Source organism: Amblyomma maculatum, chromosome 8 (assembly GCF_055883805.1).
Source record: "Amblyomma maculatum isolate TAMU_Amacu chromosome 8, ASM5588380v1, whole genome shotgun sequence".
Taxonomy (NCBI): Eukaryota; Metazoa; Arthropoda; class Arachnida; order Ixodida; family Ixodidae; genus Amblyomma; species Amblyomma maculatum.
In genome coordinates this window covers 86,043,485-86,187,146 of record NC_139351.1, presented here as the reverse complement: position 1 = coordinate 86,187,146, position 143,662 = coordinate 86,043,485, and the positions used below count along the sequence as shown (strand labels likewise).

Below are 143,662 nucleotides of genomic sequence, written 5' to 3'. Positions count from 1 at the left end.
ATGTTGCAAATTAGCTATGAGAGACACTAGTGAATGATCTGGAATATATATCGGTTTTATCATAGGCGTTTTTTGCATTTCACCTTCACTAAAATGCGGATTACACAAAAAGACTGTCGATAAATTAAGTAAGCAGGCACGTGTTCTGAATAATCTAGTGAAATGCAAAAATTGTGAAGATCACACAGAACTGCCTCATTAAAACGTTTTGGGCAGCATTCGTTTATTCAAATGATTCGGCAACGCACATTGTGTTCATTCCTGTACAGTTTCTTCCATGCAGTCCTGGCTATGCGTACTGGTATGAAGTGTTAATGGCAGGTCGAATGTGGCAAAAGACCCAGTTCAGGCTGCTGTCATGAGATAGGCGCAGACATTCGGTTACTGATAGCTTTGCTTTTGTTTGTTTTTTAGGGCGTTCAATGCCTCGCTTTGCCACTGCAGTGCCACACTCGTGCTTTCCATCGATTGCATCTGGCATAGCGCAGCTTCTCATCCAGCAGCTGCTGTCGCTTGCATGGGTGAAGCAGGTGCTCAAAGCTCCCCGATAGCACTTTGATTTTGCATCCTTCACCACCGAATTATCGGTGTCTGGTTGCGGTGCAGATTAAGTGTGGATGGAATAGCGAAAATCCATTGTACATGGCGTTGAACAGCTATCCTAGAGGTACTAACGTTTCGAACTCTATTGGTCCGAGGACACGAAAACAAGCCCTCACTATGTCCCCTCTTAAAATAAATCCCCATGCTCACGGCCACTCTTGTAATCAAATCATCTCGAAATTAACGTCCTCAATTCTGCTGACATCTTTTCCATACTGCTGTGCTTTTTTTAAGAACCTGAAATCTTAGCGAACCTGAACACTTGCTGAGGAAGAAGTTGGATCCGCAACAATTGCCAATACTTGCACAAAGGGCCTTATTGAAGTGGCTGCAATAATACAAGATTATGCAATATGCTCTAAATGATTTTCAAAGCTTGAGTAGAGAATAGGTGAACAGAATAGTTTTTTTCTAATTTTGTTCAGAAATTTTCATTCTTTGCTGTTTTCTTGATATTAGTGCTACAGTAAGGATTGAAACGTTACATAAATATCAGTTTTTGCATTTCGATAGATAATATGCTGACAACATAGTGTGGAATTATTGCCACTATTACAAACTTTTTTTTAGATAAAGGCCTGCAAGGTAGGTAAAATTTCCTTTCCTGGGCGTTGCCTGCTACTGAAGCCGATTATTTCTTTGATAGCGGGCAGAATTTGTGCCCAAATATGATGTTGAAATCACCTCTAGCATAAAAAAATACTTCAGAATTGTTTCTGGAGAATATTTTTGCTCCAGTGCTTCGAAAATCGCAAATCAAAGGGCTTGTGTTAGCCAGCCGCTTCTAGTCGGCAGCAGCAGGCAGGCGAAAATTAAATGCGAATGTGCTTTGGAACATTATAGAGGCAAGTTAACTTCGCTGTGCACTCAAGAAAATGTTAAGAACCATCCAATGCTGGGATTAGTGGAGAATGTAAGGTGAAAACAGGTTGAAGGAGCTATTCCGTGGTTCGAATATGAAAGCGAGAGAAGCGCGTTTATTTTTGCTCTTTTTGAACAGAACACATTCGTTCAGAATTTGTTTTAAAAAGCGTTAAGCGCTATCGAGTTAATTTTGGAATAACAGCGCGAAGGACGAGGACGAAGATCAGAAGGACGCAGCGCTGTATTGACTAGCCAGCACTTCAATGCTTATCGAATTAAGCCTGGAGTGCACGCCACGCCACTGAAGCTTTCTGCTTTTCGCGTTGATGAGCGCCATTCCTTAGGGCAGGGGTTAGACGCCAATGGGGCCCCGGAATAGAAGCTCCACCTATATTTGTGAGGACCTGAGCCTCGGTCCAAATACCTCCTTGTACAAAGAGTACTAAATAAATGTTTGTCACCACCAACCCCACCTCGTAAGGAGAGAAGAAATAAACTCGCGTCGCAACAGCCGTTATCCGCCGCCAAAACGGCGGCAGGTGCAACGGCTTACGACAGGTACGGCCCCGTAGGGCCAGGGACAGCCCAGCCCCCCGCCAAAGAGGCAGGCCGGGGTTGTGCGATGTCCGCGCACGGTGAAGGCACAGAGGTGGCCAAATTCCTCCGTAGCCTTCCTCTACGTCAAGACTTCTTTCCGCTTCCACTCCCATCTTCCTTCTCAAGACTGGCAGATACTGCGCCTTTCTTTTCTTATAAACTAATGTACAGTATATAAGAAAAATATTAAAACATGATCCACACAAAAAGAGGCGATGCGGCGGCGCAGCCGCCGACGGGTGTCGCTTCCGCGCAGGGGTTTCCGATGGGTATCGAGTTAATGCTGGTGTTTCCAGGGTACACGCACGTACACAGGCCCGATCCAACGTTAATATGGCGTGGAGTCTCTGGCATAAAATAAGGCATGCGTTATCAAGCACTCCTTACAACAGAATAATTTGTTCTTCGAGAAGATCACACTTGCCAGTCAGTGTCTCAGCGGCACTCGCCCTTTCGCGTCTTTACACAATAATTCACCCCCCCCCCCCCCACCCCCACTTCCTCCCTCTCACTGCCCAGCTGCACCCCCTTGATTGCTGCACTCGATGCGGACCGCACACCCTCACGACGCCACTGACATTGGGTTACTCACCGCCCAGTAAAAAAAAAAAAAAAAAATCAATGGGTCCAATGGGATGACCAGTCAGATTGAATTGGTTCTGCCATCCCAGATGGTTTGTCCAATGGATACTGTCCAACCCAACTGGTTTCTTCACTCCCAATTGGGTAGCCCAGTGGGTTTCTTCAATCCCAACTAGGATACCCAGTTGGTTTTTTCACTCCCAATTGGGACTCCCAGTTGCTTTCGTGACTCCCAGTTGGGATAGGATAGGATAGGAAATACGTTAGTTTCTCTAGGAGGGTCTTGTGCTAGTAGCAGAAGAGTTCTGTCTTCTCACAGGGTCGGTGCCCCTATTCCAGGGCTCCGCTGAGCTTCTCTGCTCGCTGGGCGTGCTTAAACGCCCACTGTCCACCCTCCGGTCGAAAATATTTTCTTCCCCGGTGACTGTGAGACTTCGCCCCTAGAACGCAAGGCCGCAAAATGTTTTTGAAAAGAGTAACTAATAACGCAGTTACAGCCACCGCAATCACCCGATTCTGTCATGCTTCTCTCCTTCCGTTCCCTCGCAAAGGTTTTTCACTCTCCTGCCCGAGTTCGTCTAGCCTCCGCAAGACACATTCCCCTTCCTCCTCCGTGTTTGGCGGGAGGTGGGGCGTGGCACTCCGCGAGCGCGAAAAAAAAAAAAAAAAAAAACGGCCGAGAGAGCGCGCGCCGCTGGATTCAGTCTGGCCGCGGCGAGGGAAAAGCGCGCAGCGAGCGGTAGACACCCATCCTTCTCCCGTCAGTCAGCGAGACGGACCAATGGACGTCGTTCGCGGTACGTACGTCATTACTGGGACCCGTCGGGCCAGCGCAGGAAACGGGGAAGCTGGCTTCCCAAAGGAGAGCATGAGAGAGCTTTGAATTGTATTTTCGATGCTTTGCGGCGCGCGTGTCACTGTAGCATTTTGCACAGGCTATCTCCGGTACCTGATCGAAACACTGGGCTCCTTTGCTTAAAAGGGCCTTCCCTGGACAGTGGTCCTTTAAGGAGGAGCCTTAGGCGTGCTGGATTATACCTAGTTGGCAATCCAGATCGCAGCTGGAGAGCCGGCTCTCCCACTGTTCCGCACTCGGGTCTTTACGAAAGCTATCGTTATTTCTACATTGCCACGTGATGTGGTATAACGAAGGTTTGCTACCACACCATGGGCAGGTGCCCCGATATTGTGACGGGTATAGATGGATTTATTGAAAGGAAAAGGCAGAGAGGTTGGCCCGAATAATTCAAATCTGGCCTGCTACTCTGCACTGGGGAAGGGTAAATTTTGCTTAGGATATGCAGGTTAGGGAATGTTCCTGTCTGCAGTCTTCGCCAGTGCACTGCCTCTTGTTGTTTTAGACCCCGATGAGGCGGCGGATAGCGGATCCGTACCCCCTTATAGTAGTTCAGAAGGTCTGAGTACGTAGGGCCTACTCGCTCGTGTAGAACGTCCGATTGGGAGAAAGCTCGGCTCGTGTACCCTCGAGCTACCTGATCGGCGCGTTCGTTTCCCGCTATGTCGGTGTGTCCTGGCACCCAGTAGATGTTGTGTTTGACTTTTGATGGGGTCGTGCTCTGGAGGAGCCTGAGCGCGGCGCGACCTATGCGGCCGTTCATGTAGTTACGGCACGCTTCTCTCGAATCTGTAAGAATGGTAGGGGACGTGTTGCTTCGATACCCGGCTACCACCGCAAGAGCAACGGCCAGCTCCTGCCCTTCGGTTACCGTGCATTCCCTGACTGAGGCACTAGCTAGTTCCTTTAGGTTGGAATCAATAGCTACCGCCACTGCGCTATTATGTGAGCTTCCAGTATACGGAGCCGCGTCCGTGTATACCGTTGTGGATCTTGTAGCTAAATTTAGTTGCACATACTTCGCCCGGGCTGCTCTACGGGCCATATGCAAGTTGGGGTCCATGTTCCGGGAAAGGGAGCGAACCTTTAGCGTCTGGCGAATTGCGTCCTGTATGCTCGCAGTACGATTCTCGATTTCCGCAGTTGCACCTAGCCCCAGTCGCCTAAGAAGCGAGCGCCCGTAGGAGTCTGCTGGAGCCTGGCTATCTGCGGGACAAGTTGGGCTTCTTTGATCTCTTCGAAGGTGTTGTGAACGCTAAGAGCTAGTAGTTTTGCGTTAGAGGTGTTCATTGGTAGGTGCAGGGCTGTCTTGTAAGCTTTGCGTGATGATATCTGCTCTTTCCACTTCTCCTTTGTTGAGGTTGAAATACGGGAGGGCGTAGCCTACGCAACTGAGTACCAGGCTCTTAACCAGGCGCAGGGTATCCCCCTCTCGCATACCGCTCCGCTTCTGCGACACACGCGTGATCATCCTGGCGACCTGAGTGGTCGATTGCTTGAGAAGGCCGAGCGTATGGCCGCATCGCTGATTGCTCTGAAGCCACATTCCTAAGACTCGTATCTTGTCTCGTTCGGGAAGTAGCTGTCCTTCGAGGGAAACATTGAGGGTCCCTTCTTTGTGTTTCCCTTTGTGAACTCGCAAGAGTTCGGATTTTTCTGTGGAGCAGGCGAGACCTCGTGCACGACATATTCTTCTACGCAGGTAGCCGCTGCTTGCAGTCGTTCTTCTTTCTGGCCGAGCGACCCGGAGGTAGCTCAAACCGTGAAGTCGTCAGCGTACATGGCGTGCTGTATGCCTTCGATCTTCTCAAGTTGTCTAGCGAGTCCGATCATAGCCACGTTGAAAAGTAGTGGCGAGATGACGGACCCTTGAGGTGTGCCTTTGTTGAGTGTCGAGAATTTATCGCTGCGAAGGTCTCCGAGCCCAACCGTTGCAGTTCGGTTGGAGAGAAAGGCCTTCACGTAGCAGTGAATCTTCTCGCCACAGTGGAGGTTGTCGAGTCCTTCCATTACAGGCGCGCGTGGCTAACGTTGTCAAAGGCCGCTTTAATATCAAAGGCCATGACCGCGTTCTCACCAGCGCTCGGGACATTGGTGAGGACTTCCTCTTTGAGTTGTATGAGGACGTCCTGGGTGGAGAGGTGAGCTCGGAAGCCGAACATGCTGTGGGGGTACAGGTCTTCATCCTCCATGTAATTTTGGAGCCTCCGAGTAACGACACGCTCGTAGAGCTTGCCTAGACAGGAGGTGAGTGAGATAGGTCGGAGGTTTTCGATCTGGGGTTTCTTACCCGGTTTTGAGATCATTACGACCTCTGCATGCTTCCACTCTTCAGGAACCGTTCCTGCGGCCCAGTGCCCGTTGAGGAAGGTTGCCAATTGGTCGACTGCCCCGTCGCTGAGGTTGCTATGAGTGCATTATGGATCTTGTCTGCACCCGCCGCCGTGTTGCGCGTGCATACCTTTATGGCAGCGAACACTTCTTCCCTGGTGATCGGCCTGTCCAGGTGGGCATGAATGGTGGCATGAATGAGTGAATGAATGGTGGGCATGACCAATTGGGAATGAATAAACCAATTGGGAGTGAAGTAACTAACAGGGCATCCCAATTGGGACGCCCAATTGAAACCAATTGGGCTTTCAGCTGGGCTTCCTATTGGTTCTAATTCGTCCTAAGAAACATGCCCAATTGGGAAAGTCAACTCAGTGACATCCTTGACTGAGATGTGCACATATATATACATACCTCTAAAGTGACAACAGTGAAAATTTTAAGTTCGTATAAAAGTATATGCCACTTGAACTTATTGATTTTATCGTGTCTACTGTAAGTGCAAGCATAATTAAATAAGTTAACTCTGATTAAGATAGATGTGTCACTGGTCCCAGCAGCACTGTTCAACGAATGGAGTATATAAGTCTGCAAACTATTCTGTAGATATATACATTGCATCTGTGTTAGTTCCGTGTCTGTGATGTATGCTTGTCTCTCATGGTTTCTGTAAAAATTTGTAACTTTATTCCACTTGTATAAAAGTCGGCTCCCACTTGACTTCTCGACAGAATACATTGAAATTGCGTTTCCGTTCTTTTTTTTTTCTTTCAGCAATGTGAGTTCAAACCATTTGGGCTCAGTGGGTATGCCATTTGAGTTCAATTGGTGAACCATTTGGTCTTCATGAGTGACCAATTATTTCCAACTGGAAGCACCAATATATCAAACGGTCAGGGCCAATGGGTATCGAAAACACAATTGGTTTTTGACCAATTCATTTCAGTCGAGAAATTCCCAAGTGGACCCACTGAATTTTTTTGACCGGGCGGTGTCAAGTCAATTTGGTGCCAGTCCCTCGCACACACTAACATGTGTCCAAACAAATTGTTCAGAAAGTTAATATGCTATAACAAAACCTGCTGCAAATGTCCGGGTCACAGGTGCACATTCTGAAATTCGAAAGGAGTGATAAGTTACACGACGCGCCTTCACATCCTCTTCTGATGGTTCCCGTTGACTGCACTCTTCCATAGGTCCTATTTCGTCGACTATGCAATCTGGCATCACCGTTTGGCAATCCATTCCTCACTCTGTTCGGGCGTCTCCGCTGCTCTCTTAGCTTTCCTACGGTCATTCTTTGCTGCTGCTGCTATGCTCCGCTTTTTACGCTCTGTCGGCGGCTCGCATTGTCGCAAGGCCTCGCATTGTTGTATTGAAGAGGAACGGGGATAATACTGCTCCCTGCGGTGTGCCACGAGTGCCTAGCGTGATTTTATCGCTACGGAGGTCTCCAATATGGAGCTCAGCTGCGCGATTGTGGCGAAAATTAGCAATGTAATTATAAGTGCGGGTGTCGACATTCATTTGTGAGAGGCTGGTTAATATGGATGCATGCGACACGTTGTCGAACGCTTTGCTGACGTCGAGGCCTCAGATGGTGCGTGTAGCCCGGATGGGACCTGGATCGTGTATCGGTCATGTTGGAGTTGCCACATTACGTCTTGGGTGGAAAGGCCAGCGCGGAAGCCAGTCTAGTGGGAGGAAAGAGGCTGTGTTTATCAGTGTGTGCGTGAATGCGATTAAGGATGACATGTTCTATAACTTTGCCCAAACAGGATGTGAGTGATATAGGCCAGAGATTGCCCAGCTCCAGCTTCTTGCCTGGTTTGGGTATGAAAATGACTTTCGCATGTTTGCATGTGTGTGCACAGATTACCGTCATACTAGTGGCGATTGAAAAGGTCCGTAACTGCCTCGATTGAGTGATCATCGAGGTTACGGAGCATTTTATTGGTAATGCGGTCGACACCTGCGGCCGCGGTGGTCTTAATGTGATTCAGAGCAGCGCGGACCTCTGCTACTGTGATGTCACAGTCCATTTCCGGGTTCTGAGTGCCCATATGCAACCAGAGGGGAGAGGGATATCGGTAGAGGTATCGATATATTTGTCCCGCAGATTATTGCGACGTTCGTCATTTGTGCCCTGAAAAGCATGTATGGCGCGGGTAAGATTTTTTTGTGAAGCGGGTTTGGTTCGGGCAGGGTCTAGTAGATGTTTGAGCAAGAACCACGAGTTCTTGCATCCTAACTGCCCAAATGAGGCGGTCACAGAGCTGATGTGATTGCTCTTGACCTAAATGGGTTGAATATAAGCCTCGATCTCGCGTTCAAGGCGGACAAGACGGAGCTTGAGTTCACGGTTATGCTTATAGCGAAGCCAACGGACGTGGATGCTACGCTGAGCTGCCCACATGTGCATTAGTTTGGCGTCGGGCGTGGGGCCGTCCTCCTCCTGACTGGCCTTGGAGGTGGTGTTGGTAGCGTCCTGAAGCAAAGAGTGTGTCCATGCAACTAAGTCATCGATAGGGGTTGGGGTGCGTTGAGCTCGCACATACCGAAACGCGTCCCAGTTGACGAGTGTAATCGTGCGGCGGGGGACCTTACAATGTGTAGCTGTAAAAGTGGTGCTCAGAAAATAATGGTCGCTACCAAGGTTCAAACCAAGGTTCTCTCAGCGGGCGTTCGGGATGTCACGAGCGAATGTGAGATCTGAGCAATTAAGTGTCTTGGGTTGCGCTGTTGCCAAAACGGGTGGGTTGATCGGTGTCGAGGAGTAAAGTGAGGTCCAGCATTTGAGCCGTCTCCCAGACTTGGCTCCCTTACGGCCACAAGCATTTCTGTACCCCCATTCTGCGTGTGGTGCGTTAAAGCCTCCAAGTACAAGGAGCATTCCCGTTTGGGCTGTCATGCAGGCCTTTCTAATTAGAATGGTTACATAGATAGATTTATTGAAAAGGCAGATAGTTGGCCCGAATAATTCAAATCTGGCTTGCTACTCTGCACTGGGGAAGGGGAAGGAGATAAGAAAGAAGGTCATGATAGGTGACGATGTGGGAGAAGGCATATGAAATATATATACAGACACAGCAACTTGCTTTGCAAGCGCGAATCAAGTCCGCTGGCGCTCAAATAACGGCAAAGAGCACGCACTGTCTGGACGCCTTTCCCCTTGTCCTGCCAAGCGCCCAGCAGCAGTTCCTCCGACAGAGGCCTCTTGTCTAAACGCTTCAAGGAAGCAGCTAGCACATTTCTTTCGTTCGCATACTCTGGGCACACCAATAATACATGGTCCACAGTCTCTGGGATGCCACAAGTTGAACATTCCGGTGAGTCCATCTGTCCAATCAAATGTAAGTACTTGCGCGTGAAAGCCACGTTTAGACGAAGTCTATGTATCAAGCATGCCTGATGACGCGGCATATCACGCGGAACATTAAATTTAAATGTTCGATCGAGCCTTCTTAGACGGATGTGTCGGGCGTCTGGTTGAGCCCAGTAAGCTGCTGTAGCAATATTCATACAACTCTTTAGAAGACACGTCGTATCCGCTCTTGAAAAAGGCACAGCTGTTTGGAAGCCATTGATGAGTGCGCTTTCCGCTTCAACATCGGCCTGCTCATTCCCATGGAGGCCGCAGTGGGCAGGGATCCATTGAAACATTATCATGTGGCCTTGCAGCTGGGCAGATGTGATGAGCTCCATAATGTTTAGTGCCACGGACTGATAGGCAGTGTGGCGTAAGAAGTTTTCCAAAATTTGTAATGCAGTCTTCGAGTCCGTGAATATACACCATTTTTGAGGTGATTCCCCACATATATAGCGAATAGATTCCCGAATGGCTACAAGTTCGGCAGCGGTTGATGTAGAGGTACGTCCCAAAAGGAAATGCAGAGTCGTTTTCTTAGCTGGTATGACCACAGCTGCAGCGGATATGCCTGTGCTGACACAGATCCATCGGTGTATACGTGAATATAATTGGGATATTCTGACCAGATGTGTGCTAGAGTAAGTTGTTTGAGTCCACTAATTGGTACCATTGATTTCTTTAGTATTCCGGGAACACGAAGGTGCACCAAAGGTTTATCCATCGTCCATGGTGGTTGGGTGGGACGATATGGGAGGGCATATCTTGTCGGTACTTGCGACTGATGGCAGCGGAGTGCACTTGTAAAACTACAGTCCGGCCTCTCATCCAGAATCTTGCTGAGTGGGTGAAAACGGTGTCTTGTAAGTGCTCGTAAATATACAAGAAGTGGTTCGTGTGACAAGTATATGGACATTGGGCGAGCGTGTGCCTCTTCAATTGTGCCTTTGTTAGAGGTGCATCTGGGCAGTCGAAGGCATATTTTCAGTGCCTGCGCTTGCACGCTCTCTAAAGTCCGCAAGCAGGAAATGCTCATACTAGAGAGTACTGGGAGACTGTACCGAATGTAGCCAACAAACAGAGCCTCGTAAAGCCGTATTAAGGAGCGCTCAGTTGGACCCCATTTGATGCCAGCTATGTAACGAAGTACATGGCAAAAATTAATTAGCCTTTTCTTCACCATAGCAATATCTTTCGACCAAGATAGTCGGTGGTCAATAATTACTCCTAAGAATCTGTGCCTAGAGACGTATGGTATTACGACTCCATGAAGGGTAATCGGGTAGCGGCTGACACATTTTCCCGTAAACGCGATCACTGCACACTTTTCTGCCGCTAAAAATAAACCTTGACGCCGTAAGTACATCGATCTTGATGACACAGCTCGTTGCAGTCTCGCACGTAGTTGTGGGCGCGTCGAACCAGAGGCCCAGATGCAGATGTCGTCAGCATATGCACTTATGCGAATGTTAGTTGGCAGTTCACTCACCAGGCCAATTAGCGCAACGTTAAATAAAGTTGGGCTGAGAACTCCTCCCTGTGGAACTCCACGACCGACCTGAAAGCGGGTAGTATCTCCTTCAGGCATAGTCACGTAAACAGAGCGGCCGCTGAGATAGCTTACAATCCACAAGTACAGCCGGCCACAAACTCCCACTTCGTCAAGTCCATCAAGAATAGCTTCATGGAGGACGTTGTCGTAAGCTCCCTTTATATCTAAAAATGCAGCAGCTACTAGTCGACGGTGACGCTTTTCGTGTTCAACGGTCGCCACAAGGTCGATGACGCTTTTAAAGGAAGAGCGTTCTCTGCGAAATCCAGTCATCATATTCAGATAAAGATCATTACTCTCTAGATACCACTCAAGTCTTGCCAGAACCATGCGCTCCATAACTTTTCCAACACAGCTTGCTAGGGCAACTGGCCGGTATGAGGTAAGTTCGAGAGGAGGCTTTCCAGGCTTCAAAAGAGCAACCAGGCGGCTGATTTTCCAGTGTTCAGGAACAGTACTAGAAGCCCATATATCATTGAAATAATTAAGTAGTGCAGTTCTACCACCCTTGCCCAGGTTTGATAAGGTTGACTAAGTAATCCCGTCAGGACCAGGTGCAGATGAATGCCGACAAGAAGCAAGAGCGGCATCTAATTCAGCTTGTAAAGGGCACGTCGTATTGATCATTTGGCGAAGGTGGCGCAAAAACCTCTGAAATTGGTAACTGTGCCTGGTTTGTGCCCACAACCATTTTACAAAAATCTTCAGCTACGTCAACTTCATTGCGGCGTTGGTAAAGGTTACACGCGTGCTTTTGTCACTGGGAGCGCTATAGACGTTAAGAACGTGCAGTGGAGTCTGGGTACGAGTGTTTGGGAGGACCTGCACGAAAGTGTGTGGGACCTCGAGGTAGTCTAATTCGAGCTGGTTGGCCGTGAGATGTCGATGAACGAGAATGGCGGTTTGAGGGCGTTGGTCCTGTGCTACTTGCTGATTATATGCCGTGTATCTAGTGAGTCTGGTGTGAGGTTCCTGAAGCGCGACAATGTAGGGAGTTTGCAGCTGGGCCTGCAGGGTATGCTCCAGGGCCCGCCGCTTAGCCCTGAAGCCCCTACAGTTCCATTGCCACACTGTAATGGGGGAGTTAGCCATCGCGTTTCCCCTACGGCTCGAGGCGCTGCGATAGCGCTACTGGTGATTTGAGAATGCCGCCAGCACGTTTGCTCGCGGCCGCACTCTCCGGCGTGGCACCATGTAATGGGTGTTTGGTGGGGAGAGGAGTTAGTGGGGGTATAGCATTTCGTATAGCAAAGGTATGCTCCACCATAGAACCAGGGCCAGCAGTTACATAAGGTCTCTTCAAACTTAATGCAAGTGCTTGTATTAGAGATTGTCTATACACCCCGGCACACAAACAAGAGTCTCCTTTTAATGTGTTTCGTTTCAGAACAGGGTGACAGAAGCCTAGGGAGGATTAAGGTAGCTTCATATATAATTCATTGAAACAATATGGCTACCATTTGGTCATAAGCAGAAATTTCTCATCAGAGTCACCAAACACCACACAGCACCAACTATATGCACAGATATCCTCGAAATACTGTCCAGTGTAATCGGAATTCTAAGTTCTGCCCACTGAATACTATTTTAAAAGATGCCCTTACATACGCAGGATTCGCATCTGCTGCACGGCACACAAGAAGCACTCTCATCTGACCACACATTTTTGCTTTTTACAATACGCACCGCCACTTGCGGCAGGGGCTAGCCTGGCACCGAATTTTTATCTGTTGTAGGCCGTCATTGCACCCGCCACCGCTGATGGTGGATGACGGTTTTGTTGCGGCACGCGTCTTTCTTTCCATCTTCCTTTTCTTCTCTATTTTCTCTTCTGTCTGCACGAGGCAGCGGAGGTGGCTCAGCTACAGAGCCAGTAGCAGGCCCGTGCATTTTCTATTCCTTCTTCCTACAGCCACAAGCGCAGTAGGAACGCAGAGATAAAAGTCGTCAGGTAAAAGAGGGAAGGCAATACTCTCAAACTCTCTACGAAAAGATATTCCACGAAAAGATAACCCGATAAAAAATCACCGCCATTACATCAACCGAGAGCACTCGCAGCAAATTAATGGGTACATTTATTACCAGCGCTACCCTGTCGTCTGGCTCCGTTGATCGGCTTAGGTTATGTGATTGTCAAAGATTGTGGAGGTTTGAGCATGACGTGAACCTACTGATAGAGTGGAAGCTGTGAATGCTGCAGTGATAGTCTCTCTAACACCCGCTTTTCACTCCGCGTTTTTTCTCATAATTTTTATTTAAATTAGGTTTTGGGGAAAGGAAAAAGCCCTATACTTTTGTGGACGCCACGGAATTGTGGACGCAAAGAACTAACTAGGTCAAGATCATAGTTTCATATTTTTTTCTGGTATATTGTGCTGTACTTTGGTTTATAAGAAAGCGAAGGCACTGTATATGTAAAATTTGATTTGATTTAATTTATAGGAAGGGAAAGGCGCGGTAACTGTCTCACTTGTTTTCTGTGGACACCTCAACCGCGCCGTAAGGGAAGGGAGGAAGGTGAGAGTGAAAGTGGAAAGAGAGAAAGAGGAGCCGTAGTGGAGGGCTACGGAGTAATTTCGACCACCTGGGGATCTTTAACGTGCGCTGACATCGCACAGCACACGGACGCCTCTTCGTTTCGCCTCCATCGAAACGCAGGCGCCGAAGTCGGGTTCGAACCTGGGTGTATATGTAAGACTACATTGAAGTAAGATGAAAGAGGAAGCAGAGGGAAAGAGGTCCCATAATGAAAGGCTACGGAGTAATTTGACCATTTCTGGTTCTTTAGTGTGCTTTGAAATCGTGCGACAAAGGGCTGTCTTTCCTTTAATAATAATAATAATAATAATAATAATAATAATAATAATAATAATAATAATAATAATAATAATAATAATAATAATAATAATAATAATAATAATAATAATAATAATAATCGGTTCGCAAGAAGCGGAAGGCGCAGTATCTGCCACACTTGTTTCTGTGGACACCTGTGCCGTGAGAAAGCGAGGAAGGTAGGAGTGAAACTGGAAAGAAAGAAAGAAATGGAAGCCATATTGGAGTACTGTGGGGTAATATCGACCACCTCTCTGATCGAAAATCGAATATCGAAAATCTCTGATTTACTGCACCAGAGCCTGGAGAACAATGAGGCGGCATTTGGGCTTTTTTGGACGTAAAAAAAAAAAGCTTTCAACACAGTAAATCATCAGATTTTAAACTCTAAACTGTACCCATATGGATTTAGGGGTCCTTTTTTGTCACTAATTAAAAACTATCTTCAATATCGCTCACAAGTAGTCATGTTTGGGCCTATCTGCAGCGACGTGGTAAGTCTGTTGTGCGGTGTCCCGCAAGGATCTCCTTAGTTGTTCAACTTGTATTTGAATGATATATGTGACCACGTGAAAGCATCCACCGTATTCCTTTACGCTGATAACACTTTACTAGTATCAAGCAACCCTGAGTTTTCATGTGCCCTGGCTAACCTTCAGGAGGACGCTATTAAAGTTAGTGATTGGTTTGCCTCAAACTTAATACAAATAAATAGCACCAAATCCAGACTTGTCTGTTTTCGTAACCCGCACAAAGATGTACCAAATGTAGGTTCCATATATTTACACCCCTCATATTGCTCTTTGTGTTCCTGTCAACCTATAGCTAGCGTCCCGTCGGTTAAGTATCTTAGTGTGCATATAGACAGCGATCTGACATGGAATACTCAGTTAACCCACATTTGTAAGAAACTTAGAAGTGTTGCATTTTTTGTTGTTTAATTTGAAAACCATGATGCCTTTTTCTATCAGAAAACTAATCGCCCAGGCTCTGGGGTATAGTGTTTAAGATACGGTATGTGTTGTTTTTTTAACTGCTCTTTCACACGGAAATGTCGAGTTAATAGGAGTTTGGAAAACATCGCTACAAGCGTCCTCTACATGCCACAGGAGAATTTGCCCAGCAGTGTCTTTAGAACAGCCGGTTTGCCTCCTTTTGACAATCTTTTTAAACAAATTGTAGTATTGAAATATTTTTGGAGCAGTGCATACAGGCACATAAACACGAAACCGGTACCGTTGAGACATGTTCCTCGTTATCATAAACCGAAAGTGCGCACTCACTACGGTAAAGCAACAAGACGCTATTATGTTCCAGCTATATTTAATGAACTACCGGACGATGTTGTTGTGGCTGTAGGAAGAAGGAAAAGAAAATTCACGGGCCTGCTACTGGCTCTGTAGCTGAGCCACCTCCGCTGCCTGGTGCGGACAGAAGAAAGAAAGTAGAGAAAAAAAGAAGAGGGGGAGAAAGCGCGTGCCGCGACAGCCGTCGTCCACCACCAAAGCGGTGGCGAGTGCAATGACGGCCTACAACAGATAAAAATTCTATGGCTGGATAGCCCCCGCCGGAAGCGGCGTTGACCTACCGTCCCAGCCAAAGCATTTTATTGTGCTTCAGCTTCATTTTATTATTTGTGACCAAATGCTTAGTATATGTGAGAGTGTGTTAAAGTAAAAGGTCTTATAGTTAAAACATAGCGCTGAGAGGCGGACCTCTTTTTAGCAACTGCATGAAAGATCGCGCAATAGTTTTACCGTCTGAGTAATAAATATGTTAGCAAAAACGGGTGCGCGATATGAAACAGTTGTGTACAGTGTAACAATACAACAGAAGTTCAGAAATTGCCACAGTACAATTTTACTATGCAAATCAAGGAACCAAAATACAGGCACTATGCACAAATGATGGCGGAGTAGGCCCGTGAATTTTCTTTTCCTTCTTCCTACAGCCACAACAACGTCGTCCTCCACCTAAACGGTGGTGGGTTCAGTAGCGGCCTACAAAAACCGCCGGTGGCAGGTGAGCCCCCACCGCAATAGGCGGGGGCCTACCATTCTCAGCCCCCGTAGGGCCAGGACTGCAACAAATTTAGAGAGCAGGAATACGGAGGACAGAAACGGATGGGCGAGCCTGAATGGCTGGACACAAGAACTCCACTAGCGTCGTAAGAAAGCTACTGAAGAAGCTAAGATGTCGGGCGACCCTCATAAAATGGACAGCCATTACTCAACGTTATATGACGGAAGAAATAGCTGGAATACGAACTAAAGAAACAGAGATGGAATAGTCACCTACACAGGGAACTGAAAGGCTAAATATGCCGATCGAAAAACACGTGACCTGGCTCCGCAAATAGGGCTGTGCGGCGACTTAGGGTCGAATGTGGTTCTCTAGAGCACCTGGGCAATCTTTGTCACCTAATACAACCTAATAGTTCAAAGCCAAAAACTAGGGTCACTAAGAGGGCTTCTAAGCAGAACTTTGATGGCTCATACGAAGTACTGGACCACATTAGAAAGGTATACATCAACCAAGAACTGCGCATGCTCCTCCGGCATTATTCAGGCACACTAATACAGAACTGGACAAACTCTTCGAAGAGGCAAGCTAAGTGCTGTCCTGGCCGAGACAAATATGCATTCAGCCCCGGTTCCGGATGAAGTAATTACCAATACCACACTTTCGAATCTAGAAAGGCAATTCGATCACGTATCTGACGGAAATTATGAACTCGATTTGAGAAACGGGGAAAATTCCAGAGGAATGGAAGCAATCTAACGTTGTCCTTATTCCCCAACCAGGCAAATCAGGCATTTGAGTAATATGAGACCAATTTCATTCACTTCCTGCTTGTGGAAGCTGAGGGAGGAAGTAGTGCAGAAAATACTTTAAGCGCTTGGAAAGAGAAGGGATCTAGCCAGATGAAATGGTTGGGTAGAGGCGGGGTCTCGGCACACAGGATGTCACGCGTCAGTTGAAACACAGCGTCCTAGATAAAGGAGAACAGGCCGGTACAAAAGTGATACTCGGGCTGGACCTCATGAAAGCTGTGATAATGTGGAATACAGGACAGTACTGAAAGGCCTAACGATTCCAACGTAGGAGACAAGTGCTTCAGGTAATTAAGAACTGTCGCTAAGACAAACAACCATTAAATTTTCAGATCTCAAGTTCGAATCTTTGGCGATGAATGATATAGGACGCCGCAAGGATATATTCTATCCCCCTTTTGTTCAACTTAACTCTGAGGAAACTCTCCCCTCTCCTAAGACAAATAAAGGGGATCCAACAGCGTATACGCTGACGATATCACTATTTGGGCTAGTAGGAGCTCTAATACCGATATTTATCAGATAATTCATATAGTGGTAGAGACAGTAAAATGCGTTCTCGCCAGAGGACCGTCCTGCTCTCCGCATAGGTTAAAAATTTTTATACTCTCATCTAAGGAACACAAAAGGAAAGACTCCTTCCAAAACTCTACCCGCCGGTGGAGGTGCTGGTGGTGCCACAGGGTACCTATAGATGCCAGTAATCAAAGTTCTAGGCTTCCTTATTCAACAGATTAGAAAACCAATATAGCCATAAACAAGCCACTCACGTGTCTCAGGGCATCAACATGTTGAGCGCGTAACGACAAATTGCTTTGTACCACGCACGTTTTCCTCTATTGTTTCGCCCGCTATACCCGCCACGATGACTTAGTAGATAAGGTGCTAAGCTACTGAACTGGTGTACCCGTGTACGATCCCGACTGCAACAACCACGTTTCGGTGGAAGCGAAACACAAAGACGTCCATTAATTGTGCGATGTCCGGGCAGGTTAATGATCCTGACGTGGTCGACATTATTCCGGAGCCAGTTGACAATTGAATAAGTGCGAGTGGCGCGAGTATCCTTGGCAGTGGGCTCGATGCACCACCTCGGCACCGGGGGAAGATTGCATCACCAATAAGATGTTGCGCAATTTAGAGGACCAGTCAGTAGAGGCTCTTACGGACCTTTTCAACAAGTACTGAACTGAGGGCAGCGTCTCTGAGGAATGGAAGCACACTAAAACTATTTTCATACCTAAACCGGGCAGAAGACTCGAGATGGGGAACCTCCGCCCAATCTCGCTAACGTCATGTGTCAGGAAGGTAATGGGACACGTTGTCTTAAACAGGCTCCTTCACCGATGCGGAAAGCACGTTTCCCCCGTCCATGATTGGGTTTCGAGCAGGTCGTTCGACTCAGGACATCTGTGGCAAATACAAATTGACATTCTAGATCCAAATCGCATAAGAGTCTCGCGAACCATGCTGGGACTCGATCTGAGTAAGGCCTTCGGCAATGTGTCACACGCTTCCATCCTCACTCACCTCTCACAGATGAACGTAGGCAAACGGACATACGACTACATCGCTACCTTTCTGAATGCGCGTACGGCTACACTCCATTTTGTTGACAAAACTAGCGACACAATTACACAAGGGACGAGAGGAACACCGCAAGGCGCCCTTTCACTTTTTCTCTTCAACATTGCTATGAGCGGCCTCCCGCGTCTGTTAGATGATATCCCACACATACATCGCCATATGGACCAATTCTGGCTTCGATGGAGAGATTACAGAGTCATTACAACAAGCTATCGACACGGCACAGTCTTAGGTGCAGGAAAACGGCCTTACATGTTCACCGGCTAAATCTTTTCTTTTCCGTCTTCCTACAGCCACAACAACATGTATCCGCGGAGAATTGTGACAGATACTGCGCTTTTCAATCCTCTAAATCTCAAACGCCGCTGATGTCTGCTGTACTAATGCCTCCATCTGGGTCAGCTTCTGTTTGCTGTGTGGCGCGGCGTTCGAGAAGGTGGCAAATGAAAGGCTCCGCACGGGTGCCTGGCGGGGTCGGCTTCGTATATGCATGTGATGTGATAACAACTTTATTCTTCCACCAGATATGGAGGCCCCCTAGTCCCCTGTACGCAGAACTAATGAACAGGAGCCAAGGCCTCCGCGATCAGAAGCAGGCAAAGAGGTCTTGGTTCTTCGCGGCTTCTTCCGCCAGGCGGATGCCATGGCTTGTTGTTGTGGAGCAGAGACCTTGCTCCGCAGCAGGCCTTCCAAGGCTTGTCTACAATTTATATTTGCTTTAGCCCCTGGGGAGCTAGCACATTCCCTGATTATGTGGTCGAGGGTCCCTCTCTCTCCCTCCACAGCTAGTGCTTGCATTTATCGTCTTTTCTATCGTCCATCTGGACATAATATGCCCAGGCCGTATTTGCGGAGTTCCCAGCTTGCAGGTGCCGCCATGCGACTGCCTTCCTATTGTTTAGACTTTTATCCGGTCGTGGCACAAGTCGCCTGCTCAATCTGTAATTTTCAAGAATCTCCATATAATTTTGCAGATGCTCGTCCATGTTCCGACAGTCGGGCGGCTCAACAGTTATCCGGAAGTAGAGAGTTCGGGCTAACTCGTGGGCCACTTCGTTGCTAGGAACGGACGCGTGTGCAGGGGTCCAAGGTAGGCGAATTTTCCTGGTTAGTCGTCTACTGGCCAGAATCATTGCCGCTTTCGGCGAGACCCTACCTTTTCCAAACTTCCAGATGGAGGTTTTGCTATCGCTAATTATGAAATTGGCTTCCGTTCCGATGCAAGCGAGCGCAAAGCTAGAGTAATTCGAAGCTATTGGCATATTTAGAAGGGTCGCGCTGAAAGGACGAGGCCTGAAGAATTAAAAGAAGTTTGCTTAAACTAACCCAACCTTATCTAATTAGCCGCGTTAGCTATACCACGCCGTTCCTAAATATCAGGTCGGGGGAGAAGAGGAGATTAGACTCTCTCATTCAAAAGTGCATAAAGAGGGCTCTGGTCTTACCAATTACCCCATCCACAGAGAAGCTCCTTTTTAATGGAGTGCGCAACAGCAGGGACAAAATAGTGGAGGCTGTCAGAATTTCATAGCTGGAAAGATTAAGTCGAACGACCACGGGCAGAACTATACTCGAAATGGTAGGCCTGCACACACATCGAAGACTACGAGAAAAATCAGGCATCCCGCAGGACTGTCGAGAAAATCTAATCTGGTATATGCATGAATCGCCTAGTGATGTCATGGCCTGTGGTGACAGTACATCGCGCGCCCCTTGTCGAACACAACCAGTCACCGGCGTTCTATAATTCAGAATAGGAAGGGCTCAGTATCTGTCATTCGCAGAATCCCGCTATCATCCTCACGGTAGACAAGAGGAATTATGAGCAGCGTTTCATGATCCGGGGCGTGGCGCAGCTGGTAAAGCTTTCGGGTGGGGATTCAAGGGATGAAGGTTCGATTCACAGTGGAGGCAAGGTTTATCGGGTGTTTCCACGTAAGATCGAACAAAGGATGGTCGGTCAACTTTCACATTTCTTTGAAATTTTTATACATTGTTGCCTGACGACTAGAAAGAAGAGGGCTGCAATTGGTTTTGCTGCCAAAGAGTGTTTCGCTACGCAGGGAATTAATAACGACGAAGCGGTGGAGTACCGCGCTTATCTTCTCTACTGGTTTGGACAAATTTCATTATGAATTACACAAAATATATTAGCGTTAATTGTCTGACTAAATATATGCATGGTTTTATTTATATTCAGACAATTTTCGCTCTTCTGGGTAGCTTAGATGGTTTTGTAAAATTTCTCAAAATCGGCTACGGGAACGAACTCTTACCTACTTTGCAGGGCTTTATTTTAAAAAAAAATGTTTATGGCAGAGCAGCAATAATTCGATGCTATGTTCTGAGTATAATTACCTATCAAACAGCTAATGCTTATATTTATACAACGTCTAAATAGAGAGGTACGATCGCGTTAATTAAAAAAAAAAACAGCGAACGATGAAAAATTTTGAGGGCAAATAAAAAAATTCAATTTTTTATTTCTTAAACTTTGTCCATTTGTTCTCCTCTACCTCAGCTTTAAAGACATGTTGCATAATTTTGCCTCGCTAGTAATTACGGCCACTTCAATAAGGTCTTTGTGCAAGGCGTAGCACGCCACGCAGATTGAAGATTCTACGTGAATCACCCACGATTTTTAAATTTTGGCATAATGTTGTTACAGGGAGAAATATACAACGAGAAACAGCCAAGGAGCCATGCAATGAGGGCCACCGGTCGACGCACTTCTCTCCTTCTACAAACGAGCGTGCCACTTAGTTCTCATCGTTCTCCACCCGTAACAATATTGCATCTATGAAGAAGAACTGAACAAGGGTAAATGGGGTACGCCTCAGTTCGCAGATGAGCCAACGTTTCGACAATTGAACCTGTCTTCGTGTGGACATAGCGATCATCACTGGCAGGGGTTTAAATACGCTTTTGCTTCCGAAGAAGAAAAGCCGCGGGGAGGGGAAAGTGCGTGCAAAGAAAGTAGGTGTGAAGGAGTGGGGAGGAGAGGATGGGTGAGAACAAAGTGGGTCATGAAGTGAAAGAAACAAAAAGTCTTCAGTATGTATTTATCAGCCTGGAACCAGGGATTCTGTGGCCTGCAAAAGAAGTAAAAGCGGCAGTGCCAGGAAAAACTACAATACCGGGTAGGTGATTAGTCACCACTTAAGCAGGTTTGATGCTAGTCATGTTTCGCCTCGACTTTGCAAATTAGCTGTGACAGACACAGCACTACATTACTCGGAATCCGTTTTGTACGCGTAGAGTTTGTGCATCGGGCAGCACGCAGACGTTTTTCGCAATCACCTCCACCGTAAAAAAGAAGCTTTCTGAGGACAATTAAAAAGTTTATATATTTTAAACTTTTTAAATCTTTGTTTAGGTATTCTCATTCACGTCAGCTTTCAATTTGACTGAAAACATATTCCATAATAGTGATGCACTAGTAGTTACGGCCAGTTCAATAAGACCCTTGCACAAGAATTTACAATTGTTGTAGATCCTGCCTTCTAAGTATTGAAAATGAAAGCAAGTTTGGATTTCAGGTTCTTAAATATGCTCAGCAGTGCATAAAAAATATCTACGGAACTGAGGACGTTAATTTTGAGATGATATGGTCACCGGAGCGCCATGGGTGCGGGGGTATGCTCACCCCAGACGTTCGTTTTAAGAGGCGGCGTCCTGAGAGCTCGTTTTCGCGTCTTCGGGCCTACAGAGTTCGAAAGAGCACTCACTACCTCTCGGGTAGTTGTTCAACTCATGTGCAATGAAACTTCAATATTCGTTCCATCCCTTGTTCGCACAGCAACCGGACGCGGATAACACGGGGAAGAAGCGAGATGAGAGCACTATCGGAGAGCTTTGAGTGCCGGCTTCACTAGCACGGGTGACACCCGCTGCAGCCCCATAAGAAACTGCTGCGCCAGATGCGATCGGTGGAAAGCATGAGAGTGGAGCTCCCGTGGTAAAGCGAGGTATACCGAATGCCAAAGGAAAAAAAAAACTGTTGGTAACCAGATGCTCGCCCTTATCTCAGATGACGGCATCCAGACGGCCTGAACTGGGTCTTTTGCCGCGCGATTGATCTGCTGTTCACACTTCATGCCGGCACGCATAGCATGGTCTGCATGGAAGAAACTTTGTACAGGAATGAAAATAATATGCGCTGTCGAATCATTCGAATAAACAAATGCAGCCTAGAAACACTGTTTTAATGAGGCAGTTCTCCATGTCCTTCACATTTTTGTTCCATTTCACTAAAAAATTATTTGGAATACGTTGCTTGTTTATTGACCTTTATCGTCTTTCTGTGTATTCCGCATTATGGTGAAGGTGATTGGCAAAAACTTCTGTGGGCTGTCCGATGCCGCAGCGAATCAAGAACTCTACGCTTAAAAAACTGACTCCGAATCATTCACTGCACTGTCTCTCACAGCTAATTTGCAACGTTGAGACAAAACATTACTAGATGTAATATTGTTATGGATGGAGGACAATGAAGACGAAGTGGCGCGCTCGTTTGTGGAAGGTGAAAAGAAGTGCGTCGAACGCTGAGCCCTCATTGCCTGGCTCCTTGGCTGTCTCTCATTGTATATATGTTTAATCCTCCTTTGTAAATAATTTTTTCTCTGTTACAATATTACGCCAAAATTTAAAAATCGTGGGCGATTCGCAAAGGCCGTAAAATCTTCAGATTTGAGTGGTGCGCTGCGCCTCGCACAAGTGCCTTATTGAGGTGGTCGTAATTACTAGTGCGACAAAATTATGCAACATATTTTTTTTACGGATTTCGGAAGCTTAGGCAGAGGAGAATAGGGGGACAAGGTTTTAAAAAATATCAAAATTGAATGTTTTTTTCTTTATTGTCCTCAGACAGAAGTTTTTTTCGTTCGCTGTTTGCTTGAAATTAGCGCGATCGTATCTCTCTATGGAAACATTATATAAATATAAGCTTTAGCTTCGTGATAGATAATTATGCAAAGAACATAGTATGGAATTATTGCTGCTCTCCCATAAACATTTTTTTAAATAAAGTCCTGCAAACTATGTGAAATTTCATTTTCTGAGCCGATTCTAAGAAATTTTATAAAACTATCTACGCAACACAGAAAAGCAAACATTAACTGAATACAAAAAAAAAAAAACATGCATATATTTAGTCAGACAGTTTTCACCTACCTAACGTTAATATAGTTTCTGTAATTCATAACCAAGTTGGCCAAAACAGCAGAAAAAATAAGCGCGGCACTCAACCTCGTCGTTATTAATTCCCTGTGCCGCGAAACAAATTGTGGCAGCAAAACAAATTGCAGCTCTCTCCTTTCCAGTCATCAAGCAACAATATATGAAGTTTTGAAATAAAGATAAAATGTCGACCAACCATCCTTTGTTCGATTTATGTAGACACACCCTATTAATTTTATTTTTAACTCTCGCTCTCGAAAGCGTGACCCCTCTGCCGACAGCCCCTGCCGACAAATCATCCTACCGAACGATGAGAGCTTAAAGGCTTTCGCCTCAAAATGACCAAACTCGAAGCATAATCACGGATAACAGAGTCGAAATAAACGCGAACAGCATCACTGTGGCGTCAGTGTTAAGTGTAATGTGCCCTAATTTTTTTCCTTTTTTCTTCTTAACGTTGCGTCATATCCTAATTGTATTTTTCCGACAATATTCGATAAAAGATGTGTGTATTGCAAGGTACACAGCCTTACAAAAAGCAGGAAATAGTCACATATATCAATCCTTGCCAAAGCAGCTTAAATTATTCAGTATGTGTTTACACATATCACCTCGGTTCCTCGCTTGACATGGAAGGCCCAAGTGTTGTAGCAGTTGGATGAAATTACGCTGGTGCTAGCTCTTTCGTGGACAATTTTGAAAGATATTTAAGAAGAGAAACTACAAGAAAAATCGTAAAGCGCCTTGGGTTCGTACCCTGGGAGTGTAATTAACGTTGGGGCTTTAGAATACAAGCGAGAAGCGAAACATGAAGCCTGGTTACTTTTGGCAAAGACTGTACATCCGATGTGCTCTACACGGACGCTGCCGAATACGATATCGAGGCAGCACACAGCGGTAGTGGGGAGTGGAGACCTGGGCCCGTATTCCGAGTTTGCGTCGTTATCGGTGTGTCGCTATCTCACGTGACCTCGAGTCATCTGATTGGTCGAAACGCCGAAGCCGAGTGTTGCCACTACAGAACTGGAAGAGGTGGCAACATCATGTTTTGGCGTTTCCACCAATCAAATGACTGGAGGTTGGGGAGATAACGACACTTTTGATAACGACTCAAACTTGGAATACGGGCCCTGGTCTCGTGCTGCACCATTAAATACACAGGTTCAACTGAGGCAGAGGTTATAATTGCTCTAGATGATGATGAAAAACATTAAGTTATATATATATATATATATATATATATATATATATATATATATATATATATATATATATATATATATATATATATATATATATAAGACGCCCGACTACTGGGTTCGAACCCGACCTCAGCGGCTGCGTTTCGATTTCGATGAAGGCGAAACGAAGAGGCGTCTGTGTGCTGTGCGATGTCAGCGCACGTTAAAGATCTCCAGGTCGTCGAAATTACTCCGTAGCCCTTCTCTACGGCTCCTCTTTCCACTTTCACTCCCACCTTCCTCCTTTCCCTACGGCGCGGTTGAGGCATCCGCAGAAAACAAGTGAGACAGTTACCGCGCCTTTCCCTTCTTATAAATCAATTTTTTTACGCAGTCACGTTGTCTTGACTCGCTAGCGGCGGCAGCGGCATCAGTCAGTCGCTGCTAGCGCTGCCTCCGGCGACCCCCCCCCCCCCCCCTCTCCTTTCCTCGTGTTCTCCGGTTGCTGCGCGCGCTCGTGCCCCAGTCATTCGCCACTGAGTGCGCCCCCCCTCCCCCCACCTCTTCCTGCGAGGCTCCGGTTGCCAAAGCGCCGGCTCAAACTGGGGGGATGAAAGGGAGGAGGAGCTGGTTACGATTGATTGCTGATTGCTTTATAGGAAGGGAAAGGCGCGGTAACTGTCTCACTTGTTTTCTGTGGACACCTTAACCGCGCCTTAAGGAAAGGGAGGAAGGTGGGAGTGAAAGTGTAAAGAGAGAAAGAGGAGCCTACGGAGTAATTTCGACCACCTGTGAATCTTTAACGTGCGCTGACATCGCACAGCACACGGACGCCTCTTCGTTTCGCCTCCATCGAAACGCAGCCGCCCGGGTTCGAACCCGGGTACTCCGGCACAGTAGTCGGGCGTCTTACCACTGCACCACCCCGACGGGGCAAGGAGCTGGTTACGAGGCCGACGACGACGCGAAACCCAGGAAGGGGCGCCAAAGAGCTGCGCTCTAAAAGAAAATGCACAGGCCTGCTACTGGCTCTGTAGCTGAGTCACCTCCGCTGCCTCGTGCGGACAGAAGAGAAAATAAAGAAAGAGAAAGACGTACGTCGCAACAGCCGTCGTCCACCACCGAAGGTTGCAATGACGGCCTACAACAGATAAAAAGTCGATGACAGGCTAGCCCCCACCGAAAGTGGCGTTGACCTACCAGTCCCAGCCCCGTAGGGCCAGGAACAGCCACCATCGAGATTCCTCTCGATAGAAAGATACTGCGCCTTTCCTTTCCTTCAAACGTATTACGCAACGCCGGTGAACATTGATGCTGGTTTGGTTTTCCGGGGTGGTGCAGCTAGTGGTTACGGCGCTCAAATACTGTTTACAAGTGCGCGGGATCGAATACTGGCCTAGGCGGCCCCATTTCGGTGGAGGCGAAAAGCAAGGCGCCCGTGTGGTGTGCGATGCCAGTGCAAGTTAAGGCCCCATATATGTGATCCAAATTTCCGGAGTCCTCCACTACGCCGTCTCTCATAGCCCGAGTCGCTTTGGGACGTTAAACCCCACAAACCAAACCAAACATTTATGCGTTCAACTGGTTTTCGCTGAATGCTGGTTGTTTTCGACAAGGGGCGCGTGATGTATGTATCCTGTGCAGCAGCAACCCTAAGACTCGCATTTTTCCACTGCAGATTTTGTAATGCGGTCGAAACTTTTTAGAGCGCAGCTCTTTGGCGCCCGTTCCTGGGTTTCGCGTCGTCGTCGCCGTTGTCCCTCGTAACCAGCTCCACAGTTGGGGCAACGCGCGCTCCTTCCCCCTCCCTTTTTATCCTTGGCGGCGACTGCTGCGCGCGATCCTGCCACACCGTTCGCCACGCGTGTACCCGCCTCTTCCTGCGTGGCGGCGATAGTGCTCGGTTACCGAAGCGCCGGCTCGCTATCAGCGGATCACGGTGCGTGCATCCCAAGCCGAAACGCAGAGCCACGTTTTCTTGACTCGCTAGCGGCGTCAGCGGCATCAGTCAGTCCTTGCTATCTCTCCTCGTCACACCACACTAATGCCGAAAACCACAGACTCATGTCGGTTGAAAACTGTTAAAAGGTACCGACCGATATCCTTATTCGACGTGGATTATAAAATATTTTCGAACGTTCTTTCTTTTCATCTGCAGCTTGCGGCATTAGACTCTTCGCCACGCAACATTTCTATGAGCCCACGCACTGCTTCCCGCAACCTCCCGTTAACTTAATTGCTCTCTTCATTTCTCCGACCACAAAGCTTCCTTCGTGACAGTCAAGAGCTGCTAGTGGAGTGTTTCTGGAAGGAATATGTGTGAAAAATAAAATAGTTGTCTGTAATTGTACATATATGTCTTGCTCCAAATCTTTGCCTCAATCTATCGAAAAAGGTGAATCAGCTAGCTAATGAGCTGCACTCAAATTTCACATTAGGAGGTAACGCAATCGTAGGCTAATTTTTTGTTTGTTTTTCGATTAAACTACACTTTACGCAAACTGATCACTTTCACCACTTTACTGGGCTCATTCAAAACACGTCCAGTACCGGTTTTATGGCTCCCTCATGTCGAAACATTCCCACTTGGTTGCACAATTCTTTTATTTCTATCGGAAACGGGCGTCCTCTTCCCCGTCCCTGGCACGCGTGCCGGGGAAGACGGAGAGTCGTGCGCCCGCGGATTAGAGGCTTCCACTTCCCACTTCGTTTTTTGACGTCATGCTATGACATCACATCTTGACGTTCACATAACAACGCCCCTATTCTGTCTTCCTCATAGGTCAAGTGACCGGAAGGGAGGTATCAAGTGATCACGCCATTACTCCGACTGGCTATTTTGACATCTGATGGACACACCCACTTAATGCTTACACAGTAACATAATTATCCTAAAGGCGGGTATGCACATACGGGAGAGACGTAAATCATGTGTGTGCCTTTGTTCCATAATGACTTCGCCTTATGCAGTTACATGGATGGGACATTTAAGGCGTCTCCTACTCGAATGTGGCTGGGACAGGTAGGTCACTGCCGCTTGCGGCGGTGGCTGGCCTGCCACTGAATTTTTATCTGTTGTAGGCCGTCATTGCACCCGCCACCGCTTCGGTGGTGGACGACGGCTGTTGCTGCGGCGCGCGTCTTTCTTTCCCTCTTCCTTTTTTCTTGTCAATTTTCTCTTCTGTCTACACGAGGCAGCGGAGGTGGCTCAGCTAGAGCAAGTAGCAGGCCCATGCATTTTCTTTTCTTTCGCCCTACAGCCACAACAACACTACTTCCCCATCAAATATGAAAAGTGGAGTTGAATGTGAATACTGGTCTTGAATTGATTCAATCCGTCAAAAAAAAAAAAAAAACGCAGGATTGCACTCCCAAGTGTATCCTCTGCAGCGGAACTCACTTCACAGGAACGCGGAAGTCAAAAGTGCGTTTCGAACGCTCCGGCAACAGCATCCCATCCTCGTCGCCAATTATTGTGTTGCGTGGTTCATGCGAAGGAGCAGACGTTTCCAGGGGCGAAGCGGCGTCTATTGCCACATGTGCGTTTGTGCGTGGCTGGTCGAGATGAGCCCGCGAGCAGGTTGCAGCGCACGCCTTTCATTCGTTCTGGCACGCATGCGCATTAGCGACTGCGGCGATAAGCCGGACACCACATCTCCGACAATCATTGTCCACGCAGCAGCTTCGAAAGTGGCCTACTGAGAATACTGTTGCTACATCCACTGCAGAACATGTGGACCCTCGCAGCAGGCGTCGCAGCGAGATGCGCACAACGAAACGCGTTTCCCGGCATTAATTTGCTCCCGAGCGCACCCACAATACACCACCTCTGCTCCAAATAGGCGCAGTGGCTGTCTGAACCACTGTCCTGCCAGTACATCTCTTGGGGGATATAAGCAAGGTGCCATTCTTGCTCTGGGAGTACTGGTCAAGCATAATCCACTGTTCTTTATACATTTAGTTATCTGATGCCAGTTGTCTGGATCTACAGTAAATAGTTCTTTCTCCTAGCTAGTAGGATGTATGACAACAAAGGCTTCAGATAACATATATATATATATAAAAGTAGCCTTCATTGTCCACCACTTTTTCATCTTTTATTGTACAGCAAATAGGAGAACCGGCAGATGAGACATATGGCACAAAACAAAAATGCTGTGTAGCAAAGCAGTTTAATACATGTGCATGAAAACTGAATGTCTTCATCTAGGTAAATGTGATTAAATTAATAGTACTGCACTCATTGTTTTCACATTATTGCATACATAGAGTTTGTATGTCATTGTTTCTCGTTTCAGAGGTATTCTCCACGGGCTTCAGAATGGCTGGAAACCAATTGCCGGCAGGCATGGCCTGCCTTCTACATGTTGTGGTTGAGATTCATCACGTCTCTCTTCACAACAGCAAGGCAACAAGTTTTAGAAATAAACGTAACAAGGTCCAAAGCCATGTTTTTACCTAAGTTATCACTGAGACGATTATTTGCTATATTTAAGAAGTGCAAGACGCCGCAAGATAGGCAGGCAGTTGGTCTCTGGAGCCACTCCCACACTACGCTACTGAACAGCTCATTTGGGTTCTGGGTTCCTGCATGCAGACATTTTGACAGAAGCTCTGTCTGTAAAAGCTACCGATAAATGAGCTTCAGTGCATCCACGATTGGTGACGGAAGACTGTACAAACAGCTTGCCTTCCTGCACGCCTTTTTTGAAGGCACACCAGGTGCCAGACCCCTATGGACACAGAACATGACATGGGTCTGTGTAAATGATGCTACGTGAAAATAGGTTGCCCAAACAGCCTTCCACATCTCTTCTGTTTCCAATGCTTCCAAGATACTTCTGATCACTTAGAGAAACACTAGAAGCACATAGTATTTTTTTACAATGCAGAGAATGAGTGCACTGTACTCAGTGCAAGTGTAGTCGAGTTTATGAGGTCTAATGTCCCAAAGTGGTTTAGGCTATGTTGCTATGGTATACCATAGTGGAAGGCAGAAATTTCCATGTCTACCTTTTCCCGCAAGCCAGTTCGTAAAAAAATAATGCCCTATTTGTTTGCACTAAGTAATTTGAGTTTTGATTTTTTTCATATAGAAATGGTTCATGTCTGAGGACAATACACAACCTTCTAAAGGGCAAAGAAAAACATGAGTGGGAAGAGTTGTCACTGTAATGGAATGCCACTCATAATGTATAGCTCTGGCAGCAAAGGTGCCAAAAATATTTTTTCTGCGGCCCAATTGGTTATGACCAGCCTGAGAGAAGAATATCATTTTGAATTCTCCTTGCGCCCTCCTGGGAGCTTTTGTGCAGGCATAAGATAACAATATTGACATAAGCACGCATTCATCTGCCAAGTAAACAAATGATGATACACTAAATTGAACAAGTAAAATTTCCTCTGAAAAAAAAAAAAAATATTTTGCACTGTTGGGCCAAGTCTAAATAAAGGTGCATGTCGAGGTAACAAATGATATAAAATATTAATGTAAAATATATTTTAAAACAAAACGAATACTTCTGTGCACTACTGTGCCACAAATAAGGAATTTCCATCGTAAAGAATAGCTTTACCGTGAGACACAGTACAGACCACTGATAAAAGTCACAGTAAAAGAAAATCTTTTCCCGCTGCTGAACAAGGCAATTAGGCTCTGGATGCAGTTTGGGTAGCCAAGACACAACATTGGTTTGGGATTATAAGCAGATCAGTAAAAAAAATGAACATCACAATGAGAAACCTTATTCCAACCTTATAAAATGTCATGTGAAGTTAGCAAAATGAAATAAAAACAATGAATAATACCACATTATATTGTGCAATGCATTGAAGTGAATACTTCTAAAAGCATGTAAGCAAATGCACAACCCATGCTCAATCAGAGCAAAAGAATAAGTACAATTTATCACACAGACCACAAAGCACAAAGATAATCTGTTATACACATCAAGATGCTGCTAAAACCTCTACCTAATAACATTTCAGCACAACTAGCATGTGCACTCCATAAAACTACATAAGAATTAAGCAACTTACATCCATGAGAATGAAGACACTTGAACTGTTGATATCTTTCATTAGGTTTAATTTCAGGTAACAAGCTAATCATAAGGCCTCCAAAGTTACAAAAAAAATTTTGTAATGCGACATTTTCTTAAAATTTTTCACTACTCCAACAACTTTAGAACATGCATGTCAGAATAACATATAAGAGAATTTCTTCTCCATCATCTATGCGTACTGACAAAGCTACAGTGACAGTTCCAGAACTCGTTCATAATATTATAAAGCATAATACACTCAAAATACAAAAAAGAATAGTGGCACTCCTTTTAATAGAATAGTGGCACTCTTGTACCCACAGACTCTTATCAATGACATGTTCAGAAATGGCAATCATTAATAAATATTACATATGTCATTGTTCAAAAGTATTTTGTCAAAAGATAGCTATATGACAAAAATGCATGCGATGATACAATTTAAAATTACAGAAGTTCAAGAGCTTAACAGGCTCATACATCTTGTGGAGAAGACACTTGAAAGCAGCCTGTGCCAGTGTAATTTGATAACATGTAAGAAATTTAAGAAAGTTAGTGCATATTAAGGGAAGTCCACAAACTGATCACAATTTCTGGCACAGGTTAATAGTCTCCCTAGCTTTAGGTACTCAGCATGGTGCTAACTGGTTCCAAACAATAGGGTGCCTTGTAAAATGTTGCTAATAATGTTCATGAAAAAGTGGTCTTGCCATTATGTTCTTTCTTTTTATGCTTTTTTAAATTGTAAGCCTGTGAAAATACTTTTGAACACAAATCACACTGAAATGGCCTTTCACCATTGTGGGACCGTATATGTCTGATTAAAACACAACGCTCTGTAAACGCCATGGGGCACAGCTGACACTGATGCTTTTTGTCACCTGTATGTGTGCTGCGTATGTGACGCAGCAAATTACTGCTTTGTTCAAAATTCCTTCCACAGTAGTCACAATGAAAGGGGCGCTCGCCCGTGTGGATGCGAAAGTGCCTTGTTAGGAAACTTTTGAAGTCGAAGCACTTGCTACAAATGCTGCATTTGTGCAGTGTCTTGCCACTGAGTTTTCCCAGGTGCGAGCTGGCTGGAGAAGACACCAAGTAGCCACTTGTTGGGCACTTTTCATCCAGGTACTCTTGTCCGCAAAGAGTGTTGCACTTGGAGCCTATGGTAGCTGGGCCTGCATTTAAAAAGCAGAATATTTTAAGAGCAGAGGACCAGCACTAAGCAGCTCACATGGCATTTAGTAAAAAACTATGCATGCCAAAGACTGTGTCATAAACAGCTGTGACAACCCGGAGAAAAACTTACTTAAATCAAACCACACAAAAGAAAAGATGGAGCTGGATCTCACATACTTTTTGTGCTGTTTCCTAGCTTTTGCTGCAACAAAGCTAAATTGAATAGATAATTCCAGCCTGAACCAAGTTATCCTAATTATGAACTGTGCATGCAGTTGAATGCAGGTGTCACCCACTGATGCCCAGGCAATGAAAACATCAGTTCAAAATTTATATCTACCTGAATTATATTTATAACTCGTGGCTCAAGAAACATTGAACTCTAGGAGATTCATAAGGAAAAACAAAAAGCATAGTTAAAGCTAACCTAGATAATTTTTACATCAGTGAGGGCAACAAAACAGTGAAGTACACAGGCAGAAAATAAAGAGGAAAACTCAATATACTACCACCACCAGCTGTGAATGCCAAATAATCATATACATTTAATGCTATTTTGCCAAAAGGGTTATCCTTTCAATAAATTTATCCCTTCTTCACCTGTTGCATTGCTGGTAGATTGATTTATATCCAATTTAATATTTCCAATTGCTTCAAGTCTGCAAATGTACATGTTCGAATATTGTATATTTTATGCTCTGCACCATTCTATATTCAGTGCTCTGTGCATAATGGTTCAGTTTTAAAGATTTGGTTTATGGGGTTTAATGTCCCAAAGCAATTCAGGCTGGGATACGGAGTAGTGGAGGAATCTGGAAATTTCGACCACCTGAAGTTCCTTAATGTGCGCTATCGCAGAGCACATGAGCACATAACGTTTCACCTCAATAGAAAAGTGGCCACAGTGGTCGGGATTCGATCCCTCATTGTTGGACACAGTAGGCGAACGCCCTAACCACTGCACCACCCAAGAGGACTTCTTGAAAAGAGGCAATACTTATAAATAAAATTTCGAAAGAAGTTTAAAGCCCACATATTTCTAACACCGATTCAATGCAGTGCCTCAAGTGCAAATTGTTTTGAGTAGCACACCCAGCACACTGTCAGCTTTCTGGACTGCGCCACCCTGAGAGGAGCCATCTTCCTTTCAGTTCAGTTCAGTTGTGTCCGACTCTTTGTGACCCTATGGACCATATCACACGATGCTTTCTGGTCTCTCACTATCTTCCTAACACCACATAACTTCATCTGCAGTGCATCGAGGATGCCATCTAACCATCGCGTTCGCTGCCTACCCCTTCTCCGGTGACCCTCAACCTTTCCCAGCATCAAATCTTTCTCCAGCAACTCCTCTCTTCTCATCAAATGACCAAAGTAGCTGAGCTTAAACTTTAGAATTTGACCCTCATCCTCCTTTAGCCATGCTTAAGTGTGACAATGTGCAAAGAACATAAGCCAGGCTTGTGACACATGATCCCATAGCTGGAGTTTATGGTTTTTCTTGGTTATACATGTTGGACATGCTTTTCTCTTTGTGCCCAAGCAATACACCTGCAACATTTTCAAACTTGCTGCAAACCCAATGCCTTGATCTGTGCACAAGGAATTGGCTCCATGACAGAGATTGCGTAAAGTCTATGAAGGCTTACAAGAAACGATTTAGACCTAGTTATGCTTAGCTGTGGAGCTGTATAAAAATGTTGGAAAGTTGTTTCTTTCAAAGATGCATGTTCGGAGAAAAGCAAGAGACTTCAAGATCATACTGAGTGAATATTGTCTCTAGCTTCGATGAATCCATCATATCTTCTAATGTGCAAAGTTTTTTGCTCACAAGCAGAAGGAAAATAACCTAAAATGAACGCTTCAACAATTCTTTCAGAAAACTGTCCACAGCTGTAAACCCTCGAGCCAGAAACTCGAATGGGAAAGTTCGCGGTACTAGGTTGATGCATAATGCAACAAATATTTTGAGAGAGCTATACAAGGCACATAATGAAAAGTCAGCCCCTTCTGACCAACCAAAAAAAGCAGTTCTCAATGCACAGGCAAAAGTGTCATGAAACAGAACACAGGAGCACAGACTGATGAGGTCAGTGGAGTGCTAGTAGCCATTCTAAACACTGGTGGAATGCCTGCTCATTCTCATTATTTTTGTACTGGACTAGCTCTTTTAAAATGTGGTGCAGCACATGGCAGGCGCTTAGCCAGGGGGGGGGGGGGGGGGGCTTATGAGGCTTCAGCCCCCCCCCCCCTAAATGTTTTCGTGCTGTCATGCACCGCCGACCAAAACAACCACCGGCGCTCGAAAGCATTCTGGGTTTTGTCTACAATATCTTTTTCCGGTTCGTTCGAAAATACATTTCAGCATGAACATTACGAACTTGGGGGCTACATTTCATAGCAACGCCCATGCAGACGGAGTCACGTAAAGCCAGGAACCATTTCCGAGCACTAAGTTTCAAGGGCGTTTAGATAGCGAGCGGGCTCGTCAAGTCAACTCGCGCCGGCCGCGGAGGTGGGGGTGGACGACGAAACAAGACAGGTTTCCATTCCCGCTCAGTGTTTCAAAGGCGGTATTTCCCTCGCCTTCGACTCCCCGCTTCCGCAAAAGCCATGCTGCAATTATCACAATAATTTATTTCCATTAACCTCTGCAGAAGAACAGGAAGGATTGGCACACCAGTCAGCCTGCCAACCTCACGTCCTACTTGGACGCTGTACGAATGCGAACAAAGAAGCATTTGTGGCGCAAAGCGACAATCAGATTGAACTGGGCTTCAGTCATCAAGTGTGATGTTGGGCATGGCTCACAATTGCGGGACGGGCATTCATTAATGTGCGCATTCTGGGCAAAAGCAAAGATAAGAATGCCAGGGAGTTGATAGAAGCGTTTTATATCAAAAAGAAAGGTGACATGTGCGTAAGCGACACATCTATTGTATTATATAACTGTGAAAAGATATTCCTGGAGCCCGCCTTATCAGGTCGTTCCTGAGCTTTAGGTGACACCTACGCATGTGACTACAAAACTATTTAAGTACGTTTTCTTGCATGCAATAAAATCAGTTGGGAGTTGGCGCTTCGTGCCGTCACTTACCTTTGTGTTTGTCTGTTTTTTGCGCCTTAAACTATTTTAATTATGAACCAAAACCAACTAGCCCAGCAGCAAGTGCTTTTAGTCTTGAAAAAAATTGGGGTAATTGTCGAACGTGTGAATACTGTCTTGCCAAATTATTTTTGCGAAAAAAAAAAAATAAAAAATTCTCACGTAAGCACCTTTCAAAGTTTTCGCGAAGACGCAGAAGTTGCTGGCATTTACACATTTCTAAATTAGGTGCGAATGCAGATAAAATACAAAATTATATTTTATATTATCGCAGATGGGTTGCCCTTTCATTTACCTTAATTAGTGCACCATATAGGCATTTTCTGCATTTTCTTGGTTCAATAAAGAAGCAAAAACATTGTGTGTATTCAGCATTTTTATCATACACGTCATTCATGGTTTAACAGCAATATATGTTTTCACCGTTCACCTGTAGGTAGAGTTCATGCCAAAAATAATTTAGGCTTTCTTTAAACAGTACCTTTTAGGAAAATCAGTCCCAAAGTTAATGCGAGATAGCTCATTAAACACATACACTTCTAAACCTGCAATCCACCACTTTTAGTTTGAGAAAATATTTCTTACGCGAGAGACATAATTCTGAAGTTCACAACCAGTGTCACTGGTCAGCAGTTCTGAACTGTGTTTCACTGCACAACATTTGTGTGGCACCGACCTTTTCCTGGGATGCATGTTTATTTTAGCTCTTTTCCAAGCCAATGTTTTCTCAATCAGTTGATGCCAGCAAAAATCTATCTCGAATGACGCCCCATTTTTGTCCTCGGTGTGGTTAGGAATGCAAAGAAAGCATCAATGTGACGCCTGCTATATGAAAATTAGTCAAATTTGTAGCAACAGAAGAATCACGTGGTCATTTATTTTCTCCTGTCTCACTGCAGAGCGAAAAAATGATGGCTCGAACAGCCCGCGGACACGTATAGAAGGAGGGTAAACCAATAAACAGGAAATTTCTCTATATTCGTCTTCTCTACCTTTTGTTTTCTCATCCCCACATCTGTTCGACATTTGAATTTTTCATTTCAGATTAGGGCAACCTGTATGTTCATGCCTGTTTCTTTACTTGAATGACGTAAGAGCTTGATGTTGGATATTGGACAGGAGGAGAGCGCCAGCAAAGCAAAGTAAAGAGAGTTTATGCACGCAATGACGGATGGGTAGCATTTTTCTTTTTTAACAAGCATACTGAAAGACATGGGTGCTACTGACTGCCCAAATTTCTTCACCTCACACACTGAAGTGTGCTTTGACTGTGTCCCTTGTGGGACAGTGGAGACTACAGCCAACATCCTATTACTGATACGTGATCGCAAAATGTTTCTCCATGTTTACGGCTTGAAGAAACGGGAACATTACTGTGAATGCTTTCTAGTCCAGTTCATCTACATTTATCATCCATTCTCGCCTCCATTCCGGACACATTTAGTGGAACGCTTTCCATTTTAGCTTCCATCCTGGACAGTCACTCAGGATTTCCACATGAAAACTAGATGCAATGAAAGCATGATCTTTCTTGGTTTTGTTATAGCTAGGTCTAAACCATCTGTCATTACGCCATTTCATGCGTGCAACAAAAAAATGTACAGGAGTGAGTATGCTCACCTTCTCTATCACTCTGATGCCGTGTCAGCTGGACAGCATCCTCTGCCCTCTCGGGTACTGCAGTCTGCGTGCTTTGAGACACCATTTTGGTAGCGCACTGCGATGTCTTTGACGCCAACTCGAGGACACACATTGTGGACCTGGTGGCGTTAGGCACATCGCACTGTGTGGCCGCATCCTCTCCTGCACAGGAAAAATTCCCATTGTCATGAGGGAACGATATAAGGGAGAACGAGGAACGCGAGCTCAGAACAGGAAGGACTTTGCATACAACATTACAATAAATGCTACAAGGTGACAGCACCGTGAGCGAAGCATGGCTTGCACGTTTATATACTCTACATCCTCATCACAGTTCACAACAATCACATCCACTGCACACGGTAGCTATCAATGATAACGGCACACAAGCTTCAAAGATCTACGAGCAACGTGTTTCTTCAGGAAATGATTAAAACGAACTGAGTGCACCTTTATTGAAGACTGCAACGAACAATATGGGGGACACTTAAGCCCCGATTTTAAAAGCACAACGCTCCCCCTAGCACACCCTCGTTAGCTTATGTGCAATCTGCTAATTCCTTAATCACTAATATTTTAATATGTGCCTCTATTATCTGACGCATACTCATTAGCATCCAGTCAGAAGTATGTGAAAGGTGAGATACAAATGTAAAGCTCCACTTTCAAGCCGTGCAGGTGTGCCGGCACTGCTTAGGAAGCAGCGTGTCTGACATGGGATGCACAGGAGGGTGAGATGAGACACCTCAAAGGAGCAACTTGATTGGCAGCTCCTGCCAACTCAACCCTCAACCTGTCAGCTCAGCCCTATCATGTGGTCTGGTGAAGCGATACAATCTGCTCAACAATCAGTACCCAACAATGCTTAACACAATGAGCAAGACGTGGCATGCACCAGCTGAAGACATTTTGACATCACAATTACCAAATTTCCAAGTACAAATTGTGATCTACTGCAAAAACCTGAATATAATAAGAAGCTTTTTCCAGATTAATTAACACAAAATTTAAACCTTTTACTATATGCACATCAAAACAATTTTTATCCAGCATTCAGAGTTCTCATTTCGCTACTGTTCATCGCTATCATCGACATGCATAGAAGAGGAGGAGCTACCGAGCGGTAGAATCAGTTGCCTTCTTTTTTTTTTATTATTATTCAGCCATTTCGGCCACACTGACTCATCGAAACCTGGACAATAGATGCATTTCCAATAATGCTGGAAGCATTATTGAAAGAAAAGCTACACTCGCCGAGGCCGTTTAAAATTGTGCAGAATAGCAGTGGTTCAGCATTATCAAGAAGATCGTTCATGGCTGTTTGAAGCAGAAGGAAGCCCTATTTACATACAGTGGACTGCGAAAAATTTTCAGGGACAAAAAAAAAAGCTTTTCCCGAAACTGAATGAGGTGACTGCCTTTGTGCAAGAATGTGGTGCACAGTTGACTGTGAACATCGAGCTGTTACAAGCCAAGGCAAGATAAATTGCCATGAAGAAAGTAATTTTGAACAGCAAAAAAATATCAGCCCTCCCCACAGTGCAAACTAACCGCGGAAGATGCCAGAGATTGGTGCAACACTCCCCTTAATCTGCATAAATGAAATATTACCTTTCCAGATCAATACGAAGGTGTCTCATCTTGGTGCAGCATGACCCCCCTACAATCCCCCCCCCCTTTCCCACACACACACCACGTCACTTAGGGATGCTCTGGCATTTTGGAAAATAAATGTTTTCAACAAAACAAACTAAAACAAGCAAACATTGAGCGGCGTCATATTTTACGTGTCTTGTCTACCTCCTAGAAACTTCTTGAAAGCTATGAACTGCTTGTGGCCATCCAACAGCATGTATTAACACCGCAGAGAAATGTCATTTTGAGCAATGCTCGATCAGCAATGCTGATCAGACAGCTGTGTACGTTGAGATAATGCTGGCGTAAACAGCAGATCAGATGCTGCATCGTAGCATACATTTCTGCAGACATGCAAAAAAATTGAAAAAATAAATGACATTCATACGGCACATGTGCAAGAGCATTTCATTTTGCAGCATGCTACATGTATTATTGCCTATGTAAAGAAATAACAAAGAGAGTAATGCTTGTTTCTAACTCATTTATTCCGAGTCTCAGTCTTTTTCTCTTAGATGAACCAGACCTCATGGGATGTCCTGCGACCGTCTATATTTCTCTCAGGTGAAGGTTTCAAGCTCTACGGGATTATCATCATAGCCTTGTGGTAAAAGAAGTGGACACTCCCGTAGTGCCTCTCAGAGGTATGCTGGGAATTTTTAGAGGGGGAGAGGCTTCAAATGTGGTAGCAAGGGTTCCGTGTGCTCAACTCCCATCTCATCCTTCCAGAAAAAAGGATCTGCTCGAGTTGGCCGCTCCTTCCAACCCAGCCTTCCCATGTAATTTCGTGATGTCACAAAACACACCGAAGCACCAATGCATCTCCAACCTATCAGTGCAAGGCCATGTCACCTGCCAAACACCACCTTGCATATGAACATGCTTGCAACATTTAAAGGCTGCTGGGCTTCAAACGTGCGGCGCAGGAGTCTGGGTGTCTGTTACCTGCCAAGTATGACACGCCAACGGCATACTCATGATTTTTCAAGCTTGTGAGGCTTCAAATGAGGAACACCAATTCCGACGGACAATTATTTTTGTCATGAAGTTATAATGCTCTCACACTAAAATGCCACAATGAGGATGAACAGCCGTTCGAAAAAATGACCAAGTTCAACTAATAACGACTGGCAGTGCACTGATCAATCAGTGCGCTACGAGCAGTTATGGCATGGTTGGTGCTAAAATCAAACTGACAAAAGGAATGACCGGTGTTGGGGTACGCATAGATTTAGGTGGTGAAGGCAACCAGAAAGAAGTGCAACACAGACAAGTAGCACCCGTCGTCATAACTGGGACCTTGCGTACATTATTTCATATAGAAATTTAGTGCCCAGGTCACCACTACTGCGATGCCAGTGCGGTCCAAGAGCTGCGAATCCCAAACAACGACTGATTTTACTGTCTCCGGTTTCCCGCGCATTGTGTGGGCTCGACGCGCTTTTTATTTTAAAGGGAAACACAAACGATCGGCTTACGTAGCCGACACGGTAGCTTGGCGGACGACGCGCGGTTAGTAGTCACTACACTACAAACCAATAGCACTGTCATCAGTACCATGTAAATTTCATATTACGTTTCCTGCTAAACTGCTAAAGCAGTTTAGCCAGTGAAATGACAGTGAAATGCATGCGATGAAACATTTCCAAATGCATCATACAAGTTAAAAACTGGGTCAGCACTGGATTAACTTTGGTATCTTTGCTCAAGGCAATATGCGCTTTTTTGTACGTGGTTCATGTTGGACAGAACGACGAAACTGAGTTGAGAGACGGGACGGGAGAGAAAAGAATCTGTCAGCGCTGTTTCGTCGTTCCATCGAAGAGAAAATTATATCCACAGGTGACTAGACATTTGCAGAGCTACCTATGTTCCGCCTGGTAAAATCAGCAGTAAAACTGCGAACGGATCAAGGACCTGTCAAAGCGAGTGTCGAGAACTGCGCGCAAATGCAAAGCACATTCGATGGACCTCAGGAAGTCAGACTTGGAGCAAAGAGCAACGGATATGTCTAGCATAAGTTGGCAATGCCATAAACGCACCCATTCGCAAACCGAAGTTGTCGCCATACATTCCGTCGGCATGGGTAGAGCTAACGTTGGGTAGAGCATCAAGAGCGTGAGCCCAGGATGCATGCTACCGCTGCTACCGCCATTGCCGTTTGCCGATGCAGTTTTCTTTTACCCTCGCACGCAGGACGCTGGCGCGCTCGTACTCTCTACACTGCATTGACACTGAGCACGGAGGCGCCGGGGCGTCGTCTGCTTCTACACTGCGCAATGCAAAGCAGCCTTTCTATACGTACTTTTAAAAAATAAGTTTATGTCGTGCAGGCGAAAAACTCATCTGATACGTGAACAACGTGATAGAGTAGGTCGTGAACGCGACAACCGAGGCTATGCAGTGAATGACAAACGAAATGCGACGCGAGAACACTTCCTCCATGCAACAATTGGCTATGGTTTTTATTCTGTGTTGTCTTCAGTAAACTTCAGTTGCGAGTCAGCGCTCGTACTGTTTGCTTCTTTGCTCTTTGTCCTCGTCTTTAGCACTGTTGATTCATTATATGTCACCACACTATAGCCAGCCCAAATGTGTCTTCTAATATAGTTTACTATTGACAACAGCTGTGGTAACACATTTTGGCAAGTAAGAATGAATATTTCGGTAATTTTTTTCTCTTGCACTGCTTTTAAGCCGGAAGTCTTTTGAGGCTCGTAGGCTGCAGAAATGTCCGCTGCAAATGTTTACCGGAAATATTCGCATCAACTGACGATGAAAGAAAAATATCAGACTCCCCCAAATCGAATGGTCTAAATGGTTTAAGGATATTCCCAGTTGACACCAGTTAGATTCCAGTTGTATATCCAACTGGGATTCACTAGCAGTCGAACCACTATATCCCTCCGAACCCCAGACGAGTGCGCAAACTATAGTAGGCCACGACGGCTCGTGAAAAATCGATCGTAATTCTGAATACCTAGTGTGAAGATATTAGTAACAATGACAGTGAAGTCAGTGACAATGATGGTGAATTTAGTTGATAATGATGATAGTAGTTGTAGTGATGACCCTGTTAACATTTATGAAAATTATGATGCAGTTAATGAAAACAGCCCTAAGTGGCATTTCAGCTCTTAATTAGAAGACAAACGCATTCCTGTAATTCTTATAACGCAGCACTTCTGACATGGTAAAAAGCATTAAGCCTCCAATACAATGTGCCTGCATATTTTCCTTTCATAACTGTAGCACTCAAATACTCTTTTTTTTTTTTTTTTAGTTGATATTTATTGTCTCGGGGCATCAGTAGGATAAGAGGTGAAGGATAAATGAATGATTAAATGAATGGAAAAAGGTTGGCTGATTTTATGAAGTCCAGGAAGTGAGCGATGATGAGGTCCCTGTGTCCAAGTGACGTATGAGGCAGGATTGGTTGCTGAAAGGCCAGCTATGCTTTTGACCTCTTAATCTTAATGCTCTTAATCTTGTATGACAGCTGGCCTATGCTTGTATATGCATATATATGTGCAATACGAATTATTTTGGTGCAGCAGAGCCAGTTAAGCAAGTTGATATCAGTGATGAAAGAGTGCACTTATTTCCTCTGGCATTCTTTACAATAGTGCATAAAATTGCACCAGTATATAATATATCTCATGAAGAAATCTACCCAAATCAAATGTCTAAAAATTTGATATGATATGCCACTGCTGCATACAATCAGTGGGCCAATGTGTTTCTGCAACAGCTCCAAGCATTTTTTAGATAACACAGATAATCAACTGCAAAACATCCAAAGCACATGCTTTCTTGATTACTTGGATTCTAATATTTTACAACGTACGTTGGTGTAACCACGCTTGCAAATATAGTTGAGCACTATAATGCACACATCAGCTTGTCAGGTCTGAGTGACCTCAAAAGATAACCTGCATAGAAGCATATGTCCATTTCGTTTATAGTCCCGTCCGCACTAATTTTTCCCCTAGCTTCACAACCAGAAAAATTATTTCTGAACGTGTGGCAGAGGTCTTCAATTTTATTGCAGGCGACAAAACACTACAATGAGTGCGAAATTGCATACAACACTTTCTCAGTAAAAGTAATAGAATGCACTCGTCAGTCAACCAATACGTCATGCCAAAGTTGGCAAAATATGAAAGCTCGATACACACTCCACAGCTTCTCACATATGCACTCACTTTTCTGCAAGCACATCACACAGCATGTGGTAGCAGCCACAGCCGCTCAACATGAAACAACAGGAATATTTGTCCCAATGCAAAAAAAAAAAAAAAAAAAAAAAAAATGAAGACCTGAACAAGGTTTGTGAGCTTATAGACAAGTACTCAAAGTAAATATTGGCGCTTCTGCATTGTAAGAACAATGTAGCTATAAACAGAGCTCGAGGTACACTTAATTGGCATACAACTGGTAAAATGAAAATAAGCCGTTTACATTCAAAGGGGAGACAAATTTCATAAATTCAATCTTGTGAATCAATTTGGTACTGTGTTGTTTTTTCTTTATATATACAGTGTTCTGCAACTTTATCAGAACCATCTTGGAAAATTTTCCCGCCGGTCGAGGCGGCAAAATTTTTCAAGACGGTTCAGATAAAGTTGCAGAACACTGTACATGAGAAACCAACTACACTTAAAGCCTAAAACTAAAGAAAATTGACATTGGCGATTAGATTATAAAACGAAGTGTCTAAAGGTACGTCCGACGGATCCATTCGATTCTCGTAAAGATACGGCGGACGTCGATATACAGGCTCATGGCTATATGCACGTCGAACGCGGCCCTATTCCGCTTGCTACGCGTGAATGGATCTCATCCTCTATGATATCAGCTAGCCGCGACTCTCGCTGAGGTGCTACGAAGAGTGCATCCGTTCTAACATAGATCACGGTCTTCACTTAGGGTTGACTACGGCAAACATTGCTGTCAAGCACATAGCTGCAGGCGATATGCTACGTACTGCACCAGCTCCACCAGCTGGCATCGAGATACGCACATTCACGAGCAGCTTTCGCTTCGCACTAAACTATCACCTCGATCTGCCCGTAATGCGAGCGAGCTATTCCTAGCATTTACGCTGTCTTAGGTCCTGCATCGACCTCTGAAGATCTAGCGCCGGCACAACACACATACACCTCGTCGTGCAGCTGAACATTCGGCAGTCCAAAGTATGTATGTGAAATGGCATTATGCTCGTTCCTCACATGCAGACCGAGGAAACAGGATGTTTTTAGCTAAATTCTTCGTTTAAATTCTACCTCAGAGCCGTGGCAGAAGACATGCCGAATCTACTAGAGGCCTGCACATCGACTCGTCGAGGCGAAGACCTACTGCACCGCACCGCAAGAGTGCACAACCGGAAAGCCGGAAGCGTGAATGATCCGAATTCCCTGTGAACAGCAATGTTCTTTGGTATATAGGGGATTACTAGACTAAAGTGCTTAGGCTGCATCTTTTTCTTGTCGTTGAAGTTTGCGTACATGTAGTTTAAACCCCCGCATGCTCGAGGTTAGCGTGACCCGACTGAACGGCCGCGCAGCTTTGAAACGATCGGGATCGATATGCATGCATCGCCGGGCTTAGGTACGCGGTAGAAAATGTGCGCTGCACATTTCGTTGAAGCAGCTGACTCTTGGAATTTTGCAGAGTGTGCCATGCAAGCGATCGTTGCTACAACCACGCATCCATGTTCCCACGGCTGGCCTACCCCGAGGCGCATAAATGTTCAACCGTGGACGTATCAATGATCGAAGAGAGGACAGATTTTCACAATATTGGGCGCGAAATCGATAGCTACCAGTGCTCAGTGTTAGAGAAATTCTGCCTTGATCATGCGCAATTCAGTGTTTCAGGTGTGGTCAGTAGCTATATAAGTTTGAACAGTTCGCCTTTCAAGTCAGCGGCGCCAGCGATGGATCGGCGGAGCGATTTTCCACGCTACACCGCTGTCATGCTAGAAAGCCTATCTAGGCGGCGTTTGACATTCACCTGCTTTTTGTTGGCCCCGTAATTGAAAGCAACGCCTTCAGAAACGCGTTAAATGTTCAAAAATGTATTCTCTTCAACAGTTTCACTCCAGGCTGTCAAAGCAGGCGGACGTTGATAAAACAGTTGAGCACTCCAGTCTTTAGAAATCTGTACAATCACCTTCAGTTTGTAAAATTATTGGAATAGGTCACTTTCCGATCGCTGGGACATAGACCCTCATGACAGCGCTGTCACGTGAATAAGGACCACACCAGGCCGAAAGCTTGTCTCATATAACATAGCTAACCAAGGTATACCTTACAGCATTGTGTTGATTTTTATGGTGCCTAAGCGACTAATGCTGCCATGCACCAAGAACAAGGTTTAATGTATTTATTTTGTGTGTAATGACTAAAATGTTCTTTAGGATGTAGCTTGTTTAGGAACATTTTAGGAAAACAAAAATGCAGGAAATTTGCACGTCTCTCCTAGGATCATGCTGGGATGGAAATGGATCTGTTGGAAATTGTACAAAATGTTTCCTCTTTTCTCGACTCTGGCGCATGTGTAAGATATGGTTTATTGTTAGTTCATCTCCACACTCCTTGCATATTGGTTTGTCCTCTTTCATAAGTATGAAGCTGTGTGTGAGGTTTGGGTATGTGTTTTGTGAAGATGACCTAAAATGTCCTCCATGTTGTGTTTTTGATTACTGCATGATTTCCATTCCTTAATGACAGGTTTGACAAGTATAGTTTGTAGTTTATTTCAATGTTTCAAAAATCCTGCCATTTCACTCTCACTTTTCTTTGTACAAGCTTCTTGGTATCTTCATGCAGCATATTCACCCTCTGTAATTTAGCATTGCGTCAAGGTAACCTGGTTATTTCTTTTCATCACCTTTCAAGACTACTGTCCCGATTTCATAAAGTTTCTGACGACAGGAACTCCTTGGAAGTCATAGAAATAAATGAGATCCACAATCATGAGCTATCTAGGGTATGCATATACATGTCCATCGCTCAGTGGAATGGCGTCAGTACGCTGTTAGAACAGGTCTTGAGATAACAACAACCATTGTCTGAGGTGGTCCTTTAATGGGCATTGAAATGCTATGTAACTACAGGTACTGATAGAACTCTTGATCATGTTATGTGATGATGCAATCCTTGCATGAATATAGGTATACATTTCAGAATCTGCAGTGCACCACTTGACCATTTGCCACCAGTTTGTGTGAAAATGTATTTTTCATGCATGTTAACCAGTGTTTAACAGATGACCCCTGTGCACAAGCCAAAAGTGCCACGAGCCAAATGTCACGAGGCCACACGACATGGCAGGAGCTGTTAAGCCAAGCTTACAAAGTTATATTTGAAATATTTCAGCTTCAACGTTTCAGCTCCAATTAAGAAAGGTTGAGGCTTACAGAGGTCTATGCCAGGTTGTCTATCACCTAACAGGGCAGCCTACGACCGTATGCTAATGAGTATATCTGAGATAACAGAGACATGAATTAAGGAATTAGTAGTAATGTTTGTAGCAAAGGGCATGTAAATTAACGAGAATCCACAGTGGGATCTGCAGACAAGAACCATTAACGCTGGCACACCATACCCTTACAGGTGGAGATTAGGAGTCTCCCTAATTTTTTGTCTGCTCAAAGCTTGTCATTTCCTTCGTTCTTCCAGATGAGGAAGATGTGAAAATGATAGCATCTAAAATGCCAGAGACCATCGTTAACAAGGATGCTGATCCCAACAGCGTAAAAAGGAATTTCAGAAAAGATGGGTGACTAGTAATGCTGGCAACAGTTGAAACTAAGTGGAAAGGCATGAAATTGAAATGCAACATATGCAGAGATATGTTGCGAGACCCCCAGTCTGTGGTGTGCGACATCTGTCTCCGTTAGTTCCATCAAGTGATTGGCCAAAGCAGATGGGGCTTGTGGTTTTGTGATAAGCGCAGTGTAGTAGCATAGATGCAACCTTGCCCATTAATAATTCGAGTGGAGTAAGTGCATTGTTTTGTTTTGTTCATGGTTTCCATGAAAACATTATGAGAAATTTTTTCCTAGAGAATGTTTGCTGAAATGTGAATATAATGTGCAATAAAACTAGTATTTTCTTGCTGTTTACTTTTCCTTGTATACATTAGTTCTGTGAAGAAAACCACAGGCTAGAAAGAAATGTAATGGCATGCATTTTGATACTTGGCCCCGTTGTGCTGGCTCAGTAGTTAGAGTGCTTGGCTGCTGAACCCAAAGATGCAGATTTGGTTCCAGCCACAGCAGGGACATTTTAATAGAGGCGAAACAATAGGCCGTCATGCACCGTGCGGTGTCAGTGCATGTAAAAGAACCCCAGATGGTCGAAATTATACCGGAGCCCTCAACTATTGTGTTCCTCATAGCCGTAGTTATTTTGGGATGCTAAACCAGATATATATCACATCATACTCTGAGTAAGATGCTATTCATGGTCAGTTAAACATACACTAAATGATCAATTTTTTTTCTGCATGGTACAGCAGCTGTTGTACAATTTTACTTTAGCCTTCATGAAGAATATCACACTGGCTCCACATGGCCTTCTGTTGACCCTTGATATGCGTCACAATCACACACCCGAGTATGTATTTGTCTAAAGGCACCTATGCATGCAAGGAGGGGACCGTTACTTTCCACTTGTCAGAACTGAAATGCATGATCCACATCATTTCTGTAATTCAACTGTTTGCTATTTGAACTGTCCAGCATTGATGCAAGTTTCAAAGAACTGCAATTAGCAAATTAATCTAAGCAGCAAACCATGCCAAGAACTGCTTCGGTTTCATCTTTAGCAACTGTTTGGGAACTAAAATTAGCCAAATGTTGCAAAACATAGATGAGAGGTTACAAAATCTAAAAAACAATGCAGCCTACCTGTGGCATGTAGGGTTTCACATCCTAAAGTGACATATGTAGCTATGAAGAATACCGTAGTGGAGAGCTCCAGACTAATTTGACTGCCTGGGCTTTGTACTTTGAATTGACATCTTGCAGAAAACAGAAGCATTTGCATTTCACCTGAACCAAAGTGCGACTGCCATCACTGGTATTAAACATCACGACCTTGGGGCAAGTAGCCTAACATGCCACTAAGATGTCGCAGCGTGTATGTACATGCTATACATGTCAACCTTTCTAGCATTAAAGCTGTCACATGCATGGCAGATATTCATGTTCAGCTTTGGACTGACAAGTTTAAAAGTGTACTATTTGTGTTTGTCTAGCATGAAAAACAAAGGAAACTAAGGAAAAACGAAAAAAAAAATGAAGATAATATGTTGAAAAAGCATTAGTCATTAACACATAAAGCATATTCGTTCCTTTATTAATGATAAAGTGGCCTTCAACAATAGTACAAAGCCTGAACATTTAGAAAGGTGCTGTGCCAGGCAGCTATTTTACAGAAACCTGAACCATTTCACCTGTAGTAATACGCATCCCGGCGGTGTGGGCTGGGCACTTATTTTTCGGTCCACTCCAACATGCGAAAACTGCATCGTGCATTCCCATTTTCCGAGTTTTGAGCTCTGTAGTACAGGCTAACAAATTGTCGATGACTTATTTTCGTCTGATTGTTGCACAGCGCGTGTAAATAAATTACCACTGCACCTAATAAACACTGACATGCACGTGCAACATCGCCGATCATAAACGGACACACTGATGTCCGTCCGGACATCGGCGCACTCAGCATTCTAGTAGGACGTAATCCGTAATCACAGCATCTCACGGTAAGCACAAACCACACCTCCAGTTGTACAACAAACACGAATGACGCGATGCTTGGGCTAGAGACACGCCGGCGGTGCCCAGCTTTTTCAGCGCCGCTTGTACTACGTAGAACTTGCAGCACCAAACCTCAATGCGAGCAGAAAGCGATGCGTTACGTGACGCATCTCATCACAGATGGAAGTGAGGAAACTTTGAAGAATCAAAACTACATAATTACATAACGACCGTCGTAGACGTTAATCCACATAACAACGAGGACCAAATGAGCGGGCGTGCGGGCCGCGGGCTGGCCATCAACACCGCGATTACATGCGCTTGCGCTCTGGTCGTGCTTGCCACCCTGCCGCGGTCCAACTCACATCATGCCATCACGTAGTATATCACCCATTCTAGGCACTATTCTTGCCACTGTACTATTCTTTGTAATTTCACATTTCACGCATGCAGTATGTAGTACATACTTCTTACACCTCGCACGTATACCTCATACCAACTTCGATTTGGCTACATATGGCTACCATGTTGTTGCTACAACCACATCTGAATCCGGCTTTCCCGACGGATCCCAAGGCCCATATCGGAGAAAAATGCGTTGGGTCCGTCGGAAGAACCCTACCGATCGGGTCCGTCCGCCGTACCTCTGAAAAATATTTCCCGGATCCGTCGGACGGATCCCGAAGAAAAACGCACCGGGTCCGTCGGACGTACCTTTAAGACCATTGATCGGGTCCGTCCGACGTACCTTTAGCCACAGCCATTATAAAAAGCTCGTTAATTTGAACTTCACGGGACCGGGAAAAATTTCGAATTATCCGATGTTCGAAATTATCGAATGGCCTCGAAAAAACTGACAAGAACCATTTGTATTACTGTAAATGTACCGTATTTAGTCGCGTAGCGAACTCGCTCGCATGATGAGCTCACCCAGCCCCGATTGCGACATTCCGTTTCCAGCCCAGATGAGAGCAGACACTAACCGGGAGGTGCGCTGCCCTGAGCTCAGGTCGGCCAGGGAGCGGATGACAACCTACAAAGAAATTACTACCCACTTCAAGAAAGAAAGACAAATCTTCCCAGAACCACATCGATCTCTAAGTAAAACACAACAAGTCACCTGGCGGCAGCTTCAAACAGACACTTTCTTTAATCCGTACATGTACTCCATATGGTTCCCAGAGCAGTTCAGCCCTGTCTGTTCTCTTTGTGGACATCAAAAGGCAGACACTCCACACATCCTATACTCATGTAATCAAGACAAGCCATCACAGAGTCTGCAGCTCTCTACCCAGTCTCAGTGGGAGGCCGCGTTGCTCAGCTCCGACCCGGAGGTTCAACTCCGAGTCACGGAGTGGGCCGAAGAGGTCGCCGAACGACATCGTCGGTCGGCCACCTGGCGTCCGGCCTAGAAGAGGAGCCCACCGCGGGGACGGGAACGTCAACCCACCCCGCGCTTACGACCTCTTCTTTAAATAAAGTTTACCTCCTCCTCAGCCGATCAAGGTGCGTGCATCCCAAATCGAAACGCAGAGCCACGTTTTCCTGACTCGCAGCGGCGTCAGCGGCATCACTCAGTCCTTGCGATCTCTCCTCGTCACACCACACTAATGCCGAAAACCACGGACGCATGTCGGTTGAAAACTGTTGAAAGGTACCGACCGATATTCTTATTCGACGTGGATTATAAGATGTTTTCGAACGTTCTTTCTTTCCATCTGCAGCTTGCGGCATTAGTCTCTTCGCCACGCAACATTCCTATGAGCACACGCACTGCCTCCCGCAACCTCCCGTTAACTTAATTGCTCTCTTCATTTCTCCGATCACTAAGCTTCCTTCGTGACAGTCAAGAGCTGTTAGTGGAGTGTTTCTGGAAGGAATATGTGTGAAAAATAAAAGAGTTGTCTGTAATTGTACATATATGTCTTGCTCCAAATCTTTGCCTCAATCTATCGAAAAAGGTGAATCAGCTAGCTAATGAGCTGCACTCAAATTTCACATTACGAAGTAACGTAATCGTCGGCTAGTTTTATTGTTTGTTTTTCGATTAAACTACACTTTACGCAAACTCTGATCACTTTCACCGGTTTACTGGGCTCATTCAAAACACGTCCAGTACCGCGCGTTTCATGGCTTCCTCATGTCGAAACATGCCCACTTCGTTGCACAATTCTTTTATTTGCACAATTTTTTTTATCGGAAACGGGCGTCCTCTTCCCCGCCCCTGGCACGCGTCCCGGGGAAGACGGGGAGTTGTGCGCCCGCGGATTAGAGGCTTCCACCACTTCCCACTTCCAGTTTTAACGCGGTAGCGTTAAGGAGCTCGTGTCGCAGAAAAGCCGGTGTCGTCGGCGGCGTTGGCCGTGAGCGATAAATCCCGGCATGCACTTCATAAATAAAAAGCAACTTCCAAGATGGGCTGGGTGGGAATCGAACCAGGGTCTCCGGAGTGTGAGACGGAGACGCTACCACTCAGCCACGAGTTTTTTTTTTTTTCTTTATTTCCTGGCTTTGGTTCATACCATTTCACAAGAACACAACACGAATAACACAAAACAAAGTACATATTGGAAGGTCATCATCAGCCAATGTCAGGCTGGCTTCGTCTCAGTACATTAAAACTCCCGCAACGACAGCAAAGGCTCTACCCTTGAGAGCCATTCGGGAGGTTCAGCAGCCACTTTCTGTATGGCAATAAACCAATTCACACTTTCTCGAAAGTATATTCTAGCGGGTCGAGCGTCCCTGTCGCAGTGATAGCCCGCCATTCTGGAGCGCCATATAGAGTGGAGGCCCATGAGCATGATTAAATCATACGGAACGCCATCTTCATTATCAATGCTTAAATACCGGATGCCGTGGGAGTCTAGTGGAAATTCTTTCTTTATCGTACGTTGCAAAACATCCCAGAAATAAACCCCTTCCCAACAATGCAAAAAAACATGGTCTATTGTTTCCGGCTGCTTGCAGATTAAACACGAGTTCGATGCTTGAAAGCGGTACAAAAGCGCTTCTAGTAAATGCGGTGTTGCCTTAGAAACGTGCCGTAGAACGTTATACTGCGGTGTATATCGGTAATTATGAACATGTTACTTACAGAAGTCGCAGTTACACGAGTAGCGAAGTAGTACGTTTCCGCTACATTTCTTCTGTGCTCTGCGCACATGCAGATCCATCTTGCGGCAAACACGGAAGAACCCCTCCTCGCAATGTGCGGCGCTGCCCACTCGCCCCTGACGTTTCGCCGTGCACCCTCACGGGTTGTAGAATCAAGCATCTTTCCTTTCTTTAGATCACTATCTTCGCTCACCCGCTTCTCCCCTTCGGGCCGCGCGGGTACCGGTGCGAGGATGCCCCATTACCATAGCGTTTAATAAGTTTTCTCGACGAGGTGCAATAACGCTACCACGTTCCACTCTTGAAGGCGAAGCTTAAGCGTCCTCCAAATTTTTTGATGTCATGCTATGACATCACATCTTGACGTTCACATAACAACGCCCCTATTCTGTCTTCCTCATAGGTCAAGTGACCGGAAGGGAGGTATCAAGTGATCACGCCATTACTCCGGCTGGCTATTTTGACATCCGATAGACACACCCACAATAACATAATTATCCTAAAGGCGGGTATGCACATACGGGAGAGACGTAAATCATGTGAGTGCCTTTGTTCCATAATGACTTCGCCTTATGCAGTCACATGGATGGGACATTTAGGGCGTCTCCTTGTACAGCCTACTCGAATGTGGCTGGGACAGGTAGGTCACTGCCGCTTGCGGCGGGGGCTGGCCTGCCACTGAATTTTTGTCTGTTGTAGGCCGTCATTGCACCCGCCACCGATTCTTCGGTGGTGGTGGACGACGGCTGTTGCTGCGGCGCGCACCTTTCTCTCCTTTTTTTTTTCTTGTCTATTTTCTCTTCTGTCTGCACGAGGCAGCGGAGGTGGCTAAGCTACAGAGCCAGTAGCAGGCCCATGCATTTTCTTTTCTTTCTCCCTATAGCCACAACAGCGCTACTTCCCCATCAAATATGAAAAGTGGAGTTGAGTGTGAATACTGGTCTTGAATTGATTCAATTCATAAAAAAACGCAGGACTGCACTCCCAAGTGTATCCTCTGCAGCGGAACTCACTTCACAGGAACGCGGAAGTCAAAAGTGCCTTTCGAACGCTCCGGCAACAGCATTCCATCCTCGTCGCCAATTGTGTTGCGTGGTTCACGCGAAGGAGCAGACAAGTTTCCAGGGGCGAAGCGACGTTTATTGCCACATGTGCGTTTGTGCGTGGCTGGTCGAGATGAGCCCGCGAGCAGGTTGCGGCGCACGCCTTTTATTCGTTCTGGCACGCATGCGCATTAGCGACTGCGGCGAGCGATAAGCCGCTTCGAAAGTGGCCTACTGAGAATACTGTTGCTACATCCACTGCAGAACATGTGGACCAGACGAATATCTCAGGCGTCGCAGCGAGATGCGCACAACGAAACGCGTTTCCCGGCATTAATTTGCTCCCGAGCGCACCCACAATACATCACCTCTGCTCCAAATAGGCGCAGTGGCTGTCTAAACCACTGTCCTGCCCAGTACATCTCTTGGGGGATATAAGCAAGGTGCCATTCTTGCTCTGGGAGTACCGGACAAGCATAATCCATTGTTTTTTATACATTTAGTTATCCGATGCCAGTTGTCTGGATCTACAGTAAATAGCTCTTTCTCCTAGCTAGTAGGATGTATGACAACAAAAGCTTCAGATAACACACACACACACACATATATATATATATATATATATAAAAGTAGCCTTCATTGTCCACCACTTTTTCATCTTTTATTGTACAGCAAAAAGGAGAACCGACAGATGAGACATATATGGCACAAAACAAAAATGCTGTGTAGCAAAGCAGTTTACTACATGTGCATGAAAACTGAATGTCTTCATCTAGGTAAATGTGATTAAATGAATAATACTGCACTCATTGTTTTCACATTATTGCATACAACAAGTTTGCATGTCATTGTTTCTCGTTTCAGAGCTATTCTCCACGGCTTCAGAATGGCTGGAAACCAATTGCCGGCAGGCATGGCCTGCCTTCTATATGTTGTGTTTGAGGGCAGCAAATGTGCCAAAAATATTTTTTCTGTGGCCTAATTGGTTATGACCAGCCTGAGAGAAGAATATCATTTTGAATTCTCCTTGTGCCCTCCTGGCAGCTTTTGTGCAGGCATAAGATAACAATATTGACATAAGCACGCATTCATCTGCAAAGTAAACAAATGATGATACACTAAATTGAACAAGTAAAATTTCCTCTGAAAGAAAAATATATTTTGCACTGTTGGGCCAAGTCTAAATAAAGGTGCATGTTGAAGTAACAAATGATATAAAATATTAATGTAAAATATATTTTAAAACAAAACGAATACTTCTGTGCACTACTGTGCCACAAATAAGGAATTTCCATCGTAAAGAATAGCTTTACCGTGAGACACAGTACAGACCACTGATAAAAGTCACAGTAAAAGAAAATCTTTTCCCGCTGCTGAACAAGGCAATTAGGCTCTGGATGCAGTTTGGGTAGCCAAGACACAACATTGGTATGGGATTATAAGCAGATCAGTGAAAAAAATGAACAGCACAAACAATGAGAACAATGAGAAACCTTATTCCAAAGGCCAATGCATTAAGAAAAAAAAATGTCATGTGAAGTTAGCAAAATGAAATAAAAAACAGACAATGAATAATACCACATTATATTGTGCAATGCATTGAAGTGAATACTTCTAAAAGCATGTAAGCAAATGCACAACCCATGCTCAATCAGAGCAAAAGAATAAGTACAATTTATCACACAGACCACAAAGCACAAAGATAATCTGTTATACACATCAAGATGCTGCTAAAACCTCTACGTAATAACATTTCAGCACAACTAGCATGTGCACTCCATAAAACTACATAAGAATTAAGCAACTTACACCCATGAGAATGAAGACACTTGAACTGTTGATATCTTTCATTAGGTTTAATTTCAGGTAACAAGCTAATCATAAGGCCTCCAAAGTTCCAAAAAAAAGTTTTGAAATGCGACATTTTTTAAAACTTTTTCACTACTCCAACTTTAGAAAATGCATGTCAGAATAACATATAAGAGAATTTCTTCTCCATCATCTATGCGTACTGACAAAGCTACAGTGATAGTTCCAGAACTCGTTCATAATATTATAAAGCATAATACACTCAAAATACAAAAAACAATAGTGGCACTCCTCTTAATAAAATAGTGGCACTCTTGTTCAGAAATGGCAATCATTAATAAATATTACATATGTCATTGTTCAAAAGTATTTTGTCAAAAGATAGCTATATGACAAAAATGAATGCCATGATACAATTTAAAATTACAGAAGTTCAAGAGCTTAACAGGCTCATACATCTTGTGCAGAATACACTTGAAAGCAGCCTGTGCCAGTGTAATTTGATAACATGTAAGAAATTTAAGAAAGTTAGTGCATATTAAGGGAAGTCCACAAACTGATCACAATTTCTGGCACAGGTTAATAGTCACCCTAGTTTCAGGTACTCAGCATGGTGCTAACTGGTTCCAAAGAATAGGGTGCCTTGTAAAATGTTGCTAATAATGTTCATGAAAAAGTGGTCTTGCCATTGTGTTTTTTCTTTTTATGCTTTTTTAAATTGTAAGCCTGTGAAAATACTTTTGAACACAAATCACACTGAAATGGCCTTTCACCCTTGTGGGACCGTATATGCCTCATTAAAACACAACGCTCTGTAAACGCCATGGGGCACAGCTGACACTGATGCTTTTTGTCACCTGTATGTGTGCGTATGTGACGCAGCAAATTACTGCTTTGTTCAAAATTCCTTCCACAGTAGTCACAATGAAATGGGCGCTCGCCCGTGTGGATGTGAAAGTGCCTTGTTAGGAAACTTTTGAAGTTGAAGCACTTGCTACAAATGCTGCATTTGTGCAGTGTCTTGCCACTGAGTTTTCCCAGGTGCGAGCTGGCTGGAGAAGACACCAAGTAGCCACTTGTTGGGCACTTTTCATCCAGGTACTCTTGTCCGCAAAGAGTGTTGCGCTTGGAGCCTATGGTAGCTGGGCCTGCATTTAAAAGGCAGAATATTTTAAGAGCAGAGGACCAGCACTAAGCAGCTCACATGGCATTTAGTAGAAAACTATGCATGCCAAAGACTTTGTCATAAACAGCTGTGACAACTAACCCGGAGAAAAACTTTTTTAAATCAAACCGCACAAAACAAAAAAGGATGGAGCTGAATCTGACATACTCTTTGTGCTGTTTGCCTGATTTTGCTGCAACAAAGCTAAATTGAATAGATAATTTCAGCCTGAACCAAATTATCTTAATTATGAACTGTGCATGCAGTTGAATGCAGTTGAATGCCTGCCACTGATGCCCAAGCAATGAAAACATCAGTTCAAAATTTATATCTACCTGAATTATATTTATAACTCATGGCTCAAGAAACATTGAACTCTGGGAGATTCATAAGGAAAAACAAAAAGCATAGTTAAAGCAAAACCTAGATAATTTTTACACCCATGAGGGCAACAAAACAGTGAAGCACACAGGCAGAAAATAAAGAGGAAAACTCAATATACTACCACCACCAGCTGTGAATGCCAAATAATCATATACATTTATGCTATTTTGCCAAAAGGTTTTTCCTTTCAATACATTTATCCCTTCTTCACCTGCTGCATTGCTGGTAGATTGATTTATATCCAATTTAATATTTCCAATTGCTTCAAGTCTGCAAATGTACATGTTCGAATATTGTATATTTTATGCTCTGCACCATTCTATATTCAGTGCTCTGTGCATAATGGTTCAGTTTTTAAGATTTGGTTTATGGGGTTTAATGTCCCAAAGCAATTCAGGCTGGGACACGGAGTAGTGGAGGGCTCTGGGAATTTCGACCACCTGAAGTTCTTCGATGTGCACTATCGCAGAGCACATGGGTACATAGCGTTTCACCTCAATAGAAAAGTGGCCACAGTGGTAGGGATTCAATCTCTCATTGTTGGACACAGTAGGCAAACGCCCTAACCATTGCGCCACCCGAGAGGACTTCTGAGCTTGAAAAGAGGCAATACTATATATAAAATTTCCAAAAAAGTTTAAAACCCACATATCTCTGACACCAATTCAGTGCAGTGCCTCAAAGTGCAAATTGTTCTGGGTGGGTCAGCTTTCTGGACTGTGCCACCCTGAGAGGAGCCCTAGAGGAGCCCTAGAGCATCCTCCTTTAGCCATGCTTAAGCGTGACAATGTGCGAAGAACATAAGCCAGGCTTGTGGCACGTGATCCCATGGCTGAAGATTGTGGTTTTTCTTGGTTACACATGGTAGACATGCTTTTTTCTTTGTGCCCAAGCAATACACCTGCAACATTTTCAAGCTTGCTGAAAACCCAATGCCTTGATCTGTGCACAAGGGATTGGCTCCATGACAGAGATTGCCAAAGTCTATGAAGGCTTACAAGGAACGATTTAGAGATAGTTATGCTTAGCCGTGGAGCTGTATAAAAACGTTGGAAAGTAGTTTCTTTCAAAGCTGCATGTTTGAAAAAAAGCAAGACTTCAAGATCATCCAGACAAGGATGCATAGTCTCTAGCTCCGATGAATCCATAATATCTTCTAATGTGGAAACTTTTTTGCTCACAAGCTGATGAAAAATAACCTAAAATAAAAGCTTTGAGAATTCTTCCAGAAAACTGTTTACAGCTGTAAACCCTCGAGCCAGAAACTCGAATGAAAAGCTCGCGGTACAAGGTTGATGCATAATGCAACAAATATTTTGAGAGAGCTATACAAGGCACATAATGAAAAGTCAGCCACTCCTGACCAACCAAAAAAAGCAGTTCTCAATGCACAGGCAAAAGTGTCATGAAACAGAACACAAAAGCACAGATTGATGAGGTCAGTGGAGTGCTGGTAGCCATTCTTAACACTGGTGGAATGCCTGCTCATTATTTTTGCGCTGGCCTAGCTCTTTTAAAATGTGGTGAAGCACCTGGAAAATCGATGGAACTATTCAGTCCAGATTCCAGCATTAAATAATAGTCCTCGAAAAGCTGGCCAATCTCAAAAATGATCTATTACAGTTTTTGCCAAAAGTTTAGAACCCAGGGGGCCTGCTTAAAAGCTTCTTAGTAACTTGTCTGCATTCATGGAGGTCCTCAATAATTGCTGGGGCTAGGACAAAAACCTTACCTTATGAGATTTCACACACTGGCAATGCATTTAGAGCCACACATTGTGGCACAGAATTAAACCTACTTTGACTGACTGTACATTATGCATTTCCTGAGAAAGGGCGTACCTGCAATGTTCAGGGCAGCTAGAAATGTATGATTAAGACATGTCTCCACTGCTTCTGCCATTAAAAATCAAGAATGGCGAGTAAATGCACACCGAGTGTGGCCTCCTGTCAACACTAGACAAACACGATGGGTCAAAACTCATTCGAGTATATAGGGCAGCAAACAAAGAAAAGGCAATGCAACTTTTCTTTGTACAGCAGTTACTACAAACTGTAAAAGCACAAATACAGTAAACAATTACAAATAATAAAGTTCTTTCACTACCCAGGATAATCACAAAGACTAGGCATATGGGCAATGCATCAATAGTAAAGGCCTATCAACTTTTATGCCATGCTTTCTTCTAGACAACTTCCAGTGAAGGCCTTAAATAATTAGTAACAAGAAATGATTTCCTGTGCAGTTTAAAAATGGCAATGAGTGCACTGGTGTTTCCATACATCATGTCACGATGTCACAACAAAAACTTTCACAGTAACCATCACTCAAGTCACAATGATCTGGCTTTGATATTGGGTTCAGTGTTTCACCTCAGGAGCAATAATGTTACCAGAGAAAGCTTTCACAACCCAAAAGAGAACCTAATACACCTAAGGCATGAGTAACAGTAGCAATCATTAACATATTATACTGCTTTTAAAACAAATATGCACATATTTTTTCTCACTTATAACAGCTGTAGTAATGGCTGCCATCACTTATGCAGTCTGAGTTTAATAATAAGATGTTCAGGAATGCTGCATGCTGCAGATGCTGCATGAATCTTATATAGAACTCAGGCAGTTAGGCAACCTTTTAAAGCATTCAATTTCTATTCCACTTTATGCATAAACATGGCTCTGAGATCAGTGAACATGTTTCACATGCTTGGAATATGAAATGACTCAATCAGTAAAGGTTGGCAGATGTAGGCTACTTCCCAAGGAACCTCACACCATGGCTTCCCAGCAATGGACTGCAAAAGAGCAAACTGTCAGTACAAAAAACCAGTATGACAAGCAGCAGTGCTAATTATGCCTCCTGTATCAGTATCTGTTTGCAAAGGACATTACATCTAACGACTTTTTTTCAATGAGGCAAAAAAATCAACACACAAAAACACTATAAATATGGTGTTCTATACTCGGATTTCTAATTTTCAAATGATAGTTTTCAAATGGTACTATTTTTTACATTAAAATACAAAGCTGCAAAAGGCATCATTCATAGCAGTTGCTATCTATATTTAAGTAATTCGGCTAGCCTTCTGGGCAAATATAACTCTGCACATATTTACGTCAGCTGCATAGGTCAGTGGCTTGAAAACTAGCACAAGACCTTCCTAGAGCAACTAACATATTTCCTATCCTATCCTATCCTTGAATTGGGCAAGTTGTACTCCTTGTCCACTCAACACTGCTCAATGCCTGAAACACAGAACATAGCAAAATTAGCCAATGCCTAAAAAATCAAAAGTGGAAAGACATTATGCATGTTTGTGCATGTGCTTTTGACACAAGTAGGTCATGTGCTGAACACACAGCTAGAAAATATGTGCAGAAGGTATGTTTAAATTCTACTGCATTTCTTACATTTCTTTGTCTAGGAACATAAGTAGTGATGTCTACAGCTGCAGTCTGCTAGGGTTATTTATATGGAAAGCAATCTGGTATGATCACTATGGAAAGATTTTTTTGCATTGAAATATGGTTTGAACCAATAAGCCTTGCAGTCAGCAGACTTTTTTGCACAAGGGTCTGAATATATGAGTAAGGAGTTTACACTCTCTGTAAGGGCAGCATAATAAAGCTTTTATAAAGCATTTCTTCCATTTCAACCTGTGTGTAGCAACATTATAGCTTCAATATTGCAACAGTAGCATGGCTCGTAGCCAAATTGGCAGGCAGCTGAGGTCAGGTTGCACCTTTAGGTCAATCAAAAAGGAAACTCCAAGTTCTTCAGAACATTAAATCTGCGATAAAAGCATTATGCACGAAACAGAAAGCTCACAATCCGCCGATGGGTGCAGCCATGGCACGAGCAGCGTGTCTAACCTACTATACGCTTGCTCATTTTGAAACCAGGTGGCACTGGGAGTCTGTTTCTTAGCACGCCCCCTGGGAAGCACAGGTTCCCTATATAAAGTGCCAGTCAAAAGCCTACTATGTTTAGTAGGGACACAAAGACCTGAATAAGGTTGATATTTGTAAATCCACTTGCCTCTGTCACTTGTGTCAGTGCCAACAAAGCAGCTGCATAGAACATATATGACTACTGCACCGTGGCAGTAGGTGATAAAAATGTAGACATCTAAACTCGAGATTTTGATTCCATCAGGAATCATGTTCATGTATCATAGAGAAAAATGTCACACTTGTGTGCATCAGGCTGTTACACTATACTTTTCCCATTTGAAATAATCCCCTGGTTGCTTGGATAAAGTTCTGCAGCAGCTTTGGTGCAATGTATTGGAAGACCACTAATAAGCAAAGCAGCAATGGGGGCTAGTTGGTTTACCATTTCAAGAATTTTTGCGCTACGATATACACAGATACACAAGAAAGCAGGAACCATGTACATAGAATATACACTTGTCTTGTGTACGTGGTTCCTGCTTTCTTGTGTATATCGTAGCGCAAAAATTCTTGAAATTGGAACTACCAATAAGCAGCACCCACCAAGTAGAATGCAGGCACGAAAGAGAAAAAGAACGTAGGACACAAACTCCAGTGCTGTAATGCGCATCTTTCAAGTGCTCAGTGCCTATATTCTAGCAACACTGAGAATATAAAGAGCAGCCAGATGGAATTCAACATCTTTTGGAAAAAGCAGCTCCTTAAAAGTACTGCCTATAAGGATATAAAGAGACGTGCTTGGCTAGCCGACAGGAATGGTTCTCCTTGGAAGACAATTCAGTGATATTTTTAAACTGCTGCCTGCTGATATGCCTCACAATAAACAAATGGCTCATGCTGCATATCTGAACAGATTAAAGACTGCTGCTCAGAATAGCGTATACCAGAATAGCGAATACCATCTGTTTTTGAGGCTGCTTTGTCTGACAGCACTTAGCTGAGCTAACGTGTTTTTAATGAAGTTTCAGAATAAGCAAAGTAGCTTGGCAAATGCAGATACAAGCAACAAAGTAAATCCTTATGTAGAGGTCTTGTACAATGCACATACTTCTTTTTTGCTTTAGAAGACCAGTACAAAGTTCAATTTATCCACATTGAAGCATTAAATTGTGTAGTTGAACTCTTTAGTCTGGGTCTCGAACTAAAACTACATTGTCACATTCTGGTAAAAGCACTGAAAAGCATTACAAAATTTAAAAAAAAATTAATTGCAGAAAAATAGATTATAGTAATGCACAATCATCTCCCCTGCATAGTAACCAGTAGCAGACTCCACTTTGACCACATGAATAGAGCTGGTAGCATATAAATAGCAGTGGACAAAGTGTCATGGCACTTGAGGTGAGGGCCCACCTTTACCTTTTAATGGATGATGAATGTGGGAGCTTTTGGTTACGTAATTTGACAATCCAGCTAAAGCTGTAAAACAGTCTAAGGCTTGAAAAGCCTACACAATGCTTGCTCAGGCTCTATTCTACATAAGCAAGCCTAACAAAGACGGCATTCGCTAATAAACCTTTATAGCAAAATGAATAGAAGCCAACCAAAAAGTAAAAACCAATGCTAAGGCATCAATATACAGGCAAAATTTCCATACAAGACGAGCATCTCTGCTGTTAACAATATCAGAGTGGTAAACACAAGAAGCATAAGACTGGAAAGTTTAATTCCTGGTGTAATGTTCACTTTCACTTAGTTGGAGTGGACAAGTCTATCATTGAAGTGCACCAAATTTCACTCTCCCATTCCTCTCATATACACATGCAAATGCATCCCAGCTACCAACATTGCACACAAAATTAACTGCAAAAAAAGGCGGCACTTATGGTATGAGTTGTTTAGGCTGGCACACACATTAAAATGCTGTAGTATGCAAGCTCCACCCAACTAATGTCTTGAATTTTGGCAATTAAGTTGTAAAATGTGGACATAATTTGAGCTAGTCATTTTAACTGGCACAACCAATTAACGAGACTGAACATCAAGAGCTCCAAACATTCCCTTCCTGTCCTAAAAGCCCTAAGGATGGTTCCCTTGGCAATTAGGCTAAACACCGATAATATTACTGTAGAAAACCTGACAAGCAAAAATTTCTACATCAGCTGCAGGCAAAACATTGCTCTGAAGCCTTTTTACAACTGACTGCTTACTAAACATGTGTTCATTTACACACACAAGAAAAGAAAAACCCATGTCATCTGCCGAATGTTATTTTCAGTTATCACTTTCTGTTAATCTTTCCCATGTCATTGGCATTTTTTGAAAGTACTGAATTTCCATGACTATAAAGTCATTTTATGTGAAAATCAAACTGTGCCCACACACTGTCATCCTCCACGTTTTACTGTCACTTCAGGGGCAATATAAGAGCAATAGAATGTAGAGCAGCAAATGTACGCACAAAGTGCCACATCTCTGCTACTTGACATCCCTGCTTAATACTGCACAGTGCTGAGAACATCATCATTCTACAACTGCACCTACTTAGCAGCTCGTACTATCTCCCATTGACCTGAATAGCTAGGTTGACTATACTTCTGATCCTATATGCGATGCACTTTGCCCATGACCCTTAAGCCTTTGGAACACTGGTTTCTTCCTCAAAAGTGGTTAGGAGAGCTGGTTATCAGCTTTCAAATCTGTCTCAGAGTGGGTCGCAATGTTATCATTCTGTGGGAAATACATTGCCAGAGCCAGGTTCTTACTACAAACACTGCTTCATTAAACATTTGCTAAAAGAAAAAATGAAGTCTACTGATTGCAAAATGGAATCACTACTCACTTTACCATGTCAGATTTTACTACTGTAGTTATGCTGTACTACCGTAAGTACAGTGATGCAAACCTGGGACAGAGAGCCTTGTAAAATGAAACTCAGTACTACTCCCACCTTTCATTCCTCAGCTTTTGACATACGTTCCTCATACTACATTAATTCTGCCAAGGCAACATACTTCCAGCAGCTCTTGGGGCAATCGCCTTCAAGTTACTGTTTAGCAATACTATTACTGCTACCATACCACAACTACGACATTGCCTCCACCACAACCAAGACATGATATTCAGCAGCAGGCATTTCTCTGCTGTTGCTGTAAAGAAAAAGTTATTCACGGGCCTGAACGGATGATTTAGCACCCAGGAAGAAAAGTCATGGGGTGAGGGGCATACCTTGAGGGAGGGGGGTTGGCGTTAGAACAATTATTCTAAAATTTTTGATGCACTGCATCCCTCCTACCTTTTGACCTTTTTTTCACTCATTTTCTCGACCAACAGCATATAGCACACCCAAAATTTTTTTGGCTATGCCAATACATGGTACATAATTGAAAGAAGGATGAAGGAAGTTCTGGGTTTCCCTTTGGTGGTTTCTTGGCAGAATATCTGGACCCTGTGCTATGGTAGAATGACAGGAAGACAGCTACACAGCACGAAAGAACTGAACAAGGGTTGAGAGGGTGCCCGAGTTCACAGGTCGCCGTTCTGACATAGGGACTTGCCTTTGTCAGAGCAATGCAATCATCACTGGCAGAGTTTATAGATGCTTTTGCTTCCAACGTAAGCAAAGGAGGAGTGGGGAGGAGCAGGGCAAAGAGTGAAAGAATGATTCCTTGGGTATGAATAGCTATGAACCTAGCACTGGTGGTCCAGTCACCTGAAAAGAAAGTAGAGGCAGCAGTAACAGGGAAATGTACAATGTCAGATAGGTGATGAGTCACATCCGAAGCAGGTTTGGTACTGGCAGGTTTCTTGGAAGGAGACGGGCATTGCAAAGAAACCCGATAATAATACAGCTGCAGTGGAATACTTCTCAAGAGCTTTTCAGAAACGGCTAAATGCTGGCACAGGCTAAGAAATTTTACGCAAAAAAGGCAGGAAGGAAAACAAAAAAATAAAAGCAATCAGTGCAAGCGTTACCTGCCATGTGGGAAATTATCATACAAAAAGGGGGGAACCAAATTGCGGCTGAAAAAACCACACTTGCGTGGAAACCAAATAATGGCACAGATATGTGCTGTGCAATGAATGAAAACAAATGCATCACAGGTGGTATTCTTGGTAACCAACCAGCACATTTGTTGCCACCGTCATTGCAAAGTTCTTGCCTACAAGGTTTATCGAGAGCACAATAAGCAGCACCTCTTCACTTTTAACTGATCACCCACTGTCCACAGTGTCCCCACAATTGAGTGAACATACACTATACAGCACATCCTTGTGCATTCTGAAGGGAGTCAATTTCAAAGCTTAGAATGGCAATATGGGATTATTTCCTCAGCCTGGTGGCAAATGGGCAATGTGAACATGCACAAAACCTAACATGAACAATTTCCCAGCAAGAAAGCCATATGTGCACTTAAATTTTTGGTCACACAACTTTAAACTAAAATCTGCTTGCTGATATGTTAGTGTTTATTGGCTCGAACCAAGCAGAATTTGGTGAGTTATAAGGACAAGGCTTTGTGCTTAGAAGCTGTGAAACTAAACAGACAAAAAGTGGTTGGAGCATTCCCTTTGTGATTGAGGTTCAAGCAAAGGTACTATACGCTTGACACCAAAAGTGAATGGCACACATTACACTAACTTGCTCACTGCGCACATAAAATTACATGACTGCAGCACAGAAAACTTGAACCAATCAAATTTTCAGCAGCCATACATCGCAATAGACACAACATTGAAAGGTGCACTACTTGTTTGCATGTGTAAGGGTTCATTTAGGTTTTCAAACGATCAGCTGCTCAGAACTTACCCACATTTTCCTCAGACAGCTTTGCCATCATAGCTAGGCCTAGTTCATAATACAACACAGCAAAAACCAAGGGACCAGAGAAAGGTAAGAAAGAACATACACACACTTGCAACTGAAGGTTTTATTCACTACAACCTCTGTACTTGAAAGGCCGCACAAAGGCATGAATGTGGTAAAACAGACTACAAAAGCACAACTCCAAAGGTCACACAGATATGCAAGCAACCCTCAAGCATTTTCAAGATAACCAATCTCCCTAACTTGTTTGTCGATACACTTTTGCATGAAAAGTTACCAAACTTCCAGGCTTCATTAACAATGTGAACAAAACTATTGCACTGAATATACATAAATTTAAAAAAGGCTAGCACCCCTTTTAGTTTTCCCTTGTCAAGGGAGGCAAGCTGTGAAATGGCTTGCTGTACAAGCAGTTGTGAAAGTATAAAAAAAAAGAAGTAAAATGTCAATAAAGCACACGCGTCAATTTAAAATAATGGAAGCTTGAGACCTCAATAAGCTCACACATCTGACGATCTCATGAACAAAAAAATAAAAGCAGTCTGTGTTAATATAACCTGGCAGCATCTACAGTCAAATCTCGATATAATGAATCCCATGGGACCGCAAACAACCATTCGTTATTTTGAAATATCGTTGTAATAAAAAATCTGCGATTATAAGCCAGTGGTCAAACGTAGGTATGAAAATGACATACTTTGGCAGTAGGCACATGTATAGAAAAGCAAAAACTCAAATGAAAAGGTTGCACAACTCAAAAGCTGATTTATCTGAAGAAATCAATTATTTCCTGCCGCGTGCAGCAAACACGACCGCTCACTACATTACACCACTACAGCACATACACCTTCCACTTTGCGCAACACCTCATCAGGTGTGTGATTGCACTGAGCGATGAAAGTATGGACTTTGTCCGTGCGTAAAAAAAAACATCACAGTTGGACATGACCTGATCTTCAGGGTTTGAAAATCTTGTCTCGGTCTTTCAAAATGACCGCAGCAGTCAATGGGGCAATGCTAGGCAAGAAGGTTATATTAAAACTTCTGGAGTGGAGGGGGCGCTGTAAAAGTGAAGCCAGCATGGAAGAAGAAGCCAGCGTGCGGCGCCATCTTAGCAGGGGCAGAAAACAGCCGGAACGTGTAGCGCGCGGCGTGCTGCATAGCGAGTGCGTGGAGTTTTCTTACAGTTCTGCCAGTGCACCCTTTTTTTCTGTGGACTGCAACTGCCTGCATCAGTCATGGTGGGGTCCTGCGTCGCATATGGCTGTACGAATCGTGTCAAGGTGCGGGGGATAACGTTTCACTTGTAAGTTTAACATCCGTGCACTACGGTCCGTCGCTCGCGACACCGTACTGCAACGGACGATAGCATCTGTGCAGTGCAGATTAGATAGCTCTCATTAAGCTCTTTAATTTGCTATTTTGGAGCATGTTCTGAACCATTTTATCATGCTTTCACACAGGCTTCCTAAGGACTCTGATTTGCGTGTTGCATGGCAGCGTGCGGTACGGCGGGATGGCTGGGTACCCAAGGACGGCGACCGCATTTTTTCAGCGCACTTTGAGGCTGATTCTTTGACAAGACCGGGCAGACAACCAGACTGCGGCCTGGTAGCATTCCTAGCATCTTACCACCATTCCCACGACATCTCCAAAAGCCTGTTAGTACAACTGCATGCGGCCACATGTAGCGCATTGCAGACGATCACTGGAAGCGCCTCGCTTTAAAGTTACTTTAAAAGCGTGTTGGTGCAGAACCAGCGCGATTTTGATGCTGCTATGTCTGGCAATACATGGTTTATTTATCAGTACAGTTCAAAGACAGTCACGACAAAAAAAAAAAAAGAGCACTACAGCTTCTCTAAGCCCATTTTTTTTTCTCTCCTATTTTCTCAGATTTACTTTATATTAGTGATTTCTATATTTCCGTCGCTATAGCTTTGCGACTCTTAATGTAAATCATGTTTAAAAGCCAGCAGCTTTTACTAACTGCTTCGCTTTCTTTTTTTTACACTGAAAGAGAAAACGTGACCACCCCAAGTGCCGAACTGTGCCTGAAGCAAGGACGGAGATCAGCGAGGCACCCGCAGAGGAGCCTGCAGATGAAGTGGAGGAAGTTGATCTTCCAGCTCAAGTGATGTCACCAAGCAAGGCTTGGTATCGACAAAAAGTCAAAAGAAGCAGAACACCTGAGTCAGCTGAGAAAATAAGGTGAAGACTTTGCACCAGACAAAACGAAGACTAGCGATACGGTTTAGTACTCCCCGCTCAGAGAAAAAAAGCTATTGTCAGAAAGTGGTCTTGAGGTTTTTGAAAGCTCCTTTTCTCCCAACATACAGCAACTACTTGGCAGATCCATCGAGAAGCCAAGCAAGAAATATCCTCCAGAACTACGTGCTTTTGCACTGACTCTACACTTTTAATCTCCGGCTGCATATGAATGTGTAAGAGCTAAGTTCAACAATGCTTCACCTGCTCAGCGCACGCTACGGGAGTGGTATAAGGCAGTGAATGGTGAACCCGGCTTTATAGCCGAAGCATTCTTGTTGTTGAAAAATGTGATGAAAGGTCGGGGCGAACCATTGTTTTCAACACTAATGGTGGACGACATGTCCATAAAGAAGCACGTCCAGTTAATCGGCAACAAGGTAGTTGGCTACGTTGACCTCGGAATGGAAATGACTGATGACAGCCTCCGGGAAGCAACCAATGCTGGCGTGTTTATGCTTGTGGCTTCGAACATGAGACTGAAAGTCCCTCTGGGCTACTTTCTCATCGAGTCCCTTTCTGGAACTGAAAGGGCAGCCTTAGTGAAAGAGTGCATATCAAGAGTTGCATCAGCAGGGGTAGAAGTTGTTTCACTTACATTTGATGGAGTGGCTTCAAACTTCACTATGGCAAAGTGCCTCGGTGCGGACCTTTCATACCATTCAAGCACCTTCAGCAAGAGCTTCCAGCACCCGACTGAGCCTTCCAAGAAAGTTTTTGTGATGCTTGAAGCATGTCATATAATCAAACTGATACGCAACTGTCTGGGATCTGTGAGTCACTTAAATGATCTTGAAGGCTGTCATGTCGAATGGTGCTATATTGAAGCTTTGGAAGCCTTGCAGCTATAAGAGGGGCTCCATTTAGGAAACAAGCTCTCAAAAGTTCATCTTTGCTGGGAAAAACAGAAGATGAAAGCACAGCTTGCTGTACAAACACTGTTTGTCAGTTGCAGACGCACTTGACTTCTGCGAGTTTACATTGAAACCGCCGCAATTCCGAGGTGCACATGCCACTGCAAAGTTCATACGCATCTTGACCGTCTCTTTGACCTACTTAACTCGAGAAATCCCCTGGCACGCTCATTTAAGGCTGCCATGTGCAAAGAGAATGCATCATCTAGCAAGGCATTTCTCAAGGAGTCCAAACACTACATCAAGAACCTGAAAGATGCAAATGGACGACTTCCGACTGATGGAGAGAAGAAAACTGGGTTTGTTGGTCAGCTGAATTGTATGCACAGTGCTGCAGCTTTGGTTGAAGGACTTGTTATGGCAGGCAAGATAAAATACCTCCTGACCAACAAGATGTCCCAGGACCACCTAGAGACATTTTTTGGTTGTGTACGGGGAAGGGGCGGATTCAACAACCCTACTGCCAGCCAATTTAAAGCTGCATACAAGCGGCTTCTTGTTCAGACAGAAGTGAAGTCCTCTGAGGCTGGGAATTGCTCACAAGATGTTACTGTTTTAGTCTGTCCACTGCCATGGCTGAATCTCCTGTGGCAGTAACGTTGCAAAGGTCTGCCGTTCTGGAGCCTTTAGACGATGAACATGATTATACCCACAGTGCAGACTTCCCAAAGTCTCTTTCAGTAGTCACAAACTCTGTTGTTTCCTATATTGCAGGGTTTGTGGCTGCCAGGGTTGCTGCTACAATACCTTGTGAGGAATGTGTAGCAGCACTGCATACTAATGAGCTCACCAGCCTCATTCGTGCAAAGAGCCGTGGTGGGCTTGTAGCATCCTGCAAGGATGTCCTGCAAATCTATGAGGCAGCTGAAAAGGGCCTCCGAGTACTGCAAGTCTAATGTAGAGACTTGAGAATGTTACATTCACAGTGTAAACACCTCGTAGTGGAAATTTTGACTAAAGTTATTGAGAGGGCTTGGTTCAAAGAAGTGGAGCCTCACCTGCTGGACTGCGACCCACTGGACAACCACACATACAAGTTGTCCAAGAAGATTGCTGTTCTCTATCTCAAGGTACGAATTCATCACATTTCCAAAGAAACCAACCGGGGAAACTGCAAAGAAACGGTGTGGACGCTTCTCTCCAGACTTTTATCTTCAAGGATCAGTGACTGCTTAACACACATATTGCTTAATGCTGTACAAATATTATGTCAAATTCAGTTAGCGGTACTGACATTATTGAAAGTCCTCTTTGGCTATCGCAATCTATGCTTCATTACATGTTGCTATTCTTGTTTGTCGCCCCACCATAATTTGCTGTCGAACCTTACTGAATAAATCCTGATAAAATGAACTTCAAGCGTGTTTTTGTTCATGTTTAAACAACTTTCCCACACCAAGCATACTCTGTTTCATTGTCACATTAAGCAGTGTGGATATTCACAAATTAATTTAGAAGGTTGTGCGGTGCCGGTAGTACTGGTGCTCTGGCCTTGTGACCCACATCTTAATCTAAACGAGAATGCCAATCTGCTGAGCCACTGCAGTTGATTTTGTTTTTTTGCTGCGTTTTAAGTATTTGCGCACTCTATCATGCATTGAAATATTTTAAATGCGTGTGTCAGCTTTACCACTAAAGATGAGAGTTTGATAATCAATATTTTGGTTCACCAGCAGTCACATCCTGTCACACTTAGAGCTGAACCGATCTTGCTAGCTGAAGAAGGTGGTGATTGACTGGTGACATCATTGCCTTTCAGGTCGCTTTACACGGAAATCAGAGCAAATATCTAGCTAAATTCAGTGCGCATCGAAGTAATATTTATGTCCAAAAATATTATCCACTTCACCTTGCTGACCAATAAAAAAACTCCACAAAATCAGTCATAACCTCCTCATACCCATTGCACTGCAGCCCATTTTTGCCCCTGGCAAGATGGCGGCTAGCCAATCCAGCCGGCTTCACCTGTTTATGCACGCATGCATAGGAGGCCTCCACTCCAGAAGTTTTAATATAACCTCCTTGATGCTAGGTGTATGCTAGGCCACCCGGCTACTGCGTAATAAATCACAGCTTCGTGGTGGCGCTAGGAGCTGGTACTAGATATGCAGATGGTGATAGCTGATACACACAGAAATGAGCTGCGGTGCTGTTAATTTTAGCCGAATTTGTAATACTGATGTTTGTAGATTATAGAAGAAAAATATGTACGCTATTCTGAAATATACGCTATTTTGAAATTCGTAATTCTGAAATAGTTTTACATTGAAAACAGGAAATCTGGTGGGTATTCTTAAAAATTCATTAATTTGAAATCTTAAAAATTCATTCATTTGAAATATTCGTTAATGTGGTGTTCATAGTAACGAGATTTCACTGTAGATGCCTTTTGAGACAGTCAGTAAACAAGAAAAATCATACAACCTGAACACACTTTTGGCACACATTACGCAGCAACAATTGTCCCGGCTACTTGCATGTGATGTTGATAGCCAGTTGTGAATACAGGATACCGACTGAAGCATGAGGGAAGAATTCTTCACAAAGAAGCGCATTTCTTATGTTGTATGAATTTGTGGCGTTCCAAACTACGCTTTTCTGCAAATGCCTTTTGGCACAAGTTACACTGAAATCGTTTTTCACCCTTGTGAGACAGCACATGTCTCATTAAATTCGAATGCGCTGCAAATGCCATAGGGCATAACTGGCACTGATGCGGTTTGTCACCTGTGTGTAAGCGTATGTGACGCACCAAGGCACTCTTGTTTGCAAAACTGCGACCACAGTAGTCACAACGATATGGACGCTCACCCGTGTGGGTGCGGATGTGTGCAATCAGGTTGAATTTCTTTGTGAAGCTCGTGCTGCAGTAGCTGCATTCATACAGCTTGCCTTTAGATTTGCCCTGGAGTGAGCTAGTATGTGAACTCTCTATACCCTGGCTTGCCAGTTGATTTTGGTTTGGTGAATCACGTCCAGGAAGTGCACCGTACTTGCAGCTTGTGGTAACTGCGCCTGCAACTGAAGTGCATAATATTTTCAAAAGCGAGAACCAGCACTGCAGACTAACTTAGCATTGAGCTGAAAAGACAATGCATGCCAAAGACAAGTTATGGCAACTAATGTAAAAGTTTCCTCATTTTTGTAAACAGTGCAAAAAAGAGACAAAAATGACAAGCTAGACTGGACTTTTTCAAGCTGTTTACAAGAGACATGAGCCAAGAAGCCAAACCAAGATTCGGTTGCAACAAAGTTAAATTCAATGGGTAATTGAAAGAACTGTGACATGAAGTAAATTATCTCTATACTGAACTCTGCATGTAGCTTACGATATGCCATAAGACTAACCCTGTAATGCCAATATTAAAAACATAGCTAAAAATTCTTTGTTTTTTTTTTAAGATTTTTTTAATTATGGCTCCGCAAATAGTTATATTGGAAGATCCATAAAAGCACAAATGACAGCTACGCAAATACCAAGCTATCCAAAATAACTTTTGAATTGCTAACAAAAATGTGAGCAAAGAAACATAACGTAAGCCCATAGCAAGTCAATACTCTATTAGCTGGGATTGGTGCAATACGAGGCAATATTTTCAGGTTTTGCAATAAAAGGACATCCTAATGCTTTTATTTCTTAGGGGCTAATACACAGATGGCTTGCAATCCAGCTCAGAGTTGATATTTGCATGAAAAGAATTACTTCAAGTATGCTAGATATTTTGGCGACGTGAACAAAATTAAAAACAAACTTTTATCCTCTGTATCACACTTCACACTCTGCACATTACAAGGTTGTGTAAACGTCATAATGAACAAAAACAGTACATATTAAAACTTAGTGAAAAGCTCTTGCCATGGTTCATGTGCTTGCATGATTATTGGCTTCATGAAAGAGGCATGTCAGGTCTATGGATGCTTAAAGGAGTAAAGACATTTTGTTTCTGTATTTTTGCTTTAACCGATCCACGATGGTCATAAACGGAGGAATTGCAACCCAAAAAAGCCATAGCACAGCTCAATTATTACATTATTAAGGCATTTATCAGGACCAGTTTTGGTTTCGGTCTCTCCGAGCACAATCGCACGATGTCAAAGATGCAATAGATAGGGTGGATGGAATATAGGAGCGTCCCCTTTGAAACAGGGTGGCAAAAGTTGCTATCATGCTCGCTTTTTTTCCCTATATCTTTTTGTTTTAGATTGGTTAACTATACCATCATTCCATTTATTGAATTTGTTCCTACATTACTAACATTGTCCCTTTTCTGCCTTTAAGCCACCAATTTTCCAATTGTTTTGTGCTAGCTTTCACCGCTGGTTCATTCACCAGACCACTGGTATCTCTAAACCCCAGGGCCTCAAAAAGAGCAACTGCGCCTGCATCGACTTCCAGATGGATACCATCACATTCGAGTATACGATGGTTGTTTCTATAGATTTACCACATACTGCACATGTGTCATCTTCATCAAATTTCTTTTTGTAGCTGCGTGTTCTAAGGCGATATAGCTTCAAAAAGCAGGGAATTGCCTCTTGAGTTATCAAAGAAAGCTTCCTTCCTGATCTGCCTTTCCCACTTTCGGTATAGTTCTACACTCTACTTCTTTTCCATAGAATTTATCCAATTTTTACCTTGTTTTTCACCTATTACTTAATGCTCTTTGTTCATCCTTGTGACCAGTATACTTAGTGGTTAGTATCCTAGCTCTTTTCCTCCAGTGCGAGTCGCTTTTTAGGTATAGGTATTTAATTAATTTAGCTGCCCACCTGTTACTGTCCAATTTCCTCAGGCGTTGCTCATGTTTTACTGCGCTTCCTGTACTTTGAATGATGCCCAGCCCATACCTCCCTGTGCCGCCTCGTTTATGATTTTGCTGTGGGCATCCAGTGCCAATCGTCCGATGGCGCTCTCATTTATTTTTAATGTCTACAGTACCTCTTTTAGGCACAAAACCACATTTCCAAAAGTAAGCCCGGACACCATAATTCTTTTCCAAATACCCCTCAGCACCTGATACCTATTTATCCCCACATTGTCCTATGCTTATCATCCCGGTGTTTCTCCACCTGTTTGCCCTAAGTGATTGCTCATGCTTTTCAATGTATGCCAATCCTTCATTTACTCATATCCCGATATAGACAAGCATCAGGCCGTGATGTCAGTGGAGATGCGGCGGCGCTGGTGACAGCAGTGACTTTCGTGGTGTAGGCAAAAGCCCAAACTGTCTGCATTGGATGCGCTGCGCTTGCTGCGTTTTCGGGCATAATTCCCGATATTTCTGCAAGCTGTGGTGCGGTTGATTGCGCCACGAGGCACAAAAAACAAAATGGCACTTGTTTTAACATGTTTCTTGCGGTCTGATAAAGATGAGAGCGAAGGGCAGCGGCGTTGAGCACGAAAAATTGACTTCGGTGACGGATTACCTTCGCGGCTAACATGCGTTGCACTTCTGCACTGCAACTAGATGAGTTCGTTTGCAACCCTTAATTGTCGTGATTACTTTTTGGCGGCACGACGAAGAGCGCAATAACAATAAACGCCTGCAGCTCGTGCCCGTTTTGATATACTATCAAGTCATAAGAAGTTCAAACGCGATATATTCCGTGTGCGTATGATCCCGCAGGAAAGCTGCACTGTGAGTTCCATTTACCTGCAGTATTGCCCGTGCATGTATTCACACAGAAAGACGCAAAAGCTGCTGCGAAGGTAATTGCAATTACCTTGAGCGGTCACTCCAGTGCGATATTGCCGATATAACAGGCCTGCGGACTTAATTGTAAAGTAGTTTTTCTTTGCTTTTACTTTCGCGAGTTTCGAGTGATTCTTTATCACCGGTTCTATAGTAACATCAATATGGTCCGGGCAGTCCCGCAGCGTTATTTCTCAGTCTTAAATTTTCTTTTTGAAGGTCATTAAGATCCTGACGAACGTGCAAATTAAATATCCACGTACAACCTAGCTCTGGTCAAGCAGGATATTTAAGTATATATAGTACATGGAGTTTAATGTCCCAAAGTGGAATCGGCTATGAGTGTAAAATAAACATAATAGATGACGCACATTCGAATAAATTTCCAAGTATATTCAAAAACATCAGCAGGGTGCGCAAATTTCGCTGCAATCGATCGTGGAGAATGTTAATTTGCATCTGCACTCATGCGTCTCTCCTAGAGAGCAAAGAAAAAAATGAGAGCATTAATTCTTACAGGCCTTCATGTATATATTAACCTGTGAATGACCTTGGCTAAATATGTAAGATGAGACAGACGTCAAACGTCTTTTTTATCGAGCAGGCGAAAACAAGTTGGCAGTGCACTATGCGAACATGTTACAAATTACTAAAAGATAGAGTTATTGGTTTGGTTTGGTTTGGTTTGTGGGGTTTAACGTCCCAAAGCGACTCAGGCTATGAGAGACGCCGTAGTGAAGGACTCCGGAAATTTTGACCACCTGGGGTTCTTTAACGTGCACTGACATCGCACAGCACACGGGCACCTTTCTTTCCGCCATCGAAAAGCTGCCGCCGAGGCCGGGATTCGATCCCGCGCCCTTGGGAACAGTAGTCGAGCGCCGTAACCACTGCGCCACCCCGGCGGGGTAAGATAGAGTTATTAAATATGAAATTCTATGACTCAAGTTGGCGGTAAAGTGAGCTAGAAATGTAATTTCTAGTTCACTTTATATAGTTGCCGATAATATTGTTCCTTAATTGAAAATGCTTGAAGCAGCTAGAAAGGCGCACAGGCAAGAATCGGCATTTGAAAACACACTTCCAGTCATTCACGTCGTCGTCCTCCTTGCATGCGCTAGGAATAGGCCCCGGAGTTGAGCAATGTTGACTATTAGTCTTTATTGTACATTGCGCTTTCTCGTTTTAATTTAACCTAATCAGTCACTGCAGTCGCCTACGCACTGCAGCTGCGCACTGTTGAGGCCATGGATTAGGAAGACAATGCAGCGCTCTTCGCCAGGTAATTCCACAAGAAATTGGCTGATAACGTGCTGAAATACTCTCCAGGCATAAACCAAACTATTTCTACGCAGAAGCGAAGCTTATGCTTCAGAATATTCGCACGCGCAAACTGATTTCGAAGGCAGCGTCGCTTGGCGCAGTGTGGGCACGCTGCGCTTTTGCCTACACCCCATGTCGCTGCCGATCGCAGCGCCACCTTTGTTTACAAACATGACACTTGTCTATTTATATTCTGCCACTCTGGGTATTTCATGGCCTTGTATTTTAAAACCCTGATAAGTTGAGCCGTCGAAAATCATCAGACCCGACTTAACTGTGCTAAAACTGAAGCCTAGAGCATCTCCTTCCCCTCCACAATACTTAACAGCACGATATCGTCTGCATACATTAAACCGGGGAGGTGCTGCTCTACGACTTTTCCACCTCATCTATATGACATGTTAAAACCTAGGTTACTTTCTTGTATCCTAAGTTCCATATTGATCATATAATGCATGAACAGCAGGGGTGATATACGACAATCCTATCTTAATCCTTTGCATACCTTGACAGCGTCCGTACTTATTTCTTCCCATGTAATTTCTTTGTTATCCCAATATATTCCCTGTAAGAAATCTGTTATCTCATGACTGATACCTCCTTTTTTTAATATGTTCCACAGGGGATCCCTGTTTACATTTTCATATGCCCCTTTTATGTCAAGGCCAAATACAAAGGTTTGTTTTCCACTAGATATTTCGATGCACTGGGTAAGCACAAACAGGCTATCATCTAAGCGCCTACCATTTCTAAAGCCGTTCTGAGGTTCTCCAAGTATTGTCTTACTTTCTACCCATGATTGCATCTTCAATTGCACTGGCTGCATGGCCAACATGTATACAACAGATATGTTATGGTAATCGGCCTGTAGGATTTTATATGCATCCTATCTCCTTCCCCTTTATAAATCAAATTCATTATACTCTGCCACCAGCTGTCCAGAATTTGCTTATTCGTTACCACTGTTTCCAAAGCTTTTAACCTTGCCTTACTTGGACAAAGTTCATTAACTAGCTTGATTGAATTTTATCTATCTGTAAATGTGCTTTAATGAATATTTTTTTCCGCCTTTTTCCAGTTTAGATTCGTCAGTTCTAAGCTGCTTTGTATTTGGTTACCTTGTGTTGCTCCCCGATTTGTGGCAATTACCCTATCGTTGATCTTAAATGACTCGGCTAAACTGATGTAATATAGTTCAGTATTGTCTCCCTTTAAACAATTTCTCTCGTTATCTTGAATCCGTTCCTGCTTTGATTCTATTATCTAACCAGCTTATATGGTTCCAGAATTTTCTGGGTTCACCTCTAGTGGCATGTGGATTTCAGCCATCCAGGACTGCTTGATTTTACTTTGCACAAGGGCCTGTACATAGTTTCTTTTGTCGATACGATTCCCATTTTTGGTCTATTTCCTCCCGAGATACCTGTGCTTTCTTTGCATCTTGGTGTTCCCTTGAAGCTACCCATCATTGTTCAATGGCTTCCCCGATTTTCTTATTCCACCTGCTCCGTGGCTTCCTCTTTCCATTCCAGCGGTTTGCTACTTTAACCTCAATTTTTCTCCTTATCCTTGCGAGTAGTTATACCTGTTCTTAATCTCAGTCTTCCATGGGGCTTTTCTCTATTGCTTCCTCTATGTCTGCTGCTATCAGCGCTATTTCATTGTCATTTAATTTTGTGTTCACTTTTTGTCTAGGTTCCATTTCTCTTTTCAACAAGGGACCCATCTGCAGACTAATAGGTTTAAGATAACTTCCCAGACTACACTCCCCTTCATCCTATTTCCATTTTTGCAAGCTTGCTATAAATTCCCTACGACATTAGACAGTAGTCAATGGTGTTCTGCCTGTTCTGGAATTCCCATGTGATTTGTCCCTCACATTTTATTTCTCTGTTTACAATAACTAGGTTGTATCGCTCACAGTAATCTAGCATTAGCTTCCCGTTACAATCCGTGTATCCATCCAGATCGTCGATGTGGCCATTCATGTCCGCAACTAAAATAATATCGGCCCCGTCTCCAAAACTGGCTTATATCGTCAATGAGACATTCAACGAGATCCTTGTTTTCTCGCCTGCATTGGTGTCCTGTTCCTAAATAAACTACTCCTAGCCATATCCTTAGGCCCGCAATTGTTCCTGAAACCCAGATATGCTCTTTGCAACATGATTTTATTCTTTGCTAATTTGTACCTTCATGTATCAACATACCTACCTCTCCCCACTTTTTCTCCATTCTCGTTCTGTTGCACCCTTCCCTAATGCAGCCTTCTATAAATGGTGGATTTCTAGACCCGAAATGAGTCTCACGAGCGTACACGCCTATTTTGTCGTCCTTCAACTACTGTTCTATCTCTAGCCATTTCACTGTTTCTACACACTTGCATGTTTATGTAGCTGATCCTAGTGTTAAATCTCTTTTTGTACTTTTCTTTCTGGACATCCTCTTTGCTATTTTGTTGGGCCCAGCCTCCGTTATTACGCTTCTCTCTGCTTCACTTTCAAATGCCCCTGTGCCTGGAGCCCTCGCAAACCTCCTAAAAAAGCTACAGCCCTGCCCGCCAGGCGCCAGCCGATCTCTGCTTCCAACCTTCTGTTAAAATAGATGCCATCTCGTTAAAAACCTTTGCCAAAACCTGCTCTATGCACCTCCCTATTTACATCAACCACTTCAAAACAGTTCTCTAGGCTTAACATATGTGATTAACAGTCACCATATCCTTTTCAAGCTTTCCGTTCATTCCTAGCACCTCCGATACTATGCACACAATGATCTAATGCACTGTGCACATGAGAATGCCACACGAGCGCCCCCTACTGGCAAGGCTGGTGATCACGTATACACAGAATTTATTGACACATAAAGGAAGCATTTTTCGTTCTGCTGGCGATCACACGTGCAAGAAAGTATTGTCGTCGAGCAGTGCTTCACCACAGCATAATTAGTACTGGGAAATTGTTTCGCCAAAAGGCACAGACGTTACTGACATTGCCAGGCAGTTTGCTTTGGTTTTGATCAGCTTGCCAGCGACTGAAGCGACAACGCAGGAATCAGCAGCAGCCATAAAAATCGTCAGGTGGTGTGCAGGAAATGTCAACTGGTATGCCACGTTGAACAAAGGAACTGATTGCCATGAAGATGCTGCTCTCAGTCCAGTTTGCCAGCGCCGTGAGCAAAGCTGGCGTTCGGAAAAGAAATGTTTTAGTAGAGAATTATACCATGGCGCGATCACCCATCGTGGCCTGCTACGGCTCGGTTTCCGTGCTCAGCACACTCTCCCTCAAGACCAGACGTGGCTGATGCCTGTTCATGTGCCGATTGGTCCCGACAAGAATGTTGGTCCCAACACGGCTGGCCTACGCACCGCTGTCAGGCATGTGGCGCCATCTGCGACTGTCAAGCAAATCTGGGCATGTAAAGCTGTGGCCGCCGCGATCAGATGATCTGTCGCGTATCGCAGTTTATTTGCTTACATAACTTGTACAAATGTCTATCAATAATGATTAAAATGGGAGGATTGCTTGGCAAGTATGAGGTGCTAGTAGAAGTGATTACAGCGATACAAGCTTTCTTTCCCAGTCACTTTGCTGCTGCTGCCAGGTATGACGCACCTGGCGTCCAACGTTTATTACAATATTAACCCGTTTTGAATCGCTATCGACTGCCGTCGCTTTGACATGAAACCACCTAAGCCTAGTGACGTCTAGGACAGGCGGGGAGCGATACAGTTCGCCTCTCGGTGCGCCATTACCGAAAGTTCTGCACTTGTGCAGGCATGCTGTTGGGGCCCGTGCATAGCGGGCAGTCTCCAGATGTACACCAAGTTCAAGTTGTACGAGTCCGGCGTAAAACAAAGAGTAAATTCTGCTTCCCCTTTTTTGGAGTTGATCGGCGTGACCCAAGCTCTGCGCTTGAAAATCACGCTGACCACGGAATCAACGCAGGTAAAGGAAGTGTAATATGCAACAATGAAAACAGTTTGAAAGGCATTCAAGTCAAGCGAGCAGAAGTGCAGAACATTCCCGGTAAGCTATCCTGTGTCGTCAATGCTCATCGCTTTGCTTACTCCATGTCACAGCTGTTTGATGACGCCATTGTATTTACCTATGTACACATTTTCGTCACAGATGTCAGTGTCGGTGAGTTAAGAAAAACAGAGAATGTGCAAGGCTCATATTTAAAATCAAATCAAAATATCTTCGTAGCAATGTGAGAGGTTGGGATTGCTTGAGCAGCATCTCTGTATACCTAGGAAACCAATCGTATTCCTTCCAACGCTTCAAAAATTGGTGTCTATACTCCATTAAGAAATATTAGGTTGCAGCTATTTATGCTTAGCAGTGGAGCTCTATAAGAACTTGGGAATGCTATTCTAAGACAGTCTCAAAAAAAGCACACTGTGCCAATCAAAGGTGCAGGCTGGGCTTTTTATCTGCCTACCCTAACTTGTGTCTCAAAGAACATTCAGAGTAAATATTATCATCTTTAGTTCCAATGAATGCATCATAATTTTCAAGGAATATGAAAGTTTGTTTTCTAACAGAAGTTGGAAAACAGAAAGTCAACACTTCCATACTTTATCCAGCAGTATCTATGGTCAAGAATCAGTCTCTAAAAATGAAAAGTGAGAATTCAGGGTTTAAGTTAATTGCACAGAGCAATAAACAGCATGAGGAAGCAACATGCACATAACGGATAGAGGTAGGTCACTTCTAACCAAAAAGAGCCAGAACACTGAGCAGTCAAGTAAATGCGTCATAAAAGCAAAAATGGAGCCCAACGTGATGGAAGGCAGTTTGCATGCCTCTAGGTGTTCCAAACACTGGTGGTAAACACTCTTATCCACTTAAAGTCTCCTTTAAGGGTGCAGCAGCTATGACGTTCAATACAGTTTAAAACAACGACGGACATCCATGAAAAATTATGATAGTTTGGCAAGTTGAAAATCCATCCTATAAGCCATGCCTGTGATTGCAATCTGTGTGCCTGCAATCTTTAGTGCAGCGAGAAGCATGTGATCAAACCATATCCTTATGGGCTAGCATCAACCTTCTTCAAAACACTTGTTAAAGCCATTAAATGCCCAGAACACCACAAAAATGCACACAGATAACAAACAACAGCAAATCACTACATGTCAGAACTCGTCCAACCATATCGGGTAGCAAGGCAAAAAGGAAATTCAACTCATATCACAGAGGAACCTTCACTAAGAAGAACCAAGTGCAATTATAACAAAAAGAGGGAAATTTATGCTAAGGGATCAATGCACGACATTCATAAAAAGTGTAGGCATTGTAGCACAACGCATAATGTTTAGAATGCACCAATGACACTAGCCAAATAATTTATTTGCGTGCATTTTTTCTAAGTATTCACTGAAGATCATGAAAGGTTATCATTAAGGCGGCAGTTTCAAACAAGATAAATGATTAGCACAAAGGTGTGTTTTTAAAGCACATCATTATGACTAATATATCTCACACGAACACTTCCGATCCTCATTGAACTCTACCTGCATCACAGTTTTCAAGAAGGATTGAAGCATTCGGTGCTACACTACCGTTTTGAATGACCACTGAGAAGTTTCCTTTGCGTGCGCTGGATAACATCGAGGGTGGTGACACCCGCTATCGAATGTGCTTTAAAACTCAAGAACGCTTGAGGAAGCAGCTTCGATCCAAGCAGGCTTGGGCTCGTATTCCTTTGAAAGTGGTCGTGTGACAACCTCAACCAACATTGAGTTGAATGCAGGTAGAGTTCAATGATGATCAAAAGTGTTCATGTGACAGAAGTACAAGATCATCTTTTCCAGCAACTGCCACTCAAGTTAGAGATATGACTTTGATATTCTAGTAATAGGGCAGAGTATGATGGATCCCGCTTTGTAGAGAAAGAATGGGCATCATAGTTTGCGAGCTGCTCAAAAGAATTTGTTATTTATGAGCATGCTTGGCTTTTTTTTCCTGCATGAAAACAGGCAGTTTTTACCTTTAATTTACAAAGTCCACAAGCATATATGAGAGATTGTACTGAAAGGAACCAGATTTCAGTATAAGAGCATTGTACATGCACCATGATTCAAGTGAAAGCATTTTCCCTTGCACTTCATTATAATTGCGAAAAGCAAATTTCACCAAGTTGGTTAAAAAAAGAACATCTCTAAGGTAACCGTATCAACAGCAACAATCAGTAACGTAATATACAGTGGCTCAAACACACCTTCATCAGAAATAACCATGATTGCCATCCTACAGCCCCTTGATCCTAAAATTTTTTCTACCCATGCTTTCACTGACTCTAATTAAAATGTTTAAGTAGGATATTATGTTTTCATCTTGGTTAAAACTGATTCAGCTAATTACTTTGACACAATTAATTTCCACCCACTGTGCACAGAAAGCCAAACCATTAAGATGAGTGGCCATGCTTATTGACAGGTTACAGATATAAAGCCACTGAATTATAGAGGCTGCAGGTGATTTCCATCTTGGCTCGTCAGACATTGCCTGCAAAATAAAATATATGACAGTGTTAGTGCAAGCTACAAATGGAACAAACAGCAGTGCTGGGCCCGTATTCCGAGTTAGCATTGTTATCAAATTGTCGCTATCTCACGTGACCTCGAGTCATCTGATTGGTCGAAACACCGGAACCGGGTGTTGCCACTACAATTTGATAATGACGCAAACTCGAAATACGGGCCCTGGTGTGCTTTGTCTCAACAGCTACGCACAACGGACATTGCACATGACGAGTCAGCCTTTATTTTTCGAGAAATAAATTCTACAAAGTATAAATAAAAGCAAAAACCCTACTAATACTGTATTCTAAAATATGAATGGCAAGTTTCCAATGAGGCTGTTGTACTAAAACATCGCCACAAGTGGCACCTCTGATAATACTCTTCATCTCAGTTGAAGTTCTCTAGCTAGCTGTCCAGGCAAAAAGGGATACCCATAACACTGCACACATTTAGACCATCAGCTGAACAGGCTGACAGCAATCATTTCAAAACCTTTATTGGGAAAGTTGCATTCCTTGTCCGCTCAATACCGGATGATGCCTGAAAAATGAAAATTCAAAATTAGCCAAAGCAGTGAAGACTCCAACGATAAGAATATTGTGCATGTTGGATTTTGTCACACTTAGGAGCTACCATGTGCTGAACACAGGTTGAAAAAAGCCATTATGCAAGACGGCTGTAAAAGTTCTGCAGTCTTCTTTATAAATGGCTCCTTCTTCGAAGAACCTAACACTTGTGATACGTCTAGTGCAGTCTCCAATAGGAGTAAACTGACATAGAAAAGAATGAGTTTGGTATGAATTCTGTAAAATGATTCTTTATTTCTGAAGTTTCCTGAGTTGAAAAAAAAGAAAAAATGGTTTATCTTGACCACTTAGCTACACAGATCCCAAAGAGGCCTACCTCAGTTCATGAGTATGAAATTTCCGTAAGGTGTGCACACTTAGGGTCCGAATAAAATATGATCTTTGCAGCCAGGCATTCCCTTTACACAGGCTCACAGGCGAAATCGGCTTGGCCTCCTCACCCCATAAATCCAGACTAGTCATGACATGGCTGCAACCATGGTGGAAGAAAGAGAGGTGCTTCGACGACGCGACAGCGCTACAGCGAGGTAGCGGCCCTTAGTCTGACCGGAAGAAAGGGCCACAGCTAGGGGCAGCATATGTTCTGGGGGGCCATCCTCTTCACCGATTCCACTGGCGTGCCTATAGAGCAGTGGCACACGCGTTGATATTTTCCCACTTCAATCAGCATTAAAATACCCTAACCTAGAAGCGTTTCCGTTTTCGCTATTTATTTGCCAATTTCTTAGCAGGCAGAAGCTTTCTTACCGATTACTGATCAAATAACTCAATTTTCGAGGGAGGAGAGAGAGAGACGCGCTGTCTGCTCTAGCAGACGACACCCTGCGCTCGCCGCCTTGGAGTGCGCTTTGAACTTGCTTCTATCGAATAGTTGCTTCGTGTGGCCAAAAAATAGCAGCATTATGTATCATGCAGCAGATAGCAATGCCTCACAGGTGATGGGCAGCTCATCTGACGTGTGTATAACGATATGCGAGACCACCTCGCACAGTCTTAGATTGCGACTGCAGAGATGCACGTGCTCTGACCCAATATCTACCTTTCGTGCATTTAGCTACCGGAAGGTGCTCTTGCACACCTCAAACGAGAAAGCCAGGTGCTCAACCCGGCCGCTCGTATTTGTAAAATTCTGGACAGGGTAGCAGTTTTCCGAATATACGCTGTAAACTTAAGGCTTACCTCACCATCGACGAATCGCGTTGCATTTCTATGCGCTGAGCATACAGTAAATATGACAGCGCATACCCTAAATTACTAAGTTGCAGTAAAATTGCGACACTTCAGCAGACAAAGACGGTCGAAAAAAAAAAAATAAATAAATAATTAGCGCAATTTGAGAAAGCCGCATAAGGCACTATACGCTATTGTGGTAGCTGAAAAATAACCAGCTGTTACAAAGAGCTAGCCGGCTATCGAACAGCCAAATGACGGCATATGTACCACGGTTTCTGCAAAGCTCCATATGTTCAGCGGTGCTCGGTAACGCAAAGCCAAGCAGCTGCGGAGTAACTTTGAGCCGACAAAGTAATATGGCCCAAGCTGGTCGCAGTGTGTACGTGCGTATCGAGAACAGCATGCAGTGCTGGTTGTGGTTCTTTGTTTGGTACTAGTTTTTATGCACTTTAAGTTTTGTTTAAGTATTCAAGTAGAATGGTGCCGGTTGCCTTAAACGATATAAGCTACCTACTTATATGCCTCACACATGCGTCTTTTGTTGTGAATAAAAATTAAGAAAAAAACTACTACAGACTACAAAGCTTTCTCTGGTTACACATCCCGTATACAAATAAAACAAATGACTGAAGCACCCTAGCTTGAAATTGTGCTATAATGTTTCACTAAGTCATAAAAAAGAAGAAACGCGAATGCATAGGCGAGCCTACGGGCTCTGCTGTTTGAATACCTTGTAGTTATATTTATCTCTGGGTGGCAGCAAAAAACACTAGAGTTGTCCATATTATAAGTGATGTGGTTAGCCTTAATATAGTAGAAAGTCGAGCTAGTTGGTCAGAGATGATTTCTTCTTATCGTGCTTCTCTCCGTGTGGTAGAAGCGCGATGAGAAGAAACTCAGATAGTAAAGCTTGTAGGTGCTTCACGGTGTCTGCTTTTCTTTTCTATCCCGACAGCTTCGGACAACTCGCGCATGTTGGCAGCTGTGGAGGCTAATCTAGTTCTTTTGCACTTCTTTGAATGCCTTTTACCCGGCGCTCACTTGAGTGCTTTGGGCACATATTACATTACCCAACTATCGCGTACACCTCAAAGTTGCATATAAGTTATGAAATCCTTTGTGCGACTCCAGAGTCAAATTATAAACCAGAAAATAGGTAGAAATATAAAAACACATACCTCTAACAAAACAAAAATTGTTTTACGCAGGCGAAAGCCAAAATCAAGCGCCCGTCCCAGGCGCGCCCACAGAAGCTCCAGCGTAAAGAGCAATGAGGCAGGCCCCACAGTAGCAGTGCTGCCCCAGGTGGCCGTGTCACGTGTAAAAGTCGCACTAAGTGGCCGCTCCTCGCACACCATCGGATCACTTCTCTTTCTTCCACTGTGGCTGCAACACTACTGAAGAGGATTTAAATGCCCATCGGACGAGCCAGCACAAGTGTTTACGTGCCACATCGTATGGCCGCAGACTCCTCTGAAGAACACACATACATGATTTCAGAGGGGACACTAGACGTTGAAATGAGACCAGTTCCAAATGCTATAGTCGTACAGCTGTGATTCCAACACATTGGCATGCAGCCTGGGACTGGGCCTGGGGAGATGGCACTGCAACGAATACCTCACTCACCAATTCGGGGGCAGAATGCTTTGTACATGGGCATGGCATTCCACTGCGATAATGGGATTGCCACTGCTGTGGCAGCCTCCTCAGACATTGCGACAAAGGCAAGTGCAGTGGCCCTGCACACTGGGGACCCAGGGGAAGCAGAATGCACCAGTTCAGCTATCGACCATCTGCACCACTTCAAAAACAATGCACAGAAACTTTCTCCATAGCAACATCCCATGCAAGGCCAATATGTGCCTGAAGCATCAACCACTCCGCAACACTCCATAAATGTCCTGTGGTAATCTGGGTATGAGAGTATCTACCATAATCTGCACGCTCACGCATATGTTCATGAAATATTTTCTCAAGCACACACTGACCCGCATTTTAACACGTGAGAGCAGCGACGACAGCATGCCTGACTACACTGTGGTCATGACTTACTGCGAGAGCAGGACCCTTTACCCACCGACTCAATACACACACACGAGAGCATAGTCCAAGGATAGCTCCAGACCAGTTCGTACACCTTGCTGGTAATAATGAGCCACATGGCCTTATGCCCAACTCACTGTTCCAGCTGTCAAGCCCAAGCTGCGGACCTCTACCATTATCTTCAGCTTGTCCACAAGTGCGGCCCGTTGGGCCTATCCTGACCCCAAATTACTCTTACTGGGAGGACGCTCTGCTTACCACCGACTTGATAAACCAGCGAAGACAGGTCACCAGGGAGAGGCGTGAGGTAGACGACTTCTGAACATCTAGGAGCCCTCCCAGGGTGCAAGAGCTACTTTCCTTTTATTTATAGAGTTTATTAGTTCCTTTCTTCACAGCCGATACAGAAATGTTCACTTTGGTTTACCATTTTCTCAGGAACATGAATCTGGTTATTGTACAACGCAGCTGCAAGTACCAAGGGGAAAGTATTTTGTTTTGTTCACATGCCCTGATCACGTTTCATCCCAGCTCAACAGTACTTCATGTACTTCACTCATGAAGGAAGCATAAAACAGCTTTACTAAAGTGTCAGGGGCACATCTCATTTAGTTAGAAAGCAGCAGCTGAATGCATATTTAGAAAGCATACTCTTGTGCTCATGGCTTAAGAAAAGTTGCACATTGCCTCTAGAGCCAACAGAAGGCACTGCGATTTCTAGTTACGCTATTTTGCAAGCCATGAGAATGAATCCTATCAGAGAATAAAATATGATGGCAGTTACTTTGAAAGGCTCCAGCAGCTTGCAGTACCAGGTGTGGCCTGAAGCATTGCAAAGTAGGTTTCGTGGCACGAAAAAATTCAATTTTGATCACCTTCGTCATGCTTTCCAACAGGAGTCCGATAGCGAGGAAAGAAACATCTGAATATAAAGTCTGTTTAAACTACTAACTTCTACCACGGTTTAAAAAAGATGACAACCTGCACGAGTGTTTGAATGGTGCACAGTAGTACACAGTTTTCTTAGGAATGTGAACAGTTTTGATGTGCCAAATTTTACTTTTGTTAAACAGAGAAAGTTGAGCAAGCATTCATATTTCCAACATTAATTATTAAACATTTTTTCTGCGCAAAACATGCACACATTATTTAGAGACATCTGCATTAGTAGCCTTTACAATAACAAGCTATCACATGTTTGAGCTTACAGAAAGCTAGCAAAATTTAACTGGCCTATTACTATACTTCTGCATCATGATGCCAGCATGCCCAAATGTGCTTCTAATGAACGAACTTGGCCAAGAAAAGCTAAGATAAATAAACAGGCAACTGGCCACGGCTTGAGATAGCAAAATCCATTTTGCTTCACTAGAATTGCGAAGGTGCAGCATAAGTGTGACCAAACCATAACTCTTTCTCCGCATAGCATTGGTTTCTTACAGTCACACACACACACAGATGCACATCTCTTATCAAAGTGTGTTATAATGCAAGCAGTCTGTCTCAAAGAGTATCAATATTTTCTTCCATTGGCATTTTCAGTACTGCTGTGTGGTCCCGATACACTGCCCTACTTTAACAAACACTTGCGACAAAGGGGCTTCATTTGAATTATCTTGAACAGTAACAATTCAAGTTCATTCAGCAAAAAACTTCTGAGAACCATATGAGTTCAAGCAGACACAGTGTGGTGACCATCATCAAAGGTGGCTCAATTCTATTATAGCAACTACTAATACAAACTTTCTATGCCAAAATTTCAAATAAACGCTGCTTTGCCACAGTGCTTTACAGCAAACTGGAATTAGGTCCATGAAAATGAGCTATTGAAGCAGGCCTCTGACACATGTTAAGTTGACAAGGGACAAGTGAGGGCGCCGCTCAAAAGCATGAAATATCTGGCAGGGACTTAAAACTACAGAAGCCTGTGAAAACCAGTTTGATTTTTTGCATGTGGATTTGCATATTCCGCTCTGATTGCTGGCAGCATCACCAAATATGTGCACAGATAAACCATGCACTCACGAGAGGCGGATAAGGATTAAAAGTGAAACTGGGCAGCGTGAGATTCCATCAGACATTTCTCAGTACACATCAGGAGAAGGACCCAGACAAAGGTGAAACTATAGCTGAACGAAAACTTAGAATTGTCCAAGGGGGTTCTTTTCTGTTTCGGTGAGAGCAATGCTCACAGTGTTGTTTGTGCTTGCTACTTCTTCATCAGCATTTTTAGCCACATTTTCATGCATTGATTTTAGTTTCTGTGTTCTCAGTTGGCACTTTACACGACCCACTTTCTTGTGGTGTTTTCCCATTAGGCTGTAGTTTCTGCCTTGACCCGAACTAACTAGTTCAGTCTCAGATTGTCAGAAAGAACTAGTCCCGCCAGCAAGCAGTAGTAAGTGGCCACTTAACATCTGCAGCGCCGTCAGGTCACTGGAATACTATCTTCCCTAGCTTTTGCACAATTATACTGAAAACCATAAACCTGCAACAGATAGCAAGTCTAATGCAATGGCATAGACTGGTGCAATCAGTGTAGCATTCCCACCACTCAGCTTCCATATTTCTCTACTACCATGGACTGTAAACTCAAGCAAAGAAATATCAGTATCAAGAAAATCCAATGCCTAAAAAATGCTCACCTTTAAAGTATTCGGTGACCTTAATCAGGCAACCCTAGTGCAATTAAAGAGAAGATTAGTGGAAATCAATAGTGTATATGCCTTACCCCGCACCTCTATCATTTTGTTACGATGGGGGTAAGACTTTGGAGCGCTGAACAACAAGACGATAGGGCAGGGAGCTCAGCTGGTCAACGGCAGCGCGTCCGGCACGAGAGTCTTTTTTCAACGTCTTTCTCCTTCACTTGTGTTGTAAGCTTCATCTTCTTCTGTACTGTTACAATATGTACAATTCCTCAGAAGCATTAGTGCATATCAATATACAGAAATACTAGCAGATAGCAGTGATTTCCATGGAAAAGAGTTAAGTGATTTAATAGATCTGCTGCCTGTTGGCGTAATGCCTCAGCATGAACAAAGGCTTTGTGATGCACATTTGCTCAGACTGAACTTAAGCAGAATTAAAGCGTACAGTTAAACCTGGTTATAACAAAACTGTAAAATGTCTGCTAATTTTTTTCACATCCAGGTCTTCGTTGCATGCAGTTTTTGCGTGAAGACTCAGAAGGACTACACAGAACAAAAACCAGATTAAGAATTAATTGTAAGGAAGACCACCTTGAAAGTGTTTACAGTAAATAAGAATTAGCTGAGGTTGCAGAACTGATGAAACGTTTTGCGATCACGCTGAGGGCGCGCCGCGACTGCGACGGCAGCCTCCACCACCGCCGCAGCTTGCGAGACGCGTCTATGAGGGAGCAGAAGAATAAGTAGGGGGACAGTACGTGCGTTTGTGCCTGCCTCTTCACGTATTTTCCTACTCGCCCACCACCGTTGCCCCAGATGACCAACTATGCCTCACGTCACCAGTGCGCTCCACTGCTCCCGCTTCCGATATGCGGGAGCCCGCGAGAGCGTAGCAGCGATGGACGCACATTGCTTACCCTGAGTTTTTTCTTTGTTCAATTCTTTTTCACTCCTTTTTAGGCATGAACTATTGCAGTGCCACGTTCCAAAAGTGAAAGCAGCGGCGACTGCTCTAATTGCCACGTTGATACACTGTCAGCGCTGGAAAATGGCGCGTTGTACCAACTGGACTACTGGTCGCTCATTGTTATTAATTGTACACATTCCTCTCACGTCAGTTCGTGTTTTATCGTCCTGAAATTTGCAGGGTTCTGCTAAATTTTTAGTAATTCAGCACTAGCTAAGAGATGGTCGGCACCGAGAGTCTATTACTTCAAGGTCAACCGCTGAGACATGATTACACGCACTTCAATGGGGCCATCATTGCGGAATTGAAAAACTTCGTAATATCAAAGAATTTGCTACATGGAGGTTCCTTACACAGAGGTTTAACTATCTGCGACCATCTTTTTCAATCTGCTTTACCTAATTTCTTCTGGCTGTAGTCAGCTTGTCTCACATTTCAAAATCAGCAAAGCAAATTAACACATGCAGATATGAACAGCAGAAACAGCCCATAGAATACAGCTCTCGGACTACCTGTTTTTGATATACAGTCGTGTCTCATTAATACGACGCCCGTTAATATGGACGACTCAAATTTTGGACAGTTTTGTGGGGACCAAACTTTTTCCATGCGTTTACATCTCGTTAATATGGAAACTCGCTGTACGGACAATGCACAAAGAGAAAATGCACAAGTACCACTAGGGCCAATATATTTTTGTTGCGTTAGTATGGATAGCCATGAAAACCAAATCGTTACATTGCTTCAAAGATAATTTCTCTTCTAGATTTTGTTGGCAAGCACCACATGAACATAGCGCCAATGACTGATTGATTGCCCTTTTTCTTTGTGGTTTCATATTTTACACTGTGAATTTGTGCAGTAGGTGCGCGCTATGATTTTTTGTGTTACATGAATTCACTTGAACAAAACTCTGAAAGCAGGTTGCGCCTTGTAGAAAGTTGGATTCCACAACTTTCAGCCAACTAAATGCTGATACGGGACTCGTGGGAGATGAAAAGTAGAAGTCGAGTAATTTACTGTATTAATGAAACGCCATCGAGAACAATATGCAATTGCACCAGAATATTTTCAAGTGCATAGCACTTGAAGCATAACAGTGACTCGGGTAATGTTCTTGTAGCTCCTAATGCCAATGCTGGCTTACATTATGCTCTAAGCAGACCTTATCCTTAGCGCTTTTTTTGGTCAGTTTTTTTTTTTTCTAAAAAAAAAAAATCCGATCCGTTATTACGGACGACTCACTTTATGGACAGTTTTGTGCGGAAACCAAAGTGTCTATATTAACGAGGCACGACTGTACATTGCAAAGTGAAAGTGATGCATAACTTAATCTTTAAATTGGCCAGTTACACCCCTTTCATATGGTTTATGGGATTTAACACCCCACAGAAACTCAGGTTATGAGATGAGAGACACCCTTTCGTATGTACCTTATAAAAAAGTACACTGTTACTTTATGCTAGGAGTAGAAAAAAAGCCGGAAGAGAACTTTCCATTGTTCCATGCTTCATAAAATTGACTCAGGTGGCATTACTGTACCTCCCCCACCTTCCCACTACCACAGCCGCTGCCAAGCCTACCTTGATCGCATGAACACATAAGGAAGCACACGCCTGAGAATAAGCACAGCCTTGCCTTCATGGAACTCAATGCGAAGGTCCACCTCAACTCTGGTTCCTTTTGCTGGATGGTGAGCACAGCATTTTGGTTGTCATGTACGGCAACAACACACATGTGAAAGCAAAACAGTCAAAAGTTGCGAAAACCTGTATAATATGCTTGACTGCGAGAAAAGCCGAACCAGGTCGTCAAACCGGAACCAAAGCGAACCTCAATTTTTACTGACATCTTAGAACTGAACCAAACCGGAAAAAATTCAAGGAACCATTTCAAACCAGTTTGCGGTACGGTTCTGACCCACTCTTGCTTTTTTTTCTTTATCGCAGCTTCTAACGCATTCTTCCTGCTTATTTCCAAAGCAGAGAACTGCAAGCACATAAATTAAAGGTGATTAGCATTTGAGCAGCAGGACCAAGGTCAACGTGCCTTCACTGATATTTGCACCTAACGATGAACACTGAACTGCCTCCCACGGCATAATTTGAACGTTTCTGCAGTCCCAGCTTCAGCTTTCTGTGTGACTTTCCAGTATGTGGAGTTTGTATTTCCAAACATTACGAGCGTGACTTATCAGCTAAATGGTGCGTAAAATGCAAAAGCCAGCTTAAGATCAGTTCAGGGACATGCATGCATAGAACGCAAATCCCAGCGGCCCATGCACGGGCGGCTCAAGGTGCCCATTGGAAGCGCTGTTTATGCCTAGAGGAGTTATTTGCACTGCCAGTTCCAGTTTTGTGTATTCGCTTGCTCAGTTGTGTGTAAAGCTTTCGTAGAGCTCCACGAAATCGCGCCACACTCGTGTGGCTATATCGACTGGCAACGCGCCGTGACTTCGCTCAGATTTTTGCATGTTGCATAATGCCTGGCATTGGATTATTTATTGCCTTTTTCATGTCTTGACAGCCCTGAAAGAATTTTCAGCGCCTTGAATTCTTTGTAATTCATACATAATACAAATTAAAGCGGTGGATCCACACTGACTGCATGCATTCAGATGTGGGCGCCAGGGATTTGCACTACCCAGCTGAAGCCTGGAGGGCGCTTTTTAGCACCGTTTTCGCAGCGCCCCTTGGGCAGCAAGACGCCTATCGCCTGAAAACTCATTTGCTTCATGGGGGTTGGCTCGCATGAACCAACCCCTATGAACAACCAAGCAGACAACACTGATTCCAGAAGCATGATTCGCACTACAGAGGCTAGAAAATTTGACTGGTGTCGTGAGCACATGCCTTCACCAGCCGCCGCGCTGAAGCCTGTTTCATTGATAACGTCGCTGGTACTGGCTGCAGAAAGCGAGTCTGAAGAGCATAGGAGACAGATACTGTTGCCCCTTCTCATGTCGTTTGTTGAGTGAAACTGCACCTTTCTTGCGCGTTTCTGCTTCGTTTGACAAAGACTGTAAGTGATGCCACATTTAAAGGGCCCATGCAAAGCTATTTAATAAAATTATAAAACACTCACAAGCAAAAGGTATCCCACCAATCCTCTCTGCAACACAAAATTGTTTAAGCTAGCTTTATTAATGCAGAAGATATTGGCGATTGAAAATGATGCTGCTTCTATCACCCTCAACTCAACCAATGCCGGCGCATAAGAAAAAAAAAAAAAAAAAAAAAAAACAAGTCGCAACAGTACCGCAGCCATGCCCAGTGCTGCCTGCGTAACTTAGAAGCATCCAATGAGCGGGTGCGCCAAGCAGCCCCACTGACGTCATGGGGAGGTTTCATCCGGCTGCGAGCGGTGGTAAGGAGCCCTTTTTAAAAATTATCTGTAAATTATCAGCTCTATGCAAGGCTTTCAAATTTGACTTGAATACACACAATGACCACCTTTATACCTAGATTTCTTGCATTAACATTTACCACACGTAGCATTTCAGGAGCCCTTTAAATTCAGCCCATTTGCAGCAAAATATACTTGACAAAATGCATGTCCTTAGCCTTGCACCTGTTTTGTGATGAGCTTTGGAGCCTTTTTTTTTTTTTTTTTTTACAAAAGAAGCCAAACAAAATATGCAATGTAACTGAGCCAACAGAAAGCTCATCAGTGAAGCTCGTGGAACGTTTGATTTTTTACCATGACATCAAGGGTTCTGTCCAAACGGCTTTGCCAAAAGTGAGCAAGTGCGAGCTTTTGGAAGAATTTTGAACCTCCTTGGGGAATGAATGGGAACACTAGAGTGTATGCTCCTACGTCACATTGGTGGGGCTCTGGAGTGGAGGGCTCTAGAAATTGACCACCAGGGGTTCTTTAACGTGCACTGATATTGCCCAGCACATCAGTGCCTAGCTTTTCGCCTCCAACAAAAAGCGGCCGCCACAGCCGGGATTCAATCCCACATCCTTGGGAACAGTAGTCGAGTACCCTAACCCCTAACCACTACACTACCACGACAGGACGCGAAGAAAGAATAGGTAGCACAAATAGAAAGCATAAGTGACGAGTTATTGAATGAGAAAAATTTAACACATGACATGCTTCAGCTGTGCTGTAAGAGCTCAACAGCATGTTTGACCCAAAAGGTTGCGGTGGAACTTTACTCCCCCTAATGCAGAGCCCTGCGCACGCCTATGTTATGATCTTTTCTTTTTTCCTAACTGCTACCTGCTCGCGGCTCCGGCAATCGGTGTCTACGCGGCAGCAAGTGGTCTACTGAGAATACTGTTGCCACATCCAACGCAGAACATGTGGACACCACTCCCTTTGGTCAGAGGAATATCGCAGGTGTCGCAGCGAGATGCGCACAACGAAACGCGTAACCACTGTATCCTGCCCCGTAAATACTTTGCTCATCTCTTGGGGGGATACAAGCAAGGTGCCATTCGTACTCTGGAAGTACTGGACCAAGCACACTCCATTCTGTTCTTTATACATTTAGCTATCTGACGCCAGTGGTCTGGATCTGCAGTAAATAGTTCTTTCTCCTAGTAGGATGTATGACAACAAAGGCTGAGGATGTTGCTGGCTACAGGGGAGAGGTAACATTAGTGTCCACTAGAAGCTAGGCCATAGTATAGTGCTAGGCACTATAGCCATAGTGTAGACAAAGCAAGCTGTCAGCAGAGTATTCGGCCGTGCGCTGTCGAGTGACAAATAAGCACGTCAATAACGGTTGTAGTAAAACCTTGAGGTCAACAGTTTCTCATGAGATCTTGATATCACCGCAATGAATACCATGCATTACCTTTCAAAAGCAAATACTTGTGAAGTTGGAGCTAGGTGTAGATCGGCTCCAGCAGGTCACGCCGCGACGCGCACAGACATGTGACGCTTCACAAGCCGCACGTCCATAATCTGAATAATTCGCTGTAGATTTTCTTCTGCTGAGCATCGGTAGAGATTGACAGATAATTATAAATGCAGACATGTCAAGCATACGTCTCGCACACAACAAACTTGGAGGTTGGCGCGAACTCGAAGGCGTGCATGCAGACATGTCAAGCATACGTCTTGCACACAACCCAGCGCGCCTTCGAGTTCGCGCCAACCAAGTTTGTTGTGTGCAAGACGTATGCTTGACATGTCTGCATTTATAATTATTTGTCAATCTCTACCGATGCTCAGCAGAAGAAAATTATTCAGACTATGCCGCCACGAACACGAACTCAAGATAGCGCAAACATGCACAAACATTCCTAAGGTAATGTACTTTTTTTTTTTTTTTTTTTTTTAACTGGCGATGGGCCAATGGCGATGAGACTGTACCCTTTTGAGCGGGCGATCACAGACCCAAAAGAAAAAAAAAAAAACGTTTAGAAAAAAATTACGAAAAGTAATTTTTTGTTTTTTAAATTGCGCGCTGCGATACAACTTTTTGCGCCGTAAAGGTTGGTGGTTAGTTCGTCAGGTGATGAAGTCAAGCGACAAAGCTGTATACCATGGCCCCTTGGCTCCGCTATGGTGACCATAGTCCGCCTAGTGTTCCTGTATAGGGACCGGACAGCTGAATGGGTGGCGCCGCCTCTCGGCGCATCGCTCAATCACAGGAATGCGCCGGCCCCATTGCCAGCGCATTGGAGGTTACTGTTTGTCGTTGGTTTGTGTGGAAATTGGAAATCCTAAGGTTTAGATGACGTTGTGCCTGCATATATCCTGAAGAGAACAGAAAGTTGGGCTAGTTAATTGTGTGAATATGTCCAGTGAAATGAAGTCTGGTCGAACAAGGCTGGCGAAACGCGGTGCGTTGTTGGCTCCACTGGCAGCTACGCAAACTCGTCGGACGTTTTTAAGTCGATTCATTTCAACGGGTTTCCACAGAAGCATGAATGGCGGGTGACCTAAGCATGGTTCTTTGAAAGGCAAAGGCACGAATCTACGTATTTGGTTACTGTGTGGTCATGGAAAGCGCCGAATTTTTAAAATTACGCTTGGTACCGGATGCTCTGTGCCTTCTGTTCCCCACGAGTGACGGCACGAGAGTCTCGGAACCGAAGCCGCACTCCTTCATCTGTAGTCACTTTATTGACAATTGGAAATCGAAGTAACCCAACAGCGTAAGTTACAACGCTAGCATTTCCCCGCCTGTGTACAAGAAAGCCCCAGCACGGAAAAAGAAAAGGCAGCTCCACCATCGTCGTTCGGGCTGCGTTACGACCTTCAGTGATGGGTAGAGACAATGTTTGTGCGCATACTTACGCTGACATAGTCAAAGATAATTTACTTTTTTCTCTTAACAGAAGAGCAGACAGGAGACATGAACAATCCCTATTGCCATGATCCTGTCATTTTTCCTCTTTTCGTTTGTCAACCAATGAAAATGCGCTGAGATAGCTCTGCGTTGATACTCTTGGAATTTGTTAACATTTGTTTGTGGCATGTCCATTTCACCTAATAAAATCACTCATTTCACAGCTCAGTCAATACCGCATGGTCACAGAATCTGCTATCGGCTTCATATAAAAGTCGAACAAGAAAAAAAAATACAATTTAATTTGTGGAAACGAGCATAAACGTAGCATGTTTTTTTTTTTTTTTTAATTTCGAAGGCCATGTAGCAGTTATTTTTTTTTTTTCGCATTCACGTTGCATCTGACGCGGCTTTACGTATTTTCTCAGCAGTGTTCATTTCCTGGCCCGCCTAAATACGTGTGTTTCTCATCGGTGTTTTAGTGAACGTGAGATTTCTTGATTGTGGCGTAGTATGGCAAGACCGTTTTACCTCTCTCAGAAATTGATTCTAGGTATGGCCAATGTAAACAGATTTAGCAGCAGTCCGGCAAGCTGCAGTGACAAAGTTGTAAAAGGAATGGCTTTCAGTTATCCGGATCCCTTTACGTGCAAATAGAAAACTACATACATGGTCGTGTCCTCTCACACTCATCAGGTATCGAGGTTAGCTAGGTATCGGCCCCGTAAGTTCGTGGTACGCTGAGAAAGTAGACCACCTTAGCGAACGAGCCATCAGAGGGATTAATTTAACAATAGAACGCTTTCTTAGTTGTCGGTGGCTTACCTTACAACACATCACACTGTGTTTTTTTTTTTTTTTTCGATTGTATTTAACAGTTTGACAGTATTGGACTATTGCCTTCAGATGTTCAAGGCAGGTGCGGTCAATCGCATTGAACTTCCTGCGCTGAGAGAACGCTAGCAGGAAATTTAATTTTTTTTTCTTTTCACAACCTACGCAGCATGTCGGGAGAAAGGCATGCATAGTATAATATTTTCTAAGTCAATTATATGTAGCAGCTCCGACGTGTTCAACAAGAGCATTGCCGTATATGTGAAAATGATGCTGAGGTGGTATTACTAATTTGGCTTATATTATGATTAAGTTTGACGGTCTCAAGGCCGGGTTCAGTGAGCTATTGTAGCGTAATTGTGCAGGAAGTCCTGGAAGTATATGTGTGTTTGCTATTCCAACCATAAATAGGATCCTACTTTTGTCTTGCTTGTTTATTTTTCTCCTTTTACAGCTCTCGTTGTAAGGTTGAAACTGGAATGTCTCTGAATCGTTTGAGCCTAGCTATTACCAAAAAAAGACAGGTGCAGAATCTTTTTCATTTTACATGAACGCTGACCATTACAACTACCACGCTACACGGCTCGGCGGTATTTGATCTTCAGGCAGATTCAGACTAGACCTAATATATGAGATAGACGCGCAGTGCAGGCGCAATTCCCGTCTTCGAAGTCGCCTTAACAAGTGCCTAACGAAGGTTTCCTAGCGCATGGTGAAATCATGCGCGCGGCATTTTCGAGTATATATAACAGAAATACCATGCGCCGGGCGGTTTCAAAACAACAACAACAACAACAAAAAAAAAACACGCACACCCTGCCGAGAACGGCTTCTTTTTCAAGATTTCCCCGTCAAAAAAGACTCCTTGCGATTACTCAAAGCAGCTCAAAGCTCTCAAAGCCACACCGCAAAACGACGGGTAGGAACAGGCTCAAAAACGCCTCGCAGAACGGAAACGACTGCGCCATGGTAGAAGAACAAATGGTAGCGTAACTCCCATAGAAGCCTGCGTGTCGACTCTGAGCGAGGCTTTAGTTTCCCAGTGCCCCCTGCGAACTGTGAGGCACAACAAACACGTGACGATGCTTGTGACGTCACAGGGACGTACTTTTAGCGGGGAATTTGATCGTCTTTTTACTTATGAACGAAAAACAAGGCCAACAACGACGGAGGCAGAACGATGCTCGGATAAGGCAGGAAAATGGACACCGTAACTGTTCAGCCAACTTTACTTGACATGGATTTCTACTGTCAAGTTTTACGTTAACTGAAATGTTACGGCATCTTTAACCACCTTATCATAGCATCGTTCTGCCTCCGTCGTCGTTAGCCTAGTCTTTCGTCGCGCGTCATGTAAACGCATTCTGGGGCTTATTTCTTCGGGCACGTTTGTGAACAAGGGCCTTCAAGTGAATTCGGCAAGCGCATGGATAGAACCACATGGCTTGAGGCATTTCACTAAGGGCATAAATGAGTGAAGCTGTGCTGCATAGAAAGCCAGGCTTTATTAATTCACGATTACTTACATAGACGCTCCACGACAATGAAATCTTTAAGTGTAGGAGAGCGACCACCGCTCATTCGTCACGGTCTTCATGAAATCCTCGTGATAACAAAATTTCCTGAGCGTAGGTCTCCAAACGAGACGCGGTGAGATTATAAAAGGGTGAAAGATCTTGCTAACAAAGTACATATCAGCGTCAAAGAACAACAAAAACAAACGAACGGAATAACTAACGCTAGCGCTAGAACGCCAACCTGTAAGAGCTTAGGTAAGCAATTCAAATTGGGATTGCTAGTATTTAGAAGTTAATGCGTCTGAGAAGTGAAAATATCTAGATATAGCTTCGCTCCAATAAATCTCGCCCTGTTCACGATTCCCATATTCTACTCGCGCTTCATTTGCCACTAAAAGGAGTCAATGTGAGGTTACAAATTTACAACTTAAGCATTTAACATGTTAAGCATCCCATTGACAATAAGAACATCACTGTAATAACAGCTAAAGCACGTTCAGCGAACGTTGGTGCGGTAATACGACGCAGTAAGCAAAACACGCAGCAAAGGGAGCGGAACGGAAGGCTTACATCAATGCGGTTCGCGTCTTGGGGGCAATAAAATCTCACCTTCACCGTTCAATTAAAACATGCAGCGATACGCCGCTCATGCAGACGTGTATCCGTAAAACAAGCCACCACTTTTGCGACGTGCCTGGGAGGCCGAGCCGAGCCGCCGAGCTGTGACGCAGCATTGTCCCATCGTCCGGAAATGCGCACATGCAGCGGCAATCAGTTTCTCATCGAGCACAGACAGTCTTCGCCTTGCTGTAAAGCTCTACCACAACCAGCAGAATGAAATACTGACTGTTTGTTGCAGATAACCCACTCTGTACGCAGCACGCAACGATTAACGTTGAACCGGGGCCGACGACGCACCCATTCCGCGGATGAAAAACGCTTTGGTCTGAGCCATATCTGAGCCTCTGAGCTTTGAGCAACTACGCAGCGGATAATAAGTGGCCGAGAGAGGCCGTTAGAAACAAGTTAAAATATTATTACAAATGTGACACGTTTTTTTCTTACGCAAGAAACAAAAACTGCATTCATTCCTGAGCGCGAATATTATGTTTACTTTCTAGTTCTTTGGAGTTCTGGCAGATCTTATTTTCTGTGCGCTAGTAATTTGCCTCACAGTTCGCAGGAGCCCTCATCATCGAGTTGATGCCGCTGGCAGTAGGCAGCTGCACGCGTTTTCTTCCAAGTTGCGCGACCAGTTGTACATTGACCTTGACTGCGCCGCTCAGCTGCCTCGCCATTCCGCTGTTTCGGCACTCCGCCGCGGGCGGCGCTGTTCCACCGAGGCGACGGTGGCGCCATACAACGGGCGCCCGGTCCCTATAAGGGAACCCAAGCTCAAGTTTCGCCGCGCGAAGGCAGCGCCGCATTCCTGGCATGGTGGCGAAATGTGAAACGATGGGACGTCGCCGGAGCAGACGCTCCGCTAGCTTCCTATGCACGTGCGACTATCGAGTTGCGCCTGGCGGTTATTTGGCGATACAAAAACGCTTCCGCTGATGCGAAACGGAGGTACTAAGTAGCATTGTGTCATGGGTAGCCACAATAGTAGGCGAAGCGCCAAAAGACGAGGCTCACGTGTGGAACTTTGCAGATTTCATTGGAAGCGTTTCCACGAGACCTGTTTTCCAACCGCATGACAGATTCTGAGAAGTCTCGCGTTCTTTGTAGAAACGAAAAGGGCCAATTTTCCCCTTCTCCATGAACTCAGAAATGTGCGACGATTGACAAAGACGTCTTAGAAAGGCATCAAAAGAGTGCAATGGATTAACACCATCTATACGAAGTGAAGGGGGTAGAGGATTATCATGCTCTTCGCTCCGCGCGTGTCTTGCTTTGCCGATTTTCTGTGCTCTCTCCCTGCTTTGTGAGTGCTCTGAAAGCAACCAAATCAACAGATATCCAGCGTGCGACGTCCGCGATCGATAATGATGTGTGGATGTGCCCTACGACCAAGAAAATATCTAGGAACGAGGCTTTTTTTTTTTTTTTTTTTTTTTGGGGGGGGGGGGGGGGGTGGACATGCTTGGCTGAGCCGCTTTTACAGATTTCCGCAAATTGGGCAATAAATGAACCAACATTATTATTATTCATAACCAAAATATGTTGGAAGTGCAATACAAAAGCGATCCTAGTTATGGTTATGGCTCGATTGACACTACTCGCACGGAGCACCCTATTCGCGTCACAGGTTTCGTAAATGCAAACCAAATATAAATAAAGCACAATCATTTAGTCAGAACCGAAATAAAGCACGATTGTAGTACAAGCTTGGATTTCACCTTCCTTCCGAGCCGGCGAGCCGGTTATGTCGCGTGCAGCGCGCGGAGCACGCATGTGCTTTTGAGACTGCTAGCGTTCGTGCCTTTGAAGAAACATCTCCTTCGGACTATAGCTTATTCTTTACTGCAAGATTTGCTTTAGTAACATCGTAATAATAAAAACAAGACCGTATATAGATCTCATGCTACAGGCCAAAACAATAATCAACAAGCGAGCAACTTTATCTCAGAGTACTGATAATACTTCCGCAGTTTTTAAACATATTATAGACGACAATATAGTTGCATGGCTGACTTACCTCGAGATAAACTTCCGACGTTTTCGCTAACGTGGGAAACGCATTCACAATCAATATTTACTCATCGCCGTCTGTCGTCTGCTCTACAGTGCTGACGTGGATAAAATTTTTCTCGCCTATAATTACGTTTCCTCCATGGAAATACGCGGTAGGTTGTCCAATCATCAAGACGGAATGCAGGCGGCATGTTGCGATGCGCCTGCGGGGGCGCGTGCTCGTTCGAGAAAGCGCGCGGCGCACGTCGCGAAGGCAGCGAGCCGAGTCGGCGGCGTCCCAGTGTGTGTTTTTCTGCCACAGATGGCGTTGCCCATCAGGAGCCGCAGCGCCGCCCAGCGATGCTTTGGGAGACACTAGCTCCGCCCGGAGAGGTGTCCCCGGTGGCGGTCGCGTGAACTAGCGGCGCTGCAGTTTACTGTTGCTACAGTAACCACTGTACTGTTGCCCATCTCTTGCCATCCTCCATTTTTTTAGGAGACTTTTCTCTTGCCACGGCCGGTTTCGAGGGAGAGAGCGCTTCTCTTTCTTGCGCGCTCTCCCCCGAGACCGCCGTGCTCTTGCTTTACTCTTGCTCCTTGCCGGGCGCGTCGTCTGCTACACGCGGCGCGGAAGCATGGAGCCCCCGGCATACACGTAGCTGTTACGTGCTGCCGTTGCACTCTACACGGCTCCATTGCAGTTATGACTACATTACGACAGTTTTGGCTTCGAAAGCACACATTAACTCAGTGAACGCTTTTGTGTGATGCGGAATTTAATGCCGCGAAACAATTGTAACAGCGTTGTCGACTTGCTCGCTAGAACCAGCGTTCTAGTAACGTTCTGCTCTTCGGTTTCATTTCTTTTTATTACGCGATATCGTGAGGCGCAAGTCATTTCATAAAAAATAATGACGTAGCCGCTCATTGCGCAGCGTTCAGCGTGCTGTCATGCAATTTTTCACTTCTTATTTAGCATCCACCTTCTTTTCCAGTTTGTTTGTGACTGGGATTCAAGCCGCCGACATGTGTGCCTCCAATTCTATGCCGTTCACTGTAAACGTAGGATGTGCGCCGAGAAGATGCTGCGTCTTTACCCTAAAATCAAAAACAAATAGACGTACGCTTGGCCAACTACGTACCAGTCTTTAATGCCTAAAATTGGCGGAATCAAGAGACGGCGTTAAAGGCGCTATCGCGTCCTCTCTTAAGACGAAGCTTTCTGCTATATTTTTTATTTAACATCAGGCCTGAGTGCGCTTTTGCTCTTCCTTATTACGACGTCGATTTGTTCCTTTTCCCTTACTGTCAGGTTTAGGTAGGGTGTTGCATGTCTTGAGATTGCCTTAATTTGTACAAATACTGCAAATTCCATCCCCTTATAATATGGAAAGGGCAGAGTGGCTTGTTGCGAGTAGTGCACGTACTATGTATCATTATTCCTAGCTAGCACTTGCTCATAAACTTTTGTTTACTGCTCAGAACAAAGCCTCTGCAACTGTAAGAAAGCTGGTGGACCCGAGATATCCAATGGCTGCAGGAAAAGTTCGCCTGTTGCCGTGCGAAAATTGCCGGAACCTCACTCCCCAGCCAGTAGGCGTGTGGAAATTCCGGCAAGGCCTGCGGCTCTACGTCCTGTAGAGGACCTTGCTCCATATAAGCCTGCAGAAAGCAGGGCATCACGAGCCATGTCACCACCTCCACTAATGATAGACGAAAAAGGCAACGATGGCACTGCCCAAGACGAACACGTGCCTTTTTTGGCATCAGGGTCTGAGGTTTATATTATTTAAGTTTGTTTAGCGTACCACCTGCTTCAGGAAGTGTTAGTTTTCTTTTATAAGGAGAAGCTTTGCCAAGTTTCAGGCCTGCAGGCTAAAACGAATAATGCATGCATTATTCATTTTAGCCTGATACACTCTGATACTCATGTCATGTGCACTATGATGTGTTCTTAGGATTTGCAAAGGGCAAAAAGCATCTACAATGCCCTAGCTGTGTTTTGACCTGCATGGGTAGAAATAATTATACAAATTCATTATTGTAGCCTTGCATGTTCACACCTAGCCTGTTTTGAAATTACTGCTGTCACATATGCTTTCAGGAAAACATAGCATGCATCTTGTGCATTCTGGATAAATATATTGCATTCTGTACACCGTATTTGCCGCTAGGATTTTACTTCCTCACTACATTTTGCTTTTTTCTTTTTAAACAGTCCTTTGGTACCTTTCAGTGTAGTAAGTTATTTGGTCTTTCTTTTGTGGTTGACATTCTTTTTCAGATGTTCCTGGGAGAGGGTGTATGGGTCCCTTTGGCCACCTATCAACACCTGATGGGCCGCCATAAAGATAGTGTATTTGTGCGCGAAGCAGCAGTGGCGATTTTTTCGTCGGCAGGCCTCCTGGGCCGAAGCGTCACTGGCACTGCCTCTAACAGGACTAAAGCAGATCCGAAGCCTCCATTAGACGCAAAGAAGCTGAAAGCTCTGAGTGGTATGTATGCAGCAGCACCGCATTTGCAGTGTATTCGATAACTGCATGCTGAATAACAAGTGCTGCGCTTTCTCCTCCTTTTGTATATATTTTGCTCCAGTGTCGTAGTCTGGAAATTTCAGTTTTTCTAGTGTGTACTGAAGGTGCCTGCATGCTTAAGTTATTCCTACGACGGAGCAAAAACAAATTTATGCTTAGTGAAGAAAATGTGTACTTCTGTAATTGGCTTTCAGTAAGCACTGAGCTCTGTCATACATGCATAATTTTTCTTTTTTGCATTCAGGGTGCGGTTTGCTGAGAATAATGAACATTAATAATGCTAGCTACTCTCTTATGTACCTTTTTGCAGCCTTCTTCAGGTATCATTTGGACCAGCGCTGCAGGGGCCAGGACCTGGCAGATCGACACCGCTGCTTGGGAAAAATTCTGGCTGTGAAGATTGCAGATGTCACGAAAAGTCAAATAATAAAACAAAAATGAGCTGGCAAAATGACCTTATCTCTCCCAAGATCCCTGAGGCTGTTGCCCGGGGGTCGTCCTCGACTATTGGGAAATTCCAAATACAACCAATATACCCAATAGTGACTTAATGGGCATACAGATAATGGACCTATAGCCTGATGGACATATAGGTATATGACATATAGCTATTGGACCTAAAGGATATATTACCTATAGCTATTGGTGTCAATAACCCAATAAGCTATTGGAATTTTTTATTGGGAATTTTTGCTAGGGTTACCCTAGGTACTGATTATATAAGCCTGTACTAGTCTTAGCAGGCTCTTTTCTTTGAGTCCCCTGTTTTTGAGAGACCCTTCTGATGAGACCCGTTACTTGTGCAGCGTAGTTCAGTAGTTTGGCTATCAGGGACCCGTTTCTGCCGTATGCCTGGATGATGAGTCCGAGGATCCTAATCTGATTAACCTCGGGCACTTTTTGACCATCCACTGTGATTTCGAAGGTTGGCGTCTCCTTTTTGTTTGTGTAGATTAGTAGCTCTGACTTTTGCCGTGAATGCTTCCAGCTGCACCTCCACGACCAGACTGCTAAGAATGGGGGTACACAACACAGGGGAGGAAATAATGGAAGCCACAAGGATAGCGCGAATGGAGAGACTCAGTCAATCCGAGACGGGAAGGCAAATTCTAGAATGGGTCAGGCTCCAGCACGACAGAGGGATGGACCCCAAGATCAACCTCAGCCAAAACTGCAGAACCAACCTGTACATCCCATCCATGGTAAGAAACATGAGCCCCATTTACAACAAAGAGAGAAGAGAAGACAGAGCCAAAGCCATCGAAAAGGAGATGAGCAAGCTTGACCCGAACTCCGTGGCGTACACTGACGCAGCCACCGGGAAATCGGGAGCTGCAGTCGCAGCAGTGGTGGACGGAGCCGGAGCCCCTCTAATCACGGTGTCTATAAAAACAAGAAATGCAGTCATCGCTGAAGAGGTAGCAGTTGCACTAGCCTGCGTCAGCACAAAAGCTAAAGTGATTATAAGCGACAGCAAAACAGCCATTTGGAACTTGACAAAAGAAGGAGTGTCATCCGCGGCTAAGAAAATTCTCGAATCCAGGGAGATCTCACGGAGGATCAGGATTAAATGGACCCCAGGCCACGAATCGGTATCTGGAGATGAAGCCGCTCACGCGCTCACATTAACTTCCCCTACAAACAATAAAATTATGTCGTTTTTATTTTCTTTGTGTGTGTGTGTGTGTGTGTGTGTGCGTGCGTGCACATGTGTGTGTGTTTGTAAAGGAGGAGGAGAATCTATCAAGGGCGCGACTTGGTTACTCGCAATATAAGTTTTTTGAATAATCTCATGCGCTTGTTCAGTCATTTCCTTTCGCAGTGCACACGCCCATTCTCACTGATTCCTCTTTTATTGAACTCACCAAATAACTCTTTGCATCTGACGTTGTTTTAGATGACAAAGAAATAATTTTTTTTTATAAATTGCTATATACAGAAGTGCGAGAGTGCCGATCCGGAGCTATATTCCACGCCATACTTCGAAAGTGAGACATTAAGAAAAGCGTTTCTGATTAGGCAACGACAGAGGCCGTTTATTCGCAATCAGTGTTCACTATATCGTTTGACGCGAGTAGCCAGACTTCATGCACTGCATGAACAGGCTGCACAGGCTAGCAGATTTCTGCGTGTAATTGCGGCAATATGTGCAGCATAGTAGTAAACGTGACACCCACTGCATTACCTTCTAAGGTTAGAGTGCTCCTGTGCACTGAAAAGTTGACTAATTTGTTTGCATGACAGGATCTATACCCTGAAAGAACATACTACAAAACACAGGCCAGGAAGTAACACAAGAAACAGTGTTTGTGAGCAAGTCGACAGCGCTCACGCTTGTTTCATAGCATTAACAAATGAATTTCGCATAACATGATAAGTGGGAGGCTTAGCGCAGAACAAACAAGGACAAGAGAGGCACACAGGACGAGCGCTATCATGTATTACCAACTAGCCCAGAACTCTACTTTGCTCAAGTTCGCATAACATAAACGCGTTCTCCAAGGTAATGCGTCGCTCCGAAGCCAAAGCTGTCGTAATGTAGTTATAATTATACTGCAGCCATGTACAGTGCAACGGCAACACGCAAAAGCTACGTGTGTGCTGGTCGCTCCATACTTTCGCGCCACGTGTAGCAGACGATGCGCCTGGCAAAGAGCAAGAGTTGACTACAGCGCCGCTATTTCTCGCGACCGCCACTTGAAACACTCTCCTCCGCTGGGCGATATGAGGAGCTGTGAAACTGAGTTTGTTCTAGTAACATTGTCCAGTACATTCAAGCTTGAACATTGTTGCCAAGTGGCCTTGTCTGGTAGCCAAAATCAGGAAACTTTTATTTCTGTAGATTTACGCTGTAAGAAAGTTACGAAAAAAAAACAGCGTGTGTAAAGGGGGCATGTCGCTTTGCCTTCAGATTGCTTTTTAATATTGGTAAAATTCAATCAGGATGAAGTGTCGTACTGGAAAAGGTGCAGAAAAGAAATGTACTTTCATATTTAGGAAAAACAAAAAAATTTACTACTTTTAGAATTTTCGCTTACCCTGTCCCTTTAGAGCACTGCTTTACATGCAAGATGGTAGCCTACGGTACTGCGTTATACCTTTAAAAGGTGGAGCTTAAGTGCCCCCATAATGCCTTGACACACTTTTCATCAGTGTTTGTCCAGAAAACCTAAACTATTTCTGTAAATTTTCACACATATTTCTAGAAGACAAAAAGAATATGAAAGAGCATAATGCTTTATTTTGCTTAATGAAATGTTATCACTTCGAACCTCTACTTTCTCAAGCATAAGTGCGAATCCCTAAATGAAGGCTCCAAAGCTGTGAATAAGTGATCCAGTGCAGTCAAGTTTCCCTAAATGGAAAGAGTAAGATAACTTGTGATCGCTTAGAGAAACACTAGAAGCATGTAGTATTTTTTACAATGCAGAGAATGAGTGCACTGTGACTACAGTGCAAGTGTAGTCTAGTTTATGAGGTCTAATGTCCCAAAGTGGTTTAGGCTATGATGCTATGGTATACCATAGTGGAAGGCAGATATTTCCATGTCTACCTTTTCCCTCAAGCCAGTTCGTAAAAAAATAATGCCCTATTTGTTTGCACTAAGTAATTTGTATTTTGATTTTTTTTCGTATAGAAATGGTTCATGTCTGAGGACAATGCACAACCTTCTAAAGGGCAAAAGAAACATGAGTGGGAAGACTTGTCATTGTCATGGAATGCCACTCATGATGTATAGCTCAGGCAGCAAAGGTGCCAAAAATATTTTTCCTGTGGCCTAATTGGTTATGGCCAGCCTCACAGAAGAATATCATTTTGAATTCTACTTGTGCCCTCCTGGCAGCTTTTGTGCAGGCATAAGATACCAATATTGACATAAGCACGCATTCGTGTGCACTACTGTGCCACAAATAAGAAATTTCCATCGTAAAGAATAGCTTTACCGTGAGACACTGTACAGACCACTGATAACAGTCACAGTAAAAAAAAGATCTTTTCCTGCTTCTGAAAACGGCAATTAGTCTCTAGATGCAAATAGTTTGGGTAGCCAAGACACAACATTGGTTTGGGATTATAAGCAAAACACCAGTGAGAAAAATGAACATCACAAACAATGAGAATGGTACCACCTTATTCAAAAGACCAATTCAATAAGAAAAAATGCCATGTGAAGTAAGATATATGAAATAGAAAACATACAATGAATAATACCACTTTATATTTTGCAATGCACTGAGGTGAATACTTCTAAAATTATGTAAGCATTGCACAACCCATGCTCAATCAGAGCAAAAGAATAAGTACAATATATCACACAGGCAACAAAGCACAAAGATAACAATCTGTTATGCACATCAGGATGTTGCCAAACCCTCTACCTGATAACATTTGTGCACAACTAGCATGTGCACTCCATAAAACCACAATAATTATTCAACTTACATCCATGAGGATGAAGACACTTGAACTGTTGATATCTTTCATTAGGTCCAATTTCAGGTAACAAGCTAGTCATGAAGCCTCCAAAGTAAGCAAGGAGAAATTTTCAAATGGGACATTTTTTTCAAATCTTTCATTACTCCAACACCTTTAGAACATGCACGTCAGAATAACATATAAGAGAATTTCTTCTCCATTACCTATGCATATCAACAAAGCTACAGTGTCAGTTCCAGGACTCATTGACAGCATCATAAAACATAATACACTCAGAATACAAAAAAAGAATGGTGGCACCCCTGTTAACACCCACAGACTCTCAGCAATGACATGCTCAAAAATGGCAATCATTAATAAATATTACATATGTCATTGTTCAAGGTATTTTGTCAAAAAGTAGCTATATGACAAAAATGCATGCCATGATACAATTTAAAAATACATAAGTTCAAGAGCAGACTAGGCTTATCACAGTTTCTAGCACAGGTTAATAGCCATCCTTGTTTTAGGTACTCAACGTGGTTCTAACTGGTTCCTTGTTAATGATCATAAAAAAGTGGTCTTGCCATTATGTTTTTTCTTCTTGTGCATTTTTAAATTGTGAGCCTGTGCAAATACTTTTGGACACAAATCACACTGAAATGGCCTTTCCCCGTTGTGGGACCGTATATGTCTCATTAAAATCCAATTTTCTGTAAACGCCATGGGGCACAGCTGACACTGATATGGTTTGTCACCTGTATGTGTCCGTATGTGACGCAGCAATGTACTGTTTCTTTCAAAGTGCCTTCCACAGTAGTCGCAATGAAATGGGCGCTCGCCCGTGTGGGTGCGAAAGTGCCTTGTTAGGTCACTGTTGAAGTTGAAGCACTTGTTGCAAATGCTGCATTTCAGCAGCAGTGTCTTGCCTGTGGGTTCTGCCAGGTGCGAGCTGGCACTTGTTGGACTCTTTTCATCCAAATACTCTTGTCCGCAAAGAGTGTTATACTTGGAGCCTATGGTAGCTGGGCCTGCATTTAAAAGGCAGAATATTTTAAGAGCAGAGAACCAGCACTATGCAGTTCACATGGTATTTGGTAGAAAACTATGCATGCCAAAGACTGTCATAAATAGCTGTGACAACTAACCCGGAGAAAAACTTTTTTAAATCAAACCGCACAAAACAAAAAACGATGGAGCTGGATCTGACATACTTTTTGTGCTGCTTGCTTGATTTTGCTGCAACAAACCTAAAATTCCAGCCTGAACCAAATTATCTAAATTATGAACTGTGCATGCAGTTGAATGCAGGTTGTCACCCAGTGATGTCCAGGCAATGAAAACGTCAAATCAAAGTTTATATCTACCTAGATTATTTTTATAACTCATGGCTCAAGAAACATTGAACTCTGGGAGATTCATAAAGAAAAAACAAAAAAGCATAACTAAAGCTGACCTAGATAATTTTTAAATCCCTAATGGCCACAAAACAGTGAAAGTACACATGTTGAATATTCAAAGGAAAACTCAATACTGTACCAGCTATGAATGAATTATGATGATATACATTTATTGTAATTTTGTGGAAAGGGTTATCTTATGAAATGATATCCCTTCTAAGGCTGCTGCATAGCTGGTAGCCAATTCGATATTTCCAATTGCTTAAAGTCTGTAGATATACATGTTATGTGAGCAATATCAAATACTGCATATTTTGATGCCATTCATTACATTCCATATTCTGAGCTGTGTGCATATTGCTTGAGCTTTAAGAGGTAATAATTACAAAAAAGAAAAATTTCCAAAAAAACTTAAAGCCCACATATCTCTGACACTGGTTGAGTGCAGTGCCTGAAAGTTCAACACGTTTTGGGTACCACACAATCAGCTTTCTGGGCTGTGAAACCCTGAGAGCGATGTCTAGGTTAGACCTGCAGTCTAAATGGGGAGCCCTGGAGCATCCTTCTTTAGCCCCACCGCAACGCAAAAGTGCTTAAGCTATCTTCATTTGTGCAGAAGGTATCGGTGATCGAAAATGATGCTCCTCCTATTTCCTCAACTCAACCAATGCCGGCGCATAAGAAAAACAGAAAACAAGTCGCAACAGTACCTCAGCATGCCCAGTTCTGCCTGCGTAACTTCGGAGCATCCAATGAGCGGTTGCGCCAAGCAGCCTCACTAACGTCATGGGGAGGTTTCATTCGGCTTCGAGTAGTCGCCAGGAGCCCTTTTTAAAAATTATTTGTAAATTATCAGCTCAATGCAAGGCTTTCAAATTTGACTTGAATACACACAATGACCACCTGTATGGATTTCTTGCATTAAAATTTACCACACGTAGCAGCATTTGAGGAGCCCTTTAAATTCAGCCCATTCGCAGCAAAATGTACTTAAAAAAATGCATGTCTACTTAGCTTTGCAGCTGTTTAGTAATGAAGTTTTGAAAGGGCCTTTTTTTTTTACAAAAGAAACCAAACAAAATATGCACTATAACTGAGACAACAGAACAGTTTCTGAAGCTGGTAGAACGTTTGATTTTTTACCATGACATCAAGGGTCCTGTCCAGAGGGGTTTGCCAAAAGTAAGCGAGTGTAAACTTTCTTGAAGAATTCTGAACTTCCTTGAATTAATGAGAACACCATAGTGAGTATGCATCTATGTCACTGTGGCACCCATTTTATGATACATGAAGAAATTTAAGAGGCTGCAGGCATATCTGAGTAGCTTATCATTATCTGTTTTGGCTTGCACTGCTAAAGCATTGCTCTGCACCACAAAATAACACCCGCATCATCATTTGAATACCTCCTATACTTCACTAAGCACGGCTGTGGATTTAGCTAAACAGGGACTGCCCTTATCTAATCATATCTAACGAGCTTTTTTGAGTGGAATAATTTACCATAGATAACACTTTTGGTCGTTGGAATTAGCTCACTTGCATCTGTAGCACCAGTGGTTAAATCTTATTAGTAGATAACACATTGTCAGGGTTCCCCAAAATATTTAATACCCCACACTTCATAACCTTGCGGCCATGCAGTTTTGTAACTGGCAACTTGCAATGGGTGCCAGCCTACTGGTTTGAGATAATAGCTTGACAAAAGCAAATCAAACCAGATATCTGTACAGGTGTTCCCATTTCATCATGAAAAAGATGCATGACAAATGGTTTTTAGTAATGTTTGCTATATTTTTGAAGCCTGCATGATTTAATTTACATGCTTATTTGTACTATTATGGTGTGAGTAGCCATCCACTGCGAATTATTTTATTAATGTGTAGTGAAGTGCTTACAAACTTCCGACTGACAGTTTCTCCCATATGCACTCTGTCCCATCATTTTCCATAGTAATTAAGGCACTCAACTGCTGAGCCCAAGAACAGGGGATCGAATCCCAGCTATGGTGGCCACTTTTCAATAGAGGCAAAAAGCAAGGCACCCATATGCTGTGTGATGTAAGTGCACGTTAAGAAACACCAAGCAGTCAAAATGTCTAGAGCCCTCCACTACGGTATCCCTCAACCAGTCACTTTGGGACATTTAATACCCCATAAACCAAACTTTCCATGGAGGTTCAAAAGTTATGTTGAATTCAACACACAGCAGATGGCGCCAGCGAGCTTATATGACAGTGCCCATTTTTTTCTGTGCTTTGGCCTAGTAGCATTCCTTCCAGTTTGTACACTTTGAACCAAGAAAGCACTCAAACTACTAATGAGAGCAAATATATAATATTGAGTCTGGGCTGTTATCTTTTAATGTCACAGCACTATAAAACATGCAATAAACAAGCCAGAATCAACAAGGATATTGAACAAAATGGTACCAATCATTTTTACTTTAGTATGTATATTATAAGCTAATATTAAGAACACACCTAAAATTAAAGCCCCTCAGTAAACTAAAAGTAGTGCCAACTTGTGAAGACTGTCACCCACCTCCTCTCCGGCGGTCTCCTTCGGCGTTTGACCCTCCCATTGGCCAAGCACCGACCCTCCTTTCCATCGATGCAAAACGACGCGGCGCTCGCGGCGAACGAGCCGGCCATGACCGGCACCTGCTCTGGAGAGTGTGCGCTAGCTGTGCATCGCGTAGATGGAGCCACGGTCGAAATGTGAGAGGAGGAGTGGAGGCACAGGAGGAGGAGAGAGATGGCGCTACTTTTAGTTTGTTCAGGGGCTTTACCTAAAATAGGTGCACACTGCAAGAAATGTCTTTTCCTACACTCATCCTTCTCGCTGGTTGTAAAAAATGTCAGCAATGCATATACACACATTTTTCATAGCCCAAAGCTCAGTTCTAATGCATAAATGCTATTTTCATTATGATAACAGCAGCTGGTATGATCATGCTCATTATGGCAGAAAGGATCTGAAAAATTGCCATGCCAATGCACTTCACAGCATGTGAACTTGCGCATCTTGGTTATTCTAATAGTAAGAGGCATAAAACCTCACACAACTGTGGTTTCTTTGGTATGTCATTTCTGTAGCATATTTTATTCTGCTTTTAATGCCATTGTGCAGAGCCAACGCTGATGCGGTCTCACACAAGTTCACGCATGTCAAGAGTTGTTTTTGCACAAATGCCATGAGGCATAGCAACAGTGGCATGGCCTTTATGAATTCACACCTGCCTCAAAAGGTCTGTCTTAAGACGTCTGGCACAATAGTTCGAGCAATAAGATGATCACGTCAGTGAATCCAAGTGCCCACCAGTGCTAGGCATAAGAGCAAAGTTCTCACACAATGGTCACTCTTGTAAGAATGCTCATCTTGGTGGGTGCCATCAGTCGACTGGAATTTTCTTCCTGCAGCAGGTGCACTGTTACAGACTCATTCGTGGGTACGAAGATGTCTGTTCAAGTTGGACTTTCTGGCAAAGGGTTTTTTGCAGTGGTCACATTGGTATGGACGCTCACCTGAGTGTGTGCGAAGGTGTGGTGTGAGGTTGCTTTTCCGAATGAAGCATTTTCCACAGATGTCACACTTGTGTGTGTCACACTTTTGAACACGCTCACCTCTGTGAGTGCAGTGATGTTGCTTCAAGGTGGACTTTCGAGCAAAACACTTCCCACAGAGGTCACACTTGTGAGGACGCTTACCCGTGTGGGAGCCAAGGTGTCGAATAAGGCCTTCCTTTCTTGAAAACCTTTCACTGCACTTGTCACACTGGTATGGACGCTCACACGTGTGGATGACAAGGTGTAGCTTCAAGGTGGACTTTCGTTGAAAACTCTTCCCGCAGAAATCACATTTATGTGGACGCTCACCCGTGTGGGAGACAAGGTGTCGTGTAAGTCCTCCCTTATTTGAAAAGCTCTTGCTGCACTGGTCACATTGGTATGGACGCTCACCTGTGTGGGAGCGAAGATGTGCTTTTAGGTGCCTCTTCTGAAAATAACTCTTCTCGCAGAGGTCACATTTGTGTGGACGCTCGCCCATGTGGGAGCCAAGGTGTCGCATAAGGCTTTCTTTTCTTGAAAAGCTCCTCGTGCAGTGGTCACACTTGTACGGACGCTCACCTGTGTGGGTGCGACGGTGTGCTGTCAGGTGCATCTTCTGAACAAAACTCTTCCCACAAACGTTACACTTGTGTGGACGCTCGCCAGTATGGGTGCGAATGTGCTCCATCAGGGTGCTCTTTCTAGTGAAGCACCTTTTGCAAAAGCCACACTGGTGGCTATTGCAACCCACACTTGTATGAGTGTGAAGGTGTGCCATCAGACTGATTTTCAGTGCATAGCTTTTGCCACACAAGTCACACATGTGTGGATATTCACCCATGTGAGAGCGGAGGTGTAGCATAAGGCTTTCCCTTCTTGAAAAGCTTTTTTCACAGTGATCACACTTATGTGGAAGTTCACCCGCATGGGTGCGAAGGTGTAACAGCAGGGTGCCCTTTCGTGGAAAGCTCTTCCTGCAGTAGTTGCAGTGGTAGGGATGGCGGCCAGTGGGGGTGCGAAGATGCACAACCAAGAAGCTTTTCAATGGAAAGTAGGGAGGGTCACTGGTAGCGGTGAGGTGCGGCTCTATGCGGCTTGCTTTTGTGAAGCCCTCACTGCAGTGGCTAGACTGGTACAGCTGCCTAATGGCATTTTTACGTTGGTTTCCATTGGTGGTACAAAGAATTGGCTCAAAGTGCTGCATATGAATGGAGTCATCCTGCAAGTTTTCCTTGAGTGGCACACCATGCTGAAGATCAGCTGTGACCAGGCCTGCATCACAAAAGGCAGGAAATTTTCAATTATATGCAGGTCCATTTGTGTGGCTCATTTGGTCTAATGAGAAACAATTCTAGAAAGCAATACAGCACAATATTCAAGTGAGCTGTCGTCAGGTCACATTCATTGTGAAAAAACAAGACCTCTGCCTTTAAAAAAACTTTCCAGTTCATAAATTTTCCTGCAGATAAAGGATGCTTTAGCTCCTTGAGAATTACAGAGACCAATGGCCAGCTTATTAGGTGCTGGATCTGTCTAGGCAACATGCAATGGAATTAAACTGGAAGCACACTCATCTTCCTTACCCCACATTTGCATTAGAATAATCGAACTGCCCACAGGAAGCATATCTGGATGCTTGAACTAGAAGAAAAATATTGCATACAAAAGTTTTCATGCCAGCATACACAAATGCAATGAAAACCAAAAAATGCAACACTGGCAGCACTGCTTTGAAAAAAAAAAAAATAAAAAAAAAAATAAAGGCAATTTTCAATGAGGCTCATGCCCAGAGCTGCATCCCAAATTCTCTTCATGGGAGCCACACAACCAAGACACATGGTACACTAACAATGCTGCAGCAACCAAAATTGCTCTTTTTTGTTGATGCTATTGGTGTGCCTGCTTTCAGATTTGGAGCAGTAACCCTTTCTTTGACACTGCTTATGTCGTAAACTCAGTTAAAATCCACCCTCATCCCACCGCCGCAGATGCACTTTGGGCGAATGAAGTGAAGAATGACAGCACTGCATAAGGAAATGTTTTAATACCTTTTCAGGTAAACATGTCGGAGCCATGGCAACTTGGATTATGCAATATGTTTAGCTATTATTTTGCTGGGTGCATATTCCAAGCCAAAATGTCTGGCTCTCCCTGCTCATTCCACTCTGTCCCTTGATGAGGCAGCATGATTGTAACTGTATGATATACATCCCAAACCTTCTTGATATCTGAATATTCCACACTGCTGGTAACAATTTGTGCACTTTAACTGTCATATCCTGCACGCCTCCATGCAGCCTACTTGGAACTTCCAGGCATGAAATGGAACCAATGGTAGCACTCCACCACAGGAGCAGGTCATTCAGAAATGTGGCATCAAGAGCAGCTCTCATATCTGCCCTATGGGCTTCAATTGAATTCATTTGCCAAGAGCATCCACAACTGGACCATGTTCAGAATCTAAAGCAGCCCTTCAAGGCCTGCAAGCTGCACTACGCCACAGGTATGGTCTCTGGAAAAACTTGCTAGTCTTCCGTTTCGCGCCTGTGGCATCAAGAGCAGCTCTCATATCTGCCCTATGGGCTTCAATTGAATTCATTTGCCAAGAGCATCCACAACTGGACCATGTTCAGAATCTAAAGCAGCCCTTCAAGGCCTGCAAGCTGCACTACGCCACAGGTATGGTCTCTGGAAAAACTTGCTAGTCTTCCGTTTCGCGCCCGCGGAACGGTTGCTTCCGTAATGCATGCAGTGATGGCGTTGTACGTAGGAGGGATGCAGCCATCCGGTGGGTGTGCGCGCTGGTGAGCACGGGCGCGGACGAGCTGCCGGCTGCCAGCAGCGCACGGCTGAGCTATAGTTTGGTCGCTTTCAACTGTGCGCTTTCTTACACCTCTGTTTTGATTACCAATTTTTGCACACGAATAGTGCTTTAGATTGCCAGAAAAGGTTTTTTTTGGACACTGCTGCTAATTACAAATTAACCACCTAAACGTTCTAAATGTAATGCGACCTTCATTTCAGCTTCTTTTTTTTTTTTTTTTGCTCTCACACACTGCATGGAACTCCGAAAGCCAAGTGCAGGAGCAGTTCTTTTCACATTATCTTCATGGTGTAGACCCAGTGCAAGTGTGATTACAGCGCATATTTGCGAACGCATTAAATTTCTCTCCACTACTTTTTACTATGCATCATTAGGCCAGTTCCAATAATAATCGGTTCACAGGAAGAGAAAGGCACAGTATCTGTCACACTTGCTCTGTGGACACCTGAACTGCACTAGGGGAAGGCAGGAAAGTGGGAGTGAAAGTGGAAAGAGAGAAAGGGGAGCCATAGTGGAGGGCTATGGAGCAATTTCGACCACCTGGGAATCTTTAATGTGTGCTGACATTTGCACAGCACACAGATGCCACTTCGTTTCACCTCCATCGAAACGCAACCGCCGTGGTCGGGTTCGAACCCGAGAACTCCTGCACAGTAGTCGGCACATCTTGAATTTAGGAAACATAACAGTGCAAGGCGTACTACCACAAGACACGAGACCACATGACACAATGCTTGTCACGCGTTCTGTGTATCTTGTGGTTACATGATTTGAGCTGTCACTTTTCTAAATTTACTATGTATCTTTCATGTTATACTATCCACACTATTTATTTTATTTCTTATGACTGCACATGTCCAAGGAATAAATGGCAGTTATACTGCAGCTTGCAAGCGTTCTGCTATATATATATATTGTTTGTTTTAAGGGGTTTAACGTCCCAAAGCAACTCAGGCTATGAGAGACGCCGTAGCGGAGGACTCTGGAAATTCTGACTACCTGCGGTTCTTTAACGTGCACTGGCATCGTACAGCATATGGGGCATCCTGCTTTTTCCCTCCATTGAAAAGAGGCCGACGCGGCCGGAATTCGATCCCGCATCCTCGGACAAAGCAGTCAAGTGCCCTAACGACTGCACCACCATGGCGGGGGAGGGGGGGGGGGGGGGGCTGATTTAAATGATCAATAAGCAGTGAGCATGTGATCAAACAGAAGGTGCTTGGTGGAGCAACAATGAGTGGAAATATGCGAAATATTAGAGTAAATGCTGTTTTGAATTCAAGGTTTGCTTGGCATATTCTATTTGAATACTTCACATTTTAGCATAACACGGAGACAGCGATGTTGAAGAGACGATGGCCCATAACAGAACCTTCATTTCAGAAGCATTCATTTGCCGTATGAACTGCTACAGATCACTGACCGCATTGTCGCATCCACAGCTACATCGTTCAGCCCTTGTCGGGCACGTGGTTTCAGTTCCCATAAGGTGTGCTAGAGATGAAAATGAGAGAAATCTTATAGACAGTGACTGGTTAGCTTTTGCATACTGGAGATTGCAGCGTAGTAGTAACGCGAACAAGACGAGAAGAATGTAAACACAAGCGTTAAGTGTTTGCGTTCTTCTCATGTTGTTCGTGTCGCCACTGCACTTAAATTACCGGTAAGCTAAACCTAGTTGCAGGCCATTGATACTTGCCGTTTGAATGTTGCTAAGCCAGAGGCATTTGAAAGGGCGTTCACGCGGAATGTTACAGAGGAAGGTGCATCCCAAAAGACGCCCAGTGCCGTTGATGTGGCAAGTGACATGTACTTGATGCTAACAAGTGTCTCTATGAAATGGGATCTCCTAAACAGCACCTATAATGCCTAACAAAAACATTCAAAGCCTTCAAATGCCTCCTTCCTTTCTGCAATCTGAAAGTATCACAGCTGGCAGTGAGGATGGCATAAGGAAGGCAAGACGCAGGAAAGAAGCCTTAAAACTGGGCAAACGAAGCAATGGGGCTATGTTCTGAGGAACAACATTGGACGCAACTACAAATTTTCTGAAATATAGGCCTCGAATGAGAATGGTCATGCGGAAGCCTTTGACGAAACTGAGCAGGCAACCTTATGGGAATGTCCGAGTTCATTTTGTGTGGGTAACAAAGTTCCAGAACAACTAAAGGTGCATGCCTTGCCAACTATCCTTTTCCCAAAGTCGTAGGGCATGTTGAAGTCTTTGACTGCACCCCAAAAGCTGTCAGAAAAAAAAAAAACCTGCCACACACATCAATACAGGATATCGACCAATGGGCGACATGACTCATGACCGATACCACGATTCACACTTCAGGAGGCCCACCATGGTCTCCTAGAAAAATGGAAGTTCTATAAACACAGCTACAAAATTAAAACAAAAAAAGACTGGGTGTTCTAAAGGCACAAATAGCTAAACAAGCTGAAGAGCTCTCGCCTAATGCCCAATTAGATCAACTCAAAACCCAGGGGTGGAGGCAGACATTTTGGAAGAGCTCTGGGAGAAGCAATAATGCCATTCTGGACCAGAATTTGAGCGATAATTTTCCGCATAGTAATTATATTTTCTGACGTGTTTCAAAGGTCAAATGCCTTTTATAATTGCAATTTTTTATTTCTGAAATACAAAAAACCGCCAATTTCATTCCCTTTTATTCAACGTTTAATGTTTTGCCAACAACGAACGCACCTCTGACAGAACACACTGCCAAAACGTGAGCAGATGTTTAAAATAACACAGATGACCTGAGCAACAATTCAGAAAAGGCGTGCAGAAAACAGAAAGCTTGCTAGTACCCTTCATAACTGAACACCAAGTTTGAGGAAAAACAGCCCATTTCAGTCAGATAAATTCTAACATGTAGTTTAACACCTACTCATCATCATCAGCTGGACTATACCCACTGCAGGGCAAAGGCCTCTCCACATTACTCCAATTAACGCAGTCCTGTACTAGCTGCAATCACTCGACTGCTGCCCATAAACTTCCTGTCACACCCTGCTAAGCTTTCCTTCCCTTGGAATCTGTTACCTTTAGCAACCATCGGCCTACTACTAACACCTACTACTGTACTCCTTAAGATTCTACTGTACTCGTTATTTCGAGTTTTTGTGTGTTTTTTCATCATTTCATTAATGCAAGACGCTCTCTAAAGGCCTCTCAGATACCGATGGCCATTCGCGAATCTCTGTTGAGTCAAAGCCATTTCCAGTCACCAGTGAATTCGATGGCCATCGAATTTACTGGTGACTGGAAATGGCGTTGCGGCATCGGATGAGTTCAATTTAAATTTATAAATTGATCCAATGGTGATTGGAACTGCCTATGTGACCCTTGAGCAAACACAGGTAATACTGATCTTTTTAAATTTTATTTTGCACAGTCTTGCATTAGAGCTAAGTAAATATAATCGTGTATTTTAGCAGGTGTTAAATAAATAAATGATGATAATAAAAAACACAGCTCAATGGTTGACCTACCACAAGTGAGACAAGCTTTGCAAAAAATTATGTGTTATGAAGATACAAATGTCTCCAGCTTTTCTGTCTTCTTATCTCCGTGAGTCCCTGTGCTCAAAGGGAGCCACGCTTCAATTATCGCAATAATTTATTTCCATTAACCTCTGCAGAAGAACAGGAAGGATTGGCACAATAGTCTACCTGCCAACCTCACGTCCTACTTGGACGCTGTGCGAATGCAAACAAAGATGCATTTGTGACGCAAAGCGACAATCAGATTGAACTGAGCTTCAGTCATCAAGTGTGATGTTGGGCACTACACTCACTGTCGCCGATGGAGAAAGTTTCATGACAATCGCCGACGACTGTGGTCAAACCAAAACTAAAACGTCCCCTTTTCCCACAAATAAAGGCTTTCCGTCTGAATAGTCACCGAAATGTTCTGGAGGATTCTCCGTATGGCAAGAGGCAAATTTCATTATTTTGAAATTTCAGTTTTACGGAGTAAACTGGACTTAACCACCTTTGTTATACCAAGGATTAATAGTAGTAGACCAAGTGGCCAAGTGACGGTTCATGTCCGAAAGTGCAAACAAGGGCATATGTGGCAAGTGGAGCGCCCCCATAGCAACTGTCATTCCATGCGAAACGTCCCAGGCCCCAAAAGCGATCATCCCCAATTGTCTTGAAAAAGATAGGGGTAATCGTCGAACGTGCGAATACTGTCTTGCCAAATTATTTTTGCGAAAAAAAAAAAAAAAAAAAAATTCTCACGTAAGCACCTTTCAAAGTTTTCGCGAAGACGCAGAAGTTGCTGGCATTTACACATTTCTAAATTAGGTGCGAATGCAGATAAAATACAAAATTATATTTTATATTATCGCAGATGGGTTGCCCTTTCATTTACCTTAATTAGTGCCCCATATAGGCATTTTCTGCATTTTCTTGGTTCAATAAAGAAGCAAAAAAATTGTGTGTATTCAGCATTTTTATCATACACGTCATTCATGGTTTAACAGCAATATATGTTTTCACCGTTCACCTGTCGGTAGAGTTCATGCCAAAAATAATTTAGGCTTTCTTTAAACAGTACGTTTTAGGAAAATCAGTCCCAAAGTTAATGCGAGATAGCTCATTAAACACATACACTTCTAAACCTGCAATCCACCACTTTTAGTTTGAGAAAATTTTTCTTACGCGAGAGACATAATTCTGAAGTTCACAACCAGTGTCACTGGTCAGCAGTTCTGAACTGTGTGTCACTGCATAACATTCGTGTGGCACCGACCTTTTCTTGGGATGCATGTTTATTTTAGCTCTTTTCCAAGCCAATGTTTTCTCAATCAGTTGATGCCAGCAAAAATCTATCTCGAATGACGCCCCATTTTTGGCCTCGGTGTGGTCAGGAATACAAAAGAAAGCATCGATGTGACGCCTGCTATATGAAAATTAGTCAAATTTGTAGCAGCAGAAGAATCATGTGGTCATTTATTTTCTCCTGTCTCACTGCGGAGCGAAAAAATGATGGCTCGAACAGCCCACGAACACATATAGAAGGAGGGTAAACCAATAAACAGGAACTTTCTCTGTATTCGTCTTCTCTACCTTTTGTTTTCTCATCCCCTCATCTGTTCAACATTTGAATTTTTCATTTCAGATTAGGGCAACCTGTATGCTCATGCCTGTTTCTTTACTTGAATAACGTAAGAGCTTGATGTTGGATATTGGACAGGAGGAGAGCCCCGGCAAAGCAAAGTAAAGAGAGTTTATGCATGCAATGACGGATGGGTAGCATTTTTCTTTTTTAACAAGCATACTGAAAGACATGGGTGCTACTGACTGCCCGAATTTCTTCACCTCACACACTGAAGTGTGCTTTGAATGTGTCATTTGTGGGACAGTGGAGACTACAGTCAACACTCTATTACTGATACGTGATCGCAAAATGTTTCTCCATGTTTACGGCTTGAAAAAACGGGAACTTTACTGTGAATGCTTTCTAGTCCAGTTCATCTACATTTATCATCCATTCTCGCCTCCATTCTGGACACATTTAGTGGAACGATTTCCATTTTAGCTTCCATCCTGGACCGTCACTCAGGATTTCCACATGAAAACTAGACGCAATGAAAGCATGCATGGAACGAAAATTGTATGATCTTACTTGGTTTTGTTATAGCTAGGTCTAAACGATCTGTCATTACGCCATTTCATGCGTGCAAGAAAAAAAGTACAGAAGTGAGTATGCTCACCTTCTCTATCACTCGGATGCTGTGTCAGCTGGACAGCATCCTCTGCACTCTCGGGTGCTGCAGTCTGCGTGCTTTGAGACACCATCTTGGTAGTGCACTGCAATGTCTTTGACACCAACTCGAGGACACACATTGTGGACCTGGTGGCGTTAGGCACATCGCACTGTGTGGCGGCATCCTCTCCTGCACAGGAAAAATTTCCATTGTCATGAGGGAACGATATAAGGGAGAACGAGGAACGCGAGCTCAGAACAGGAAGGACTTTGCATACAACATTACAATAAATGCTACCAGGTGACAGCACCGTGAGCGAAGCATGGCTTGCACGTTTATATACTCTATATCCTCATCACAGTTCACAACAATCACATCCACTGCACACGGCAGCTATCAATGATAACTGCACACAAGCTTCAAAGATCTACGAGAAACGTGTTTCTTCAGGAAACGATTAAAACGCACCGAGTGCACCTCTATTGAAGACTGCAACGAAAAATATGGAGGACACTTAAGCCCTGATTTTAAAGGCACAACGCTGCCCCTAGCACACCCTCGTTAGCTTATGTGCAATCTGCTAATTCCTTAATCACTAATCTTTTAATATGTGCCTCTATTATCTGACACATACTCATTAGCACCCAGTCAGAAGTATGTGAAAGGTGAGATACAAATGTAAAGCTCCACTTTCAAGCCATGCAGGTGTGCCGGCACACGTGTCTGACGTGGGATGCACAAGAGGGTGAGATGAGACACCTCAAAGGAGCAACTTGATTGGCAGATCAACCTGTCAGCTCAGCCCTATCATGTGGTCTGGTGAAGCGATACAATCTGCTCAACAATCTGTACCCAACAATGCTTAACACAATGAGCAAGACGTGGCATGCACCAGCTGAAGACATTTTGACATCACAATTACCAAATTTCCAAGTACAAATTGTGATCTACTGCAAAATCCTGAATATAATAAGAAGCTTTTTCCACATTAATTAACACAAAATTTCAACCTCTCACTATATGCACATCAAAACGATTTTTATCCAGAATTCAGAGTTCTCATTTCGCTACTGTTCAGCGCTATCATCGACATGCATAGAAGATGAGGAGCTACCGAGCGGTAGCATCAGTTGCCTTTTTTTTTATTATTATTCAGCCATTTTGGCCACACTGACTCATGGAAACCTAGACAAAAGATGCCTTTCCAATAATGCTGGAAGAATTATTGAAAGAAAAGCTACACTCGCCGAGGCCGTTTAAAATTGTGCAGAATAGCAGTGGTTCAGCATTGTCAAGAAGATCGTTCATGGCTGTTTGAAGCACAAGGAAGCCCTATTTGCATACAGTGGACTGCAAAAAATTTTCGGGGCAAAAAAAAAAGCTTTTCCCGAAACTGAATGAGGCGACTGCCTTCGTGCAAGAATGTGGTGCATAGGTGACTGTGAACATCGAGCTGTTACAAGCCAAGGGAGATAAATTGCCATGAGAAAGTAATTTTGAACAGCAAAAAAATATCAGCCCTCTCCACAGCGCAAACTAACCGCGGAAGATGCCAGAGGTTGGTGCAACACTCTCCTTAATCTGCATAAACTAAATATTACCTTTCCAGATCAATATGAAGGTGTCTCATCTTGGTGCAGCATGACCCCCCTACCCCCCCCCCCCCCCTTTCCTACACACACCACGTCACTTAGGGATGCTCTGGCATTTTGGAAAATAAATGTTTTCAACAAAACAAACTAAAACAAGCAAACATTGAGCGGCGTCACATTTTACGTGTCTTGTCTACCTCCTAGAAACTTCTTGAAAGCTATGAACTGCTTGTGGCCATCCAACAGCATGTACTAACACCACAGAAAAATGTCATTTTGAGCAATGCTCGATCAGCAATGCTGATCAGACAGCTGTGTACGCTGAGATAACGCTGGCACAAACAGCAGACCAGATGCTGCATCGTAGGATACATTTCTGCAGACATGCGAAAAAATTGAAAAAATAAATGACATTCATACGGCACATGTGCAAGAGCATTTCATTTTGCAGCATGCTGCATGTATTATTGCCTATGTAAAGAAATGACAAAGAGAGTAATGCTTGTTTCTAACTCATTTATTCCGAGTCTCAGTTTTTTTCTCTTAGATGATTCAGACCTCATGATATGTCCTGCAACCGTCTATATTTCTCTCAGGTGAAGGTTTCAAGCTCTACGGGATTATCATCATAGCCTTGTGGTAAAAGAAGTGGACACTCCCGTAGCGCCTCTCAGAGGTATGCTGGGAATTTTTAGAGGGGAAGAGGCTTCAAATGTGGTAGCGAGGGTCCCGTGTGCTCAACTCCCATCTCATCCTTCCAGAAAAAAGGATCTGCTCGAGTTGGCCGCTCCTTCCAACCCAGCCTTCCCATGTAATTTCGTGATGTCACAAAACACACCGAAGCACCAATGCATCTCCAACCTATCAGTGCAAGGCCATGTCACCTGCCAAACACCACCTTGCATATGAACATGCTTGCAACATTTAAAGGCTGCTGGGCTTCAAACGTGCGGCGCAGGAGTCTGGGTGTCTGTCACCTGCCAAGTATGACACGCCAACGGCATACTCATGATTTTTCAAGCTTGTGAGGCTTCAAATGAGGAACACCAATTCCGACGGACAAATATTTTTGTCATGAAGGTATAATGCCCTCACAACTAAAATGCCACAATGAGGATGAACAGCCGTTCGAAAAAATGACCAAGTTCAACTAATAACGACTGGCAGTGCACTGATCAATCAGTGCGTTACGAGCAGTTATGGCATGGTTGGTGCTAAAATCAAACTGACAAAAGGAAAGACCGGTGTTGGGGTACGCATAGATTTAGGTGGTGAAGGCAACCAGAAAGAAGTGCAACACAGACGAGTAGCACCCGTCGTCATAACTGGGACCTTGCGTACATTATTTCATATAGAAATTTAGTGCCCAGGTCACCACTACTGCGATGCCAGTGCGGTCCAAGAGCTGCGAATCCCAAACAACGACTGATTTTACTGTCTCCGGTTGCCCGCGCATTGTGTAGGCTCGACGCGCTTTTTATTTTAAAGGGAAACAAAAACGATCGGCTTACGTAGCCGACACGGTAGCTTGGCGGACGACAGCGCAGTTAGTAGTCACTACACTACAAACCAATAGCACTGTCATCAGTACCATATAAATTTTATATTACGTTTCCTGCTGAACTGCTAAAGCAGTTTAGCCAGTGAAATGCATGCGATGAAACATTTCCAAATGCATCATACAAGTTAAAAACTGGGTCAGCACTGAATTAACTTTGGTATCTTTGCTCAAGGCAATATGCGCTTTTTTGTGAGTGGTGTTCATGTTGGACAGAACGACGAAACTGCGTTGAGAGACGGGACGGGAGAGAAAAGAATCTGTCAGCGCTGTTTCGTCGTTCCATCGAAGGGAAAATTATATCCACAGGTGACTAGACATTTGCAGAGCTACCTATGTTCCGCCTGGTAAAATCAGCAGTAAAACTGCGAACGGATCAATGACCTGCCAAAGCGAGTGTCGAGAACTGCGCGCAAATGCAAAGCACTATCGATGGGCCTCAGGAAGTCAGACTTGGAGCAAAGAGAAACGGATATGTCTAGCATAAGTTGGCAATGCCATAAACGCACCCATTCGCAAACCGAAGTTGTCGCCATACATTCCGTCGGCACGGGTAGAGCTAACGTTGGGTAGAGCATCAAAAGCGTGAGCCCAGGACATACCCAGGATGCATGCCACCGCCATTGCCGTTTGCCGATGCAGTTTTCTTTTACCCTCGCACGCAGGACGCTGGCGCGCTCGTACTCTCTACACTGCATTGCATGCTGCATTGACACCAAGACACGGAGCACGGAGGTAACGGAGGCGCCGGGGCGTCGTCTGCTTCTGCACTGCGCAATGCAAAGCAGCCTTTCTATATGTACTTTGAAAAAATAAGTTTATGTCGTGCAGGCGAAAAACTCATCTGATACGTGAACAACGTGATAGAGTAGGTCGTGAACGCGACAACCGAGGCTATGCAGTGAATGACAAACGAAATGCGACGCGAGAACACTTCTCCATGCAACAATTGGATATATGGTTTTTATTCTGTGTTGTCTTCAGTAAACTTCAGTTGCGAGTCAGCGCTCGTACTGTTTGCTTCTTTGCTCTTTGTCCTCGTCTTTAGCACTGTTTATTCAGTATATGTCAACATACTAACTAGCCCAAATGTTTCTTCTAATATAGTTTACTATTAACAACAACTGTGGTAATACATTTTGGCAAGTAAGAATGAATATTTCGGTATTTTTTTTCTCTTGCACTGCCTTTAAGCCGGAAGTCTTTTGAGGCTCGTAGGCTGCAGAAATGTCCGCTGCAAATGTTTACCGGAAATATTCGCATCAATAACTGACGATGAAAGAAAAATTGAATCAGACTCCCCCAAATCGAATGATCTAAATGGTTTAAGGAACAATTCCCAGTTGATACCAGTTAGATCCCAGTTGTGTCCAACTGGGATTCACTAGCAGTCGAACCACTATATCCCTCCGAACCCCAGACGAGCGCGCAAACTATAGTAGGCCACGACGGCTCGTGAAAAATCGAATTCTGATTGCCTATAGTGTGAAGATATTAGTAACAATGACAGTGCAGTCAGTGACAATGATGGTGAATTTAGTTGATAATGATGATAGTAGTTGTAGTGATGACGCTGTTGACATTTATGAAAATTATGCTGCAGTTAATGAAAACAGCCCTAAGTGGCTTTTGTCATTTCAGCTCTTAGAAGACAAACGCATTCCTGTAATTCTTATAACGCAGCACTTCTGACATGGTAAAAAGCATTAAGCCTCCAATACAAAATGTGGAATAGCCTGCATATTTTCCTTTCATAACTGTAGCACTCAAATACTTTTTTTTTTTAGTCGATATTTAATTGCCTCAGGGCATCAGTAGGATAAGAGGTGAAGGATGAATGAATGAATGATTAAATGAATGGAAAAAGGTTGGCTGATTTTATGAAGTCCAGAAGTGAGCGATGATGAGGTCCCTGCGTCCAAGTGACGTATGAGGCAGGATTGGTTGCTGAAAGGCCAGCTATGCTCTTAACCTCTTAATCTTAATGCTCTTAATCTTGTATGACAGCTGGCCTATGCTTGTATATGCATATATATGTGCAACACGAATTCTTTTGGTGCAGCAGAGCCAGTTAAGCAAGTTGATATCAGTGATGAAAGAGTGCACTTAATTATTGCCTCTGGCATTCTTTACAATAGTGCATAAAATTGCACCAGTATATAATATATCTCATGAAGAAATCCCTAATACTACCCAAATCAAACGTCTAAAAATTTGATATGATATGCCACTGCTGCATACAATCAGTGGGCCAAAGTGTTTCTGCAACAACTCCAAGCCTTTTTTAGATAACACAACTAATCATCCGCAAAACATATCCAAAGCACATATGTTTTCTTGATTACTTGGATTCTAAGATTTTACAATGTTGGTGTAACCGTGCTTGCAAATCTAGTTGAGCACTAATGCACACATCAGCTTGTCAGGAGTGACCTCAAAAGATAACCTGCATAGAAGCATATGTCCATTTCGTTTATAGTCCCGTCCGCACTAATTTTTCCCCTAGCTTTCACAACCAGACAAATTATTTCTGAACGTGTGGCAGAGGTCTTCAATTTTATTGCAGGCGACAAAACACTACAATGAGTGCGAAATTGCATACAACACTTTCTCAGCAAAAGTAATAAAATGCACTCGTCAGTCAACGAATATGTCATGCCAAAGTTGGCAAAATATGAAAGCTCGACACTCCACAGCTTCTCACATATGCACTCACTTTTCTGCAAGCACATCACACAGCATGTGTTAGCAGCCACAGCCGCTCAACATGAAACAACAGGAATATTTGTCTCAATGCAAAAAAAAAAAAAAAAAAAAAATGAAGACCTGAACAAGGTTTGTGAGTTTATAGACAAGTACTCAAAGTAAATATTGGCGCTTCTGCATTGTAAGAACAATATAGCTATAAACAGAGCTCGAGGTACACTTGGCATACAACTGGTAAAATGAAAATAAGCCATTTACATTCAAAAGGGAGACAAATTTTATAAATCTTGTGAATCAATTTGGTACTGTGTTGTTTTTTCTTTATATATACAGTGTTCTGCAACTTTATCGGAACCGCCTTGGAAAATTTTCCCGCCGGTCGAGGCGGCAAATTTTTCCAAGACGGTTCAGATAAAGTTGCAGAACACTGTACATGAGAAACCACACAATAAAGCCTAAAACTAAAGAAAATTGACATTGGCGATTAGATTATAAAAAGCTCGTTAATTTGAACTTCACAGACAGGGAAAAAAATTCGAATTATCCGATGTTCGAATTATCGAATGGCCTCGAAAAAACTGACAAGAACCATTTGTATTACTGTAAATGTACCGTATTTAGTCGCGTAGCAAACTCGCTCGCATGATGAGCCCACCCAGCCCCGATTTGCGCAAACGATCTGAAAAAAAATATATATATATGTGTGTGTGTGTGTGTGTGTGTGTGTGTGTGTGTGTGTGTGTGTGTGTGTGTGTGTGTGTGTGTGTGTGTGTGTGTGTGTGTGTGTGTGTGTGTGTGTGTGTGTGTGTGTGTGTAAAGGCGTCAGTCGTTAGCGCGTCCTTCCGTTTCGCGCCGTCACGGTCCACAACACATTTGGCAGTGGGCCAAGATGCTGCGCAGCGATAACAGATAACGGCGTGTTTATCTTTTGACTTTAGCTCTGTCAGGGTGGGGGAAGCGAGCTTGGCAAAGGGCCAGCGCGCTTGTCCGGTTGTGCAAGCCTCCTTTTCAGTACGTTCGCTTTGTCATGCTATGAGCGACTGGGGCGGGCGCGTCCTACTGCCACTCAATCGGAATGCGCGATAGCAGCAAGCGACTTTTTGAAGCGAACAGTGGTAAAAAGCAGGCGTCGTGATTGCTGACTCGCGTGCTTCCGTCGATGACTGATATGGTTGGAAGGATGGATGGCTATCGCAAAAAAAAAAGTTTAACCCGTAGTGCCCGTCCGAGATTATGGCTTTTCATGGGCGTTGGCTGTGACCGCGCCGAAAGTACTTATCCCTATTTCCAAATTAACAGGGTTGGAATTAACGAGTATTTAGTTCCGAGCTACGGAGGTTGCGCAGAAGAGAGAGCAGGCAGCCGCCGCCGCGGCCATGCACTGACCTGCCGCGGCCGCCGTCCCCTACCTCCAACGCCACCGGCCGCCACGCCGGTCCTGACGCCATTTAAGTTTTACCCACTTTTCCATGGTTTTACCTGGTTCCATCTTTTGTCCCGGTTATGGATGTGCGTAGCCTTTAACTATGCCTTCCGATCGCGGAGGTGTTTGATTGATTGAATGTCCTTTATTGAATGGGAAGGCTCATGGCCATGGATGGGGATAAAGGGGAGTAGACAGAATCTTCATTGTTTCTTTTTTCTTTTTTTTTTGCTGCGTGATATGCGCCAAGCCGTCCAGACTCGGCGGTGCGTTGTTCGAATTATCCGTAGCGGAACCGACTCGCGTTTCAATTAACGGGCTTTTTTATACACAGATCTCTCTGGAGCTTGGCCGGACCAAGTAGTGTAGTTCGAATTATCCGAAAATTCGAATTATCGAGGTTCGAATTACAAAATTTGAATGCAGCTTGTTATGTCTCAGTAAGCCTGACTTCTTTTTCGTAAGTGAAGGGAGCAAGAAGCATGTATCAGTTCTGTAAAAGGCACATTCCCACAGTGCTTCCAATTGGGCAGCGTCACTCGGAAGACTAAAATTTCAAGAAGATGAATTATAGTGCGATTTCGGCAGCTTCCACATTAGGAATGAAAGCTAGCAGCAAATAAGAAAAAGTTTTATGAAAACCAATGAGTACAATTAAATGCGCTAATTCTCAATGCATCTGTGGTGCAATCTATTATGTTTTTCAGTGCAAAAAGTGGTAGAAAACCCACTTTTTTTTTTCTGCAGATGCAACAAGATTTGGTGGGACACTTAAGGTTCACTTTTAAGGGCAAGAAGCAATAGTGTTACAGGAACCCTACACTGCTATTCACCAAACTGTCTCAGACGTCAATGGTCAGCATGGCTCAAGGGTGAGCAGAGCTTTGCATCCTAGTTTGGTCAGTGGCAATTGTGAAAGAGTGGCACCCTGGGCAACACTACAGCTGCCCACACATTACGCATATTGCCAGGAACGGCCGCCTAAGAGCAGCTTTCTCATACAACCCATTTCTCTACACAGTACAGTATTAGCATGCAAGCCTTACTAGACGGCCAATGGCTGCCTATTTCTTGTACACTTAGTAATAAGGTCGCACTATCACTAATACACGAAATTATGAAGCAGTGTCAAAACACATGCCATCAGTCATATTTTATTAGTGCGTCAAAATAATGCAACATATGTATATACAGCAGGCGGTCCCGAAGTGAGAAACTGTAATGGGACCTCCTTTACAAATAAATACACAAGATAGACAGGCAACAACTGCATAAGCACAAATAATGAGACAAAATTTAGATTATAATATATTTAAATAGCAGCCTATTTCACATTCTACAATATGCAGGAAATAAAAAAAAAAGGAGTGCAGTGCACTGCAACATCATCTGAGTAAAGTAAAAGATAAAAAGGCACTGAAGTACAAAAAGAAATTTATGTATCTGATAATTTCATACCTGATGGGAGTGTATTCCTGAATGCAACAAATGAAAAATAAACACTTTCTTAACCATAATTCGTTAAAACCTTCGATAGCATGTAATCATTGCGTGAAAAAAATCTGGTGACATTAGCAATTTACTAAAAAGCTGTGATGCATCAGTGTTTCACAGCAAAGGCTATTGATTTCTTTAAATAAGAAGCGCAAAGAGTAAATTGAACAAGGTTATGCACTGATATAATGCCATGGGTTTGTAATAGTATTTGAGCCCTTAATAATGTGAGCTGAAATTTGCTATTCTAATAGCCTGGTTTTGCAAAATTTGCAAGTAATGCAAGTGGCCTAGATTTTTAGCATCCCAGCATAACATGAAATAACTAATAATTTAAGTGAATGAATCCAAAATATAAAGCCAGGAGTGTTTGACTGTTAAATGCATGGCACACTCTCAAAAGAATTCTTACTCCGTTTGAAATTTTCTTTCCAACATGGTCTAAATGAGGAAGGAATTTAAGAGTGCAGTCCAATTCAACTCTTTAATAATTGTAGCTTGGACTTGTAGGTATGGGATTATTACAAAGAGATAGTGAAGGAGTGGATGACCATTGGAGAGATGCAAATTAAACAAATTTAGTTTCTGATGGGATTATACCCATCAAACCACCAATGATTCATGAAATAATGTGGTTTTCGTTTTTGTGGGCTTTCAAATCGTCCTGCTCTCGGAATGCCTCTCCGCAAAAGTGACACTTGAATGGTTTCGTGCCTTTATGAGTCTGTAAATGCCGTTTGAGGCTGCCACCAGCTAGAAAGGTCATGGGGCACAGCTGACAGTGGTATGGCCTCTCACCAGTGTGGATGCGACGGTGCACATACATGTTGCTACTGGTTATAAAGCGTTTGCTGCAAATTTCACACCGGTATGGTCGATAGCCCGTGTGGATGTGGCAATGCTTATCCCGGCTGTCCTGAAGACTAAAGCTCTTCCCGCAAAAGTCGCACTTGTATGGACGGTCACTGGAGTGACTACGGAGATGAGCCCTTAAGTGGGCTTTTTGTTTGAACCTCTTGGAGCAAAAATGGCACTGGTGCGGACGTTCGCCAGAGTGGGTGCGCACATGAATCATCAGACAGTACGCATTTTTAAAGACTTTGCTGCAATGGCTGCACTGATACTGCTTCTCAGATGAACTGGTGGGATCAGCAGTCATAGTACAGCTGCCTGTCCCAACCCGTGAAGCTTCCGTAGGCTCCATTCCACTCTCATGATGTGTGGTGGCTGCGCCTGCACCAATATATGGAGAACGGTGTCAATAAAATGTGGTATACAACGTGTCACAGCCTATTATCCACTAGAGGAAGTAGTAATTGTACAGGGCGCTGGCCCTCAACTAGATAGGAAGCTAAAAACTCTGTGGCTGGGAGTTGTTTATACATGGTTTGAAGGGCTCTAATAAGGAGGACACAGTTTGGCTTCGGGCGCTTCATGCGCTCGGCTGCTTCAACGCTGCCACAGGGCGTTGGAACAACCACACCCTTGCTCTCGACCTAGATGTAAGACGTGCAGTCATATACAAAAAGACACCACGGTTAAATGTAATGCAAGCGATTTCATTTTTCACATAAAATCAGGCTGTAACTGCATATCTTCAAACCTTACCTTCTAGAATGCTCCTTCTGTCATAAATAGTACATCGGAAAGACGGGGCAACCAATGAACATAAGGCTTAATGGACATCAGGCAGACACAGGCAAAAACCTCCCGAAAGCTGTTTCCCAGCATTTCAATCAGAAAGACCATAAGTTCGAAAAAATTAAATTATATATTCTCCAGTCAGGGTTTAAATCTGCAGGGGACAAAAAATATAGAGAGGCATATCTAATTTATAAATTTAGGACATTGAAACCAGCAGGAATAAATATATCTAAGAGAACTTTAGAATCCCTTAAGTATATTCCCTCTGCATCATAACTATTGGGGAAAACAATCCCACATAGCGTTAATTGTACAGTTTATTCAGAATGCATGTACACTCTATTCCCTTCCACAATAGCATAAGCTGGATATGTTTCTCCAAACACATTTCCTCCTTATCACTTGTTGCTTGAGTTTGTCCTCCTCGAACTTATTTTTTTTTTTCCATGTCAGTTGTGGCTCACTGTGCTGTTATATCCTGTGATGTGACTTTGTATTTCTCTCCTCCCCCCCCCCCCCCACCCCATTTGCAGAAAGTTTTAAGAATTGTCCCCCTTAGCTATATTCCTTATCAGGGCCCTTTGCAAAGCCTGTCCCTTTGCAAGGTGTATCTGCACCAAACCCGCTTAAGTGGCGACTAATCATCTACCTGGTATTGTAGTTTTTCCTGGTTTTTACTTTTTTTGCAGGCCACAGGATCCCTGGTTCTAGGCTGAGAAATACATACTGAAGAAATGTTTTTTTTTTTTTTTTTTCACTCCATGACCTACTTTCTTCTCACCCACTTTCCCCTTCCTAGCTTTTCTTCTTCGGTAGCAAAAGTGTATTTAAACCCCTGCCAGTGATGATCGCTTTGCCCCGACGAAGACAAGTGGACTTATCGAAACGTTGGCTCGACCTGCGAACTGAGGCGTACCCCCTTACCCTTGTTCAGTGCTCCTTCATACTATGGATGCAATAGGCGAGTTGTACCACCTGTTAGGCAGAACTTGTAAAAACGTTTGTAGGGCTGCGTTAGTTCTCAAGGAGAGGGGAGATGTAGATGTGCCCTCAACTAGATAAGAAGCTAACAACACTGTGCTGGGAATTGTTTACATATGGTTTGAAATGCAGCAATAAAGAGAACGCAGTTTAGTTATGCATGCTTGCTGTGTTCAGCTGCATCAACGCAGCTACGGGTCGTGCTTAAGGCCCATAGTATGTGACAGTTATGAAATGAGCAAAGCAATTTCACATGGCAGTTATGGCAACACATAAAAAAACATCCAACTTAACGACCTCAAAATGAATAATTTGGAAACAAGGTTTTGCACACAAAGGCACTGTTTCTCAACCGATGTTTAATAGAACAATGCTTGCAATATATATACATATACCCTCCATCGACACGCAGCTGCTGCTGGGTTCGATTCCGATTGCGGGCAGCTGCGTTTCAATGGAGGTGAAACGAAGTGGCGTCCGTGTGCTGTGCGATGTCCAGGTGGTCGAAGTTACTCTGGAGCCCTCAATTATGCCACTCTTTCTTTCTTTCCCCTTTCACTACCACCTTCCTCCCTTCCCTTATGATGCAGTTAATGTGTCTACAGAACAAGTGTGACAGACACTGTGCCTTTCCATTCCTGTGAACCAATTTTCTACAGATAACGAGATGAAATCACAAAGTAAAAGCTGATGTCATTGCATGATAACTGCTTCTCTTTCAGTTCATGTCCCCAGTAGGTTTGAGAAGAAGCACTGTGAAGTCACAAAGGCGAAGGGAGAGCAGTCAGCATAAACGCTAAACAACACCACTGCTACCAATCCCCAGAAGGCTGATCACTGTCACTGTTAAGTTTCTTTCTTCTTGGGCTTCAATATTCTCTTGTATACAGCCTGTTTATGCCTGCTCATTTCCCTGCTTTAGTGGCACAATGATGCCTTTTCTAAGCAGATTCCAAGATGGACGGACTAGGTTGTAAAGTTGTACACTGGTGTTCTCTCAGGCTGTCATTTAGACAACAAGACGTTTGTGCTATGTAGCTGAAACCACAAGCCAATGGAATGGAGAGGACTTTTGGTGCCAGCTATATGAGCCAAGCTTCCTGGTACTTAACAACAGATTACAAGTCTGCCAAACTTGGAATCTGATGCAGAGGCTGGCCCTGTCAACCCATATATAGAAATGCCATAATGCTAGAAAGCAGTTGGCTGAAAGACAGAAGAGTTATTAAAGCACAAAGTTATGAAACTTTGCGATGAGTGTGTGAGTAGTTTGCTGATGGACATGGCACTAACTTGAAAGCAATTCTCTTTAATGTGCAACAGTATAGAAGTGATGGTGATTGTGCAGTTACAAAGCGTTGACATTGGCATCCATTTTGTGAATCCAGCTCGTGGTCTGTAATATTTTGCAAGCACTGTTCCATGAAACGTTAGCTGAAAATCACTGGCATTGTAAAGCATTGTCTTCGGCTCTATTGTTGTATGCAGTGCGGTTTGCAGCCAGCATGCTGAACCAACTCGCACGTTCATCTACGATAGTGGTAAAGGCTGTAAAAAATAAATTTAGCAATGTTTTAATGAACATACATCCAGTGTCTGTAGAACCAGACTGGTCTGGTATCTTTCCCATCCCTTCCTGTTGTACAATTGGAGCGTGTATCATATCCGCAGAGGCAGAGTGGTACATCAACGGCTCCATCGCTTCCTGTTTCACAGCAGCCACGTTCATACACCATCCAACTTGAAAAACAAGAAAGAGAGAAAAGGAAAGAAGAGACAAAAGTTGAACCATGCTATTTGGTCACTGATGAATGACACAAGCTTCAAGTAAAGAACCTAAGTAAAAAGCCTGTTATGTACAAATTAAAGCTGGTACCCTCTATACATTTCGTACACTAAAAACTCTGTATCAATTACATTTTTCTTCACAGCCACGACTTACTCCGTGCAGTGTTGTGGTCTTACCTAAATACCGCAATTACTCCCATAATGAACCTACCGCAAAATTCCGAGCAAGCGCCCCCCTAATTTCACTGCTAATTTCCTATCTCGCCGCTCCGAGAACTCCCCTCCGCTTCTAACAGCTGTACTTCCCTGCTCCCTACCCTTAGCACGTACCTTGCTCTGGTAACACTGCTACCAAGCCCAAGAATCCAATAGAGTTTCAGCTCTCAAAAACATCACAAACAAAAATGTCACCAGCACAGTGCTGACTCGGCCGGATGTGAACATGCATAAAGGCTGATGGTCGGCATGGGATGAACACCGCGAGAGAGACATGCGATCTGCGCAACTAGAGTAGCTAGCGCTGAATGAAATAAGACAACTCAGAACATATTTAAATAGCGTGCCTGAGGAAACGTCGGCGGGCGCCGAGTTTCCATCGACTATATCATGCCTAGAATACATCTATGGTGGCGTTGCGAGAACACTCGCATTCTATGGGGCTTTGCCGGGCCAAGTAGTGTAGTTGGAATTATCAAAAAATTCTAATTATTGAGGTTCGAATTTTTGAGATTTCACTGTATAACCTAAAGGAGGAATACATAAGAGCCATTCAAAGAGAAATAATAATTAAAAACCCACTAACTCATTCACAAGAAGATGGAAGAATGTTGCCTGGTACTATAAACAATGTGCAATTAAGTAAATCAGCATTTAAGACATGCAGATTAATCAGTATCCCTACTTTAAATGAGAGATTTAAAATGATAATCCCTCATTATGCTGAACCAAATGACATAGATAACAGGGGATGCTGTCTGCCAGACAAGGGATAAAATTTACCAACTAAAATCTGCAATCGACAGTAGGCAGAATGGCTTCTAAAACATTTAGTCGCATGTTACCTGCCAACACTGCAAAAACAAAGCCACAACTTTGCTAATAGCTTCAAACAAAAAAATTTGATGATTGCAGCAGAACCACAATGCGTAAAGAAAGGAAGGTGTTTACAAAAACTGCAGAAACTGCAGCACAAAAAGCAACGTGCAGTAGCAAATGTGGCTGCCTGATAGAGTACAGAGAAATCACAGGGACCTTCTTTGGTAATGGGTGAGCTGGGAAAAAGGGACGTGTAAGAACTGAACCAGTGGCTATAACAGCCACCAGTGATGCAGTCAACATGAGGACAGTGGAAGAAAATGTATGTCATTGAGTGTCCACTAGGGTTATGCTGATGTGGAGCTATGTGATGAAGTTATCCACCAGTGATTGCACAAACATGAGCTACATGTGAAGGAACGATGAATGCGAAAGGCTGGAGACGTCAGTGAATTCGACGGATGAAACCTTGGACTGGAGGGATGGCGGAAAGCTCATGGTCAGCATCATATGGCTGTACAAGGCAGGGCCTCTAGTTCCAGGCGGATGATGTTGGTCATATTTCAGGCGAGGTGGACATTTTGTCAGACATGGCCAAATTGAGAAGGTAGGTCTATTCAGGCTAGGCTAGGCGAAGCTAGGGTTAGGCTAGGCTAGGCTAGATTGTTAGGTTAGATGGCATTTGGCTGTGTTTTAAATCTTCCACCATTAAGCAATTGTTTTAAGCTACTAGGATGAAGGCACTGCTTGCAGTTCCTTTCAGCAAGTGGTCCTCTTTGCCCAATCCAGACATCTTATCATCAGGCTTTTCACAAGGGGCCAAAATATCTGGAATATACAAGACATAACATTTTATCTGAGTGCGAGTTATGTGTCCCAGCTGGACATATCTTCATTAACCTTGTACTAGACTCGGGCGCTACCTTTTGGATAGGATATTACATTGGAGACCATGAGTGCTGGGCGCCAGTGGTTGTAACTACTCATATGCAAGTAAATGTGGAGCTAATTTTCTATGTAGACCTGTCTGTGATAAAGTAATGTCGCAGCCTAACGACGGTGGGCAAGAACAATGGAAGGCATGGTCGGCATCATTGCTCACCACGGGGCTTCATAATGTGACTGAGAGAATAAGTTGGCGTCCATTAGGGTGCTTCTACTCTCGCTTTGCCCATCTGTGTGGACACAGATGGGCAAAACCTGCACCTCCAACAATTGTGTTTTCAGAAGAAATACATAAACATAAAAAAAAAATGGATGTGCAGAGATAGCTGCATACAGCAACTAGAAAAGTAAGCTCTTCACTGATGTCTTCATTCATTTCTTACTCAATTACTTTAAAAGATTGGTCCTCTTTATCATCTGCTTTATCGAACATACTGTAGTGCAGGTAGCCAAATGCTACCTGCACTACACTATGTTCAGTTTTTCACCCCAGTATTTTGGCTGAGTTGGCATAACCAATAAATAATGAATGAAATGCAAAATGCACCTTGCACTATGTGGTCCCATATTATAGAAAAGCTCCGCACAAAACCACGCTCTTTTCTATACACTCTCGAAACAAAGTATACGCCTATTCCAACTTATGAAGCAATTCTCAAACATAATTTCATCCCTATACAAACCTTTGCACCACATTCTCACACCCCAGACAACCAATGATATCCATATGATGTCCACAAATGATCACAATGTCCGATATCATTTGCGGATATTCTAGCGACGTCCAGGCGATTTTTGACGGTCAAATGTCAGTAAAAGGATATTCACAAGATATTGTTGTGAAGACATTTTTTTTTTCTCGCAATGTTTGCATTTACTTGTAGCTTTATCCAAGATTCTGCGCATTTTTTGTTTCTTTATTTTATTTTAATTAGGTTCAAGATGTCAACTTCTTAATGACTGCATTACTTAAAAAAATAATGTGACAATGAAATCATGCGAAGGGCCACACGTGGTCCAACTTTTGATCCACTATTACCACCTTCATAATGTGTACATTCGACGTCTACTGAAGTGTAAAACCACAAAAAAAAAAGAAAGAAAGAAAGAAAGAAAGGCTCGTTTAGTGGACATACCTGCAATATCCGTAGAACCAGGCTGATCCAGGTGTGCCATCCCTTCCTGCTGCAACACTGGGGTGTCCTCAACATCTGTAGAAGTGGGCTGGTCGGCGAATCGTTCCATTGGTTCAAGTTTCACAACTAGTGTGTTCATATGCCATCCAACATGCACAGAACAAGGGAAGAGAATTACATAGACACAAGGTCAGCCATTTCGCAAGTTTATGCATCGCTAACCAAAATGAAAATTATAATATTATGATAGTATGCTGATGCAGGTATGTCTCTCTTGTGAATTCTGAAGTCTTCTAATAAGAAACAAGCACATAAATGCAGTGAATGCCACTCGTTTGCTGTAATGGAAGAATCCCCACATTATTATTACTAAAATGACATCAAGAACAAAACAAAAGTCAACCTGTATCGACAAATTACCACATTCTAACTATAAAGGTGCTGAAGCAGAACTGTTATCTGCTAAAAAAGACCAGAAAGTTAAATAAAGAAGGCGTTGAAGCTGCCCAGTTCTGAGCATACAGTATATTAACGCTGTAACGGAGAACAAGCAGAGACACGGCTGTTCTTTCGAACGCCGTGCTTTATTCTGTCTTCATCGTCGCCTAGTACATCACAATGCATATATTTAGTGCAGATCCTAAGTGATAGGTTGCAACGATGAGCGCTTGAAATTGGTGTTCACAGCATAGTTTTCTGCGTAGGAGTCCTAAGTATTATTTGTTTGGTGGAACAAGTATTAAATACTTTTTTCATAATTAAATGAATCTTTTGCTTCCAGTAAAATACAACTGCAGCCAAAGTTATCCACAGAATAGATTTTCACAGAGAATAAAAATTACAGGAACTGTCTTCAATGCTGGTTCTGGCGGATGATGTTCGGCATGTTGTCAGGCGGGGTCGACATTTTGTCACACCAGAAGTTTTTGATAAGGTATGTCACGGCCGTGTTGAGGAGGTAAGAAACCTGCTGACTAATGTGACTGCATATGGGTGTGTTGACACTCTTTTATATCTGCAAACACTGAGAAATATTTGTAAACTATTAGGCTGAATGCACTCCCTGCGGTTGCCTTCAACAACTGGTGCTCTTCATCAAATTCAGACATTTTATCATCAGCCTTGTGGCAAGGGGCCATCAAATTCTTGAATATACAAGAGATAAGATTTGATCAAAATCCGAGTGCGAATTGTGTGTCCCAGCTGGACCTTGTATCAGACATCCGAAGCACACGCTTTCTTGATTACTTGGATTCTAAAAAAAAAGTTTAGTTTTTCTCAAGTAGCATGCCCATCCCACAAATTGACATCAATTTTTCCTGAATAAAGTTAGTCCATTATGCGAGTAAATACAATAGTATACATGCGTTTAAATAAAAGATTACAAAAATGAGTTGTCCATACCCATAATAAATAACACACAGTAAATAATACAGATTAAATCTATTTCTTCGTGACCAAGATATTGCGCTATTTTTTCCTATGCGGGATTACAAACTGGACTGTATGGTTATAATGCTCATTATAAAATTACAACGTAACACTGCTGTCAATACTTTAGCCTATCCACCACGTCCAAGAGCTCACCACGGGGCTTTATATGCTATTACTGAGAGAATAAATTGGCGTCCACTAGGGTGCTTCTACTCTAGTTTTCCATTGAGGTAGGGAAAACCTGCATCTCCACTAAGTGAGTTTTAGGGAAAAGTACATTCACATATAAAAAAAAACGGTGCAAAGATAATTGCGTGCAGCAGTGAGAAAACTGAGCTCTTTATTGTTGTCTCCGTTCCATCTCCTACTCAATTACTTAAGAGATTGGTCCTCTTTATCACCTGCCTGCTTGCAATATCATGGGAGATGCACGAAAAATAGCTACCTGCTCCAGAGTATGTTTCTTCACACCTCAGTATTTTGCTTCAGTTTGAAGAACTGAAAAATAATGAAGAAAGAGCAAAATGCACCCTGCACTACGTTTTCCGATATTATATAAAAGCTTCACCCGGAATCATGCTGTTTCTCATACGCTCAAACCACAGTCCAATGCCTATTCAAATTTATAAGGTCAGTCTAAAAAACAATTCGGTTCCTATACAAAACTTTCCACAATGATGTGTTCACATAATTGGGTTCGATATGTCAACTTCCGAATTAGTGAATCACTTGAATAATACAACGTGACACTAAAGCCACACTGAAGGCCACACATGGTGCAACTTTTGAATATGCACCATTAACGCCTTCATGACTTGCACATTCCACGTTTACTGAGGTGAAAAACACTTGAAAAACAAAGGCCTGTTTAGTGAACATACGTGCAATGTCCGTAGAACCAAGCTGATCCGGCAAATGTAACGTCTCTTCCTGCTGTGCAACTGGAGTACCCTCAACATCTGTAGAAGCACACTGGTGGGGAAATAGTTCCATCGCTTCCTGTCTCACAACTGGCATGTTCATATGTCGTCCAACATGCAGAAACCAAGGGAGGAGAAATAAAGATACACAAGGTTAGCCAAATGGCACGTTCCGACATTACTAACCAATATGATCAAAAAGAAAAGTAGAAAGGTAGGCTTGACAATCAATATGCAGAAGACTGAGGTAATGTTCAACAGCCTCGGGAAGGAACAGCAGTTTACGTTAGGTAGCGAAGCACTGGAAGTAGCAGGCAAATATGTGTACTTAGGTCAGGTAGTAACCGCAGATCCGGACCATGAAAAGGAAATAACAAGAAGAATAAGATTGGGATGGAGCGCATTTGGCAAGCACTCGGAGATTATGACTAGCAGCTTACCGGTATCACTCAAGAGGAAAGTATGCAACAGTTGCATCTTACCTGTACTCACCTATGGGGCTGAAACGTGGAGGTTAACCAAGAGGGTTCTACTTAAGTTGAGGACAACGCAGAGGGCTATGGAATGAAAAATGGTAGGGGTAACATTAAGAGATAGGAAGCGTGCAGAGTGGGTCAGAGAAATAACTCAAGTTACTGACATTCTAGTGGAAATCAAGAAGAAATGGGCACGGGCAGGACATGTAGTGCGAAGAGAGGATAACCGATGGTCGCTTATGGTAACAAACTGGATTCCAAGGGAAGGAAAGCGTAGCAGAGGGCGGCAGAAAGTTAGGTGGGCGGATGAGATTAAGAAGTTCGCAGGGGTCAAGTGGATGCAGCTAGCACAGAACTGGGTTAATTGGAGAAATATGGGAGAGGCCTTCGCCCTGCAGTGGTTATAGTCAGGCTGATGATGATGATGATAAAATAAATTTTTTGAATGGTACGCTCGCCTGAAACATGACTGTACAGTCACAGTCTACCTCTGGAGGCTAGACAGCCCGTGTGAACCACTTTGACCCTTTACTTCAACAGCAAATACAAATCGGCATCCCCTGCTGTGATTCTATGCTGTTGCGTTGCCTGTGGCTGGGAGTGACATCATCTCCCGTCCATGGTAGACTCTCCAACATGTGAGCGTTGCAGGTGTGATGAAAAGATTGGGCATATACTTTGTGACTGCTCTCGGTTTAAGTGACAGCATGCCTTCCTGACTGCTATGCTCCGCTACTTGGGATTCTCGACCTCTTACAGAAGCAAAGCTGGTCGGTTTGGTTGGTTTGTGGGTTTTAATGTCCCATAGCAACTCAGGCTATGAGAGACGCCGTAGTGAAAGACTACAGAAATTCCGACCTCCTGGAGCTCTTTAATGTGCACTGACACCGCACAGCACATGGATACCTTGACCCTTGCTAACTTCTTCCCCTCAGCCATCTACCTGACATTCTGCCATCATCTGCTGCGCTTTCCTTCCACAAGTGTCCAATTGGTTACCCTTTTCGACCATCGGTTATCCCCTCTTCGCATTACGTTCTCTGCCCATTCTCACTCTTGATTTCCACTAGCATGTCATTAACTCGAGTTATTTATCCGACTCACTCTGCACGGTTCCCATCTTTTTAACTCTACACCTACTATTTTCCGTTACATAGCTCTCTGCGTTGTGCTCTACTTAGGCAGAACTCGTTTCGTTAGTCCCTTTTCGTAATGCCAATATCCCCACATTACTATCATTAAAGTGACATCAAGGACATATAAATGTTGGCCTGTAACAATAAATTACTCGACTCTAATGAAAAAAATGGAGAAGCAGAGCTCTAATATGCTAGAACGCAGAATATAGAATAGAACGCAGAATATGCTAGAACAGGACGCAGTGAAACTGCCTAATTTTGAAAATGCGATGCATTAATGCATATATTTAGTGCAGATTCTAGGTAATCAAGCACTTCAAATAGATGTTCATGGCGTAGTTTTCAGTCAAGTGTTAAACATTTTTTGTCCCAAATAAATTAATCTTTTGCTTCCAAAAAACATATCTGTAGCCAAAGTTAGCCATAGAATAAAGTCAAACCCACTCATAACAATACCGCTTTGAACAATATATTGGATATAACAATGGACATCCGTAGCACTGCCAACTTTGCCATGCATTCTATGGTAAAATAACCTGCATATAAGAATGCTGTAACAGTAGATTATTGGTTACAACAATTACATTTGGAGCAGGAAAAAACTTGCAAACACTGCACCCTTGTCAGCCAAACCACATCATGAAGTCCCAAGAATAGTCAATACCCTGCAGGACAGCGTTTTGTGCTCAAATTCTTTCAGTCAGCTTTGTGCAGCAGTTGGATGCCCTGCAGTCAATAATATTGATGCGAAGCAGTTAAAATAATGATTATGTAATTTTGCCAGCAGATATGTGAGAAGTGTAAGCTGCTTCCTCTTTAATAAACTTTCTCAAGTTTCTCATGTTTTCCTTGTTGTTTCGGCTTAGCCTAGTTATAACAATTATTGGTCATAACAAGGATATTTTCGTGGCACTTCAATATTGTTATAAGTGGGCTTGACTAGATTTTACAAAGAATAAAAACTAGAGCAATTGTCTACCAATATCCTTTCTAAAAAAAATAAAATAAAGAGAGGCAATGTTAACCACTAGAAGAACTGGTACATCAATAATCACTACAATAAGAACACTCAACTGGCAAAAGTCTGCAATGTTACGCTGATGCATCCACCATTCTACTTAGTTATGCTTAGCTGTTCAATTAAGAAGCCTGCACACATGTGCAGTGAGTGCACAATGCTAGTTCCATTACATTCTTAACACCCTTGCCTCAAGAACTGACAGGCAGTTACATCGCTTACAGTGAATGAAGAAGACACTGCCAGCACCAAATTTTATGTATTTATGTGTACTGCATTTTAAGATTGGGACTCTTTGAGGCAGCAGTCTGCCTGGCCAATGCAAGAACTAAAATCTGCAGTGTTGGGATGAACAGCCCAGCGCTATGTCTCATAGTAGGCCACAACTGAATGATTACACAAGCAAAAAGTTAACAAGCCCCGACCACACACTTTGCAGCTCATCTCGCCCCCCGTATGTCTCGAGGAGTGAAGGAGGTGCACTTACAAAACTAAGACGAGATTTACTGTAGGTTCATCTCCACATCCTTCATATAGAGGTTTGTCTTCTTACTTTAGAATGAAGCCATGCGTCAGATGCGTGTGCCCGGTAAAAAGACGACATTAAATGACTGCAATGAACCGTTTTTGATGACCGCACGATTTTCATTCTTCAATAATCAGTTTGACAAGGTGTAGTATTTTTGTTTTTATTTCATTGTTCCATGCAGCCTGCCACTTGACACCACCCAGTTTTCTCTAAACGAGTTTTACAACATTCACACGTGGTAAGTTGACTAGCTATATTTTAGCATTACGGGCTTCTGTGGCACATGCATCAGCTCTCTCATTGCCACTGACTCCAACGTGGTTTGGTACCAAACAAAATATAACTGAATATCCCTATGTTTCTGCAGCTATTACATTATGTATGATATCTTCAAATTAAAGGTTCTGTATCATTTCTATAATTTAGTGCTGTAATAACGCTGGGACAATCAGTATAAATGATGCTGTTTTCAATACTTATCTGTAATATTTTCTCTATTGGCAAAGAAATGGCATGACATTCGGCAGTGAAAATTGATGAACATTCCAGCAACCGTACTCTTTACACCCATCGCAACAGAATGCTGTGTAATCTTTGTATTTTTCATTCCATGCCAAGAACTCTTGTACTATGTGTTCATGTGGTGTTTGTTTCTTGCAGAAGTGTGCTAATGTGAAGTCACACACAGCGGGCAGTAGACTGGGTCTTCGGGCAATATTTGGAAGTGAATCAAGTGCGTTTAATTCCTGGCACATCTGTTCAAAATGAAGGAATATTGGTCTGACTGCTTGGGGTTCATTGCCAGTGTTTTAATGGACCCTTTGTGACTATAGGGTAAAAGAGGTGTTTCGGCACGGACCTTATTTTCAGCGCATACGCGCACATAAGCATTGTTCTCCTCTCTGCAGGAGGAGCGGAGGAAGGGGGTTCATTTATTTCAATATGGGGCTAAAGAATTCCATAAAGGTTTTTTACGGAAGATGTTCTATATGTGCCAGCTGCGAGACAAGCCCACGTTGTGTAGTGGGTCTAAGCGTTTCAGATAAGAGGGTCTCTCGTTCACCCATACACTATGCTTCCATAACGTAAGGTAGAGCCTATAACAAAACGATGCATGTGTAAGAGACGTTCCCTGTCTGACCGTCAGTGCTTTTGTGACAGTACTTAAGTATGTTTAAAGATTGGAATGCTTTCCTCTTAAGGCTGTTTACGTAAAGTCAAAAGGTTAGCTTTTAAAAAGGCATTTTTAAAAGGCTAGCACAACTGTGCAGAGTCAGCGTGACGCAAGCATCCATGCTTTGTTGGGCAAAGCAATTCAGGAACTGTTGACGAATTCTGACTCAAATGTAAGTGACAACAATGCAGCAACTTAGCTAAAAGGCTTTAAACCTCCTTGATTAAAAAAAGAAAAAAAAAAGGAATGCCTTGGGCAACTCGCACACCATTTTGTCACGGAAGATACTAGGATTCCGAGGAGCCGTGGCCAGGTGGCATGCGAGTTGACCAAGACGTCCTTTATCAACAAGAATGGTGAAGGTGGTGTGAGTGACCCTTCAATCAGACTGGATTTAAATGAAGGCAAGTTTTTGGGGTGTGCATATCTGTAATATGATACTGTGAATTTATAAAAGGTGCACATGCTAAGATCAGTCACGAGTCTGTGCTTGTTGTGTCCCTTCCTTCTCGTCCTTGTCTCTATGTGCGTGGTACCCTTTTATTGATAACTTACAATTCTGCTTCAACTGCAAAATAGAAAAATAAATGAAGTGAAAGCAAGGTACGCCTTGTATGTTTTATGCAGCTTTCTAAAAGCTCCCCACAGAACCATACTCTTTTTCACACACCAGAACCACAGTCCAACAACGCCTATTCCATCTTTGTTAGGTTCGTCTTAAAAAGAATTTGGTTCCTATACAAAACTTTCTACATTGATGTGTTCACACAAATAGGCTCTGTATTTCAACATCAAAACCAAATAACTGATTTACTTAAAGCAATGACCGGACATGGAAATCAAGCTAAAGGCCACACCTGGTCCTACATTTCAAT

The 143,662-nt window shown here is 43.6% G+C and overlaps 2 protein-coding genes across 2 annotated transcripts; both read right to left on the bottom strand.

Moving 5' to 3' along the window:
* Nucleotides 1-29,774: 29,774 nt before the first annotated feature.
* LOC146181699 (uncharacterized) lies at nucleotides 29,775-40,170 on the bottom strand. The gene is made up of 3 exons (XM_084576695.1): nucleotides 40,012-40,170; nucleotides 36,314-36,496; nucleotides 29,775-31,586 (listed from the first exon to the last, which is right to left on the bottom strand). The coding sequence occupies exons 1-3, from the start codon at nucleotides 40,040-40,042 to the stop codon at nucleotides 31,102-31,104; spliced, it is 699 nt and encodes a 232-aa protein (XP_084432821.1). The 5' UTR covers nucleotides 40,043-40,170; the 3' UTR covers nucleotides 29,775-31,101.
* A 23,774-nt stretch (nucleotides 40,171-63,944) lies between these two features.
* Nucleotides 63,945-138,718, bottom strand: LOC146181698 (uncharacterized). Its single transcript, XM_084575833.1, has 10 exons — nucleotides 138,413-138,718; nucleotides 136,098-136,223; nucleotides 132,781-132,933; nucleotides 129,194-129,801; nucleotides 123,455-123,632; nucleotides 119,802-119,984; nucleotides 111,139-112,517; nucleotides 106,872-107,369; nucleotides 84,094-84,268; nucleotides 63,945-70,183 (listed from the first exon to the last, which is right to left on the bottom strand). The coding sequence occupies exons 1-10, from the start codon at nucleotides 138,552-138,554 to the stop codon at nucleotides 69,702-69,704; spliced, it is 3,924 nt and encodes a 1,307-aa protein (XP_084431959.1). The 5' UTR covers nucleotides 138,555-138,718; the 3' UTR covers nucleotides 63,945-69,701.
* Between the last annotated feature and the right edge of the window lie 4,944 nt (nucleotides 138,719-143,662).

Coding starts and splice junctions, on each gene's coding strand:
- LOC146181698 (XM_084575833.1), bottom strand. CDS start 138,554: ATGAACATGCCAGTTGTGAGACAGGAAGCGATGGAACTATTTCCCCAC. Junction 136,224..138,412: donor TGGTTCTACGGACATTGCAC/GTATGTTCACTA, acceptor TGAACACACTAG/TTGTGAAACTTGAACCAATG. Junction 112,518..119,801: donor GCATCCGAGTGATAGAGAAG/GTGAGCATACTC, acceptor TTTGTGATGCAG/GCCTGGTCACAGCTGATCTT.
- LOC146181699 (XM_084576695.1), bottom strand. CDS start 40,042: ATGTATGGCGACAACTTCGGTTTGCGAATGG. Junction 36,497..40,011: donor CAACTTCGGTTTGCGAATGG/GTGCGTTTATGG, acceptor TTTCCTGTGCAG/GAGAGGATGCGGCCACACAG. Junction 31,587..36,313: donor GCATCAGAGTGATAGAGAAG/GTGAGCATACTC, acceptor TTTTAAATGCAG/GCCCAGCTACCATAGGCTCC.